General features: G+C 35.1%; 8 protein-coding genes across 32 annotated transcripts; 2 read left to right on the forward strand and 6 right to left on the reverse strand.

Moving 5' to 3' along the window:
* Positions 1 to 6,841: 6,841 nt before the first annotated feature.
* LOC133314310 (uncharacterized) lies at positions 6,842 to 7,868 on the reverse strand. Its single transcript, XM_061515772.1, has 4 exons — positions 7,647 to 7,868; positions 7,464 to 7,545; positions 7,167 to 7,349; positions 6,842 to 7,089 (listed from the first exon to the last, which is right to left on the reverse strand). The coding sequence occupies exons 1-4, from the start codon at positions 7,866 to 7,868 to the stop codon at positions 6,842 to 6,844; spliced, it is 735 nt and encodes a 244-aa protein (XP_061371756.1).
* A 2,069-nt stretch (positions 7,869 to 9,937) lies between these two features.
* LOC133314295 (protein CLT2, chloroplastic-like) lies at positions 9,938 to 17,098 on the forward strand. Of its 4 annotated transcripts, XR_009751933.1 has the most exons (11): positions 9,938 to 10,315; positions 10,512 to 10,657; positions 11,117 to 11,154; positions 12,208 to 12,323; positions 13,469 to 13,568; positions 13,649 to 13,684; positions 13,811 to 13,861; positions 15,302 to 15,425; positions 15,655 to 15,813; positions 16,290 to 16,415; positions 16,624 to 16,635. XR_009751933.1 is itself a non-coding variant. In XM_061515747.1 (10 exons), the coding sequence occupies exons 1-10, from the start codon at positions 9,966 to 9,968 to the stop codon at positions 16,779 to 16,781; spliced, it is 1,245 nt and encodes a 414-aa protein (XP_061371731.1). In that variant the 5' UTR covers positions 9,938 to 9,965; the 3' UTR covers positions 16,782 to 17,098. The 4 variants fall into 4 exon arrangements, 3 of the variants coding, with proteins under 3 accessions (XP_061371731.1, XP_061371732.1, XP_061371733.1); XM_061515747.1 differs by lacking the exon at positions 15,655 to 15,813 and having other exon boundaries at positions 16,624 to 17,098; XM_061515748.1 differs by lacking the exon at positions 15,655 to 15,813 and having other exon boundaries at positions 12,226 to 12,323; positions 16,624 to 17,098.
* A 602-nt stretch (positions 17,099 to 17,700) lies between these two features.
* On the reverse strand, positions 17,701 to 21,535 carry LOC133314303 (uncharacterized). Its single transcript, XM_061515766.1, has 9 exons — positions 21,441 to 21,535; positions 20,667 to 20,744; positions 20,460 to 20,547; positions 19,954 to 20,133; positions 19,671 to 19,853; positions 19,379 to 19,552; positions 19,141 to 19,292; positions 18,891 to 19,017; positions 17,701 to 18,043 (listed from the first exon to the last, which is right to left on the reverse strand). Exons 2-9 carry the CDS (start codon positions 20,711 to 20,713, stop codon positions 18,032 to 18,034), a joined length of 963 nt encoding a protein of 320 aa, XP_061371750.1. The 5' UTR covers positions 20,714 to 20,744; positions 21,441 to 21,535; the 3' UTR covers positions 17,701 to 18,031.
* A 13,409-nt stretch (positions 21,536 to 34,944) lies between these two features.
* LOC133314287 (protein SABRE) lies at positions 34,945 to 85,641 on the forward strand. Of its 3 annotated transcripts, none has more exons than XM_061515734.1 (23): positions 34,945 to 35,015; positions 38,213 to 38,324; positions 38,725 to 38,985; positions 39,265 to 39,530; positions 40,159 to 40,381; positions 45,561 to 45,731; positions 45,843 to 45,920; positions 49,412 to 49,663; positions 50,652 to 52,757; positions 55,544 to 57,391; positions 57,577 to 57,702; positions 59,604 to 59,960; positions 60,151 to 60,269; positions 64,725 to 64,974; positions 68,571 to 68,795; positions 69,263 to 69,402; positions 71,031 to 71,103; positions 79,846 to 79,947; positions 80,049 to 80,231; positions 80,430 to 80,759; positions 80,858 to 81,025; positions 81,295 to 81,667; positions 85,134 to 85,641. In XM_061515734.1, the coding sequence occupies exons 1-23, from the start codon at positions 34,945 to 34,947 to the stop codon at positions 85,241 to 85,243; spliced, it is 7,944 nt and encodes a 2,647-aa protein (XP_061371718.1). In that variant the 3' UTR covers positions 85,244 to 85,641. The 3 variants fall into 3 exon arrangements, with proteins under 3 accessions (XP_061371718.1, XP_061371719.1, XP_061371720.1); XM_061515735.1 differs by having other exon boundaries at positions 55,544 to 57,389; positions 57,608 to 57,702; XM_061515736.1 differs by having other exon boundaries at positions 55,544 to 57,329; positions 57,608 to 57,702.
* A 4,069-nt stretch (positions 85,642 to 89,710) lies between these two features.
* On the reverse strand, positions 89,711 to 91,290 carry LOC133314330 (FBD-associated F-box protein At1g66310-like). Of its 2 annotated transcripts, XR_009751940.1 has the most exons (3): positions 91,200 to 91,290; positions 90,182 to 91,122; positions 89,711 to 90,040 (listed from the first exon to the last, which is right to left on the reverse strand). XR_009751940.1 is itself a non-coding variant. In XM_061515800.1 (2 exons), the coding sequence occupies exon 2, from the start codon at positions 91,105 to 91,107 to the stop codon at positions 90,532 to 90,534; it is 576 nt and encodes a 191-aa protein (XP_061371784.1). In that variant the 5' UTR covers positions 91,108 to 91,122; positions 91,200 to 91,290; the 3' UTR covers positions 90,123 to 90,531. The 2 variants fall into 2 exon arrangements, 1 of the variants encoding a protein (XP_061371784.1); XM_061515800.1 differs by lacking the exon at positions 89,711 to 90,040 and having other exon boundaries at positions 90,123 to 91,122.
* A 15,226-nt stretch (positions 91,291 to 106,516) lies between these two features.
* LOC133314314 (F-box/FBD/LRR-repeat protein At3g26920-like) lies at positions 106,517 to 109,564 on the reverse strand. 7 transcript variants are annotated; one of them, XM_061515783.1, is made up of 6 exons: positions 109,359 to 109,564; positions 108,525 to 109,282; positions 108,352 to 108,425; positions 107,989 to 108,209; positions 107,023 to 107,080; positions 106,517 to 106,846 (listed from the first exon to the last, which is right to left on the reverse strand). In XM_061515783.1, the coding sequence occupies exons 2-4, from the start codon at positions 109,219 to 109,221 to the stop codon at positions 107,991 to 107,993; spliced, it is 990 nt and encodes a 329-aa protein (XP_061371767.1). In that variant the 5' UTR covers positions 109,222 to 109,282; positions 109,359 to 109,564; the 3' UTR covers positions 106,517 to 106,846; positions 107,023 to 107,080; positions 107,989 to 107,990. The 7 variants fall into 7 exon arrangements, with proteins under 7 accessions (XP_061371767.1, XP_061371763.1, XP_061371764.1 ...); XM_061515779.1 differs by having other exon boundaries at positions 108,352 to 109,244; XM_061515780.1 differs by having other exon boundaries at positions 107,023 to 107,064; positions 108,352 to 109,282.
* Positions 109,565 to 113,347: 3,783 nt separating this feature from the next.
* On the reverse strand, positions 113,348 to 116,768 carry LOC133314302 (F-box/LRR-repeat protein At3g26922-like). The gene is made up of 4 exons (XM_061515764.1): positions 116,631 to 116,768; positions 115,517 to 116,554; positions 115,144 to 115,373; positions 113,348 to 113,616 (listed from the first exon to the last, which is right to left on the reverse strand). Exons 2-3 carry the CDS (start codon positions 116,516 to 116,518, stop codon positions 115,146 to 115,148), a joined length of 1,230 nt encoding a protein of 409 aa, XP_061371748.1. The 5' UTR covers positions 116,519 to 116,554; positions 116,631 to 116,768; the 3' UTR covers positions 113,348 to 113,616; positions 115,144 to 115,145.
* An 8,089-nt stretch (positions 116,769 to 124,857) lies between these two features.
* LOC133314300 (putative F-box/FBD/LRR-repeat protein At1g78760) lies at positions 124,858 to 139,720 on the reverse strand. Of its 13 annotated transcripts, none has more exons than XR_009751935.1 (5): positions 127,744 to 127,880; positions 126,722 to 127,663; positions 126,357 to 126,577; positions 125,366 to 125,423; positions 124,858 to 125,188 (listed from the first exon to the last, which is right to left on the reverse strand). XR_009751935.1 is itself a non-coding variant. In XM_061515760.1 (5 exons), exons 2-3 carry the CDS (start codon positions 127,646 to 127,648, stop codon positions 126,359 to 126,361), a joined length of 1,146 nt encoding a protein of 381 aa, XP_061371744.1. In that variant the 5' UTR covers positions 127,649 to 127,663; positions 127,744 to 127,880; the 3' UTR covers positions 124,858 to 125,188; positions 125,366 to 125,407; positions 126,357 to 126,358. The 13 variants fall into 13 exon arrangements, 9 of the variants coding, with proteins under 9 accessions (XP_061371744.1, XP_061371742.1, XP_061371747.1 ...); XR_009751934.1 differs by having other exon boundaries at positions 125,314 to 125,423; XM_061515760.1 differs by having other exon boundaries at positions 125,366 to 125,407.
* Between the last annotated feature and the right edge of the window lie 4,459 nt (positions 139,721 to 144,179).

The following is a 144,179-nucleotide window of genomic DNA, read 5'->3' on the forward strand; positions in this document are numbered from 1 at the left end:
TAAAAAGGGACAATGACCATATTGTCATCTTTTAGGCAAAAATTTATCAGATTGCAACGCCAGAAAAAAAATTGCCAAAATGTCACGTCACAATCCCGCTGGTTTGACAAACGAAAATGAACTGGACACGTGACAGTGTCTGAATGGTCAACCATTCTAGCTGAGCAGTCCAGTGCGAATGGCAGAATGCTGACACGTGACAAAAGTACAGGTATCCTGTACTTTTGCAGAGAATGCTTGTACTTTTGCCACGTGTCAGCATTCTTTCATTCGTGTTGGGCTGCTTAGCTAGAATGGTTGATCATTCAGACGCTGCCACGTGTCCAGTTCATTCTCGCTTGTCCGACTAGCGGGATTGTGACGTGGCATTTTGGCAAAAAAAAAATTCTAGCGTGGCAATCCGGTAAATTTTTATTAAAGAAGTGTCAGTTTGGTCAATGTCCTTAAATTATTATTTATAAATGTTCATATGTTAGCTTAAATATAAAAAAGTTGTTTTTAGTATTAAAAACACAAAAGTCAAAGATTATAATCTATTTTAAATAATAAATGTCAAACATGATATAAAAATCAATAGTGTTTTTTAGGTAAAAATCATTTTTTTTCCCGTCTAAGTTAAGTCAACAAATTAGATTGCAGCTTTCCAAAGATTTTTTTAAATGTCATTTATTTTTTTGGGACGCCTCAATTAGAGGTGTCTAAATGAGCTGAAGCTCTATATTTGATCCTAACCTATTAAATTGTAATATGATTTTTTTTAACCCTAAGTCTCAAAGTCCTATCATTTAGTGACCAAATTTTTTTCTTCATCAAAATTTTTATTATTTAAAAAATTAAAAATTATTTAAATTTAAATATTTATAAATATAAATAGATTATAAACATAATATAAGTAAAAACTATTGTGAATTTGATGGAGAATATAAGAGTAAGTAAAACATGAAAGAAAGAAAAATGAAATATAGAAAGAAAATCAAAAAAAGAATAAGATAAGAATAAGTATGAACTCTTGAAGGTAAGAAAATACTATTATATTATGAGTTCACCAAATACCACTTTTTTTATCTAAGATGTGTCCTTATATAGGACTCTAAAAATAACTAGGGGAATAATTACAATTCAACGCACCATTAGTGTAATGGTTGTATTGTAGAATATATCAAATGTTATGAAAAATAAAGAGTCACATATTATGAACCATGTAAAAAGTCATCCATAGTATTTTATAACTCCCCCTTAAAACTTACCATTAGTGTGATGGTTATAGAATACATCAAAGATCATGAAAAACAAAGAGTCACATATTATGAACTATATGAAAGGTCATCATAATATTTTACAATACTCTCCCTTGGAGGTATTCTACAATTCAACACATCATTAGTGTAATAGTTATAGAATACATCAAAGATCAAGAAAAATAAAGAGTCACATGCTATGAATCATGTGAAAAGTCATCCATAATATTTTACAACAAAAATAAAATTTTCAGCAGTGATATGTTTCAACAGAGAATTTCACTTGTGCATCAATAAAGAATGAAATTTTCCATTGACAACTAAGCATATTATATCTCCAAATTTGTATTGAAACATTGTATACAATGAACCTTATTAATTTTGTGGATAATAATAAGTAAAAAAAAAATCATAACGATAGTAAATTACTAGTTGAAGGAAATCTTTACTTTCAAATATATAGCATACTAAGAACGGTTATTCAATACAGGAGCGATAAAGTATTTATTTGATGGCATCCTTTAATAATGAATTTAGTAAAGGTAATAACAAAAATTTACTTATATTAAAATTTTGTTTACATTTTTACTTGTATATTTGTGTACAAATATTATTTTATTAAAAAATTAAATTATACAAAATTTATAATATGTATAAAATATGTTAAGAAAGTGTTCAATATTTGTTTGTTAAAATATTTTTTAATGTATTTAATATGATAAAAAATTATGAAATTATATCTTTAGATGGGGCTAATTGTTAACTCTTCCAAATGAGAGTTAATTTGATATTTTTATGATGAATTTGTTGCATAAATTTCATATAAGTTATCTTGTTTGCATGATAATTGAGCTAAATATTGCATATTCATGATAAAGTGCTTTGAGATGACTAAGTATGAGAAATGAGATAATATTCCTTGATTTTGTATAAGAAAAGATGACTTGTTGAATGTTTGTCTTTGCAGGAAAATTGACGTCTGAATGCTGTAGCAGAGAAGCTGACGAAGTAATGATATAGCAATCGGTACAGCATGACAGCGAGGACAAGGGAACAACTGAATTTTCAAAATTCAAAAGTTAGTTATTCCCCAACAAATGGATAAAACACTAGCAAGCAGGGATCAAGGGCGTTCTTAAAGACTAATTCTTATCCCAAAATCCCAAAGATCAAGGACAACAAACTCGTATCTAGTCAACAACAATATTAACACAAGAAAATCAAAAAGATCAAGATCTTATCCAATCAAGTGCCAACAGCCCAAGAAAATAGGGATAAGATAAGGATGCTCATGGATTTTCACTCTCAAACCTAAGGTCCAATTATCCAACCATTTTTCTTATAAAAAGAGTAGTCTCCCACGGATTCCAGAGGTTAGAAATAGGTCTAGAAGTCAGAGAAACAAGAAGGGAAGCGAAGTCAAGTCAGAAGGGTCATTTTAGAGAGAGAAAGTAAGATTCTTGGAGGAGGAAGAGCTGCTGGAGCAAGACTGTGACATTGTTTTACAACAACATTCGTTACATCTTCTTTTCTGTTTTTCAATGAGTTCTTTCTTCCTTTTCTCTGTTTTATTTAATTCCATTATGAGCTAAATTGCTCTATAGGTTAGGTGACAAAGTACCTATGCTGTAACACTGAGATGTATGCCTAAACTTTGTTTTTATTAGTGTTTAATTAGTTATTCAACAAGTTTGCTTATTCTTATTCATGTGTGCATGTTGAGAGATACATATATGATATTGAGGAGGTTGGGGCCAAGAGGTTTCCAAATCCAGACCCTTGTTGAATTGTGTGGATTAGTTAGGTTAAGAATAACTTGATTAAGTCATGGGTAGAGAGATCATTCACACCACATAACCTTTGAACTTGAACTTTAACAATTCAGTAATTAGTCTGGCCATAGAGATGTGAGAATTAGTTATTGGGTATATATGTTAGGTTGGTCAAAAGTCCCAGCATACTTTAGTGTTCGGTTACTAATTAAGCATTGATATATCATCGTTATAGCATTATTTCAGTATTGTTGTATCAGAAAAATTGAACATCAACTATATCTTATCCATCACCTTAATATCTTTAAATTTAGTTTACTGATTTCTTATTTTTAATTGTCTTTTAGTTTATAAATCCAATCCTCAAAATCAATCCTTTTTTCCTAATTTCTTTACTTGAATAGTTCACACTTTATAAATCATCTCCGTGGGAATGATACTTGGACTCACACATCCCTTTATTACTTGTGACACGTGCACTTGCGTATTTGTGTGATTGATTTAATTGATTGCAATTTGCACAACACTAATCCTAACTCATAGGTTTTTTGACCTATGTAGGCCTTTATTATTGAGGTTTATTTGGCTAGCCCTACCCACACGGGCTAGGGCCTAATGGGACGAATTGCCTATTTTCAGAACTCTAGCCCCAATTGCTAGTTTAACTATTATGAACTTTTTACATGAAGGTTGTTGAAACGAGTGGTAATGATTTATTTTGGTACGAGGAGCCAATTTCTGTATAATTTGTATGTTATCATCTTGCTAGAGAATAAATTTGCCAAGAGAAAAAGAGTGACAATACAATAAATATATTTATTTATTTATTTTTCAAAGAAAAAGAAACTAGAACAAGCAACAAGTTACATCTAAGTAACCATATGGGGCCAAGCAATACCCCTACTATCTCTACCTAACAGCTCCAAACACCCTTCAGGTGCAGAAGAAAAGAGTCACTTTTTAGGGTTATCTTTCGCAAGCCTTGATTCCACGATATCTGCAGACCTAAGAAAATACCCTAAAGCTCAGTCTTGAAAAAGCTGCTAGCCCCTAAAATCATGGAGAAACCCAAGATCCATCGCCCAGTATCATCACGGAGCACTCCACCACAACCACTTTGCCTGTTGTGCCTCAAAACAGAGCCATCTGTATTCATTTTGATCCAACCGGAGGGGGGAGGAGACCAACCGATAAGAATTTCTGACTTGGTACAACACAACATACTAGCCTTCTTATACACATGTTTTGCATCAAAAAAACTCGCTAGATAAGCATTAGCAGCCCTAGCTATTTCTTCTTCCTGGCTCCTTTTGTTTTCAAAGACCAAAGCGTTCCTTTCTTTCTATATATGGCCACCAATAATTCCAAACAAAGTGCTTCTTTTGTCTCCCTCCAATAAAGTGCTTTTCGGATTCAGATCCAACACCACCCAGTCCTCTAGCTGCATGCTATTAAAAGTAGACCAATAGCTTGATTTAATAAAAATTTTCCAGATTAATTGAGCCCAAACACAATCTCACATAACATGAAGACAGACTTCGGGACATGATCCACACCTGGGACACAAATCAAAATTCGACATATGCCTATGTTTTCTCTTCTTATTCATCAAGAAGTTTTCACCAAGTAACAGCCATATGAAAGTTTTAATTCTGGGAAGGTCATCCCAGCTCCAAACAACATTCCAATGGGGTTGTATCATAAGATGACCCTCAGGATTTAAGTTACCAAAAGCTGACGAAATAGAGAACTTACCATCTTGTGAAAGATCCCAGATCACTTTATCCTCTCCATTGTCAGGGTGTGGTGGGCAAGTACTCATAATGTGGCTCATAGCTTCGAGGCACAGGTGGGACATTGGAGGTCCTTTCTTCCAAAAAGACACCAGTTTCCACTTCTTTTGATCTATTACAGTTGAGATAATGTGGCCAAGTCTCTCGATACAAAGCACAAATAAGCAAGGAGATAGGGGATGTCATTGTCTAATTCTTCTAGATGGGCTAAATTCTTCAGTTTGTGCCCTATTCCAAAGAAAATTCATGGTTGAGGAGAAGACACAAGTCATAATAAGGTTAATCAAAGATTCCGGCAAGCCAAACACATCAAATTGGTAATACGGATTCAAGGAGTCATCTTCTTCTGTATCAGCATAGGCTTTAATAGCCTTTTCCTCATCTGCTTCATCTCTGTTGCTTTGCACTATACTGTCATCTTCGTTGTCTCTAGGTTGTCCATCCCACAGCTCACTCATTTGGATTAAACTATCCTTATAAGACACAAGTTTCTGAGGGTCACGACGCAACCCATGTTCCAGCCTGGTCTCTTCCATATTAACATTAATATGTTCAACATTTTTGCATCAAAGAAACTCGCTAGATAAGCATTTTCAAAGACTAGAGCGTTCCTTTCTTTCCAGATATGCCAACCAATGATTCCAAACAAAGTGCTTCCTTTGTTTCCCTCCAGTAAAGTGCTTTTCAGATTCAGATTCAACACCACCCAGTCCTCTAGCTGCAAGCTATTTAAAGTAGACCACTAGCTTGATTTAATGAATTTTTTTCCAGATTAATTGAGCCCAAACATAGTCTCTTATAACATGAAGACAGTCTTCGAGACATGGTATAATAAAGTTTTAATTCTGGAAGGGCCATCCTGGCTCCAAATAGCATTCCAATGGGGTTGTATCATAAGAGGGCCCTCAGGATTTAAGTTACCAAAAGCTGACAAAATAGAGAACTTACCATCTTGTGAGAGATCCCAGATCACTTCACCCTCTCCATTATCAGGGTGTGGTAGGCAAGTACCCACAATGTGGCTCACAGCTTCAGGGCATAGGTGGGATATTAGAGGTCCTTTCTTCCCAAGGGACATCAGTTTCCACTTCTTTTGATCTACTGCAGTTGAGATAATGTGGCCAAGTCTCTCGATACAAAGCACAAATAAGTAAGGAGTAAGGAGATCCCCTTGTCTAATTCCTCTAGATGGGCCAAATTATTTAGTTTGGGCACCATTTCAGAGAAGATTCATGGTTGAGGAGGAGACACAAGTCATAATAAGGTTAATCAGAGATTCCGGCAAGCCAGAGACCCAAAGGGTATCCTTCAAGAAATCCCAGCCTAGTCTATTATAGGCTTTTTTCCAGATCCACCTTAATTGCCATCCAACCTTTATTGTACTTCCTGGTTCTCATAGAATGATTTTCTGGGTAATAATGATGTTGTCTGAAGCGTGTCTTCCTTTAATAAAACTACATTGGTTAGGCATAATGAGATCACTAATGTGGTTCTTAAGTCCTGAGGCAACCAATTTAGTGACCACCTTATAGATGACATTGTCGAGACTAATAGGCCGAAATTGGCTTAAAACTTCAGGACTTTCCACCTTGGGAGTTAGAAAAATCAGAGTTTGATTGACTCCTGCAACCTTCTTAGGATCTGCAAAAATATCCTTGATAATATTATACATTGAATCACCCACTTTCTCCCAACGAGATTGAAGGAAAACAACATGAAGGCCTTCCACCCAAAGCGCTTTGAATGGCTGCATGCTGAAAACTGTACCCTTCACTTCCTCCAAACCAGGGGTGACTCCAATATTATTCCAATTTCGGCTAATTAAATTTGGGAACATACCACTAATACAAAGAGCAGTTTCGGAAGGAGACTCCTCGGTGTATAGATGCTTGAAGAAATTTACTACAAGGAGCTTCAACTTATCCAGATCATCCATCCAAATGCCTTCATCATTCTAAAGATATTTCACTGTATTCTTTCTAGTCCTTGCAATAGTGACCAAATGGAAGAACTTAGAATTCTTCTCACCCAAGGCAAGTCATTTGCATCTAGAGCGTTGGAACCAAGTAAGCTCCTCCTCGATGTAAATAGTATTGAGATCCTGCCAAAAGGAGTTGTGCAGCCGCTCCAAAGCATTATCAAGACCCCTACACAGTTGGGCATCCACTCCTCTAATCCTGCCTTGTGTTTGCTTCTTTTTTCTATGAAGAGCTCTAAACTTGTCATGGTGCCACAAGGAAGCTTCACGATGGAACTTATCCCCAGTAGTTCCCACGTGGAGTTGTTCTAGTAACAAGAGTTCACCATCTCACCAAAATCTTCATTTGTCAATCATACAACTAAAGATCTGAAAGGTTTCGAACCTTCCGGGGCAAGAAATTGAGCCTCTCCACTCAAAAGAAGAGGTCTATGATCAGACCCATTAAAATTGAGGTGAGACAGAAACTTGTTAGGGGAATTTAAATGCCAAGCCTGATTCACCACCAGTCTATGAATCCTCTCTTCTAGGGATCCTCTTTTCCAAGTGAACTTAGGTCCAGAGAAACCTACATTCGACAAACTACAGTCATCTAAGTAATTTGAAAACTCCTAGATGTTGCCCCAACACACTCCATTTCCACTTTGCTTATCATTTTCCTCCAAAAGAGCATTAAAATCACCCATCACAGCCCATTCATCAACACCATTAGTCTCAATATTCTTCAACCTATCCCAAAGCAGCCTTCTTTCATCCTCCAAGGACTGCCATATACAGAAGTGAAAAATTCCTCCTTACCATTACCCAACTAGCAGAGTTTGGAATGGATAAACTGCTCCTCTTCCTCGAGGATACAGATATTCACCTCACTTTTATTCCAGATGATCCAGATTCTACCAGAAAAACCTACAGATTCCCGTCTAAAGTAGTTGTCAAAACCTAGGTTTCGAATAACTTTATCAGTTCTTTTGCCACTCAATCTCGTTTCAAGCAAAACAAGCACTTGAATCTTATTTTGGTAGACTAGGTCTTTTATAAGATAGGAGAAACCCTTCTTCCCCGCTCCTCTACAATTCCAAGTACACATTATCATTAAAAACCCAAAAAATGATAAGGTAGAACAGGGGAGGCAGAACTCCCAATTAGACCAATCCATTAGGATCAGTCACAACACCCATATTAGTGATATCATCTAGCACCATGAAATCTCTGCTAACCTGAGCAAACCTCTCCCTTTCATCACATGCACCTGGAATATTCTCCTTTTTTACGTGACTTGGATTCAGGGGTTTCCCAAGCTCCATATCATTTACACCTCCTAGGAATGGACCCTTGCTGGAAAACAGAGTCTTCACAGAACTACTGCCATGAATGCTAGGATTGCGAGTCCAATTCTGGCCAGCACCACCTTTACTTATAATTATACCCTCTCTTTGCAGGGATTTTTGAATCTGAGGCGCCTTTCCCTCTTGGCTCAAAGAGCTCACTTTTGTTTGCTTCTCTGCCAGCTTGGCATTTGGTCTATAGGAGAGATTAACTTCTCCTTTACCTAATCTATTTTTCCTCCTCCTTGTATCTAAGCTCTTCTTTGCTACCCCACTCGCATTTGAGTATCCTGAACTTTTTTCCTCCGAGCTTGTTGATGGACTGGGCACCTTGGGATTTTCCTCCTTCTTATCATCCCCTAACATTGCAAACCTTGATCTTGAAAACCTTTCTTTGTTGACATGATGAGCATGTTCTCCAATAAATTTATCTTTTTTTGACCCTACCTCCTTAACTTTTTGATGTTGAGATGTTCTCCTATTTTTGTTTTGTCTCTAGACTGTCATCCAGTTTCCAAAACCATCAGCTTCTTGGCTTTTCTCAATGCCTTATGGAGTTTTTCCTTCACCATGGCTATGAGCAACTTGGTGACAATGTTATGTATCCCCCAATATCTCCTCAGTTTTGTTATGGTTGTCTGGGTTAATTGAACACCGGTCTTTCCTATAGCCATACTGACCAAAGAAAAACGGATAAGATGGAGACCTTCATAGCCAACGTAAAGCTGTCTCTAGCCAATCCTGAATTTTGAAAGTAAACTTTTACTAAGATTTACTTCTATATAAATACGAGCAAACCTGCCATGATCAGTTACCTCATCTTGGCTCTACCCCGTGAAGCGTAGGGAGCTCTAATCAATTCTAAGGGTCCTTCCCACCATGTTTCCCATCCTCCATAAATCCTTGCAAGTGTAGAATTCATGAGGGACACCAAGTATTCTGATCCAAACTACTAACTTCTTTACTTTGTCATTATGTGGATCAAAGTTAGGCCTCCAATGTTGCACTGTAAGGTAGTGGTCTGCAACGATCCAAGGTCCTTGTTGCTAAACAAAGAGATAATCCTGGGTTTTCTTGAATTCAACCATGTAGTGATCATTCTCTAGGTCCAGAACCTTGTATTCTCCTTCCATATTCCAGAGCTTAATGCTCCACAAAAATTTTTCCCCCAATCTTTTCTCCATCAACTTCAAAATCAGGGCCTTCCTCCATTTCTTGCATTCCTCTAGCTTTTCCAACACATCAAATTGGTAATACGGATTCAAGGGGTCATCTTCTTCTGTCTGAGCATATGCTTTAATAGCCTCTTCCTCATCCACTTCATCTCTATTTGTTTGCACCATCCACTCGTCTTCGTCATCTCCACGTTGTCCATCCTCAATCATCCTCCCTAAGGGAAAGACGAAAACAAAAAACCCTAACCCTAACCCTAGCATAGCTAAAATAAACTAGGATTTTGGTTCAACAACTCCATGCAATTTTACAATGCAATAAAGTTTAGTTCTTTGCATAGTAACATATAGAATGCAAGATTTTCACATACATAATAATTATCATCAACCATGAGACCGTTAGTTATTCTCATTTCAAAATCTTGATTTTATTTGTCAATTTGTTAAAATGTAATCGAGAACCATGAAGTGGTTGCTATCTGTCATAATCCTCATGCCATGTTTTAAATTTTTCTATCACTGCAAAAATTTATAAAGTTCGAGTTTTTATACAACATTTATAATAATTCTATTATCATATTTATTACGTCAGACGACGTAATTCATTAATTTCAGCGAGTGGGTGAACGTACGCAATACGCACTCCGCACCAACCAGGACTGGTTCCTCTTGCAAATTGATGAAACTATGGCATTGTGTTCAACGTTCTCATTTCATTCCTTCCCTCTGCGTTTTGCTTCGAACGACGTCAACCAAACAAAGCTGAAGAATCCTCTTTTCCCAATGTCATTCTCTTCAAAGTCACCGTTACATTTACCTGTAAACGGCAAATTCAACAACAAACGAAGCATTTTCAAATTTCGAGCTTCAAGCTCTAACTCAAGCAAACCCTCATCCTCGGGCAGTGGCACCACCGTAATTTTATTGAGTTCCGCTATTACCGTCACATTAGCAGTAGCAAATCGCGTGCTTTATAAACTTGCTCTTGTTCCCATGAAAGATTACCCCTTTTTTCTCGCTCAGCTCACTACTTTTGGGTAACACCTCTTACATTTACCTATTAATTAAAATTTGTTGCCTCTTATTTATCTTAGTGATTCCATTTATTTATTTATTTATTTATTTCGCTGTCAAAAATTATGTATTTATCATTGTTATTAAATTTTTTTAGGGTTTATGGTGCGATTGGTTATGTTGCGTATCTTGGAAGTAATTGTTGTTTGTGTAACGTAGGTATGTTGTTATATATTTTACCATCTTATATATCCGATACCGTGCGGGGATTGTAACCGATGAGATGCTAGCAATTCCCAAATTGCGTTTTTTGTACATTGGGTTTCTAGAAGCTTTGGGGGTGGCTACTGGAATGTCTGCTGGAGGTAACTGATTATTCCTTTTCTCGTTTTGTTTTTTACCGTTTTATATTCTTATTTGAGTTGTCTTAATTTGTGTATCTAAATAAATTATTATTATTTGATTTTATAATGTTTGGTGCTACGAAGCTATGCTGGAGTTTACTGTTAAATGTTAATAGGGAATAAGTGACTTTATTATTATTATTATTATTATTATTATTATTGGAGATTAAAAAAAGTGTGAAATGAAAAAAAGCAAATGTGAAGTTTGAAATGTTTATAGAAGAAAGAACAAAAGCAGAGGCTGCATTTCGTTGTGATTTGTACCTTGAAAGTGAGTTTCCACCCTCTACCAAGCAACAATGAATGGAAATCAAAATCTTTCCATTTCGCTCTGCTCTGAATTTTCCATCTACAGAAACAAGCATACTCTATCTGTTTGCTTTCGGTGTTTCTAAACTGAATGTTGGTTAACTTCTGCAGCCTTACTTCCCGGACCAGTCATACCCGTGTTGAATCAGGTATCTAAATATTTTAAGCAGCCATTGTCATCAAAGGACGAGAGAGGGTGAATAACAAAAATACAATTTTGTACTTATTTTAAACAATATACATCTGCCCTTTATTTTATATATCTGTGAAATTTACTTTGTTTTCAAATTATCATTTGTCATACATTTGGCATGGTCTTATTTGAGAAAATCTGCTTTCGTTTTACATAACATAGATGGCATGCTATGCAGCAGTACTTGAGTTTTGTAAACTTACTGGAAATACTGTGGCATTGATTGGTTTAGTCAGTGCCTCAGTGGTCTCTGACCAGCATGATGGAATTTGTAATATATTCAGAATTGGGACATTATATTGTTGAGCAATAACATAAACCTGCTAATTTGTTATCAATGACTATAAGTCAGGGAGTTTTGACGTTTATCAACTTGTATCATCTTAGAAACTTAGACTGCTTTATCTTCTCACTACTAACCAAATGTTTTCTTAAACTCATTTTCTCCTTTTTCCTTCCAAAAATACTGACACAACTAGCAATATCCAACTTGTTTCCCTAAGGACAATGCAGTCCATATTTGTTCAAAGATTGAATCTGTTATGCATCTCACTGTGATGGCATCATATCCAAGCCATTTCATCACCATATTTAAGGTAGCATGTAGCGATCACTCTTAAAGTGTCAGAGGCTTGTTATTTTAAAACATATTCAGTATGTTACGACCGCATGGCTGCATTTGCCTGCTAGCCTGTCCTTTTCTTTCAACAGGGATGGAAGAAAATGACAAAATATTGCAGTAAAATCTATAGCAGGAATGTTTATAAAGTAACCTGAATTATTATGATATAATAGGGAGAATCATACATTATTATCCTGGAATTTAGGTAATATTTCAGGCACATGTCCTTTCAATATTCTCTCATTCATATCCTTTAACTTTTCAAATGGATGGATTATTGTCCACCACTGATGGCTATTTATGAAGTCAGTGTGCTAGTTATTTTAATGCATCATTATTTATAACAAAATATTATCAAAACACTATTTATGATTATTTTTATTGCAGACTTTTTTGGTTTGGCAGTTAATGTTTTCTACTCTTCTCTTGGGGAGAAGGTACTCAATCAACCAACTTGCTGGGTGCTTTCTTGTAGCTGCTGGTGTTGTGCTGGCTATTGCAAGGTATTTTAACTTTAATATCTGGAGAAATACAATAATCCCTATCAGTTTTCCCCATATTCAGTTTCTCATGTTGAGTACACTAACTAGGTGGAATGCCTATATGAAAACTTGTTACAATGGGTGGGTTGCTTTCTTTTGGGCATAAAGGAATTGTTTTCTTCAAATTAACATCAATAAAAAATCTGTAGTGAATGAGCTTTGACAAATGATATTAACTTGAAAATATCGGACTTACTTCTGACCCCCCTTCACAATTAAATTTTTTTGAGTAAATACTCATATTTGCCCCTAAAGATACATGTGACATAACTGTTTCTGTGATGTAAGTTGACATCAATTTAGCCCCTCAACCATAAAAAATGACATGAAAGTTGTCCTTCTGTGTATAGACGATGAGAACAACATTAATGTACTTTCCAATTTAGGGACCATATTGATGTCACTTTCTATGATTAAGTGACTAAATTGATGTCAACTTTCTTTGGAGGAACAAATTGATGTTGGTTTTCTTCGAACCAATTGATGTCACATGTTTTGGGGGGGCTAAAATGGAAGTTTACCTTTAAAAAATACACGAGTTACTTGTTATCAGCTTATAATTGTTATGGACAGAAAGGTTTTGAAATTGTACTTTTTCTCATTTGGTGTAAAATATTAACATTTTGTTCCCCTTTTCTCTGTTTGAGGAGGCAAATAATGTTGGGAAAATTGCCATAAAGAAGTTCTCGGTATAAATATTTCCAAATTAGGAATAGTTAACCACTCAGTTGTTAATAATGTTCAAAAAAAAGTTAATGAGTAAACACCCACTGAATTGATTAACCACTTGCGTGGTTAATTATTCTTAAATTGGAAATAGGTTTACCAAGTACTCATTTCTGTAACTTTCCCAGTAATATCTGTTGCACTTATAATAATCTGTTTTTAGGAAGTGTCATTAAATTGTTAGGAACTTTGGTTGCTAGCTACTACTTATAACAGGCTCAAGAAGTTTGATAGATGTAAAATTTGTCCTGCCTTTTCACTGTGGTTGTTGGGGTACAAATGTCATGCAGTCAGTGCCTAGACTCTAGATTGATATGTGTTTCCGCTTTCAATCTAAATGAAGTAGGCCCCATCTGATCATTTGTCTCCCATAATTGCAGTGGCTTTAATGCAGGCCAAATGCTTTCTAAAGTTGACTTCTTTTGGCCAGCATTGATGATAGTTTCTTGTGCCTTTCAAGCTGGGGCTTCTGTAATCAAGGTTAGTAAGTAAGTAGATATCGATTTTTAGTTAAACCCTGTTAGGAAACATTATAATCTTTGCATTTTCATGTATGGCAGGAGTCTGTTTTCATTGATTCTGCCACTCGGTTAAAGGTATGTTTTCTTCTTTTTTCCCTCTTTTTAAAGGGGGGAGGGGGTATTTTTATGGTCACTGGATCATAGTTCATCTTGGCTTCGTGCATAGTCATGATTTGAAGTCCTTAATGTGTTCACGTGCAGCGCAAGTCACTGGACATATTTGTGGTCAATTCTTTTGGATCTGGGTTTCAGGTATTGCCTGCTATGTTAATGCAGAGATTTAAATATAATGATTGCTGCAACATAAATTTCAGTGAAATAATTGTACCTTTAAAAATCTGTAAATGACTTAAATAAAACCAAAATAATTTCTAGTTTTCCTTTTTTGTATGCTGATTTCTTAGTAATAGCTTTTTATCTTGTTAGATCATTCAAAATGTATTGCTTTTGTTTGTCGCCTGATAAATAGCAAATGGTAACTGTTAGAATGCTTGGATTATTGTTGGGTTAGGAGTCTTTTTATTTTGGACTCTGGAGTAATATTGAGTTATGCTTGTACTAGTTGTATGACACTTGTACTTGACCTAAAATGGTAGTATAAATAGGAGTATTTGATCAATTTTTTATATCACATCACATAAAATTTTCAGAGTCCTATTAGTTAAATATTCTGTTCCCTTTTCCTTCCAAACCCTAAAAATTCAACGGTAACAGAGCCTGAGGAAATTTTATCTGAAATTTGTCTCATGGGGAGGAATTGTTTTACTAAACCTCGATATTTGAATTCACTATCTGACTTATAGTTCTAACTGTTAAGACCATTGAATATCTTGCATAAAGAAGCTTACTGTCCTCAGTTCCCAATGCTGACAAGGCACCATAAGTTACCTCCCGTCAGATATTTATTCTAGTATCTGGAGCAGGGAATATATAAAATTTATTTTAAAATATTAGAACTATGATTCATACCTCATTTCATATTTAGACCTGTATAAGTTGCTACTACAGTCAGTATGCCTATTCAGTTAATTTCATGTTCTGGGGATCCACTTGAACCACGTGCCCGCTTTTTTCATTATTTTTTCTGGGCATTAGGCACATGGACTTTGGTCAAAACACATAATTGATTCTGACAGATTTCTTCTGAGTTGGTTTTGATCATTACTTTTTCTTCTGTAAAACTTAAGTAAACAGTGCATATTTTTTTCCACTTTGGTTCCATTGGAGGTGCAAGCACCTGGGTAGGGGAGGGGGATAGGTGGCTCGGTGGAGGATCTAACCTCCAACATCATCATCAGACTCAAGTTAGAGATTTCAGCTGGTGCCAATTGAGCAGCAAGCTCGTTGGCAAGACAATTTTTGAAATGGTAGCACAGCATTGACTTAAGTCCAGAATACTTTCTCTTATTGAATATGAACCACTCCCCGTTAAACCCGACTAGCGAGTGTGGGGTGGAAAAAATCCTTGTACGCAGCATTACCCTTGCATAATTGCAAAGAGGTTGTTTTCTGGATTCGAACCCATGACCTTTCAGTCATGAAGGAACAGTTTTACCACTGCTCTAGCTCGCCCCCTTAATACTTTCTCTTATTGGCATTTCAAATTTATTTTGGATTTTGTCTACTTTATGTATATTACTTGAATAATAATTGGCAGGTATATTTACGGTTGGCTTCTGATATATGTTGTAGGCTCTCTTCGTACTTCTCTTTCTACCTTTACTTTGTAACTTGAAAGGCATACCACTTGTTCAACTTCCTTCTTATCTTAAAAGTGCGGCTGATTGCTTTCTAAACCTTGGAGCTGATAAACCAAGTAAGCTCTAATAGATCAATAGCAATGCAATAACATATCTTTGCTACATTATTTTCTATTCTTACTCGTCTGCATTTCCTTTTATTCTTTTGCTGTTAAAACACTATCATACTAGGTATTATCTATTATGGGTATGAGATTATTCTCGGAGGTGCTTTCCTTTTATTGTGTTTAGATCCAAATTCAAGATAAAGGACATGAGTCTCACATCATAAGCATATGACCTCAGATTCGCCAATCACAATGGCTAGCTTTTGTAGTATGGTTCTCCCAATGTTTGTATTAATTGGCACCAGAGCCTTCCACCATGTCACTTAGTTGCAAACAAGTGTTGAGGGTGGTGATGGGTGCTGCAGAGCAGGGTGGAATGTTATGATCCAATTGCAAGGTATAAGACTTGGGTCCTACATCATAAGTCCGGGATTTTGACATGGGATTTATATGGCCTTGGGCTCTTTTAACACAATGGCTAGCTTTTGTGATGTGGTTTTCACAAGGTTCATATCACAATACAATGCCTTACCTAATGTACTCGGATCATAAACCTTCTTATGAGAAGGTGAATATACATAAGACTGGTTTAACCCCATTCAATATAAAAGATCACTTGGTGACAATAATTTATGTCTTACTTTTTTGTGAAATTAAATTAAAACTCATAATTGTAAAGGAGTAATAATTTCCTATTTGGCTTTTCTCTTGTCTTCTTTTCCTAATCAAGTAAAAATAAATATAAACTGTCAGGCAACCACAATGACAGTGAAAATTTGTTAGCTCTTCTTCCCCTCTAATGATTTTGTATCTTGTTGAAAATCTTTTTTACCCAAGTTGTTCTAAGTAGTTTCTTCCCTTTCAATGTCTCAGGTCATGATGGCGCACCCTTGCTTCCGTTACTTTACATAATTACCAATTTAGCATTCAACATATCCCTGCTTAATGTACTAAAGTCTTCATCCGCAGTTGTTTCTTCTCTTATGGTAATGTTGTCAGGTACTCTCTCTCTCTCTCTCTCTCTCGCTCTCTCTCTCTCTCTCTCTCTCTATATATATATATATATATATATATATATATATATATATATATGTGCCATTTCTTTTATGCTTTCTGCTGAATTCCAGCAAAACATGTCTGCTTAAGGTCTTCTGTACATCTTGTCTTTTTGAGCTTTTCAGCTCATGTGTTCTTATGATTATTGCAGTGCCAATTTCGGTTTATGTTCTTTCCCTTCCATTACCATATCTTCCTGAGGGAACAAGCCTGAGCCCATTTTTTCTACTTGGCTGTGCAATGCTTGTATGTGGTCTTTATCTGTACAACACCACCCGACCTGCGAGGAATAGTTCTGAAGTTGACTGAAACATATCCATTTAATGAAACCAATACTGAAGAGAAACCACCAGCCTGGGCACTCTATCGCACTAAGAAAGTCAGCCATGAGGCACTCTAGTCATGGTGAAATATATTTCCCCCGATTATGTCCAAATTATACATATTCAGTATTCTTGCGATTATTATTTTTGAGAGTAAAATCAATTAGTTTTAACTTTTTAAGGGCATTTCTGCTTTACGGTAGATAACTTCCTTACCATTTGATCATTACAACTTTTTACTTCCTCTTAACCATTTGTGCAAGTGTGTATTCCTGTATATTAATAGATAGAAGCAGATGTGATTGGCAGAAATCGAAGTATTATATTTGTTAAGTTGTGAAACCCAAGTTGCTAATTTCTTAACAAAATAACCACAATACATAAATAAACAAAAAAAGTCGAATTTCGAAAGTTTAGCGATGAGATATGTTGGTGTCTATACCTTTTCAAGAATAGCATGCATGATTAAAACCTCCATATTTGCGCTCGCGCTCTCGCGCACTATCAGATTATTATAAGAGTACCAAAAAAAAAAAAAGGGCCCTTGGTTTTACAAATTATGCATGTCTCATGCACAATTTTGTTAACTACCATATAGGCATATAGCACAATGTATGGTTTTTACAACATTGAGTTTAATGGGTTGATCATTATGAAGCAGCCAAATCATGAGTCTGTTCAGAATTCAGAGATGGAGCCTTTATCTTTGGGTCCAGTATACAGCACCAAACGGTCGCCTACACGTTAGCCCTCCGACTAGGGTATTGAATTCGCAAATAAAAACTTCACTTTCAATAAATATTCAACAAATATGAGGTTTGATATGAACCGCTCGACCTGATTATATAAAGGTGGATGAAAAATCCAGATGTCACAGAATTGGGGACTTAGTGATAATAGCCAAAAAAAACACTCATTTCATTTCTTTTATAATCTCCAATCCATGTTCTCGATAACCCAAGCACCCGAGCCGATTAGGATGATGATTACGTTAATAACAAAAAAGACAATAAAATATTAAAATAAAAAATCCCACTAGTTTAGAAACAGTTCCACACCTCGCACCTAGAAATCAACGGGAACCAGGAAAGTCAAATAAACGGGGAGGAATGCCTCAATACTAACTCTAGCTTTTACATTCCCTTGCATTGAATCTAACATTACTTCCTCCAACAGCACGAAGTGGTCCGTTTTCAGATAGAAGTTCAGTGCTGTAAGCTGAAATGCAAATTTTCTTCAGTGTCTCCTCTGCAAGGAAGCCAAAATTGTTAGTCCCCGAACCTATTGAAACAGTACAATTCGACCAACTCAATTGCATATTGCATAAGCTAACACAAAAGATGCCAAAGTAATTAAAATTAAGAAGGCACAGCTTGAGCCAAAATCTCCTTTTCTTTTGAAATTAAAATTGTCACATAAAATTTAGATAAGGAAAAGTGTATATCCGTTGCAGGAAGGAATTCAATCTTCAAATATATAGAAATTTGTCTTGATGATTAAATTATTTCAAAGGGTATTTCAACAGTATTTTTTATTATGGTCATCATATGACAATCATAAATAACTGGTACATATACTAGAAAATTTTCATAACCGGCTTTAAACATGACACAACAACAATTATTAGACCAATAACCAAATCAACATGCTTAGACAGGCAAAACATAGCAGGAAATAACATGCTTTCGCAAAGTACAGATCCCAATAAGATTTTTTGTTGGCTAAGATAAACAGTTCTGAGATTCTAGTGAGCAGCCATGAGGCTAGATTGCAAGGGACCATTTCATAGAAGAATATATTCAATAAATTTAAATTATAAAACACTAGATCTGCATAATGGAAAGGATATAAGACAGACTGTTTATTTGAACGGATTGTTTGTTACACACAATGGAAAAAGGACCAACAGAAACTAAAAAGTATCTACTGTCTAGAAGGCGATCATCAAATAACTAGGTCTGTTATATGCAATGAAGATGCAATAGTGCATAAACCACATCCACCATAGTTCAACTGAAACAAAATTCAATGTATGAAATTTAAAAAAGTCATTTATAATTTCCACATAAAAATTTCAAGTTTTAAAATTGCATGCCTTTCGCTTCTTCAGTCTCCCATTTCTGCTGCTACCGTTATTAGAACCCATTACTTGGTCCCCTGCTTTATCTTCAAAGGGTAATGTTTTGACTTCATCAAAGAAACTTTCGGTTAGACCTTGCGACCTGGAATAGAATAACCACAAATGCTAAGTGAAATATATATATATATAAATAAAAATGTCATCATACATTCAATGCTTTATAACACTAGAAATATCAGGCTGAGATTCCAAACAATCCCCATACCCAAATCTTGATTTCTTCAAGTATTTTTCTCTCTTCCTCTCCTCTTTTGTAAGAGGAACACGATTGAACAGCTCCTCCTCTTGCCGAGCGCGCTCCTCCATCTTGGCAATATGTCTATCGACTTCCCTGCTAGTTCCCTCAAAATCTCTTATCTGTGTAGTAAGCAGCCAAAAAAAAATCATTACATAAACTCATTAAGTCATTACAACTAAACACCCAAAATAAATTATAACATCACCTCTTCAGGTCTTTCCTCCATATCATTCATCAATGTCCTGATATAATCACTCTGCTTAGCTTGTTTCAGAATCTCTTTTTCTCTTCGCAACGCCTTTCTTTCGTGCTTTGAAACTTTATCAAGATCCATAGAAGTAGGGGCAAATTTTACAGCACGATACGAATCCTGACCATCCTACAGCATACAGGAATTAAGTTAGAGAGGAAAAGGGAAATATCTTTTGCCTGATGTTAAAAATTTACCATCCAACAGCATAACAAATTTTACACTTGATATGATTACACACAATCACCTGAGAGGTTAAATCTAATTTGCTAACAAGCATGTCAGGATTTGGACGATACTTTGACACATCCTCACTCTTATCAGATGCAACTAGCTTCTTCTCGCTTGGAATATCATTTCTGGTAGCATTTTCACTAACTTTAGTTAGTTTCTGGATTTGGTATTGTTGCTTTTTGTCAATTGGCCGAATCTGCAATTGGAAACAAGGATGTCAAATGTCTGATACACATTATATTATGTAAATATACATATTAACCTGAGGATTAACACACAAAAGAATAAAATTAGACCTTTTCTAAATATAATCTTATCTCTACAATACTTCGAACAACAGGATGTTCTTCTACTGAAAGCCCCTTAGCCTTCCGCAACAAATAATAAACAAGGGATTGGCAATAATTCAAAAGCAGCCAATTTTTAGCTTCAAGATAGCTAAAACCATCTGCTGTAGGATATTGACCTTCTTTCACCTGGTATAAGAGAAATGGAGAGGACGTGATGAGTATTATTGCTATTAAGATAAGTATGTCAAATTACTTATTGTTGCTATTAAGATAAGTATATCAATCAACGATATTTACTTATAACATAATTTAATTGAAGAGATTAGGCGTGATGAGTACTCCAAAAAGGCTACAGCAGTAGCAGTAGAAAGAAGTATCAACCAAAAAAGACAGGGCAAGAAATAAAAATCAATTCCAACCTACATATCAATTTGATGATAAAGTCTAAATTATAAAACGTTTAAGGAATGTGTTAAAAAAATAATACTTGAAGCAGAAAAAGTGCATTCAACCTTGGCAGTTAAAGATTGAATTTTATGCCGAACGGCATCAAGTCCTTCCTTCATTTCTTTCAACAACGCAGTAAGCTGAGGTGCTTCTCTGCAATTTGCAAACACAATAAAGAAATTGAATAAACTAACATGATAAAGCACCAATTCATTTCCCTATTGTGCATTGAAGAATTCAATATGCAAACAGAAACATAGAAACAAACTTACTTTTCTTTGCTATCATCGTTGTTTAAATGGTTCGCAGTCTTCTCCATGATTTGTAACAATTTTCAACAACCTCCAAACCTGCATTTTTTTTTAAGAAACGTGACTAATTACATTCTCAAAATTGAGATTTTTCACATAATAAAATTATAAAAATTAGTACAAAAATAAAGAAAAAATATTTGTACTTTAAAAGAATATATAATTGTGTCATTTCAAGTAAGAGAAAGATACAACATAATATTTTTTTTTTTAAAATTTAAATTTAAAAAAGAAAAACATCCGCTTTCTCTTTCATAATTTTTCCATTACTTGTGTCTTTCTCACACTTAAAATGACACAGTTCTGTATGATTGAAAAGTACAAAGACTAAACCCTAAAAATAAATAATATTCTTATTTCTTTTCTATACGCGTTTATTTCCTTATTATTCAAGCACGTAAATTACTAGGGTTTCTCCATGCTCAACACTCTTTATTTTCTATAACCTAGGGAAATTAAAAACAAAAAGACTTCTTTTAGCCGCCTCATCTATTTCTCTCTCTTCAGCGACTGTCCACCGACCGGACCGGACCATCCTCATCGCCGGTGCTAGACCAGAGGCTCGAAACTCTCCGTCGACGAGAAACAAAACATGGAAAAGTAAGTTTGTTTCTTAAAAGCTATTGGGAGAGCAATGAAGTGTAAACCCTTCTTATTTAAAATCGCGGTAGAATAAATGTGTATACACACACACAGTCACACACAGAGAGTGCAATTAAGCAATAAGAAACAAACCTTTGAGCTTGTGTATAGAACGAGGTAAGAGTTCTGGCTTGCCACTTATCTCTCTCCACTCTATGAGGGGTTAAAGTTAAACAACTAAATTTTTTGAGAAGGAAAGAATGAGAAATTTTTGCTTATACGAGTTTGGGCCATGGAATTGTCTTTAGAATTATCAACGCTGGGCTCAGCTGCTGAGCCCCATTAACAATTTTTTTTTTTTTTTAGAATATTTAAACCCGTTTAACCTTAACGTTAACTGCGTCTTAAATATATTTACAATTAAAATTTTAATTGATCCAACTTGTAATTTTGGGAGGTTGAGCCTTGCATGTCACAAGTCATTTTGAGAATATAAGAACTATAATAAAATTTTAATTATCTTGTTTAAATTATATTTTGCTAAATACATTGTAAGGTTGAAATACATGTTAATATATAGGGTTCGATTTTTCTGCAACCTGTGACAAATTATATATATATATATATATATATATATATATATATATATATATATATATATATAGATTAAAGTATTTAATGAGGGGAATAATAATTATACAAAAAGTGAAAGCATTAAATGTGAATAATCATAATCATACACATGTCATTGCTGCACGTACATCAACTTTAAATATATTTTTACCATATATAATTTATATATATATATATATATAGGTTAAAGTATTTAATGTGGGTAATAATAATTATACAAAAAGTGAAAGCATTTATGAATAATCATAACTATACACCTGTCATGACTGCACGTACATGAACTTTAAATATATTTTTACCGTATATATATATATATATATGTGTGTGTGTGTCTATTTATACAATTGTGACAGAACTAATTTATTTACACACACAAAAAAAGTGGCTCCATCAAAAATTTCTATCTCATTTTTTTATAGCAGTGTTATTAAAATCGGCTCAGTCATTAATCTGGTTGAGGTACGGGGTCACTGGTTCAACCGCATGACCCGGTAATTATATGCAATTATATAATTTATATTAAAAAATTATAAACATACTCAAATATCTAAAAAAATGATAAAAATTTCAAATATTTTAATATAAAAAATAACAAATCACATATTATTATCCAATAAAGGATCAAACAAAAATATAATGATCGTGATACCGGATTTCAGGTTCAGTAAATGTCATCTCTAACTATAAATAAAATCAAAATTTTATGCATAGTGCATAATTTAGATAATATTAGTGTTGTAGGTACATACCTACGTAAGTCAATAAGCAAAAAAATATTCAAATATGTCCATTACGATATATTTATTTTGAAAAAAAAAATTGGAATTTTTTTTTTGGACCGAGTCACACCCAGAATTTTAAATTTGACACTGATGTTAAAGGATCCTACCTTTATATGTATATGAAAAAAATATCTTTACAGCCACTTTAGATAAGATTATCTACAGCTACCCCAAAAACTATGTCGTTTTGATTAATTAAGGGTGTTTATGTAATTTTAGATGAATTAATGAAGAATATTTCAGTAAAATTGATATGATAAAAAAATAAACAAAATTACATAAACACCCTTTATTAATTCACCTAAAATTACAGAAGCTTCGTTCATTAATCAAAACGACGTAGTTTTGGAGTAGTTGTAGATAACTTTATCTAAAGTGGCTGTAAAAATGTTTACCCCTATTATATATATATATATATATATATATATATATATATATATATATATATAATTTCTTTTTTACTTAAGGCATCAAAAAGTATTTTTCTAAGATGACAAAATCTCAACAAAATATGCTCAATCTAAATTGCCTAAACATACATAACCTCCGATGAGCCTTTTATTTTAAGTAAAATTCTTTGGATATTTAAGAAAAATAAAATATTAATAATATGAACTCATATGATGGATTATACTTTTCTTCATTATGTGCTTAAGTGTATTACTTGTTTAATTGAAAAGTGGATAATTAAATACCTTTTTATATTAAATGTTTGATATATGCATTTTCTTGAAACAAGAATAATATATTTCAAATGTCAATTTTACGATCTTTCAAGTATTGTCTTTTGAAAATAAGTTATATTTCCCGAATTCACACGTGTTCGTACTTAAGTTTCTTACTTATCATAACATATTTTATATTGTATATCGACATAAATTGAGTTAATGGGTGTGCCTAAATGTCATTTGATGTTAACTTTTGATTTATAAAGGTACAGAGATAGCTTTATAAATTTCTACTTATATTTTGAATATAACAATCAAATATTAAGACTCCAAACATGCTTAGACAAAGGAAAAATTGAGCGAAAATGAGAAAAGATTCACGTGCAAAAAAATGAAGAATTTAAAGGAAGCAAACTCAATAGCAAAGAATCACTATGGATAAGGATAAAACTATCACTGTCCCCAAACATTTATGGTATTATGGATAGGTGATTGTATGACATAATGACACTTAATGATTTTGCATCCTTACACGATATATGCATTCCTCACTTGAAAAGTATGCTTAGCTTGAAAAAAAAAAACCTCAATTTGATATTACATTTTGTTTTTTATCATTAAATGTAGGATAAACCTTGCTTGAATATCCATGTGTGCCTTGATCCCTATATATTTCATTATGATGTTACTTTGATCAATATTTATCTTCTTTCTTATCGATGCAATTTTTATGTAAATGCTTCTTTTTTAAAAGAGTTTTTTATTATTTCAGAAGAAAATCCCCTTATGTCATTTAAAAGAACTTTTCCTAAACTTTATATCCTTAAGAACTATTTTGAGATGTTAAATGTACTTTTTAACTCCTTATTCTCTTAAAAAACTTTAAAAATGTTTGGATGTTCGTTGAATTTAGTACGCTCTCAACTTGCTTTAAACAATGTTATCAAATGATAACATAAGGTTCTAAAAATTCCAAACATTGGTCCTTTGAAATTATATAGAAATGAGAGCTTCTGAAAAAATAATAAGAGCCCCAATCTTCAAAATTTGTACATTATTTCAAGGATTCAAAAAGGGAAGATTTTCGATGAAGATAAAAAAACCATCAACCAGATGTGGAGATACATAATGGAGCCAAACAAATTGAGATAACGAGGAAATAATGTTGGAGATAACAACAAATTAATAAAAAACAAGAAGGAATTAAAAGAGCAAGACCAAAATCAATAATAACAAACCATGAATAACTTTCGAGAGAAGCTTAATGTCATAAGCTATGATAAAAGATGATTAAGTTTAACAAAGTACAATTATTGCCAAATTTAACAAGTCAAGCATAAACTTCATGTGAATAATTAAGATACAAGATTCATCACAACAAGCTAAGTTCATTCCGTTATTATAACATACTTTTAGGACTTAAATAAGGTTGCAAAGGGTGTGATGATGTTTTCTTTTACGAGTTCGACACTCCATTATCTCAAAAAGTTGTATGACTCTTACACAAATTATTATGGCATATTTTTCTAATAAATGAAAATAGTTATATATATATATATTTATGGGGCATGTTATATTTACAAACTTTTTTGTTTACAAACTCTTACAAACTACACTATCTTCTCCCGAGAGAACATAGTATAATTTGTAAAAAATTTCAAAAAAAATTTGTAAACGAATCATTCTCATATATATATATATACACACACACACACACTAAATGTGATAATCCTTTTTACAAGAGCTAAAAACGTGCATGAATTTATTTTTAAATCAAACTGGTTTATGTTAAGGACTTAACATAAGGCTCATTTTCTAAAAAGCCCAAGAAGGGCTAACGGCTAAGAGGAAAATTAAGAAACTATTTCTTAATTGTACTAAACCTAATACAACAACAATGAATCAAAAACTGGACCCCCAATATTTCTAAGAGACTCATAAGTCTACTTTTGCTAAGTAATCCATCTATAAATAAAGAGTTACGCTAATAAGATACACACATTCTAAACTTTATTTTTTAGTTGTCACTGTGCACACACCCCACCCTTTGGTTATGCCGTTATTATATTAGTACACATTACATAGTGATCCACTATTCTCTAAGGTATCTCCCTCATATATGCCTAAGAGAAGGTACAAAGATCCAACGTAAACATATCAGCCACTCGCTGGACATATCTGTCATCTAGACAAAACAGTTTCTATTTGTAAAAATCATGCATAAGATTCAGATAGGTTTGTAAAATGATTTTAATAAGTTTTAATCTTCAAAACATCATTTAAGAGTCAATTGTATGTTATTATATTGTTATAAACAATTTGAAAGTAAAAAAAAGTGAAAAAAATGCATTTTTTGTTCGTTTTTCACTTGTAATCAATGAAGTATTCAAATAAACAATGCATTTTTTTGTTCATTTTTCACTTGTTATCAATAAAGTATTCAAATAATCCATGAAGAATTTGAATAATGGTAAAAAAAATTATGTATACCTTGCATCCAAATCGTATATAACATTTATAAACGACTAGTTTTTGATGAAATCATTATATACCCTTCCAATAGCTCTTAAACTTATTAGGCATCATCCATACACATCTAAGAGAACTTTGAAAAATATAAAGAACTTCATAAACATTCATTGAGACCATATATATAAATCCATCAACCATAAACTCATTCTTGTGAAATCATCATATCCACTTAGAGCTTCAACTTATATACTTTATCTTTAAGAGAGTTATTATTTGATTATCATTTTCCTGCGATGAAAACATATTGTAAGGTTGCTAAGAACCTAAGAACCTTGGTTGTTGAAAGGTATCTAAACAACCGTGAATGTTAAATATTATGAGGTTTATAGACTCTAGACACCCATGAAGTTTAATGGGTTGTAAAATTTCCAAACACTCAAAAGCTTTAAAGTTGTAAAGGTTCACTAAACACATGGAAGAATCATTTGAGCTACTTGCAATCTGGACATAGGTTACAAGTGGTGGTGACTAAATCAGGATAAATTGTATTCTTTCTAACACTTTGCTTTTGTTGGGAACTCGGTTCCCTCAAACTCGGCTCAGGGGCCTTTCTTTGCGGAAGTCAGTCAGCAAGATCCTGATTTCGGATCTCGGCAATACCTCGGCCTGAATTTCACCAGGTCGGGCAGCGCAACGAAAATCAATACGAAAAATCACAAAACAGGAGAGAGATAGAGAGAGAGAAAGAGAACACAACCAGATTTAACGTGAGAAAACTTTCTCCAATGAAGAAGTAAAAACCAACAGGACCTAGTCCAGATCAAAAAATCCACTATGAAGATAATGGTTACAAAGAATCAAATACACCAATGTGGTGGTTAGCTCAACCTTTCCAACAATGGTGATAATCAAACTACCCTAGAGATGTTTCACTCAAACTCTCTCTAGAGATCTCTCAAATGCAAAGCATAATGCTTTGCTCAAACAATTTTCTCTCAAAAATCTAATCTCTCTCTTCTAACCTAACCTCCACCATCAACTAATGAATATATAAAGGAGATGGAATCTAGGGTTTAAGATTTAGGGTTTTTGGGAAACCCTTCAATGGGCTTGGGCTTAGCATTGAAGGAGGAAGCACAACAAATCTCCCCCTCCGACTTCAATGCGTCGGCTTCAGCATCAACACGACTCCTTCACAGCAGTCTTCAAATTTTATTGTTGGAACCGGCTTTGTCATCATGTCGGACCAATTTTGGTCAGTGTGCACTTTGACGAGTTCGAGCTCTCCACTTTCCACCACATCTCGGATCCAGTGATACCTCATATCAATATGCTTAGTGCGGGAGTGATAGGTCAAATTCTTCGCAAGATGGATTGCGCTTTGATTGTCACAACCCAGCTCGTACTTGTCTTGATCATGGCCGAGTTCCATGAGGAACTTCTTCATCCACAACATATCTTTGCTTGCCTCAGTAGCAGCAATGTACTCAGCCTCGGTTGTCGATAGTGTAACATATTTCTGAAGTCTTGATTGCCAAGAGACAGCTCCTCCGGCAAATCTCATCATGTATCCCCTCGTCGATTTCCTCGAGTCGGAATCTCTCCCTAAATCAGGATCCGAGTAGCCTTGCAACTCAGCTTTACCTTCTCTAAATCGGAGGCATAAATTGGTCGTACCTCGGAGGTACTTGAAGATCCACTTCACTGCTTCCCAGTGTTCTTTGCCGGAATTTGACAGATACTAACTTACCATTCCAACAGCGTACGCCAAGTCGGGTCTAGTGCAAACCATTGCATACATCAAGCTTCCGACGACGGATTGGTACGGGACCTTCAGCATCTCATCTTTGTCTCATCAGATCTTAGACATTGCTTCTGGTTCAGCTTTATGTGTCCGGCTAGGGGGGTGCTCACTATTTTGGCTTTGTCCATGCTGAATCTCTTCAGAAACTTCTCAATATACTTCTCTTGACTCAGCCACAGTAGCTTCTTTTGTCTATCTCGAATAATCTTGATTCCAAGAATCTGTTTTGCAGGGCTGAGGTCCTTCATTGCGAAGGATGAGCTCAACGCCTTCTTCAGGGCGACTATCCTCGATTTGTCTTTCTCTACAATAAGCATGTCGTCAACATATAACAACAATATCAGGAAATCTTCGGCCTCGTACCTCTTTACAAATACGCAGTGGTCGGCTTCTGTCTTCTCAAACTTATGATCAATCATGAATGATTTAAATTTCTTGTACCACTGCCGAGGTGCTTGCTTCAAGCCATAGAGGCTCTTCTTCAACTGACATACCAAGTCTTCTTGGTCTGGAGCTCGAAATCCTTCAGGTTGCTCCATATAAATTTCTTCTTCTAAATCACCGTGAAGAAATGCTGTCTTCACGTCCATATGTTCTACCTCGAGGTCCATTGAAGCTGCCATAGTTAACACAGTTCGGACCGAGGTCATATTCACTACAGGAGAAAAAATCTCCTCAAAGTCTACTCCTTTCTTCTCATTGTAGCCTTTCACTACAATCTGGGCTTTGTATCTCGGCTTCTGCCCGTTCTCTTCATTCTTAATCTTGTAGACCCATTATTTTTCAAAGCTCGTATTCCTTCTGGCAACTCGGTCAGCTCATAAGTCTTATTCTCGTGCAGAGACTTCATTTTGTCTTGCATTGCCTTTTCACATTCTTCTTTCTCTGAGCTCGTCACAACCTCATCATAACTCTGAGGCTCACCCGTCTTCAACTACAACGGTGTATTCATCATATGGGTATCTTGTAGAGGGTCTTCTTTCTCGAATTGGATATCTCAGTTGTTCTTCAGCTTGAGAACCCGGTTCATCATTCTCATCCTGGATCTCATCATCAACTCGGACCTCATTGTCTTGGTCATCTTCAGCGTGTTGCTGGTCGTCATTTTCTTCATTCTCTCCCCCTGCTTCAGCTCAGACAGGAGGGATGGGTTCTTCATGTCTGACAGTAACCCAGACTTTGGGCTCCGAGATGTCATGAATGTTCTCATCTTCATGAAAGATCACATCTCGGCTTCTCACTATCTTCTTATTGATTGAATCCCAAAGTCGAAACTCAAACTCACATCTCGGTGAACCAAGATAGATGCATTCTTTTGTCTTTGCATCGAGTTTTGCCCTTTCTTCTTTAGGGATATGCATGAAAGCTCGGCATCCAAACACCTTCAATTCATTGTAGGCCGCTTTTCGACCTGTCCAGACTTCTTTTGGAATTTCTCCTTCAAGTGGCCGTGATGGTGAAAGGTTGATAAATTCAACAGCAAATCTGACGGCTTCTCCCCATAATGATTTCGGTAACCCAGCATTGGATAACATGCTTCGTACCTTCTCTTCAATTGTTCGGTTCATCCTCTCAGCCAATCCATTCAACTGTGGAGTCTTGGGGGGCGTCTTCTCAAGTCGTATCCCGGCCGCTCTGCAGTACGCAGCAAATGGACCGCAATACTCACCACTATTATCTGAACGGACCACCTTCAGTTTCTTGCCAGTCTCCCTTTCAACCATTGCATGGAATTCTTTAAAGGATTGGAGTACCTGGTCTTTAGACTTCAACAAATATACCCACACTTTGCGGGAATGGTCATCAATAAATGAAACAAAATACTGAGCTCCTCCAAGGGATCTTTCCGACATGGAGCAGACATCAGTATGGATGAGGTCAAGAATATACCTGCGTCGTCTGGGTTGATCTGGTCTCACAAAAGAAACTCGGTGCTGCTTTCCAGCTAGGCAGTGCGTGCAACTCTCTAATGCTTGTCCTTTCAACCCGGTCAGTAATTCTTTCTTGTTCAGGATCTGAAGCCCTTTATCGCTCATGTGGCCGAGGTGCTTGTGCCATAGCTCTAAGCTAGGTTCATCTCGGACAGAATTGGCTTCTCCGTCATTGATCTTTCCTTGCATCACGTACAAGGAGCCTGCCTTCTTACCTCAAGCCACGACCAAGTTTTCCTTGGCTAGTTTCCATCTAACACTACCAAAGTAGTTCACTAACCCGGCATCGTCAAGCTTGCCTACTGAGATTAGGTTCAAACGCATGTCAGGTACATGCCTCACATCCTTCAACACAAGTCGACATCTGACATCTGTGGTGAGGGTTACATTACCGACACCAACAATCTTGCTGGTCACTTGATTTCCCATCTTCACGACTCCAAAATCACCACCTCGGTAAGAGGAGAAAAAACCTTTGTGTGGAGTAACGTGGAAGGAGGCACCGGAGTCAACAATCCAGGTGCAATCATCATATGCAACATTCAAATAATTATCCTCACCAAGGAGGAATATCTTGGCATCTGGGTTGGCAGCCACTGCAGTGGTGCTCTTGTCTTCCCTCTTCTTGGGAATAATCTGATCTGGCTTCACAAAGTCGTTCTTCTCATCATTCTGCAGGGTCCAGCAGTCTGGCTTCTTGTGACCTGTCTTTCCACAGTAAAAGCACTTCAACTCATATCTCGGCTTTGACCGACCTCTGGACTTTCCTCTTCTATCACGATCTCGACTCTGACTCTTGTTTCGTCCTTGGGAGTCGGATTTCCCTCTGTTCTCAGCAACGTTGGCCTCAGACGTGCTCGAAATACCTCGTTCTCTTTTTCTGGCTTCTTCGCCCAAGAGGCTGTCTGTCACAACATCCATCTTCAATTTTCCATCTGGAGTCGAATTATTCAAGGTCACCACCAGAGTATCCCAGCTTTCTGGCAGCGAGCTCAACAGCAGCAATGCCTGCATCTCGTCATCAATTTTTATCTCAACCTTTGACAGCTGATTCACAATACCTTTGTAGGTGTTGAGGTGTTCAATCATACTCATGATGTCCTTGTATTCAAGCTTCACAAGTCGGCAAACTGGTGTGCTTTGTTCCTGAGAGTCTTCTTCTGAATCATGGACTCCAGCTTCGTCCACAACTCGTACGCGTTCGTGAACTCGGACACGTGCTCAAAAAGGCTCTTGTCAAAGTATTTTCTGATTATAGCTACCGCTTTACGACTCTGAATCTGCCACTCCTTATCGGTTTTCCCTTCCGGTCTCTTATCAAGGATAATGGGCTCTTGTAAATCTTTGCAGTATAGATGATCTTCCATCATCGGTCTCCAATAGGTGAAATTGTCTGCAGTCAGCTTGAACATGTCTCCATCATTGGTTATGCCACTGGTCTCCATCTTGTCTCCTGCATAACCCGTCGAACTCGGGCTCTGATACCACTGTTGGGAACTCGGTTCCCTCAAACTCGGCTCAGGGGCCTTTCTTTGCGGAAGTCAGTCAGCAAGATCCTAATCTCGGATCTCGGCAATACCTCGGCCTGAATTTCACCAGGTCGAGCAGCGCAGCGGAAATTAAAACAAAAAATCTCAAAATAGGAGAGAGAGAAGGAGAACACAACTAGATTTAACGTGAGAAAACCTTCTCCAATGAAGAAGTAAAAGCCCACGGGACCTAGTCCAGATCAAAAAATTCACTATGAAAATAATGGTTATAAAGAATTAAATACACCAATGTGGTGGTTAGCTCAAACTTTTCAATAATGGTGATAATCAAACTACCCTAGAGATGTTTCACTCATACTCTCTCTAGAGATCTCTCAAATGCAAAGCATAAAGCTTTGCTTAAACAATTTTCTCTCAAAAATCTAATCTCTCTCTTCTAACCTAGCATCCACCCTCAACTAATGAATATATAAAGGAGGTGGAATTTAGGGTTTAAGGTTTAGGGTTTTTGGGAAACCCCTCAATGGGATTGGGCTTAGCATTGAAGGAGGAAGCCCAACAACTTTTTTCTTAATATCTTATATGTGCTAAAATATGGTGTATAATTGTGAAAGATTATGTACTATAGGTTGCTTAGACATATTAGTGAGATTTTCACATATTAATGTTTTTATGAAGGGTTCGTTTTTTCTGTAGTTATTGCAGATAAGTTATCTGCAGTAAGCCTAATACGACGTCGTTTTGGGACGGAAATCATGATGTTTTTGTAATTTTAATTTATTTCAGGATTATTATAGTCTTTATAATTATAATTTTTTAATTTTTCAATCCCAAAACGATGTCGTTTTGGAAGTAAATGCAGATAGGTTATCTGCATTAACTGCAGAAATATTTTTTCCTTTTACGAAATTGAAATTTAGAAACAATAATGACTTTTATGAAAAAATTGTAATACTCAAATTCGTCCTATCTTGAGATTAAGTCACATTAATAAAAAGAATTTAAAAAACTTACAAACTTTAAAAAGAAAAACCATATAACAATTATAATATAATAACTTTTGGCTTATTTGGTGGATATGATATAAAAGATAGTATATGATAGAATATGATATCATGGTCTTATCAATTGTTTGGTTAGATAACATCACATAATAAGCTTAATATGTTAATAACATTTTCCCATTCTTTTACAAGATATATATACTAGCACGAGTTATTGACAAGCCGAGTTTTGGTTATATTTTGAATATACACATATATTTTATTATTTTTAAAGTTTATAATCAATTTTTGCTATTTTTTAAACTTTTTAATTAAGTTTTTAAATTCTAACCTAATATTTATTGGCTACGATGGGAAAAATGTGTATCATTTTAAAGGACATAAAGTTTTGTCATTTTAAATGAGAGAAAGAGATAAATCATAGGAGAAAAAATGAGTGAAAAAGTTTTAAAGATGTGAGTCCCACTTCTTTGTAAGAGTGAAAGAATATAAGATGTGTCATTTAAAATGACACAATTTTTTCCCTTGTTCTAATAGTAAGAATTCAATTATTTAGGGAAAAATATTTATCATTTTAGGAAATAAATTATTATGTTATTTTAAATAATATAATTGTGTTTTAAGATAAGAAAGATTTATAACGGAATGAAAGATCATTATTGAGGGAGAGTGGAAATTAAATAAATAATTTTTTTAATTTAAATATTAAATAAAATATTATAGTTTCCACTAAAATGATATAATATTTTTTCTTTAAAAAAGAAAAAAAATTCCAATAAAATTAATTATACTTTTTAAACTCAAAATAAATATTTCAAATATTTGTTTACCAATTTTTTTTTTCAAATACTCATGGGGTGTATTGGATTGAGATTTTAAAGCATTTTAATGGATTATTTTTGGACAAAAAATCCATTGATATTCTATTAGGATTTTAAAGGATTGAAAAAAAGTTATGCGGTATTTAATTAGGATTTTAAAAGATTATTTTAGAGTCCGTCCAAATCCGATGGTATTCAATTAGGATTTTAAACAAAGGAAAAACAATCTCGTGGTAGTAAAAAATCTTATGATTTTAATTGATTTTCTATTGGTGTGGATTTCGTAAATTTTTTTAATAAGAAATATAAATAGGATGTCTCTCTCACAATCTCACTCTAACCCATAGGATTTCTTGAGACTTATCTACTTCAATGTCTTCTTCTTCCTTTGGTGGAACAACTCGCTCGAAATCGAGTTCCGCCATGGAATTTTCGTCAAAGTTCAAAAACAACAGATTTTTGAGCGATTTTCATCATAAAACAACCTAAAATAACAACCCAACAAGATTTTAAAATTCATCTAAAAAATAGCAGATTTTGGAGTAATTTTTGAAAGTTTAAAAATAATTTTTCAAGCTATTGGTCATGATTTTTCTTGGTACAAAAATATATGATTTTTGTATTAAAAAACAACATAAAATAGTGGGAAAATAGCAAGGGAACAAAAACCCCAAACCAATTTTCATTTTACCTCAATGAAATAAGATTGATTTAAAAAAAAATTGAAACTTTTATAATATGGACCCTATGTTTCATAATAATACATTTATGAATGAAATTTCTTCGCTACAGGAAATGATTTCGAATAATTTTTTTGTCAACAGATCATTAAAAAATTATTTTTTAAAACCTCTAAAGCAATTTAAGATTTCAATGTATCGATTGAAAATAATATGAGAAATTTTTTTAAACTTTCATGTAATAAAACCTAGGAATTTAGATTTAAAATTTTCTTGGAATACTCAATAAAAATATGCCTATGATATATGGTTAGAAAATTCTCATCACGTAGAACAAAAATCCTAATATTTACAAGATCAATTGCAAAAAATTTCAAATGAAAATTTATCATAAATTTTACTAATTGAAAAAATTATATTACGTTTTACTTTTTTTTATTAATATCTTTGCATTTCTTTGTTAAATTTTTTTATCGACTCTTGTAATTTTGAATATTTGTTACAAATTATATAATTTTTTAAAATCTTATAAATTCATATTGTCCTTTTAAATCTTATAAATTCTATTAAAATAAAAAATCTTTAAAATTTCTCCAATTCTGAATAGTCTTTTAAAATTCATAATATTTTTTATCTTAATTTTTTTTTTTTAAATCTTAATCCAATGCACTCTCTTTAAATTTCAATATCAACAAGTCCAAGGAGTACCCATCAAGAAAAATAAAAAAAAAATAAAAAATCAAGGAGTGACATAATCATACCTTGAGCCACTCCACTGCAGTAGAGATCGCATCCAGAGATTGATCCATGCGCAAATTTGCGCGGAAAAAACCAACACAAACTACTAACCGCCACTGATCGTTGAAATTTTTTGCCCTTTTGTTCGTTTTACTGCATAGATAGCTCCGTAATAGGTTCGCTTATAATAAATTCTTTTACATTCAGCGAATCTCGTCGCACGCTTCCCCAAAAACAACCGCGTGCCCCCCACGCTGTCTCTCATGTACCCGCGTCGCACCTGATGATTAGTCCCATTTTCTCTCACTAACACTAACCCACTGTCTCCATGCCTTGTATCACCGAGCACCTCACGGATCGGATCTGAGCAATCAAAGTATAAAGATCAATGATCGCTTCCGATCGCGACGGTTTCAAAGACCAATTCCGGTTCCATCTACGAGCCATTACTCCTTTCCCTTTCTAGGGTTCTTCTTTTCCTTTTTTTTCTTCTTCTTGTTCTCCGTAATTATTTTCGCGCTCTTTGCTATGGAGTCACGCTACAGGACCGTGTTCATGTTTCGTCTAGCGGAATTTCGAGAGCATGATTGAAATTCTGCCGTTTTACGTTGAGAAGTGGTTTTCCCCTTCCAAAATGGCAGCTTCTCCTGTCAATTTCCTCTTCGGATTCTTGCTGCTTTCTATTATATTGTGGCTTGTGTTCATGTAAGTCCACAGTTAATTTTTTATTTTTTTTTCCTCACTGCAATTTCGTGTATTCGGCAATTTCTTATTACTGTTAATACTTTATTTTTGTAAATTAAATTTCAAATGCTTGTGGCGTATGTTTAGGTCGAGATCAATTGGAATAGAGTATTTTTAGCTACTTGTCTTACACTTGAAATGGTTAGTGATGATTTAAAAGGCTTGTTTGCATGTTGAGAAGTATTGCAGTCTACAGTTGGTTGACTAAGGGACAACGCAACCGGTTAAGTATATAGTCAAAAGGGGAAGCGTTCTAGCACTTGTACTATAATTCTTGTTTTCGATGTTTATAAAGGAGTTTAAGTTATCTGGTGACTAAAATTTTGGAGAGTATTTTCTGTCATTCTGTGTCCAAGTAAAGGGAGTTACTAAGTGCTGCCTTTGGAGCTGTTGAACAGTAATATGGATGCCAATAAGTAGAATACATGATTTGACATTGAAAACATGATATCTTTTCATCAATATCCAATATCCTTTGTCTCAATAAGGGGCATTATTGTTGGTCTAAAAGACAAATCTTTTTGGAAACTAGGATGTTTGAGATGTAATGCAAAATCTGCTTCATGATGCGATTGTCTTAAGAGTGCCAAAAATTAACTCTTGAAGAAGGGAAGTTCATGAAAAAGATAAATCTTCTTTGCTAGGTGCACTTGACTTCAATCTTCTTTCTACCTCCAAGATAAGAGGGTTTGGTCCTTCAATTCCTCTGGATCTTTCACATGCTTGCCTATTTTCGAACACTTGGTTACTAGTAAAAAATTATTGTTCTTAAATCTAACCTTTTTTTGGAAGGTCAAAGTTCCCTCCAGGAGGTTAAAGTTTTGTTTGGACTTGTAGTTTTGAATAGAATTAACACTAACTCTGACATTACTTATAAAAGCTGCTCCAGGTATGCTGGACATGTTCTACATCCATTGTGAATGGTCAACACTCAACACCCAAATAGAAAGTAGTTGGGCTGTAAAGAAATAGACACCTACTTGCCCCAGAATTTTCCTACCTTGTCTTGAAAACTTCGCAAGTTTGGATAACTTGATTAAAAAAGGGAAGCTCAACGCAGAAGGCTTTGATCATTATGGAGTTTGGGGAGAATCATATGTACGTAGCTTAACCCTGTAAGCAGAGAGGTTATTTCTGCAGCTAGAACCTGTGACCAACAGGTTGCAAGGCAGAAACCTCACTGTTGCACCATGCACCAAGGTTCACCCTCTACTGGAGAGTTAGGGATGTGCATAATGTCCAAATGATCCAAACCATTTTAAAAACTGAACTAAACCAATATAAAAGACCTTTTTTTTTAAAACAGTTCAAAAAAACTATCCACTTCTTAATTATGGATGTGGTCTGGATATCCATTTATCAAATGGTTTGGATATGCTGGATAACCAAACCATATCCATTCCCCCCCTTCTTTCAACAGTTTTTCTTTAACAGTCTTCAATACCTTACACCCAAACCCGAGTCTGCTCAGTGATCTCATTCCTCTTCCTTATCCGAAGGATGTCGTAGAATTGAGTGTTGTTATACCTTACGCTCATTGATCTCATTCCTCTTCCTTATCCTAGTGTGACTGACGAGTTATCCATCGCCAAAAACTCATCGATAAGGTTCTAGGTATCATATGTGAAGCGAGAAAGACAATGGTTTAAGGTTTCGGAATTGCAGTAGTGCTCCTGAAGGCATTGATTTTAGCCTTGAGGTCGGGTAAATGGTTCCCAAAAAGGCTTTAATATTTTTCTTGTTCATTATATCATTTTGATGTTGGGGAAAGATATTTTTTATAATTTTAATTTATTTTGAGATTTTATTAAAATCATGTAGTCGAGGTAAATTTATCTTTAATAGAAATATTAAACCCTTAAATTAAATATAATATTTTTTTAAGGAGCAAAACCAAACTTAAAGATATATATTTTTTTGAAATAATAGTTTTATTTCAAAAATTTTGTGCAAAAAAAAATAGTAAATTTTTTTATTTTATTTCAAAAAATAAAAAAAAGAATTTATTATAAAACCGGTTTTGAACTTGATAACTGGTTTATAGTTCATAACCGGTTTTGAATTAAAACCGGTTTTAAATCAAAACCTGTTATTAACCATAAACCGGTTTCAAAACCAGTTTGGACATTTTAAAATCCGGTTTTAAAAAAGAAAACCAGTTTGGTTTGAAAACCAAACCGTTTAAAACTGGTTTGGTTCGGTTTTTGTCAAAACCGGTTATGAACCGCTCCATGCACATCCCTATGGAGAGCTTTATACGTGAAAGATAATTATTTGGTGTTGGAAAATTCTCAGATTTTCAAGAGTTGTTCTCAGTCTTTAGATCTTGTATGAGATGGGATTGCTTTTTATGGTCTCTCTATGGTGCTTAGTGCATGATTACTTTAAAGGCGTGTTCCTAACAGCTATGCAAGGGATTTGGGATATCTCTCTAATTGATGAGTTTGTTTCTACTTTTGATTGTTTGTTGTCTAACCCTCTTGCGTTTATCTTGCTCTTTTTCTCTAGTCACTTTTTCTTCCTAATTTTAATAAATTATCTTCTTTACATAAAAAGCAAAGAAAAAAAGCTAAATACGTAATTTTATTACACTCCACTTTCATCTTAGCAGTTTATGTTTTAAAATACATCTTATTCTTGATAGCCTGTTACTTTATTTGAGGGTAAACTTGTCCTCTATTCTTTTAGGGAGTGCCTGTTGCCATTCCAGTTCAATTAACTTATATTTAAAATATCCTTCTTCCACTTTGTTAATCACACTAATAGTTTAAAGAAATTATATAAAAGTTAATTGAATAGGAGTGGCAATTGACACTACCATTCTCATATGATCCAGAGAAATTGATTGTGACAACATGATTTTTTTTTTTTGGGAGGAGAGAGGGGGGTTTAACAAATCCTATTGTTAAGAGAAGGGTACTCAATGGGGGTGATGTCCCCCTGTGGAGATGTTTGGGAGGAGTACCCAAAATTCATCGTCAAATTATATCATATTGATGATTTTTTTTTTGCAAATTTGCCATCTTATTTGGCTTTTTGCCCTGGTACAATTGATATAACATTCTATGGTTTACAGTTTAATATTTTTTCCTATGAATAATTCCTTACAGACTTTGAACCATCATGTTCCTTGATTTGGATTATGCATCTTATTACAGATTTGCTTCTGGGTTGCTGGCTTGGATTTTGAGCCGGATTTTGGGAGCATCTGTTGGATTTCGTGTTGGTGGATGGAAGTGTTTGAGAGATGTGGTAGTGAAGTTTAAGAAGGTTTTTCTTTGCCTTCATTCACTGCCTTATTTCATTGTTTAAATTTTGAAGGCATTGTTTTTTTTTTTTTAAATGCATTTTATCAGGATTCTGTTTGAGAGAGTGAAATTCCCTCAGTGTTGGGATTTTATTGTGATATTAGACGATGTAAATATTGAATGACTAAATCGTTTTATCCCTGCCATTTTGTGTAGGTTTATCTTAAATAATTTTTCCCACCAAGTTTTCCCTCAAATTGATTCAGCCGATCTTCGTTTTCTTTATACAACTGCACCTTGTGGATCCTAGTTAAAATCCTCTGTTTTTATTCTACTGAATTGTCATTTTTGCTTCTGTTATCAGACTAATGTCTTTAAGGGCTCATGGCAATATATTCTGTTGATTTATAATATATGTACAGGGTGCTGTTGAATCTATATCTGTTGGTGAAATTAAACTCAGCTTACGCCAGTCCCTGGTCAAACTTAGTGTGGGTTTCATATCCCGGGATCCAAAGCTGCAAGTGTTGATATGCGACTTAGAAGTTGTTATGAGGCATTCAAATAAAAGCCCCGGGACAAAGAAAACTCGGAAATCCCGTGCTTCAGGCAGGGGGAAGTGGATGATTGTAGGCAATATTGCAAGATATTTATCAGTTTGTGTGACTGATCTGATTCTGAAGGTGTATATCTCTGTAAAATTGTTTTGTTCTGCTTGGATAGTGAAACACATATTGACTTTAATTTCATATGCTGCGATGTGTGTGTGTATAGAATGCCATATATTTGAAAAGGATGTTAGATCATCAAATGGAATCATTATATTAATGAATAGAATAAATTTTAACACACTGTCTAATTATAAGTTTAAACTAAGTTGTATTATATTTTCTTTTTGTTGTTTCTATTGGGATCTTATTATAATTTTTTTGTTCACTGCAAATCTCTCATGAACATTGCAGACACCAAAATCTACTGTTGAGATCAAGGAGTTGAATGTGGATATATCTAAAGATGGTGGATCCCAGTCAAATTTGTTAGTTAGACTACAAATACTACCTATTCTTGTTCACATTGGTGAACCACGGGTTAGTTGTGACCAGTTATCTAATTTAAGTGTTGGAGGATGCAGTTCTTCTTGCCAGGCATCTGTTGCTGCTATAGAAAGGTCTTCTGCTCCTTTTATCTGTGAAAAGTTCTCCGTCTCATGTGAATTTGGTCATGATAGGTATATTTCTTCTGTATATACATTCTTTTTAATATTAATCTTGCACTTGTCTGAGTGCTGGTTGGAAAAGAGGAAGTAGATTGTGTGCAACATGATCTAAGCTGTCTGGCGCGTAACCCTTACAGTTGGAAGGCGATGGATCTTTTCAAGGGAGAAACTTCAACTATAAGTGAGATCCCAATATACATATGGTGCAACACTCAGTTGTACACTAAAATAATAGAAACAAATATAGCATGGTGGAACTCATATTTTAAAATACCAAATCAACTATCAGTTTCTTCTGGTTTGGTTCACAAGTCTGGTGGTGCACCATGTGTACCTAAGAATTTTTCCATCTATAGAATATGTCAAATGGAACTTCCTTCTTAATCTAATATTTGTCTCTGGTCATCTATTGCTTTGCTTTGAAAAGAGGTTCCTTTTTATACTTGGACTTGGTTTGCAGTGCAGTTTGTGTAGAAGTCTTAGTCTTGTTATTCACAAAAACATTCACTTGTTCTTGCATTTTGTACTGCTGCAGCTGTTGTACCTAATTTTAATTTGGATACTCATTATTTTCCTGACTTCTTGTTTCTATCCTTATATGGCTAGTAGTTTAATTTTGTCTTCTTCTTTTTGGACATAGGGAAGTGGGTATAATTATTAAGAATGTGGACATTTCCAGTGGAGAGGTCACTATGAATTTGAACGAGGAGATGCTTTTGAAAAGTAAGAGTTCATCAGAGTCGTCTTCTGGCTCCAACAGTATTCTAGGGTCACATGCTGGTTCTGTGAGCATAAAAAAGCCACAAAAGAAGCAGCAAACACTTGAAGCCTTCTCCAAGTACAGTTCTATGTTTCCTGAAAAGGTTGTGAATTTAAACTTCCTGTTTCTGAACATCGCACATATTTTTTTTCTATTACTGAGGGAGAAAGAGAAAACAAATGCAAAGGATACAAAATCCTTTCAAACAACTAAAAACACAGCCAACCATGAAAGAAGCATAGGAATGCATCAATACAATAATTCAAGTATATTTTACTTCAAAGTTATCACCTATTGAAATTTGAAACTAATTTAATTTCTTTCATTATCATTCATTTTTAATTTCGTAGGGACATCGTTTATTTTGATTGGATATCAAAGGATCAGAGCTATAAAATATATTATAGTCAGCAGGACAAGCATCTTCATATATTTTGCTTGAATATATTACTTGTGTTTCTTCTTTCCTTCTAGTTGGCTTGATTGGAATTTATTCTTTTGGTTGCTCTTGATGTCTAGGGTCCTTGCCTCAATGCAAGGCGCCAGGTCATCACCTCGATTTGGTGACAAGTAGGTCAGGGTTCTATCATGCGGATAGGCGAGCGTGGCGGGCAAACACCGCCCAGTGGTTAAAGATGTGATTGGGAAGCTGTAACATGGGAAGCTGTAACATAGGAACCCTAAACCTTAACGGGTAAATTGAGGGAGTTAACAGATGCTTTTGCCAGAAGAAAAGTGAATATTGTTTGCTTGCAAGAAACTAAGTGGGTTGGAGAAAAGGCCAAGGAAATGGATGGCACCGGTTTCAAGTTGTGGTACACAGGTATAAACAAGAGTCGAAATGGTGTTGGAATTATAATCGATAAAAGTTTCAGAGATAAAGTCGTTGACGTCAAAAGGAAAAGCGACAGGATTATTGTGATTAAACTTATAGTAGGTGAATTAATTTTGAATATCCTCAGTGTGTATGCACCCTAAGTTGGATTGCAATCAAATGATAAGAATCAATTTTGGGAAGACTTGGAGGAGGTTATGAGGGAGATACCACGAGAGGAAAAGATTTTCTTAGGTGGAGATCTTAATGATCATGTTGGTAAAAGCAATGGAGGTTTAGATAAAATTCATAGAGGTTTTGGCTATGGGACGAGAAATGAGACTGGAGAAGATATCTTGAACGTTGCACTAGCCTATGATTTGATGCTAGCGAACACATTTTTCCGAAAAAAGGAGTCACATCTTATCACTTATCATAGTGGCCAAAATCGTAATCAAATTGATTTCTTCTTGGCTAGAAGAGAAGATAGGAATTCTTGTGTTGACTGCAAGGTTTACCCTGGAGAGTGTCGCTACGCAACATAAGCTGGTTGTTCTTGAGTTTCGGTTCAACAAAGTACTTAAAATGAGGAAAAGTGCTCAGAACACAAGGATATGATGGTGGAAGCTAAAGGAGGAAAAACAATTAGAGTTCAAGGAAAGGATGTTGCATGAAGGACCATGGGAGTGTGTTGGAGGAACAAATGAAATATGGAATGAGATGGCTATGTGTATCCAAAATGTGGTGAGGAGGGTGTTGGGAGAAAGCAAAGGAAATGGATTTGTGCAAGAGACAATTAAATAGAAGAAGGAATGCTTTAGATCTTTGCATAAAAGTCCCAATGATGAGAACTTGCAAAAGTTTAGATTGGCAACAAAAAATGCAAAGAAAGCAATGCGAGAAGCTAGAGGCAAGGTTTTTACCGATTTGTATAAAAATCTTGGGAGCAAGAATGGTGAAAAAGTATGAGGGATAAGAAAAGTAAAGACCTCACCCAAGTTAGATGCATCAAGGATGAAAATCAAATTTTTTTGGTAAGAGATGAAGATTTAATGAAAGATGGATGAACTACTTTAACGAACTTTTTAATGGAGATGGCGATAAAAGGGAGGTGGACTTGGAGGACGCTTATGATGATTTGAATAGAAGATTTATGCGTATAATCAATACACATGAAGTTAAGGAGGCTTTAAAGAGGATGAAGACTAATAAAGCCTTGGGACCCGATGGTGTCCCTATTGAAGTGTGGAGAGGCTTAGGGGATGTGGCAATAAATTGGCTGACTAATCTTTTCAATAAGATTCTTCATACAAATAAGATGCCTGATGCTCGGAAGAAAAATTTGCTTGTGCCTATTTACAAAAACAAGGAAGACATTTATAATTGTTCTAACTATAGAGGCATTAAGCTTATGAGCCATACTATGAAGTTGTCGGAGATAGTTATTGAACATCGTTTGAGGAGAGAGACCAAGGTTTTTATAAATCAAATTGGATTTATGCGAGGAAGATTACCACACAAGCCATTTTCTTGATGCGACAATTAATGGAAAGATATTGAGAAAAGAAGGACTTACATATGGTGTTCATAGACTTGAGAAAGCATATGATAGGGTCCCAAGAAAAGTTTTACGGTTGGTTCTCGAGAAGAAAAAAGTATCATCAAAGTATGTAAATGCAATCAAGGATATGTATGATGGGGCTACTACATGTATGAAAACTTGTAATGGAACGTCAAGTTATTTTCCTATCACGGTAGGTGTGTACCAAGACTCGACTATAATTTCTTATCTCTTTGCCTTAGTGATGGATGAACTAACAAAAGACATTCAAGAGGAAGTGCTGTTGTTTATGCTTTTTGCAGATGATATTGTGCTTATTGATAAGATCAAATACGATGTTAATACTAAACTTGAATTGTGGAGAAGCACTTTGAAGTCTAAAGGATTCATGTTAAGCCGAAGCAAGACTGAGTATATGAAGTGTGAGTTTTCTCTGGTAAGAGATGGAGATCAAGGTCAAGATGTACCCAAGAAAGATGCTTTTAGATACCTTTGATCAATTTTGCAAAAAAGTGGTGAGATTGATGAGGATGCAAATTATAGAATTAGAGCAGGATGGATGAAATGGCAAAGTGCATCTGAGTTTTTTTGTGACAACAAAATTCCCCTTAAGCTAAAAGGAAAATTCAATAGAATAGCAGTAAAGCCTGCAATGTTGTATGGAGCTGAATGTTGGCCAACACATAAGCAATGTGAGCATAAAATGGGAATAGCAGAAGTGAGGATGTTAAGGTGGATGTGTGGTTATACGAGGATGGATAAGATAAGCAATGAAGATATTGGACGAAAGGTAAGAATAGTACCGGTGACTGAAAAGATGATGGAACATAGATCCAGGCGGTTTGGGCACGTAATAAGACGATCCCTGGATGTTCCCGTAAGAACAAAAGTTTGTTACCAAGAACTTGACACAAAGAGAGATAGAGGTAGACCGAAACTTACCTGAGGAAAGGTAGTTAAACAAGACTTAATGGAGTGAGATATAGATTGACGGACAGTGTGTCTTAGGACGAAATGGAGAAAAGTTATAAGCAGGGTGGAAGGATAGACCCATTGTTATTCCTATGTTCCAGATGGTCTCTTTTTAGTCCTTCTCCTCTTTATTCCCCCCGCCTTCTTTTCCCTTTCTTTTCTTTTATCTTATTTTCCCCTTTCCCATTTTATTTATTTATTTATTTTTCATTTATGATTATTATTATATTTTTAATTTTTTTTTTCAATCTCTTCGTATCTATCATTGGGTTCAACTACCACCGACCCCAATTAGCCTGGGTTAAACTTCAAAGGTGATGTTGATGTTGATGTTGCTCTTGATGTCTCTTAGAAAAGGAATCTGATGGATACTGGTTCAGATATTGCAGGACTTTGAAAATGTAAGTATCATATTCACTATGGCTACTGGTATCAGTACGATAGCAGTAGCTGTATGTGCTGATTATACCGAACAGAAACAGAAAAAACAAAAAGAACAAGATAACAGGGTATTCGAGAGACCGTGTACTCTCCCTATTCACTCTCAGTCACGTTTTACTTTCCCTCCTTATTCTACTCTCCTCTTTTTTTATATTTTTCTGTTACAACAGCTTTCCCTTCTAATTCCCCAATGTCCCACTTGTTTGTTATATCACCTAGACCTACTTCCTAAAGTTCTAATCTCCTATGGCTCTTCATTCTGTACACTTTAATAATAGGAGGCTTCCTAACAGAATCTCTCAGCTGACGGCTCCCTTGACATTTTTTTTGATATGTTGTTACTTACTGAAAAGTATTAGAAGACAGCACCTCCTTTATCTTTGAGAACAAAGTGGAGGAAGGTATTACATCCAGGAAATGTATCTGAGATTCTTAAAAAACAAAAGAACAAACAATATAGTTCTGAAAAGTGAAAATATAGAAACAGTTGGCAGCCTTTCTCAAATCTGAAGAATTGGATATTATCTTTCTGAGTATTTTCATCTATGATTCTTTGCCTTGACATTCTGGTATGATTTTGTATATTTTCCACTAACATTCAAGCGTGAATGTTAGTGTAGCACTTCTAGATCTAGGATCTTTTCTTTTCCAGATTAATCTTCTTTATGTTGTGTCTAGGTTCAGTAGAATGAATGAAATGTACTTCTCTCTAATGTTTTCTTCTTTTATCAAATATCAACTAAAAAATTGTATAGGTGTAATTTTTTTTTTATGATGAACTTTTGGTGCATTGATTTCATTGTCCTTCCAAATTAGTCTAATCTTTTTTTTTTTTTTTCTCTAAATATCATTGTCATCTAGTTGTTCCTTATCTACCATTTTTATTGCCATTATGTTTAAGTGTAACCAAGTCAGAATGTTGGTAACTCCTATATTATTTGATTGTGGAGAATATTGGTCCACCTAATCAGAAAGATGTATTCTATCATAATTTTATCTTTCCGGTGGGTTGTGTGGTGTAGGATGTGTCTTTGTACAGCTTCGCCACAACTTTATGCTCTTTATGTGGTGCTTCGGTTATGGGTTTTCTTGTTGTGGATAGCTCTAGTTTTTCAAGCAACTTTCATTTTTTTTCAGAAATATGAAGGGTAGAGAAACTGCCTAAGTTATGATCTTGTTGCTTCAAAGTCTTGATTGTTACTGTTTATGGCTTGCTGGACACTAGAATTTGGCTTTTGGGCAAAATGTGGTTCCTTCACTTGTAAGTCTCTCTTGAGTATGTGTACGTGTTCTTGGTGATTTTTGGTTTCCTTGAGTAAATTTAATTTGGAAATCTGGGGCCTTATTGAAATTCAAAGCATTTATCCACTTTATGCTGCTTGTTGATGATCAGTTTTGGTTATATTTGTTTTATCAAAAGTAGCTTTCAAAACGGTTTAAAAGGTTTGTTAAATTGTTTTAATGTCAACTGTGGAGTTGTTTTGTTATTGATAGGTCAGCTTCAATCTACCAAAGCTGGATGTGAGTTTTGTGCATCGTGAAAGTGGTCTTTCTATTGAAAACAACATCATGGGCATCCAATTGAAAAGCACCAAATCACGATCCACTGAGGATGTTGGGGAGAGTACACGCGTTGATTTTCAACTGGAGTTTAGTGAAATTCATGTAGGGAGTGTGACTGTTGATTTTGGTGAAGATCTTGCTATTTGATTTCCACTTTTCAGTTTGCTTTTTTCTCTTGTTGATGAGTTTTCTTTTTCCTTATTGATATTACAGCTTCTCAGAGAAGCTGGTTCTTCCATCCTGGAGATATTGAAGGTTGATTTGGTCTCTTTTGTGTATATTCCAGTGCAGGTAAGTTATTTGCAGTCCTCATAAAATAGCTCTTGCATCACGGTAAAATTGGTATTCCTGTTTAGTCCACCTGGCAAAATATTCTTAAAATTAAGAACGACAACACTGTAAACATAAGGGTTATACTTTATGCAGAGAAATTCATTGCAAAGCTAATTGACCGTTGAAGTCTTGTATCACCTTTAATTACCACCTCGGAATTTTTGGTGGCTACACGATGGCTAGTTTTATGCTTGAAATTATCATGCAACGCCACAAAATTTTGTAAAATAATTTCTGCTGAAGATTAAATGTAGATGGCAAATTTTCAATGCTCCTATAGTAAGAATCAGAAGTTATTGCACCACTGGTGGTTTTATTTGATAGAGTTTTCTCTAATTATAAAGGAAAGTGCCAAGAAAATAAAGGAAAGAAAGAGAAAATCTGGAAGAGAGAATCTGTGGAAAAACTTCATACTGAATATTATGACAATCACACAGTGATTAGCTACATATGGCTCTACTTATAGAGCTATTCAAGCGTAGCAAACTAATAACAAATATCTAACTTCCTAACTAATCAATCTAACAGAATAAGTAAAATGATTCCATACACTCTGATGTACAGTAAGCATAACAGGACCAAATCAACAATAGCTACACATAGATATTACCAGTGAAACTTATCTCTAATATGCCCCCTCAAACTCAGGAGGTATGGAGTCAAGAGATTGAGTCTAGAACTCCGAGTTTGTGTCTTAAAAATTTAAAGTGATTAGAAGGCAGAGGCTTGGTGAGAGTATCAGCTAATTGGGCTGTTGCTGGAACATGGGAAACCGCAAGCTGCTTGGCAAGGACCTTCTGACTAACAAAGATGTCCAGCACCATGTGTTTGGTCCTAGCAGGGAGAATTGGATTGTGGGAAGCTAAGGTTGTCACACAACACCAAGGGAGTGGACAGAGGCAAACCTATCTCCTCGAGAAGAGATTGAATCCAGAGTATTTCTGAGTAGGTCAGAGCAAGGTTACAGTATTCAGTTTCATTGCTGGACCTAGCCACCGAAGTCCGCTTCTTTGACCACCAGGATACCAGGTTAGGTGGCCCAAGAAAAGACTAGCCTAATCTGTATCACTATATGCCATGAGAGAGGAAGGCTGACAGAGGGAAGCTTTTTGCAAATGCAGACGAAAAGTGCGGTACCTAAGTATCCTTTTCATTATTTTCCAGTGTTCATCTAGAGGTTGTGCCATAAACTGGAAAACCTTATTAACTGCAAAAGAAATTTCTGGCCTTGTAATAGTGGCATACTGCTGTCCTCCCGCTATAGACCACTAATGATGAGGGTCTTCATGGAGATGAGATCCATGCTTAGAAAGCTTAAGAATCCCTTATTTTAAGGTAAGGACTGAAGGGAATAAAAAAGAAACAGAAAAAACCCCTTATCGGATGGCATGGGAGAAGAAATGACCTTTGCATCTTGCATATTGGTTCGTAGGGATGTGCATGGGTCGAACCAAACCGAATTGGTTTAAATGGTTCAGTTCAAAACTGGTTCGGTTCAGAAGTGGTTCGGTTTGGTTGGAAACGGTTCGGTTCGGAACCAGTTCGGTTCGGAACCGGTTCGGGTCGATTCTATTTTGAAAAGAAAAAAATTTAAAAATTTAAAAAATAAAGTAATAAAAATCAATTTGGTTCGGTTTGGAAACGGTTTGGTTCGGTTCAAAATGGTTCGGTTCTTAAACTAGTTATAAAAATTTGTTCGGTTCATGAACTGGTTCTTTAAAAATCGGTTCGGTTCATGGTTCGGTTCAGTTTTTTGGTTATTTTGCACACCCCTATTGGTTCGGACAAGTAATTCTCCAATGTACTTAGATTAGGATAGAATGAGAGAACCATCAGGCTGCTTCTTAACCTCAACACTTAGAAAATAGTCCAAGGTACCCAAGTCCTTGAGTGCAAAGTTAGAGTAGCCTCAACACCTAGAAAATAGTCCAAGGTACTCAAGTCCTTGGGTGCAAAGTTAGATTCTGGATATAGGAAGAATTAGTCCCTGTAATTATAATATCATCAACATATGCTAAAATGTAGGTATGCCTGCCATTTTCTTGGTGAAAGAATAGTGAAGGATCACATTTGCTGGAGTGAAACCCAAGAAGCAGAAGAGAATGCCATTTTATTGGAGAAAGAATTGTGAAGGATCACATTTGCTGGAGGGAAACCCAAGAAGCAAAAGAGAATGCTTGAGCTTGTCAAACCAGGCCCTTGGGGCCTATTTGAGCCCATATAGTGCCTTGTGCAGTTTGCACTCAAGAGTTTTGTCAAATGCTTCAAACCCAGGTGGTTGAGTCATGTAAACTTCTTCCTCTAAGTCTCCATTGAGGAAGGCATTGTATTTGTTGATGTCAAGTTTCCTTAGAGCCAACCATGATTAATAGCTAGAGTCAACATGATCCGAACAGTAACAAGTATTACAATCGGTGAGAAAGTTTTGTTGTAAACGAACCCAACTTCTTGGTGAAAGTCCTTAGCAACTAATCCGACCTTGTACTTGTTGATAGAGCCATAAGGATTCTCTTTTATCTTGAACACCCACTTGCATCCAATTGCTTTCCTGTTAGAAGGTAAGCTAACAAGAGACATGTATAGTTAGGCTAAAGCCTTATATTTAGTTTTCATTGCTTCCAACCAAGGGGGACTATTAAGTGCTTGTTTGATTGAGGAATAAATTTCATACTGAATATTATGAGAATTACAAAGTGATCAGCTACATATGGCTCTACTTACAGAGCTATTCAACCATAACAAACTAATAACAAATATCTAACTTCCTAACCAATCAATCTAACAGAATCAATTAAATGATTTCGTACACTTTGATGTACAATAAGCATAAAAGGACCAGAACAACAATAGCTACACATAGATATCGTAAGTGAAACTTGAATAAATTATGAGTGAATATATATGTATACTTGGACTTTAGGAAGTTTGCCTATGTACTTTATAGAAAACTGCTGTTTCTTTATCATTAAGAAAGGCAGCTATCAATTGAATTGGATATTATTGAAGAATGACATGATATAATACCCTAACCTAATGCTTCCATTGTACTAATAATTAGGTCAAGTACTAGTACTATCAGTAGGGGCCTAAGCCCAATAGCAATAAGACTAATAACCCTATTGCTCCAACAGAAAGATTGGAAAAATGAATACAAAGAGGATAAACCTTTTCTCGAAGTAAAAAAGAACCAAGGTGTCTAAAAGGAAACAGAAGTTTGAAGAAAACTGGAACTTTGTTTTTGGGCACAGAGATAACTTGAGCTTTAATGTGCTTATGTTTATCTTTTTTCACATGCTGCTCAAATCTCCCCCCCCCTTCTCCTTTTTTTTTTTTTAATAATCTTTCGTTGTTTTATTATTATTTTTTTATTTGCAGAGTTCGAATATTCCTTTTTGTATTTGCTGAGGTAACTTATTACTAATGTTATTGGAGTGCTTTCTCTGCATCAGCCAATTTCACCTGTTAGAGCTGAAACTGAAATCAAGCTAGGAGGTACTCAATGCAACATCATAATGAGCAGGTTGAAGCCTTGGTTGCTTCTACATTTGTCTAAGAAGAAAAAAATGGTACTTGGAGAAGAAGCTTCTGTTGTTGTAAAGCCACAATCAAGCAATAACAAAGCCATCATATGGACATGCAATGTCTCAGCTCCTGAGATGACAATAGTGCTTTTCAATATGGTTGGTTGTCCAGTGTATCATGTAAGTATTGTGCTTACATGTATTTCTCATTATTTTAAGAAGTTACCAAATAGTGTTAGAAAGTTCAAGCATTTCTTGGGAACTGCTTCCAGTAAACGCTAAAGTTTCACATTCTGTAATGTATAACTAGTTTCATTTCTAATGTAAATTTTTTGTTTGGTATCTTCTACTAAATACATAATTTTTCCTAATATAGATAATAGGAACAGATCATGATTCTGTTGTTGAAAAGTGCTTAAGTGATGATTTTTACATGTAAAATCTATTGGTGGTTTGTTTTATATGTTCGAATCTTAAATTCCTTTCTACGAAGTCACTATACCTCCAATATTGATAACTCTCGAGTTTTGGATGTATTTATCCTTGTTTTGCTTTTTTTTTTTTCCCTTTATGTTACGTTAAATTAGTTATGAGGGCAAGCTAGAGCAGTGATTAAGTTGCTTCTTTGTGATTGAGAGGTGTCCGAGTCAAATAGCAATGATTCGAAGCACTTTACACTATTTCAGAAACCCAAGGACTCAATCGTATGGATATGTAAAATACAGGATTTCCAATCCTAGCAGGATTGGGGGGGGGGGCGGATACTCAATTTCAAGTGAGTAAACAGAATTCTATACTCGATCTCATAGATCCATATCGAATTCTGTGGAAAGCCGTATTCGATGAAAGTCGTATGTACGGCTTGGAGGGAGATCTTTCATATCTTTCGAGATCCACCCTACAATATGGGGCCAAAAAGCCAAAATAAATGATCTTTTAGCCCCTCTAAGTTAAAAAAACGAATTCTCCCTTTCACGCTCATGAACCCAGGAAACAACCTTTTTCTAAAAATTATATGGATAAGGCTGTGTGGAAGGATTTTCCTCACTCCTACCCTTGCAAGTTGGGGTTTCATGGGAAGTAGTTTTTTTTTTTTTTTTTTTTTATGTTAATTTAAGTTGGTTGCGTAAAAAAGATTGACATCCATTTTAATGCTCTCCAAATGTAGGGTTGCTCACAATCATCACATCTGTTTGCAAACAACATTTCAAATATGGGGACTACATTACACATTGAACTTGGAGAGTTTAATCTTCACTTGGCTGATGAATATCAAGAATGCTTGAAAGAAAATGTTTTTGGTGTGGAATCAAATTCTGGCTCCATTATGCACATTGCGAAGGTTAGTTTGGATTGGGGGAAAAAGGACATGGAATCCGAAGAAGATGGTCCTAGGTGTAGACTCGGTTTATCAGTTGATGTGACCGGCATGGGAGTTTATCTAACTTTCAAGCGTGTAGAATCACTCATATCAACAGCCATATCCTTTCAAGCTCTATCAAAAAGCCTATCTGCTTCAAAGAAAAAATCAACTCAGAGCCAGGGGCATTCAGTAAAACCTTCGGGTAAGGGAATTCAGTTGTTGAATTTCAATCTTGAAAGGTGTTCGGTATATGTATGGGGTGAGACAGGCTTAGAAAATCAATCTGTTCCAGATCCCAAGCGAGTTAATTATGGTTCACAAGGTGGTAGAGTTATAATAAATGTGTCAGCAGATGGTACCTCACGCAATGCATACATAATGTCTACTGTTTCCAATGAATACCACAAGCTAAAGTACTCTGTCTCTCTTGAAATCTTTCAATTTAATTTGTGTGTGAACAAAGAGAAACAGTCCACACAGATGGAACTTGAAAGAGCCAGATCTGTCTATCAGGAATACATGGAGGAAAATAGGCCAGTAACAAAGGTGGCATTGTTTGATATGCAAAATGCTAAATTTGTACAGCGTTCAGGTGGCCTTAAAGAGGTTGCTGTCTGTTCTCTTTTCAGTGCCACTGACATTACTGTGAGGTGGGAGCCCGATGTACACCTATCACTAGTTGAACTTGTTCTCCAGCTGAAGTTATTGGTGCACAACAGCAAGCTTCAGGAGCATGGGAGTGAACACATGGGAGATGTGTCTCATGTGCGAGATGCTAATTGGAAAAATGAAACTACTGTTGAATCAGGGCATCTTGAAAAGCAAAAGAAGAAAGAATCTATTTTTGCTGTTGATGTGGAAATGTTAAGTATTTCAGCTGGGCTAGGAGATGGAGTTGATGCTATGGTTCAGGTGCAGTCTATTTTCTCTGAGAATGCTCGTATAGGAGTGCTACTTGAAGGACTTATGCTTAGTTTTAATGGGGCTAGAATCTTCAAGAGTAGCCGGATGCAAATTTCTCGAATTCCCAGTGTCTCTGCCGGTGTATCTGATACAAAAGGACATGTAGTCACAACATGGGATTGGGTAATCCAAGGTCTTGATGTTCACATTTGCATGCCATACAGATTGCAGTTGCGTGCTATTGATGATGCCGTCGAGGATATGTTACGAGGTTTGAAGCTCATAATTGCTCTTAAGACAAATTTAATTTTTCCTGCGAAGAAAGAGAGCTCTAAAGTCAAGAAACCTAGTTCAGTACAATTTGGATGCATAAAATTTTGCATACGCAAGTTAACTGTTGATATTGAAGAGGAACCAATCCAGGGGTGGCTTGATGAACATTATCAGCTGCTAAAGAAGGAGGCTGGTGAGTTAGCTATCCGATTGAACTTTCTAGATGAATTTATATCAAAGGCAAAACATGGTCTTAAATCTACTGACACCATTAATTCTTCCCAAGAAAGAAAAATTTCTTTTAATGATGTTGAGGTTGATGTAAATGATTCTTCTACTATTGAATCCACGAGGGAAGAAATTTATAAACGATCATTCCGATCGTATTACCGGGCATGCCAGAATCTAGTGTTAGCTGAAGGGTCAGGTGCTTGTGGAGAAGGTTTCCAAGCTGGTTTCAAACCTAGTACTTCGAGGACTTCTCTTCTTTCAATATCTGCATTAGATTTAGATGTAAGCTTGAAAAAAATTGAAGGTGGAGATGCTGGGATGATTGAGGTTCTGAAGAAGCTTGATCCTGTCTGTCTTGAAAATGATATACCATTTTCCCGACTGTATGGGACAAATATTATCTTAAATACGGGTTCTATTGCGGTTCAGCTTCGGAATTATACTTTTCCTCTTTTCTCTGGAAGTTCTGGTAAATGTGAAGGTCGTCTTGTGTTGGCTCAGCAGGTAAGATTAAGAATTCTCATTGCCTCCCATTCTTATATATAAACCAATTTTTTCTTATGCTACGTAGAAGGATTGCCCTTACCCTACTCTCGCTAGTCGGGGTTTAATGGGGAGTGGTTTATTGCATATTCTGGTAATCCTTTAGTTAATAAGGTCCTGTTAACATACAGAATCATGAGCTTGAAGGGATGCAGTAAATAATTAACTGTTACCAGAGAGAGAAATAAATTCAAAGACCAAAATACTATCCTTCCAGAAATATCAGATTGTCATACTTGGTCCCTCATGATATTAAGACAGTGAGCAGTCCAACAGCAGAGGATGTGATACCCTCCCAAAAAATCCACAAAATATTAAAACTAGATAGAAACGAAACACACACCATGGAATCAGAGTTTTCCTATCATTCTGTATATATCCAAAAAAGAAACTCTCCGAGATAGCTTTAGCTGAGCACCAAAAAGAAGCTAAAACCACCCCCTTTTTTCATAGAAGAGCTAACAACTAAAGAATATCCTTGAAAATTCTTGCATTACTTTCGAACCTCGAAATTGGCATACGAGAAATTGATTCATTCTGTCCAGAAGTTTCTTAATGGCCTACTTGGCCTTCAAACTTAATCTTTCCTCTCATCATATTGACCCCATTTTAAAGACCTGAATATTTGTTTTTCTTCTTTGGCTTGGGTATAATAATCATTTTTTTTAGATGGATATGTTATATGTTGAATGACAGTGAAGTATGGGATTTTAGCATATATGTTGTTAAGGCTTGCTTCTGAATTATGGTAGAGATTATAGTATCGAAATCACATCTAATTAGTTATTACAGTTTATTTGTATGTCAATTAATAGCAGCAAAGTACAATAATATGATTTTGAAATTTTTTTGATGCATTAGTGTTGAAAAGGATAAAATTTTAAAAGCCAGGAATGTTTTATCTCTCGATTCCTCCTCCCTTTTTAAGGATGAGGATGGAGAATGTGGTGGCTTCTAGGTGAGTATGTGTGGCTTACTAATAGGACATTAGAAGTTCAAAGATCATTCGCTGTCCAGCAAATATTTTAAAGCTATAAAGCTCTAGAACTTACAGTTGAATATTTTGGTGTGCTATTCAATATTGCGGGTTGATAATTTTTCTGACTCTAAAGAGCATATATGATTTGATCACCTAAATCTTATTCTTTAGGTTATTAAGTGAACTAAAGCGGGAAAGAACACAATTTCATATAAGTGCCAGGTTCATATGTTGGTCAATAGTAGGACAACTTTAAGGCATGAGTTGCTGTAGATAAGGGTATAACTGTTGGCACCATTTGAATTTTTAGGAACCCTTCATTTGATAGTTTTGCCTGTTACTATTTCATGTTTTCTTTGGAGGTGCCAACTTTTGTCTTTGTACTAGTGTCTGCATATTGTGTGTTTTTTTCCCCTAGCACTTGAGCTTACCTCGAGTGATAAGCTTGGGTAGGGGCATTAATTTGTGTAAATGGGTCTAATCATGATTGACACTACCCATTTGATAATTGTGTCATGTTTACTCTATCTTGACACTACTCTTTATTTACTGGGTTGACCTTTACTCTGCCTGTTGAACCAATTGACATTTAAGGGTTGATCTTGACTCTTATTACCCATTTCATCAATTTACTTTCAAACTATCAATATGTCGAAGTAAACACAAGAATTTCATAAAACTAAATAAGATTCAAACTCAAAAACAATCCTAGACATTAAAAGTCAGCAGGATCATAAAACGTAATTATAAAATCAGTTTACTACTTTGTGCTGCTTCTGTGCCATCAGTCTTGCTTGCAGCACAAAAATGGCATGCAAACCCACTAGAGATGGCAGTTGAAAAAAAGTAACCAAATGGTGTGAAGTTTAGTGTTTGTGGAATATATATTGTTAGAAATATGTAATAAAACCATTTATATGTCTTCACCTAATAGCTTAAACTTTTGGGTAGTTGGTTGCTTGATATGGTATTAGTCTCTATGACCAAGTGGTCTGAAGTTATCCTTGTCATTCCCATTTTTCTAATAAATATTTATTTGTAGAATTTTTTAGCACGAAATAGGAGAGCTTATGCATTATCCACCCTTCAAGCCCAATGAGCTCTTGTGTGGGAATGTATTAAAAATATTTAATAAAAGCCATTCAAGTGCCTTTACCAATAGCTTAAGCTTTTGGGGTAATTTGTTGCTTGGCATAAATCAAGTGTAAATTGCCAAATTTATGCTTATTGTTTCAGTATTTACTAGTTTTTATGGTAAGATGGTTATAATAAAGGGTCAAAAATAGGTGCACATGTTTTTTTTCAATAATAATTTGGTGATAAGAAAATAAAATCAGTAGATAAGAGAAAGTGAAATGGATACGATATCCTATTAATGAAACCACTAATAAATGAAATGAACAAAAACTCATCAGGTATGCAAACATTGCCATTCTATGTATATCTGACCAAAAAAAAAAAAAAATCCACTAAAATAGGCACTAACCAATCATCAAAGAAGTTAAGATGACCTCTTTATCCCATAGAAAGTGCAACAACAAAAAATTATCCATGACAATTCTGGCTAATGTGCTATGGATATAGTTCAGTTGCTTCAGATGTGTTTGCATATGTATATATCCAATTATTATTTAATAAATGTCCACATGAATGTATGTTTCCTGTTACTCAAACTGAATTCTTTTGCATTTTTTGGGGGGATCAACTAATGATAATCAGCATGATAACATTTCCATTCTGCTGTCTTTTATTTATTTATTTCAACCAGGCAACTAGCTTTCAACCTCAAATATATCAAGATATCTATGTTGGGAGATGGAGAAAGGTTGGCATGCTTCGATCAGCTAGTGGTACTACTCCACCAATGAAGACATACTCTGATTTACCAATACATTTCCAGAAAGGTGAGGTGTCGTTTGGGGTAGGTTATGAACCATCTTTTGCTGATGTTAGTTATGCTTTCACCGTAGCACTTCGGAGGGCTAATCTAAGTGTTAGGAATCCGGGTCCACTGATTCCGCCACCGAAAAAGGAGCGGAGTTTGCCATGGTGGGATGACATGAGAAATTACATCCATGGAAAAATTTCTTTATTCTTTTCTGAGTCAAGATGGAATGTTTTGGCGAGTACAGATCCTTATGAAAAGGTTGACAAACTTCAAATTGTGAGTAGCACTATGGAAATTCACCAGTCTGATGGTCGTGTTTTTGTTTCGGCCAAAGATTTTAAGATTTTATTGAGTAGTTTGGAGAGTTTGGCAAATAGACGTGGTTTCAAAATTCCAACAGGTGCCTCTGGTGCTTTTCTGGAGGCCCCTGACTTTACTCTTGAAGTTACAATGGACTGGGATTGTGAATCTGGAGATCCCATGAATCATTATTTATTTGCACTTCCAGTTGAGGGCAAACCTCGAGACAAAGTATTTGATCCCTTCAGATCCACTTCTCTTTCCCTTCGATGGAACTTCTCTCTTAGACCCTTTCCTCCTTCATCAGAAAGACAGTCCCCCTCTTTCGTTAATAGAGATAATATTGACGGAGATGCTACTGTATTTGATCCTTCTCACATATCCCAGAATGTTTCAGCTACGTCCCCAACATTTAACTTTGGAGCTCATGATTTAGCATGGATTCTAAGATTCTGGAGCTTGAACTACAGTCCACCACATAAGCTACGCAGCTTCTCTCGCTGGCCTCGTTTTGGAATTCCAAGAGTTGCCAGGTCAGGCAATCTTTCACTAGATAAAGTGATGACTGAATTTATGATTCGTTTAGATGCCACACCAGCCTGTATAAAGAACATGCCTTTAGATGATGATGATCCAGCCAAAGGACTGACTTTTACAATGACAAAACTGAAGTATGAGTTATGTTATAGTAGGGGCAAGCAAAGATATACCTTTGAAAGCAAGCGTGATGTTCTTGATCTTGTTTACCATGGTCTTGACCTTCATATGCTCAAGGCTTTCCTAAATAAAGAAGACTGTGCTAGTGTTGCCAAAGTAGTTAACATGATACTGAAAAGTTCACAATCAATATCCATGGACAAAATCCCCTGTGAAAATGGTTACATGACAGAGAAAAATCGTGATGATGGATTTCTGTTGTCCTCTGATTACTTCACTATCAGAAGACATTCCCCAAAGGCTGATCCTGCTAGGTTACTAGCATGGCAAGAAGCAGGAAGAAGAAATGCTGAGATGACATATGTACGGTCTGAGTTTGAAAATGGGAGTGAAGCTGATGAACATATACGGTCTGACCCTAGTGATGATGATGGCTACAATGTGGTAATAGCTGACAATAGTCAGCGAGTGTTTGTCTATGGTCTCAAGCTTTTGTGGACTATCGAAAACAGAGATGCTGTTTGGGCCTGGGTTGGTGGTCTATCTAAAGCCTTTCAACCTCCCAAGCCTTCTCCTTCTCGGCAGTACGCACAGAGAAAATTGCTTGAGGAAAACAAACAGCATGACGGAGCTCATCTCCGTCAAGGTGATGTTGCTAAGCACCCTCCCACCGGTAAAATTTCCAAGTCTCCCTCTTCTCAGCACGGAGGTACTTCTGGATCACTTTCATCTCCTCCAAATTCAGTTAAGGTGGACAACTTGCTGTCTGGTATGTCTCATATGCTTCAAGATATTTTGTTAACTGTTGGACACACAAAATAGATCTGAGACTAGTAACACACAATAAATAGATAATTAAATGTGCCATCTATTACAACCAATAGTATCATTGCTTGCAAGATCATTGAGTTTTTTTGTTAAGCATAATGTATTTTTATTGACAGTTTTGTGCCCACTTTGTTATTTCCCTTTTCGGTGTATTGCCAGCTAAAAATGAGTACATGGATGATTCAGATGGGACTCAACACTTCATGGTGAATGTTATTGAGCCACAGTTTAATCTTCACTCGGAGGATGCAAATGTAAGTTTAAAAAATGTGTGCATTTTAAAGCAGCAGACAACTTTTGGTTTTCTGATTCACCTTCAATTTGGTTTTGATTTAATCTCTTCTTTGGTCCTTTTTTCATTTTATTTTCTGCTATTTTTTGTCAATTTGCTTAGCTCTTTGTCGTTTTTGCTACTACTGAATATGCTTTGTTTTTGGAGTTGTTAAAATTGACCGAGCCCAATGGTGTAGCCTGTATTGGGCCCAGCCCTGTGGCAGGCTAGCTCAGATGGGCTGGGCTGGCCTGAATCTTGTTCCCCTTCTGTTTTATATTGGATTGGTGAGGGTAGAGGAGATTTGTAACATCCTAATTTAATTTGGTTGAATTTATTCCACTCCATGCAATATTCCAAGGTTTCATGTATATTCTATTTTTGGTAAACAAGCAAGGTCAAAGGCCCAAAAGCAAAACAAAATATCTACAAATGAACGTTTCTACTGAAACAGTATGGGGCATATCTGAGAAAAATGGGAAGGAGAGGAACCCTTGCAACTAGAATGATATGGCATGGCATGGATACTATCATCTCGAGAGACTAAATAAGGAACTTTTATCAAATTTATTCATTTCAATCATCTTGCTTTTTAACCGCGAATATAATTTGTGGTTTGGACTTTGGATATAAGATGACATAGATACTATTTATTTCAGCTTTTTAGAAAAGTGTAATTTAACAGATATGACTAATTTAAGTAAAAAAGTAGTAAAACACATGTACACTCATGCATACACACACATGCACTCACATATATGTATGTATATCTTTCTATTTTGTGTCTCCTTTCCAGATATGCAAAAGGATAGGCAAGCCTTATTTACTTGACTTACATTGTTTGTCTTTCCTATATTTCTTATTCACATCTTTATGATGGAGAATATCTTCTTTTGTTATTATATATATATATATATGAAAAAAGAAGTTGTATTTGAAATAGAAGAGGAAAAGGAATCGTCAGACCAGTTAAAGAAAATGAAACCAAATACTCAGAAACATTGGTTCTGTTTGATTGTGTTATGTTTTTTTTGTTCTTAAAACTGTTTTGTAGAATAGTTATGGTAACAGATGTTTTTGTGTTTCTTTTTTTGTTTTGAAAGTTGAAAGTCAAAATATAAAACAAAAACAACTCAGTCATGTTCTTTAAATTTGATTCTAAAATAAAAAAAAACAGTTGTAATTTTTAAAACCTTTTTTACGAAACAAGCCTTATCAAACATGTTTTTTTGTTCTGAAAATCAAAAAACTATTTTTAGAAATAGTATTCAAACAGGGCCAAAAAATCTAGAAAACTAATTGGTTTAGAAGGGCTATCCAATCTTTTTGCATATCTGAAACCATGTACTGAACACCCAAGAGAATCCATATACACAATTATATCCCAAAGCAGATTTAAAGGCGAAGATACACCCTTGAACATTCAAGCATTACTTTCCTACGACACAAACCACAAAATTTCAATAAAGCGCACTTTGCCACAAGGTTTTGTTTTCTATCTTATTGCCAAACACTTGAAAGTGAACATGAAGAAAGTGATAAAAGGAACTGGGACAAACCTAATTCTCACCAAAAATTCTGAAACGCTTATTCCAAAGTAGCTAACAGCTGAACAATGAAGGACTAAATTAGGCAAGGTCTCTTGACTCAGAACTGTACATAACATGCATGTCACAAAAGTAAATAAATAAAATGACGGAGAATATCTTAATCTCCTCATTTATTATCTCCTTGCAAAAATGAAGTGCCATGATTATGTCTGTGGTCTGTTGCTTTTATCATCTCCTTGAAACTTTACTTCTTAATTTGAATATATTTATTCACTTACTAATACTGTAGACATCACTCATGCTTCTAAAATGACATAACTTTTTTGACAAACAGGGTAGATTTTTGCTTGCTGCTTTAAGTGGTCGTGTTTTAGCGCGGTCATTTCATTCAGTGCTTCATGTTGGTTATGAGATGATGGAGCAAGCACTTGGTACTACAGATGTACATATTAGTGAATACCAACCTGAAATGACATGGAAAAGAATGGAGTTGTCTGTTATGTTGGAAGATGTACAGGCTCACGTTGCACCCACAGATGTTGATCCAGGAGCTGGGTTGCAGTGGCTTCCTAAAATTCTCAGAAGCTCTCCAAAAGTAATGCGTACAGGTGCTCTTCTTGAGAGAGTTTTTATGCCTTGTAGTATGTACTTTCGGTACACAAGGCACAAAGGGGGCACTCCTGAACTGAAGGTGTTATATTTTTGTACCTAATCTGTTAACATGCGTCTTTTTTCTCTAGTAAGCACATGTATTCCCAGACATGCTTATCTTTAAAGAGTATGTTTTCCCAGTTTATATATGGTATTTGTCATGGCTGTGGTCAATATTCTATTTCAAATGCTTTTTTAAAAGTAAAAAAAAAAAAAAACTTTCTACTCAGGTGAAACCCTTGAAGGAGCTCACATTCAATTCTCGTAATATAACGGCAACAATGACATCTCGCCAGTTTCAGGTCATGTTGGATGTGTTGACAAATCTTCTATTTGCACGCCTTCCAAAGTAAGGACAAACCCACTCTCTATTTTCAGTCATTCTAAATAACTTTTATCAATTACCTACTTCAAACACTTGTGTATGTTGTGACTCACTCCTTATTGCATTACTATTTATCTGCGCCATGTTTCATAACTATAGTTTTAGTAATTCATTTATATGTTTACACTATTTGTTACTCTTTCAAATTTCATGGGGCCAATGTAGGTCTGGTTGTTCTTTTTTAAAACCAATATATTTCGGCATAAATGAATACACTAGGACCACTATCATTTCGTTTAAGAGGTTCAGACCCAAAGAAATATTTCTTTTGGGTTAGATTTGTCACTTGTTATTTTATTCTTTGTTATTGATAGCATGTGATTGCGCCATAACAGTGCGTAGTGGCCCTTGTCCGTGACAAACTACTTGATTTGATGATTTGGAGTAATTGGCGTAGCGGGTACAATCACAGCCCAAATCACGGCACCATAGTGAGGGGGGGAGAATCTCGTATTTATCCCTATGTGCAGTGTTCCATGCCCAATTTAAATGGGCAAAATCGACTTTTGACCTCCCTTTTTTCTTATAATAGTGATACATTATTGTTGTGAACTCTATCAAGCTTTACCTAACTCAATGCCTCTTTCGAATCTCTCCTTAACTCAATGTGCTTTGTGTCTTAACTTTTCGTCAAGCCTTACACTTCCGAAGTTATTTAGAGTCAAAGTTATCTATTAGATGTAAAACAAAGGTTTTTCTGAATTGATACATTTGATTTACATTGATAGAGATATTTATACAATAGTAAATGAGAGAGGGAAAAAAATGGATAAGAATAACTCAGCAATGAGTCATCAACCCTATCCTATAGAAGAAAATTTAAAATTCAAATTCCTATTAAAGGAAAAAATCAATAACTAATTAATAGGAAATAAAAGTGAAAGATTCTAATCCTAATTTTCTACACTCCCCCTCAAGTTGGGAGGTAAATGTTGATCATTCCCAACTTGCCAATCAGGTCTTCAAAGGTTGGCCGGTGTGGGCCCTTAGTGAGGATATCTACAGTCTGCTCTTTGGTAGGAATATACATCATACACACACATCTATCATCTAATTTTTCTTTGATATAGTGGCGATCAACCTCCACATATTTTGTTCTGTCATGGTGAACTAGATTTTGAGTAATACCGACAGCAACCTTATTATCATAATTCACTCTGACAGGTAGGGAAAAAAGAGATCTTCAATTCTTCAAGGAGTCTCCTTAACCAAATTCCTTCACAAATACCATGGGCTAGAGCCCGGAATTTTGCTTATGCACTGCTCTGGATAACAACTGTTTGTTTCTTGCTTCTCCGGGTCAAAAGATTTCCTCGAATATAGGTACAATATCTTGAAGTGGATCTTCGGTCCAATGCAGAGCCGGTCCAATCTGCATCTGTATATATTTCAACATCCTTTTGTGTCCCCTTTTAAAGAACAATCCTCAACTAGGGGTGTTTTTGAGGTGTTTGAGAATTCTATAAACTACACTCGGGTGTTTTTCCTTAGAAGAATGTATGAATTGACTAACCATGCTAACTGCAAATGCAAAATCAGGCCGAGTGTGAGATAAGTAGATCAACTTCCCCACCAATCTCTAGTACTGCTCTTTGTCAACTTCTTTCCCATCTTCAATTCCTAATTTAATATTGGGTTCAATTGGAGTCTGCTGGCCTGCTCCCAAGCATTCCTGTTTCTTGTAGTCATGGACAACGTATAGTCAAGATATAGTCATGGACAACATCATACTCCTCGAGAAGACCAAAAAGAGTGGTAACCATAAAGAACCAATTCAACCCAAAAGCTTAAGCTAATGGGTGAGAGCTTTTTAATGGTTTATATTATACTCTAACACGCCCCCATTGGGTTGAAGGGTGGATGATGCATCATGCTCAGCCTATCTGTGCTAAGAAATTCCACAAGAGAAAGTGGGGGGCTGTGAGGATCGAACCCGGGACACGAGGCTCTAATACTATGTAAAGAACCAATTCAACTCAAAAGTTTAAGCTAGTGGGTGAGGGCTTTTTAATGGTTTATATTATACTCTAACAATATATATAATACCCTGAGGTAGATCTCCTATAAATGGAGTAAGCTGCCCAATCAATATTTGAGTATCCAACAAACACGAGAAAAGTTTGTGGTTGTGTGATTAGTGTGAGAGGCATCACCGCTTTAGCACTTGATCTGACAACCACACTTGTTAGTACTTTTTCTAGTGCACGCATTTCGACACACGATTGTGAAGACAAAAAATTCTGCAGTTGTGTGATGTACGTGAGGGCGCATTGGCTGGAATCAGGGGTCGGGTCCTAGACAGACAGGATTGTCATTTGAAAGCGGTCAGAACAGAGGGAAACGTGCAGGGATGGATGCCGAAGAGGGAACCTGGTTGGAGAGTCTAGAAATTAGAGGGATGACATAGATTCTGGAAATTTTTTTTGTCAGTGGACAATGAATTTACCGGAGTTGCCCAGAATAGGATTAGGGTTCCTCTCTATCAGAAAGAGAAGGAGAGAGAGAAGAACTCATTGATTCAGTTGAGTGTATTCTGAACCAACTGAGATCAATACATGAAAGCTCTATTTATAGAGCTAGAGGATGACTCAAGGCTGAGTCATCAGTTCTAACAAACTTAGTATTAAGAAACTAATTACAAACAGACAAATTAAGAAATAATCTATGGTAAGGACCAACAAGAAAATAAATCTAACACAAAGGATTATGGAAATGAAACACAAATCTGTATATAGATGTATTTGTATCTGTGTTACAATATGAAAATGGCAACACCTCAGAGACAATTACAGAGATAGTAGACAATAGCAACCTATAATCCTCACAGCACAAGGATTAATTGCAGACAATGATAAATGGAAAAGAAGGAAACTAAATGCAATAATTGAAAAGATAGTGTGAAGCACATGAGAGACTTCACTCTCTCCCAATCCCCAAAGGGCCCAAGCAATTCCAAGATTCCCATACCCCTTTCATTGCTGCCTCCCCTGTATATAACAAACTCCATGACACTCACGCTCTATTCTGTTAGAGGGCATTCCAGTCAATATCTCCACTTGTTAACAGCATTGCCAATTGGGCCAATTATTACATTTGAGGCCCAAACCATGGTGGGTTTGTATCAATCTAATACAACCAGTAGTAACATATCTACATACACCAGACGCTAGTAATGAACCAATAAAGCAAAGCTGATAGCTTATACTCTAATACCCTACCGTAAGCTCAAGGAGGTATGGATGTGCCAAGGGTACCATTGAGAACCTTGAGCTTGGTTCGTAAATCTGCAACCTGCCAGAGGGGAGAGGCTTTTTAAGTGTATCAACTATTTGATCAGCAGAAGGAATATGAAGAACCAGAAGCTCCTTATTGATGACACGCTCACGAACAAAGAAAATATCAAGTTCCATGTGTTCATTTGAGCATGGAGAACTGGATTGCGAGTGAGAGCACCCGTACTCAGATTGTCACAAAATTTGAGGAGTGGAGGAGGAATCACGAAGCTCCCAAAGTAAGTAGCCAAAGATTTGTATCCATTTTTCATGATATTATGCATGGATCAGATATATCATGGCGAATTCTTCCGATTCCATTGTGTCTTCCACAATGGAATCGGATAAGTGAGATTTCGAGTAAGTGTTTACATAATCTTCTTCTGTCCGAGGAAATTCTTCATCGAAATAATGAGTCACCATTGATATCGACACATCTGAGATCGCTAAATGTTCAGGAGTTCCTCTATTTAATCCTTTTCCTTATTCTTGTTGCTGGATATCTCGTTCGTACACACCTTCTCTTTGTTTCTCGAGTCTCTAGTGAGTTACAGACAGAGTTCGAAAAGGTCAAATCTGGACTGAATCCATAAAATCTTAGCACAAGTGACCAAACTGCGATACTTAGCTTCAGTACTAGAGTGAGCAACCAAGGTTTGTTTCTTAGGCCACCAAGAAATGAGATTTGGACCAATGTTGAATATCAGGACCCGAGAGACATGTATTGAAATCCTTATGTATCAATTACGCATTGGAGGCTCTATTATATAATCGGGTAAAAATAATTACAAAGGAATAATAAACAATGTGAACTTCGTCCCTCATGGTAAACTACTTTGTTTACAATATTTACAACAATCAACATCTAAGCCTGCATCTTTATTGCAGATATTGACTTGAAACTGTGGTTAGATGTTTATCGATGCTGCAATAGTTTTCTTTTTAAATTTACTCTATTAATTCTGTGGAAAACTGAAAATATTGATATCATTTTGATATGTTTTAGTCATAGGTTTATTTTTAGTTTAGATAATCTAGTTAATTAACTAATGTGATTATTACTGAGATGTGATTTCTTTATGCTCTTCATATTCTGTGATACATGATAAGTTCTTCAGATTAAATGATTTTATTATTCACAACTCAGGCCTCGAAAGAGTAGCTTGTCCTTTCCAGTCGAAGATGATGAAGATGTTGAAGAGGAAGCAGATGAGGTGGTTCCTGATGGTGTTGAAGAGGTGGAACTTGCAAAAATCAACCTTGAAAAAAAAGAGAGGGAGCTAAAGTTGCTTCTTGATGATATTCGAAAATTGTCTCTTTTATGTGAACCTTCTGGAGATATGAATCCAGAAAAGGATAGTGACTTGTGGATGATAGCTGGTGGAAAATCTATGCTGGTAAGAAATGAATCTTGTTAACAATCTTTTAATTGACGTGACTGCATAGTTTTAGTCAAATTATAGATACTTGTTCTTAAACATTCTGGTCCTTCAATACACTAAAAAGAAATCTGGCCACTACTTTGCTTGGTGATGTTTTTGTGGTTGCCGAACTTGAAATATTAGTATCTATTGGCAGAAGTTGGTAAACTTGTTATATAAAAGAAAAACTTATTATAAGAAAAGGAGTATGTAGGAGAAGGAGGATTAGATAAACTTCTTACTTTGTACCGTATAAAACAGATTAAATAAAAAAATTCAATGATTTTTGTGTTTATGTTTCCCAAATGTTAATGGTATGCTGATATCATTTAATTACTTTAGCTCAGATATCCTACATTTCATATACACATCTGGTACTTTACAGTTTGTTTCCTTTGGGTGATTTATTTTGCCGAACGTTTGCAATGTGGATAATGTTGCAAATTAACGCACATTAAATGCCTGAATTATGATTATGGTGAATTATAATCCTCTAAGCTTGCCCTTGATTCACATTCAGTACATGACTCTGTTGTTTTATAAGTGGCTTAATCTTAGGTATATTGTATGTGTGGGATTGATATTGAGCTGAAATATCTCGCTTGTGCACATTTATGATCTTTTGATAATTCTTGATTGTGACGTTCAGTTTTATCCTATCTTTTTCAATGTTTTGAAGACCGAACTGGTGAATGATTTCCGTTGATTAACGGTTAAGATTTGGTATAAGACTTGGTAATCTTATACCGATGTAAGTTGATCCTACCTCGTATATATATATATATATATATATATATATATATATATATATATTGTTGCGATATATAAAACCATTAATGTAGCCTCACCCAATAACTTAAGCTTTTGGATTGAATTGGTTCTTTACATGGTATCAGAGCCTCGTGTCCCGGGTTCGATCCTCGCCGCCTCCTACTTTCTTTCAAATGGAATTTCTTTGTTCGCACAGGTAGGTGGGCTTGTGCATTGTCCACCCTTCAAGCCCAGTGGGCTCTCGTGTGAGGGGGCATGTTGAGATATATAAAACCATTAATGTAGCCTCACCCAATAGCTTAAGCTTTTGGGTTGAATTGGTTCTTTATATATATATATATATATATATATATATATATATATATATATAACAGTAACTATGGTTCAACCACTGAATCACTATCTTTTCTAGTTCATTCACCAGTTCGGTCTTCAAAACATTGAAAAAGACATGATAAAACTGAACGTCACAATCAAGAATTTTCAAAAGATCATAAATGTGCACAAGCGAGATATTTCACCTCAATAATATCAATCCCACACACGATATATTGGGTCTCATTAATTAATTAATTGGGTCTCAACAGATTAGATTTATTGGATCTCATTAATTAATTAATTATTAATTCTTAATAAATCTCAACCCTTAGATGCACGTAAATCAACGGTTAAGATGTGGTGTAAGACTTGTTATTCTTACATTGGTGTAAGTTGATCCTATCCCATATATATATATACATATATATATATATATATATCTGTCTGTGTGTGTGTGAAGTAAATTTATTTGATATATTAATAAAGTATATAAAATATTTTATTGTCATCTGTATGTTAAAATCAGAAATATAGGCTCTGCTAACATTATACTACTCAGAGTTTAGGGAACATATGAAAACATTTTTAGGTTTATTAAGTTATTATCATAAAATTTTGAAAATAATAATTTGCATAGTATATTAAATTTTGTAATTTGTTAATACTGAGATATGGTTCATGTTTTTTAAAATTTTTTAGTTGGTTTATCAATTATAAAACTTTAGATTCATGTATAAACATTTACTGTTCATCTATGACGTCTATATGTAAAAAATTGAGCAAATGTCCAATTTGGTCCTCTAAAGATTGGTCCTCAATTTGTAGGCTACATCAAATTGGTCCTTTGATAACAAGTTTTATGTTTTCATTTTCGTCCTTTAGAGGACCAATTTGATGATACTTTAAGAACCCATTTGGTTGCGTCAATTAGATTTGAAGGGACAACTCGATCTATATAATAGTGGAGGACCGACCTGATGACATATATATTGGAGGACTAAAATGGATATTTACTCAAAATTTATGATATCTTACATCAAAACAAGTTGGCTTTAATGGTACAGATGCTAGTTAGTTTAGTTCATGTTCGGTTCGATTTCCTGTATTCGCACAATCGTACTTGTGCAAAGTGTTGTTTGCTCCACTAAAGTGATACTTGCCCTGTTCAATTCGGGGTTCCCTGGCCTGTTTACTCTATGAATTCATGAAGAACTGGATGGTTTTAATTGGCCATTTCATTAGAATAGCCATTTTCAAGTAGTGTTCGATCGATTACGTATTAAGCAATATTCGATTGATTGTTCTGAGGTTATCGACAAAAAAGATTTGTCTAAGTCACTTTGTTTCTTTTTGTCCAAGTTACTTCTTTTTTTGTCCAAATTTCATGTCGCTACACGGGGGCGAAAAAAGGAGCTCCTATCAACTTGTTCCGATCTAGGATAATAAGCTCATGAGCTTAGTCTTTGGTGAATTAATTTCAAGATATATGGTTTTCCCATTATAACAGGCTGTTCAAAAGGATTATTTGATTGTATCGAAAGGCCCAATGAATTGGGATTTCCCTTTTGGGCCGGGTCATTTCGGGGCAAGCAAATCATTTATGATGAAGAGGATAATGGCGTTGAGTTTCTCGGCCCTTTGCCTTAGGATTAGTCAGTTCTATTTCTCGATGGGGGTAGGGGAAGGGATATAACTCAGCGGTAGAGTGTCACCTGTCGAGTCATTTCAAATTGTTTGTTGACACGGACAAAGTCAAAGTCAAGGAAAACCTCTGAAATTCTTTAGTTAAACCACAGCTATTAGGATCTTACAAGTCTGGTAAGCCAGCCAATTCGCAGGCTCTCTGGTTGAAGTGGCAGGTACAGTCCAGTTTTGAGAAATATGGTCTTCATGTTCTCAGTAATGTTGCTCAGTGGGGACAGCATCCCATGAAAATTTATGGTTCTACTGATTGCTGACTTTGCTACCATCTTGATTTGGATATGTTAGAGAAATATACTATAAAATCATTAATATGACCTTCACCTAACAGCCTAAGCTTTTGGGTTGAAATGATTCTTTACATGATATTAGAGGCTCTTTGACCAAGTGGTTACGAATTCATTCTTCACCACCCCTATTTTATTAATAAATAATTAAATATTATGGAGTTTCTTAGCATACGTAGGGTTTGTGCATTGTTTACTCTTCAAGCCATTGGATTCTTATGTGAGGAGCGTATTAAAAAAATAACACAAAAAAAAATAAAAAAAAATATGACCTTCACCTAACAACTTAAATTTTTGGATTGAAATGATTTTTTACAAGGAAAGGATGTGGTATTTTTCATTGGCATTTAATGAAATCCTAAGCTTTCACGAGCATAGTCTTCCGATTGTGTTTCTGATATAGTTTTGAGATGTATAGACTATTATTGTATTTATATGCATATTTCAGTAGAGACAAGTGTGCATGCCTAATCAACAGTAGTCCAACACTTGCAGATCCGAGGACTGAAGAGAGAGCTTGTAAATGCACAAATGTCCAGAAAGGCAGCCTCTGCTTCATTAAGGATGGCTCTTCAAAATGCTGCGCAGCTACGGCTAACAGAGAAGGAGAAGAACAAAAGTCCTTCCTATGCTATGCGCATATCTTTGCAAATTAACAAAGTTGTTTGGAGCATGCTTGTTGATGGTAAATCCTTTGCTGAAGCTGAGATTAATGACTTGGTAAGAATTATTTTGCAAACTTGTTCTCTCGCTCTTCTCTCTATGTTTCCTTCCAAAATTCAAAGTTCACTTAATTTACTTCTCAGAAAGTATATCTACACGACTAGATATCAAATTTTCCTAGTATCAAGTTTGGCTTAGAATGTATTAGAAACGTTCTAAAAGTTTCCTGCATTAAGACTCATTGTTTTTAGCATGGACTAGATATAAAAGACATTGCTACACGACTAAGGTTTTCCTTCTACCTTAGCAAGCCATTGAATGTCTTGTACTCTTGTCTCTGACTGCTATGGAGGACAAAGGAAAATATAACATCAGTCTTTTCTAGTGTTGTTTTTTCTTGTCCTTGTTATATGCCTGAGAATGGTGGTTCCTTGCTAGTACTTAGTTTTGTTGTAACTTTACTAATTCATTTCTTTTTTATCTCAATTTGCAAGAGTATGCTAATTCTCATTTTGCCAACTTAGATATATGACTTTGACCGGGATTACAAGGATGTCGGTGTTGCTCAGTTTACAACAAAATATTTTGTTGTCAGAAACTGCCTGCCTAATGCAAAGTCTGATATGCTTTTGTCAGCATGGAATCCTCCATCCGAATGGGGAAAGTATGTAATTTTGTCCCTGACTTTTTCTTAATTTATGGGTTCTTATGGGCTGATTTTATAATATTTATTGCTGTGCTGTTCAATCATTGGAGATAGGTTTTGTTCTGATTATGTTTTAAGTTCCAGTTTAACTCCATCCTTCGCCCCTTAGGTTATTAAATATGTTATCTGTCTCTCTCTCTCTCTTCACCATTTGTTGTGCTAGTGGTCATGATACAGTTTTAGTTATCTACAAGCCCTAGAAGTGACGAGTGCTCCTCATGTTTTCATCACCAGAAGGTGGTAGTGTTAAAAGGGCTTAAACGAAGTGTGAAAGGGGATGTACCTCCCCGCATATAAAAGTGAAACTATAACTATTAAGCAAAGGGCTTAATGGAAGTGTGAAAGAGGATGTACCTCCTGGCATATAAAAGTGAAACTGTAACTATTAAACAATCATCTCACCTAAAAACTCAAACTATTAGGTGAAGACCATATTAATAACTCCACAATATTGCATTATTAATAGAATGGACCAGTGAGGTTTAAACTTGTGACCACTTGGTAACAAAGACTCTGATACTATGTTAATCAACCATCTCACCTAAAAGCTCAAGTTGTTAGGTGAATGCCATATTAATCGTTTTATATTATATTTCTTTAACTATAACAACAAAATTTCCTTGTCTCTACACATTGTGGTCCAGCAAGCTGCTATTTCTTTCTTCATGTTACATTTGGCATTTTGATGGAGGAAAAGGGATGTTTAAAAAACTTAACCTTCATCTACATTGCGGTCCAGCTAGCCCCAATTTCTTTCTTCATGTTAAATTTGGCATTTTAATGGAGGAAAAGGGATGTTTAGAAACTTAACCTTCCCTTTTAATCATTCTTATATCTGAATTATATTTCTCTTGAAATATTTTCCGAAACAAATGTCATCTCTTGTCATAACATTCTCCCTCATAATTTTCTTTTTCTTTTTTGAATTACGTGAACCATTTCTTACTTAGATGTACTCTATTAGCTGAATTATATACTGGATCTATCTCAAGAGGTGACTGCCCTGAGCTTTTCTACAATTTGTTTAGTTGCAGTTGTTCCATTGGATTTTTTAACATATATCATCTCATGTATAACCATTGAAGGTAAACTTTCCAAAATTTCCTCCCTATTATTTAGTATCATTTGAATAATGATTACAAAATCATAATGTTATATAATAAGATAAGTGACCAATTCATGGTGGCTTTAATTCATTTTGTAAAGGGCAATCTTTCAACAAAGCATATGGCGCCAGACTTCCAAAGTAATGCTCATTCCATTGAATGGGAAAATATGAACGATAGTTGTTTGTGTTATTCAGTGTCTTTTGGCATGAGACTCCCTGCTACTCACTTAGAGCTTATACATTAACAATATTTTTTGCTTGCTTTTCAAACTCTTAAACTGGGCAAATTCTGCTCCCTGAAGTAGTTAATTTGGAGGATGGCTTTGTGGGGATGTTTATATCTATACTACTACCAAGAAATATTTCTATAGATTTGTAAGGGGAGAGCAACTGCATATTAAATCCTTCTGTATTTGTACTCGTTATTGCAAGTTTCATATTGCATGACTGCTTCCTTTTTTAAAAATTATTTTTCCAGAAAAGTAATGCTTCGAGTAGATGCACAACAGGGAGCTCCAAGGGATGGAAATTCTCCCCTTGAACTTTTCCAGGTGATTGTTTCGTTTAGGTTATTTTGGATCCTTAAACTTTCAGAAATTCAATGCAGAAAAATAGAATCCAATCTTGTTCTAATTTGTAGTTTTTCATTGCTTTTTTTTATGGTCGTTGATTAAAATTGAGACCATATATTATACTGTAAGAGTTTCAACTAGACCCTGTCCAATGATAACATAAAATTGTGAAGTTAGTATCAGAATATTTTTGCACTCTGATTCTCTCCATACACTGATTATTTGCAAGTTTAAGAAGACATGCCTGATGGAGCATCAGGGTTAGATGGAATTACTTGAGATTGAATTATTGAAAAGAAGTTTCTGTATATTGATCTTGAATAAATTACATGAGTGAGTATTTATACAAGAAAGAATCGCAGAATGACTAAGCGATGACTAATCAATCCTAATCACAATCAATCCTAATCAATCACAATCAATCCTAATCAATCATAATCAATCCTAATTAATAGGAAATAAAAACGAAAACATGTTTGAATTCTGATTTTCTACACTCCCCCTCAAGTTGGGAGGTAAATATTGATCATTCCCAACTTGCCAATCAAGTCTTCGAATGCTGGACGGTGTAGGCCCTTGGTAAGGATATCTGCCGTTTGCTCTTTGGTTGGAACATATATCAAACGCACACTTCCATCATCTAATTTTTCTTTGATGAAGTGACGATCAACTTCCACGTGCTTTGTTCGATCATGATGCACAGGATTTTGAGCAATGCTAACAGCTGCCTTGTTGTCACAATATAGTTTTATTGGTAGGGAATATGAAATCTTCAACTCTTGAAGAAGTCTTCTCAACCAGATTACTTCACAAACTCCATGACCTAAAGCTCGAAATTCTGCTTCAGCACTACTTCTTGCAACCACTGTTTGCTTTTTGCTTCTCCAAGTAACAAGATTTCCCCACACATAGGTGCAATAGCCTGAGGTAGATCTCCTGTCTACTGATGAGCCTGCCCAATCTGCATCAGTGTAGATTTCAATTGTCCTTTTATACCCCTTTTTAAAGAATAATCCTCTTCCTGGAGTATTCTTGAGGTATCTAAGCACCCTATAGACTGCACTAAGATGCTTCTCCTTGGGTGAGTGCATGAATTGACTAATCATACTCACCGCAAAGGCAATGTCAGGACGCGTATGAGATAAGTAGATTAGTTTACCAACCAATCGCTGATATTGTTCTTTATCCACCTCATTCCCATCTTCAATACCTAACTTGGTATTAGGTTCCACAGGTGTCTCAGCAGGTTTACACCCTAACATTCCTGTTTCCAACAAAAGATCTAGAACATATTTCTTTTGTGTTAGAGTGATGCCTGTTTTGCTCCTAGCAACTTCCATACCAAGGAAATATTTGAGAGTGCCAAAGTCTTTGAGTTCAAATTGAGCTGCTAGAAATTTCTTCAAGGTGTTCAATTCCTCAATATCATCACCTGTAAGAATTATATCATCTACATATACAATAAGAATAGCAATTTTACCATCCTTAGAATGTTTGTGGAAGAGAGTATGATCAGTCTGTGCTTGAATGAAGCCTCTTCTTTTGACTGCTTGTGTGAATTTGTCGAACCATTCTCTGGGAGACTGTTTCAATCCATATAGAGACTTTTTTAGTTTACACACTGATCCATTTCCCTTTTCAAAACCAGGTGGAGGATCCATATAGACTTCTTCATGTAAGTCACCATTTAGGAATGCATTCTTCACATCTAACTGTTGCAGAGGCCAATCTAGATTGGCAGCAAGAGATAAGAGAACTCAGATGGTATTGACTTTAGCAACCGGAGCAAAAGTCTCATGATAATCTATCCCATGAGTCTGAGTGAAACCCTTTGCAACCAATCTTGCCTTGTATCTGTTGATGCTATTATCTGCATTGAATTTTATTGTAAACACTCATTTGCATCCTAGTGCGTGTTTTCCTTTGGGTAGGGTCACTATCTCCCAAGTTCCATTTCTTTCTAAAGCATTCATTTCTTCAAAGACAGCATCCCTCCATTTTTTATCATTGAGAGCCTCATGTATATTTCTCGGTATCTTTGTACCATCCAACATAGTATTGAAAGCACGAAACCCTGGGGACAACTTTCCATATGAAATATGATTAGAAATAGGATGAGTAGTACAAGATCGAGTACCTTTTCTGAGAGCAATGGGCAAGTGTAGATCATTTTCACCATGACACTCAAGTATTGGGGTGCTGGAACTAGAACATGGTTTAGAATCCTGGCAGTGTAGAGGCTCTGGGTTATTCACACTTTGAGGAGGCTTTCGCCTGCTATAAACTTGTCCCCATTTTGAGGAGGCTCCTGATGGTGAGGATTCTGTAGCTCCCCCTGTTTTCAAAAGTAGAGGTAATACTGTGTCATCAGTAGGTTCCCATGACTGATCTTCATCTACTCCTATAGACTCCCCCTGAAGAGAAGTCGAGGGGAAGAAAGGGTCATTCTCAGAAAAAGTGACATCCATAGAGACAAAGACCTTACGAAGAGAGGGTGAATAACACTTATAGCCACGTTGAGTAGGAGAATAACCAATAAAGACACACTGGAGAGACTTAGGATCAAGCTTAGACCGTTGATGGGAGGGAATATGGACAAATACAACGCAACCAAATAACTTGAGAGGTAAGGAGGAGACACCTCGGAAGGAAGGGAAGATACGAACAAGACTAGAAATTTTTTTGTAAAGAACCTTGGGATACACCACCCTAAAAGCTAGCTCAAAGGGTGGGAGTGCCCAAGGCCTTATAAACTTCACATTAGTTGCACATACAACCAATGTGGGACTATATATCTCAACACGCCCCCTCACACAAGAGCCCATTGGGCTTGAAGAGTGGGCAAATGCAACAGGCCCAGCCTACCTGTGCTAAGAAACGCCACAAGAGAAAGTGGGGGGCGGCGAGACTTTGATACCATATTGAAAAGAAGTTTCTGTATATTGATCTTGAATAAATTACATGAGTGAGTATTTATACAAGAAAGAATCGCTAAGAATGACTAAGCGATGACTAATCAATCCTAATCACAATCAATTCTAATCAATCACAATCAATCCTAATCAATCATAATCAATCCTAAGTAATAGGAAATAAAAACGAAAACATGTTTGAATTCTGATTTTCTACATGAATAATAGAATAATTGTATATTGAATAATTGTGTGTTACAATGTACAAGAGCTCTCTATTTAAAGAGACTAAAAGACCTAATCGGCTAAGCCCACAAGATGTGAGACTATTTTATTATATACACTGAACTATTCTAATAACTACTCTAACACTCTCCCTCAATCTGGTGTGTATATATTGTAAGCACCCAGCTTGTTACAAATGTATTCGACCCGAGGACATCTAAGAGCTTTAGTGAAGACATCTGCGAGTTGATAGTTGATAAATGCCGTTTTGATTTCTCCTGACTGAATCCTTTCTTGAATGAAATGACAATCGATCTCTATATGTTTGGTTCTCTCATGAAATACATGATTAGATGATGTATGTAGCGCAACTTGATTGTCACAAATGAGTGTCATGGGCTGTTTCTGTTCACAAAGATGGAGCTCCCGAATCAACTGCTTTAACCAGATTAGCTCGCAGGTAGCAACTTCCATTGCACACATTGTACGATACTTGACCTCTGCACTAGATCGGGCAACAACAATTTATTTCTTACTTTTTCAAGAAATCAGGTTTCCTCCAAAGAAGACACAATAGCATCAAGTAGAGCGCCTGTCCGAGGGTGATCCTGCCCAATCGACATCTGAATAACCACAAATTTCTGTATTTCCGTGATCTGAGTATAATAAGCCTTTTCCTGGTAATCCTTTGATGTACAGGATGATCCTCACTGTAGCATCCCAATGAGAATCGCAAGGAGAGTCAAGGAATTGACTAGCCACACTAACAGCAAAAGAAATGTCCGTCCTAGTCACAATGAGATAATTGAACTTCCCAATCAACCTCCGATAACGTCCAGGATCAGATAATGGCTCTCCCTGTCCGGGTAGTAATTTGATAGCAAGATCCATGGGTGTATCAACCGGCTTACACCCCAACATACCAGTCTCCTCTAGGATATCTAAGGCATATTTCCTTTGACAGATAGAAATGCTCTGTCTAGACTATGCCACCTTAATCCCTAAGAAGTAACGAAGCTTACCAAGATCCTTTGTTTGAAATTGACTGAACAAATACTGTTTTAACTGGTGAATCCCAACTTGATCACTTCTAGTGAGAATAATGTCATCGACATAGACTAATAGATAGATGTACTTGTCAGGAGATGTGAACCTATAAAACACAGAATGATTGACCTTACTGTAGATTAAGCCAAAAGCCTGAACGACAGAACTGAAAGGGCTGAATCATGCGCAAGGAAACTGCTTGAGGCCATATAAGGACTTACGAAGCTTGTTCCATTCCAGACTCCCCCGAGCAACAAAACCATATGGTTGCTACATGTAAACCTCTTCTTGTAAATCACCATGAAGAAAAACATTTTTAATGTCTAGTTGAAGGAGTGGCTAGTGACGAACAACAGCGAGGGCAATAAACATTTGAACAGATGCCATCTTAGCGATAGGAGAGAACATGTTGCTATAGTCAAGGCCGAAGATCTGAGTAAAACCTTTGACGACTAAGCCCACCTTGAAATGATCAACATGGCCATCAGGTCCAACCTTGACAGTAAAGACCCACCGACAACCAACAATAGACTTCTTGGGAGGAGCAGGAAGCCATTGGAATGAAGAGCAGTCATCTCATTAAGCATCGCTTGGCGCCACCCTGGATGGGGAAGTGCTTCACCTTTGGTTTTAGAAATAGAAACAGAAGAAAGACTAGAAACAAAGATGTAATGAGAAATAGAAAGATGGTCATAGCTTAAATATGTATAAAGAGGATACGGGTTACGAGGAGTACGTATACCTTTTTTTTGGGCAATGGGAAGAGCCTCTGGTGAAGGAGCCGGAGAGGAAGAGATGACTGGAGACGGCGATGAGTCGCTCAGGGTCAAGTTCGCAGGAAGCACTTTCTGACGACGCTGATAGGTGAGAAAAGGGTGGTCCACTTGGATGGAGGTAAGAGGTCTTTCCTTTGGGAGAGAGTCACCCGCAGCTGGTAAAGACAGGTTAAGAAAAGGAACGGGAAGAACCTGATCAACCTGTGACAACTGATATGGGATAGAATAAAAGGGTTGTTGATCAAGCAGTGGGCTTAGGGTTTTAGCGGAAGCAGATCCCAAAAACAAATAGCTCTGATACCAACTTGAGATTGAATAATAGAATATTTGTATATTGAATAATTGTGTGTTACAACATATAAGAGCACTCTATTTAAAAAGACTAAAAGATCTTATGGGCTAAGCCCACATAATGTGGGACTATTCTATTATATACACTGAACTATTCTAACAATTACTCTAACATAATTTATATGGCTTTAATTGGTTGTGGATCAAGTTGGCCTGGTTAGCTGTTGTCAACAGAGGTCTATCATAAACATGCCTTAAATACACCTTTCTTTGAAAAAATTATTACAATGTGAGGTTCACATTCATATTAAATAGCCAATTGCAATGGCAGAATAAAAAATTAAATATCAAGGAACTGGAAAATGTTAAATCTGCATTATCTCGATTGTTTTGCAAAGCATAGAACTCAAATGAAAAAAAGGACTGAATATTATTTCTGAATTAATAAATCTTTGCAGTTTCATTACAATATATAGACCTAGTTAAATTATTAGTTGGCTAAAAGAAAGCATTTCAGTTCAGAGGCAGAAGACGAATTTGTTATACTGGTCTTCCTCGTTGCCAAGACTGACGCATCAGTGGGCTTGTCATCAAGCATTACAGCTTGACTACTCTCTTCTCCACAACAGTGTAGAAAACCTGAGACAGATAGAAGCTTCTCCCTCCGCAAAATTTGTACTCTGATAGGGTCATACTCATAATTCAAACCAGAGAGGAACTGAAAGATGTGGTCTATTTACTGCCTCTGTCTTCATATTCTGATATTGGTCAAGTTTGATGCACAACCCATTAAGAATCCCATAATAATCTGTAACTGAGAGAGCTTCCTTTTTGGTTGAGATAATATTTGTTTCTTATTTGGTGGAGTAGAACTAGTGAAAGTTATCCCAAATTTCATGGATGTGGGTAGGAGCATGCAATTTTGACTAACCTTTAGGGTCGACGAATTACTCGACTATGTCATGATAAGAGAGTTCTCGTCATCCCATTCATTGAACATCACATCTTTCTTATTAGGAGCTTTTCCCTCAATGTGGTCTGATTTCAGTCGACCTTTTGAGGGTGGTATGAATGGCTTGGGCCTATTGCAAGTAGTCTGATAGAGACCTCCGATCAAATAAAGAAATGACAGCAAAGAACAAGGGATTTGGACCTGATAAACTGGATTCTGAAATATTTATGGACTTCAAGAGACAATTACAAGCTAAATGACAGTACAACAATGACAACAATTACAGTAAAAAGGGAAATTAACCAAGAGTTGGGAAATGAAATAACAATGCAAGAAGATAAAAAGATAATGTAAGATAATGTGAGACAATTGGAGAGGCCTCACTCTCTCCCAAGATTCCACTTCCAAGACAATTTTCCTGATGCCCTCCCTCTTCTCGTTCCTTACTATTTAATCACCTCAACTTCACTTCCCACGCCATTCTGTTAGAACCAATTGCAAGAGGTTCTAACTGCCTTGCTGAGTGAGCCATATTGCTTTCCCTAAATTGTCCTTAGGGTGGTACCATATCATAGTCTTTTCTGTTAACGGATAGGTAGGATATTGTTGAGATATATAAAACCATTAAAAAGCCCTCACCCACCAGCTTAAGCTTTTGGGTTGAATTGGTTCTTTACATGGTATCAGAGCCTCGTGTCCCGGGTTTGATCCTCACCGCCTCCAACTTTCTTTCAAGTGGAATTTCTTTCTCTGCACAGGTAGGTGGGCCTGTGCATTGTCCACCCTTCAAGCCCATTGGGCTTTCGTGTGAGGAGGTGTGTTGAGATATATAAAACCATTAAAAAGCCCTCATCCACCAGCTTAAGCTTTTGGGTTGAATTGTTTCTTTACAGATATAAAACTAGTAGATCATTGGGGGGTGAGAGGCATGGTGGTTGAGGTACGCTGGGAAGTACAATGGGTGGTGGTAGAATGATGGGCATTCTTTGTATCCGACATGGTGGTAGAGGGTCTCGGTCTGATGGTAAGAAAAGGTTATCGGGAAAGGTAAAGGCTTGCTATTTGGAAGGAGGATTGATAGGTTGATAACAATTGGACAAGGTGAGGGAAGATCCAGGTAGAGGAGGCTGAGATGAGATGAATAAGACCAACAACGGGCTGAACAGTGGCTGAACACATTGCTAGAGTTGCCTGAAGGACGGCTTGTGAATGAATGGACAAAGAGACTCCCCAGTGCATTAGGGTGGGTGAGAGGGATGCAGCGCCAATTGGCTAAACTGCGGATGATAGTTAGTCCAGCAAGGTTGCCTATACGAGAAGAAGTGGCAGTTGGTGGTGGACCACGATGCCTGTGACGGGCTTGGTAGCTGAAAAAAGGATGAGTGTGATGAAGGTGCAAAAAAAGGGACCAAAACCAGCAACAACAAAGGAGGCTGCAATGAAGGCAGGTGTGGGTTAGCAGATCTCTTTGATTGGGAGCTTGATATCACGGAAAAGCAAGAAGCAAACTATAGTTGCTAGATCAATTGTAGAAGCTAAATATTAAGTAATTAGAATTTGACTAGTGAACTCATCTAGTTAAAGCAGTTGCTCAAAGAACTAAACAGGTTGCGCTGCATATATCTTCAAATCCTATCTTTGATGAAAGAACTAGAACTAGATATACTTAGATCGATTGCCACATTATTCTTGAGAAAATTTAGTTTGGAGAGATTGCAACAGATTTGTAAACTTTAATGACCAACTTGCAAACATTATCACAAAGGCCCTTAGGGTCCCCAGTTCATCTATATATGTGACAATTTTGGTGCATATGATATACGCACACCAGTTTGAGGCGGGGGTTAGAATTTCTTAAATATATGGTAACATATCATGTATATATGATAGAATCAATTAGGAACTAATTTAGGATTGTATATCTGCATAATTAGACTTGAATTATTGTAATTAATACTAACAGTAATATATACATAGACCTTGTGTGTACTTTCTAGACACACAATTCAGCCATAATTAGATTGTTCGTGGTATTCTGAAATGGTATCTTCATGGTATTTTATTGTAGTCTTCAAAAGTGTTTCTCTTTAGGAATTCCTCTTTCTATTATTGTTCCATTGGAGAATATCATCACATTTCTTGTAATATTTTCCTTCTGTCTATGAGATTCTTATTTTATTATTAAAATTGATGGAAAGTTCTGCCAGATGCAGTTATTGTGATTTTGACTCAAAAAGGATCTTTTTTTTTATCTACCTTGATTGTTCTTTTTTATCTACCATTCAACCATAATTGTCAAGCATGCTGAGTGAATTGGGCTAATAACTATTTCTATAAAAGGAATTACTGATTAAATATTGCATCACCGATGATATTCCATTTTATTAAGAACTGAGATCTGTTGAATACAAAGGGATTCAGAATCAGAAAGTAAAAAAAAATTTATTCATTATATGTTTGCTAGGAATGCCAAGACTGGTTCAGCTTGTTTCTAATGTGAATTCACTTTTCACTATAGGTAGAGATTTATCCCCTTAAGATCCATTTAACAGAGACGATGTACAGAATGATGTGGGAGTATTTCTTCCCAGAAGAAGAACAAGATTCCCAACGCCGACAGGTTAGTTTAGGATTACAAATTTCGTATTTCCTTGTCTACAAAATTCAAGGCACAATTTGCATATGAATTATCATAAATTAAATTGGTGTTTATTTATACAGGAGGTTTGGAAGGTTTCAACCACTGCTGGTGCAAGGCGTGTAAAGAAAGGTTCAGCAGTTCTTGAAACTTCTGCTTCGAGCAATCACTCAACAAAAGAGTCCGAGACCTCATCCAAATCTGGCATATCCACAATGCTATTTCCTGCAACAAGTCAGCCTTCAGTCAATGTCGATTCAGCTCAAGTGAGTATTTGATTAATTGTCTAATACATGGTTCTCAAGTTAGGTTATTTATAATATCAGAGAATGCTAATGTTTGGGCTGCATTGGTGGGAGAGCTAGGGAAATATAGCTTCTTTTTTTTCTTTTTCTTTTTCTTGTGTTCTCCCATTAACTTTAGATGCTAGATTTCTCAAAAGGAATTTTGCAACCTGCTTGCAGGCATCCAAAGTGCAAAATGTCAAAGCAAACCCTGGTACTGGTACAACCCCTGAGTTGAGAAGAACATCATCCTTTGACAGAACTTGGGAAGAGACTGTGGCAGAATCTGTAGCTAATGAACTCGTCTTACGAAGCTTCTCTTCCTCTAAAAATGGCCCATTTGGTTCTACTGAGCAACAAGATGAAGCTTCTAAGAATAAATCAAAAGATTCCAAAGTTGTCAAAGGTGGCCGATCATCTCATGAAGAAAAAAAGGTGGCTAAGTCACATGAAGAGAAGAGATCTAGGCCTCGAAAGATGATGGAGTTTCACAACATCAAAATTAGTCAGGTTGGAGGTTTTGGGCCTTTTGGTAAAGCTGTTATCTATCATCACATATGATGCAATAATTCAAATTTATGTTAAAAGTTGTGCATTATTTCTTGCAGGTTGAGTTATTGGTTACATATGAAGGGCAAAGATTTGTTGTAAATGATCTCAAATTACTGATGGATCAGTTTCACCGAGCTGAGTTTACTGGGACTTGGCGAAGACTCTTCTCACGAGTTAAGAAGCACATCATCTGGGGAGTCCTAAAGTCTGTGACTGGAATGCAGGTGATGAATGGCTTACAGTTACCTTCTCTCCTTTCATTTTTCTTGTTATATATACCCCCGCAAATTTATGAAGACATTATAAAACAAAATGCCGTTATAGTAACTTGGCAGAATGAAACTTGAGTGAAGTGGTTATGTTTGTGATTCCCTTTAAAACAGCCTTTACAAATCAAGAAAAGTATTCTATATTAATTACATAGATCCATCTGATGACAACTTGTTTCTACTGAAGTTCCTTTAAATATTTTTATTTTATCTGGATCATGCAGGGTAAAAAATTTAAAGACAAAGGTCAGAGTCAGTCCACTGGAGCTGGTGTTCCCGAAATTGACCTTAATATTAGTGACGATGAAGGCCAGGCAGGAAAATCTGATCAATATCCACCCTCTTGGCCTAAGCGTCCAGGTGATGGTGCAGGTGATGGATTTGTGACATCCATTAGAGGACTATTCAATACCCAACGCCGCAAGGCAAAGGCATTTGTGCTCCGAACAATGAGGGGTGAAGCAGAGAATGATTTTCAAGGTGATTGGAGTGAAAGCGATGTCGAGTTCTCTCCTTTTGCTAGGCAGCTCACCATTACAAAAGCTAAAAAGCTTATTAGGAGGCACACTAAGAAGTTCCGCTCCAGAGGACAGAAAGGTTTGTTCAAGTGTCACTTTCATGCTAGTGCTTTAGCCTTTATGACTACTTAATATTCATTTGATTCATGGACAACTTTTTGTTTTTTTTTTGTTTTTTTTGGGATTTCCATTAAAATAGGAATATATTTGTTAAAATTACAGGGGTTTAGCCATAAGAGAGGAAAGCAAATACTTATAATGAAATTATATTGATATTGTTGTGAAGGATTTGATATTAAAGACAAAATAATAACCCCTATTTATACGAATATTAGACTCCTAAAATAAGGAAACAAATAATGGGATATAAGAAAGTATAGAAACCAATCCTAAGAGATCATCTAAGATACTCTAAATTATTTCAAAATATAATCATAATATTACAATATATCTTCTAGATATTCTATCACTTCCAATCAAAGCTAAAGCTTGCTAAGCTTCAACTTGTTACAAATGACATCTTAAAAATAAAAAAAACCAGACAAAGACTAACAGAGCCAAACTGCATATTTGGGACAAAGACCGGTGGGTCCGAATTGTATCTGGGACAAAGACCGGTGTGACTATATTGCACCTGGGACAAAGACTGGTAGGACCAAACTACATTTGAGAACAAGACTACCATGGCCAGATTGGGTCTGGGACAAAGACCTATTGGGCCAAACTGTATCTAGGACAAATTTTCCCCTTCAATGTTATCTTGGCATTCAGAATGAGACAATTAACAGGTGGATAAATCTGGAAAGAGGACAATGTGCATCCAGACATTAAACCATTTTCTGATTGTGGGAGTTGAAAATGAAGTAGTTCATAAGTCATAACTCAAGAACTTGGCTTGCAGCCTAGACAAGTAGCTCTGTTTTGTTTCCATTTAGCAGAACTGAACTTCAAGGAGTCTATACGACGGTACTTGACCAATGAAAGCATAATGAAGACTAGGGTGATGAGCAGGTATGAGCTAGCTAGGTCTTTCGCAGTTTTACCACATGGGTCATACGTTGCATCTTATGTTCAGCAGAAAATTCACGGTGACAATGGCACCACGGGCATGGCAACATGATATTCCAGTGTCTATGTCACATCATGACAAGCAACACAACAAGGCACCTTTGACTGACTACGCACCATGACGAGGAAGGTCACCACCACCTGGACAACAAGCATGCAAGCTTCACTCTTTAGCAGACCAAAACAACAATGTGAAGAGCAATAAAGGGAACAAGTAGACCAAAATGACTAGTAGCAGAAGCAATTTGAAGAGGGGGCATTGTGGCAACTATTGCACCAAAATTGACTGGGAAACAGGCCATACACATGCATAGACACTTTCGAGGCTGTGGAGGATGACAACACCCAGACAATGGGAATGGCGCATGGGGGCACATGAAGAGACGACTGGAATTGAGACTCTGGCAACAGAGAAAACAGTTGATGGCAAGTCTGGCGGTGTGTGTTTCGGTTGGAATGGTCGTTGGACATTTTACCGGCAACAATGGTTGGAAAATAATTGGTTTTGACTGTCGAAAAGAAGGCACAATGGTGGGGACTAAAAAAATTGGTGGATAATCATATAAAAATAAAGTAGAGCTCTAGATTATAATAAACTCGGCATTAAAATAGTGATGGATAAGTCACAGAGAATGATATCATTCAGATACCATGTTGAAATTATAAGGATTTACTTATAGGAGATTAACAATACTTAGAATAAGATTATATTGATATTGTTGTGAAGGATGTGATATTTAAGATAAAATAATAACCCCTATTTATATTAGTAATAGACTAATAAAATAAGGAAACAAATCATGAGATATAAGAAAACACGGGGACCAATCCTAATAGATCATCTAAAATACTCTAAATTATTTCAAGATACAATTAGAATATCACAAGATATCTTCTAAATATTCTAACAATAGTACTAAGAAAAAAAGGGAAAGTACATTTAGGGCCAAAAATTTATTATTAAAGAGTATAAGAAATCCCCCCTACAAAGAAAATCGCTCAAGGGGCTGCGACAAAGTTGTCGTAACTGTTTGGTTATCAGTAATATAAATTCCCTTCACAAAATTATGAGCAACCTCCAAGCTATAAACACAATCCTATCCTAAACAAACGTAAGGGAAAAAGACATTTGAAAATACTGGTATTCTTCTCCAAGTAAATACACCAGAGAACTGCAAAAATAGCTGCTGCAATAAATCCATACCTTCCTTACTCTTGCCAAAATCTTTAATTTTTATTTTTTTGGGTCTTCAATTCTGAGAAGCTAAGCACCAAACAATAGAAGGAACAAGCCCGAAACCAGCAAAACCAACCCAACAGGAAAGCCTTGCCAAAACCGTCTAAATATGTGATGAGAAACTACTCCAAGGTGAAAGGATACACCCAGTGTTCACCAAGAATCCCTAATAGATAGTTCCATTAAAACCTATTTGTTTTACAGTACAGATATATTGTTGCTGAACTAGATCTGCAATTATAAAGTGCAGCGGTACTAAAAGAATGCTGGAATTTGGAGGGAGTTTCAGACTTCCAAATGGGTTTGTCAAGTTAGAATTTCAATGATTAGGAGAGTGACTCTGAAAGGACTTATATGGAAATACACCAAAAAAGTCAAAATCTGTATTCTCCTATCTGGATTGTTAAGAGATGAATAGAATTTTAACGAACTATGGTTTAGCCCTTTAGGATCTTTGTGGTAAGGTATTGTTTTCATTTTATTCTTATTATGCTATACACTTGTTAGAATAAATTATGTGGGTGGACAAGATTTACCTAAGTTGCTATTATCTCCTCACTCTCTTTTCCGTGTGTGCATTCCTCTTTTCTAAACATGGTTCAAGCGTTTTCTAAACCCTTGGTGCCTCTTCTGCTGAATGCCTGAATCCTAGTGCACAAGTTCTGGATAGCTCTGGTTGATTCTTCACCTATTCTCTTTTTTTTCTTTCTTTCTTGGTTTCAAATCTTTAAGACTGATTGCTTAAATAAAGTAAAAGCATCATGGTCCTCAATTCACTAGTTTCTCTATTACTTGGTTGGATTACAAGTGACTACTACCTCATCGTGGTAACTATGTTTTGGGGATCATTTTTAGTATGAATAACACTTGTATGTCATTTAAACTGCTGGCCGTGTGTTGTACTGCCTAAATTGGGTGCTTTTATTTTATTTTTTTCTGGGGCTGATTGTGTGTTTACTTTAGTTGTTTGAATACCCTAACATTAAGATTATGCTAGCTTTTTGAATCTAAACTTCAGAACAAACTCACTTTATCTTTTTCAACTAGTCGTATGTTGCCTAGGCTTGAAAAATTAACTACTCAAAGCAGTGTGGCTTTTGGTGAAATTTGTCATTTCCTTTGAAAAAAACTCTGATGTGTTTTGATGTTTTACTTCCCGATCTTATTTATTCATCTCTGCTAATTAATTCCTTTCGTGTTCACTTGATTACTTGAGGAATGACGTTTCAATCACTTGTAGGTTCATCTTCACAACAACGAGAATCACTACCATCATCTCCGAGAGAGACAACTCCATTTGACAGTGATACTTCAAGTGGATCCTCACCATATGAAGATTTTCATGAATAGAAATGTTTTTAGTTATCTGAAGGATTTCTTACTTTTCAGCTGAGCATGACGCACACTTCATCTATTTGATGGACGCAAAAAAGGTGACAGACAGATGATCTTTCTCTATTAAGAAGTACCTCAGTTGAAGACAAAAAGATAAAACACTTCTTGAACAGAGGGGCGCCTGAAATGGAAAGAGAACTTGGGACTCGATATTTGAGCAATGCCATTGATTGCTATTCAATTTGTATTTTCCGTGGCAGCCCTAGTCATCGGTGATAGAGGCTCGCCTTGCTTTCATCTCTTCTCTCAAGTCATGTGCGGGTTGTATATTCCTGTAGCTTATGCTCAATGTGCAATTTTAGGCTTCTTAATTTATTAGAAAATAGGAGTCTGAAGGTTGACATGATTTTGTACAGACATTGATTATATTTTGAAAAATAGAATAAAAGCGTTATTTTCTTTTGCACAAGAGATCCTTTTTAGATTTTTATTTCTTTGAAAAAAAAAATATCTTAACATAAAACGTAGACAATAGGTTATTATTTCATTTAATTTTGATAGATAAAAATCATTGTATAAACATTATCCAAAAGAATAAGGCCAGTATAAGGTACTTAGCGGGTAGGATGGTATCTATGTTAATCCATAAGAATTTCAAAACAATGCATAAAATTTTAAACATTTAATTTACAATGATGTTTTACGTAAAACCCAAGTCATACTGTATAATAACAAAGTTTGCTTGTGAAAATTTAGAAAAGTACATGTAAACCTCCGAATCTTTAGCTTATTTACAAAGTGTCACTGTAATCTTCAAAATCATTACAGTTAATTCTTAAATTATACTAATTACATTAATATACTCTGTCATGGCTGGGTTCAAAGCCAAGACCCAGGTTTGTCAAGCGACCTCTTACCAGTCCCAGAGAAAAAAGATCACGTACCTAACATGGTTTCCCCCCCTATTATAAATATAATTTTTATCTTTTTAATTATGAAAGAATAATAAGCATATAAAATTATAATTAAAAAAAATACTGAACGGCTAGAAATGTTAACAGATGGATGGCTAAATTTCAGCCATGTTACTCTTCCCATAGTAACTTAACAAGGAGGTGGATCAATAAAAAAAATCATTGTGCTGTTTACAAATGTGCCAAATATTCATCAATTATATCCCCAAAATGACATGTAAACATCACCAAACCCTATAAGAAAAAGATGCAATTCAAGAAAATAAGAGAAGAGTTAAAAAAAATCATTAGACGAAAATAAAGGAACATAAAACTCAATAGATTACAAGTCAAGCAACCTTTAAAAAAACGAAAATTTTATTTCATTATGAAATTTAAATTTGATATTTATTAACCGAGTAAAGACCTTTTTGGGTCCTCAACAAAAAACACGATGTCCATTTTGATCCCTTATAAAAAAAATTAATCTCGAGATCTCTAAGAAAGACAAAGTAGACCCATATTAGTCATTCTGTCAGTGAACCTCCCATGACATTAGTAAGCTGACGTGTAATGTTAATCAGCTTAGTCACATTCCATGTAGGCCTTAAAACTGCGTCACTTATGTTGTTTAACCAGAAACACACACATTGGGTATTCCATCTTCTCTAAGAGGGATCAATGGCAGTAACCCTAACTTACTGGGTACACACACATTCCCCGATAATTTTTCATCTCCTCAATGATTAATAATTGCAGACTCATAGTTAGCTCAGGAGTAAGAGGTCTAGACTTCATTACTTCTTTGACAAACAGCACCAATAATTCCTGAAACCATTGGCAATCTCTCCAAGGATCTCTCAAAATTATAAATGGGAGAGAATCGTTTCAATGGAAGCATTCCCACACCCATTGGTCGTCTTAGTGGCTTGAGGTTGTTAAACTTGAGCTACAATTCAATCTCTGGAGAAATCCCACACGAGTTAAGCCAGTTAGAGGAACTACAAGAGCTATCTCTGGCTGGAAATCACATATCGGGAAGTATTCCAAACTCCCTTGGTAATCTCCTAAAGTTAAACCATATTGATTTGTCAATGTACAACGTCTATACAAACATTTGAGGGAACGGGTCAATGAGCTCCTCTATATTTACTTTCTAGCTGGCAAAAGGGGGTGTCTAGCATAAGACTTATCTCGTTTCCTTCTCAAATTTGACAGAACCCAATATAAGAATCCAGCAGAAAAAAAACTAATAAACTAAGCATTTTTGTAGATCACAAAAAAAGTGTTAGGAATTGAAGTTGCAATTCCAACATTCTGCAAGAAACCAGGAACTACTAGTAAAATTCCAATAACTAGAGCCACAATTGCTTCCATATTAAAACCCCCTGAATAGAAGTATGCCCCATCTATAAATCACATAAACTTAAGTTTGTTTTTTTGTATTAGATAGTAATCCGCTAGAACAATCCTCCAACAGGACCAACTAAGGCAGAATATCCAACTAACCAAGTATAAACAAAGCTCTCACTTGACTTGAGAAGCCTACACGGTTGGAATGCAATTCCAAGTAGTGCAGTTAGAAGAGCTCCTCTTCTAAAGGTGAACCAAGTGGGGTTGAGATTAACAAGAGCATTTGCAGGTGCTACAACATTAGCAGCAATATTGGTGGTGATTGTAGCTAAGCTTATACGAAGGATTGCAAGGATACTTGTTGTACGGCCACCAATTTGACCAAGAAGTTGAATTGGGTTGGAAATAACTTCACCAAATATCACTTTTGTAGATGAGGTAACTGCTAGACCAACAAATGTGAATGCCCCCATAAAGATTGGAAGCCCAACATGACCAATAGTTTGATCATTCTGGCTCTTCTAACTGAGGAATTCAGCCAAGAAAATTTAATAGGAATTGGTAGCTTTGGTTCAGTATATAGAGGCCATATAAGTCATGGAAATACTGTTGCAGTCAAAGTGCTTGACACTCTAAGAACTGGTTCTTTAAAGACATTGTAGCTTTATCTGCTGGAACAGCAGTTTAGTTTAGTTTTTTACTCCGGTTATACAGAGACGCAAGCATGTAGAACAAGAACTTGAAAAAGCACATGAGGAGATCCCAGAGTACAGAATAAAATCAGAGGCTGCTGAACAAGCGAAAGTCCAAGTACTTCAGGAGCTGGACAACACTAAGAGGCTAATAGAAGAACTAAAACTTAACCTAGAGAGGGCACAAACAGAAGAGCGTCAAGCAAGAAAGGACTCGGAACTTGCAAAGCTAAGGGTGGAAGAGATGGAGCAGGGTATTGCAGATGAATCTAGCGTCGCGAAGAAGGCACAACTTGAGATAGCTAAAGCCAGGTATACAGCTGCTATTACAGAGTTAACATCTGTGAAAGAGGAGCTGGACGCACTGCATAAGGAATATGCTTCCTTAGTTATTGAGAAAGATGAAGCCGCTAAGAAAGCTGAAGAACAGTAAGGAGAAGGGCAAATTTGGGGCTTTTCACCCTAAATAACAATGTGGAATGTGAATACCCAATAGGATGCCATTTTAAGGCCTATGTGGAATGTGACTGAGCTGATTAACGTTAGATGTCAGCAACGTTACTAACGCCGTTGGAGGTTCATTGACGGAAGGACTAACTTAGGTTCATTTTGTCTTTCTTAGGAATCTCGGGACTAATTTTTTTTATATAAGGGATCAAAATGGGCACCGTGTTTTTTGTTGAGGATCCAAAAGTGTCTTTACTCAAAAAAGAAAAAGAAAATTAAGTACCCACAACTATTAATTTTTTATTCAATCATATGTATGCTAAGAAGAGATGCCGTGCATATGTTAAGCATGTCCCTATTCAGCAAAGAGATGCACCCCAAACAGGAAGGTTACACTTGAAACATACCCCCAAATGAAAATGTCAATATTTGACGGAGTTAGAGAACAACCAATTCCCTTTTTAACAGAAGATATCATGTCCTATGTTTCTTCAGGCTCTAAGAATTATTTCTTTCCCTTGAACACCTCATAGACTTTGTTCACCCAACCGTAAATTTCTTCCGAAGGGACTAGCAATCATTAAAACCGATCACTTACCCGAAGTTTTGGAATAGATCACAATTTAAGAAGAGCAGAAGGGAAAAAAGCACACACAAAACACTATGAAGGTTCAGTTCTTAATATATCCAGAATTTTTAGGGATAGTCGCCTAAACATTAAAATAGAATGGTTTGTGAATAGATCACAATTTCAGAAGAGCAGAAGGGGAAAATGCACACACAAGACACTATGAATGGTTTATTTCTTGATATATCCAGAATTCTTAGCACAAACATTCAGAGCTTTTTAACACCACAAACAGATTATCTGTTTTGCACAGCTTACGGGAGCTACTCAAATAGGCTATTGAGTACTACAACTGAAGAAACTTAGCTTCACAATGATAGCTAAGACATCTAACGAATAATATAATGAAAAGCAACACTAGACCATCAAACAATTATCACAAAAAATACGTTACCAATAAAAATAATTAGATACATGGAGCAAAGAACAATCAACATCTTAAACATTAAAAAGTTAAAAGGTAATAAGTAATAACTAACAACATTCGGGGAATGAATCTCCATCCAAAGACTTAAAGTAACAGTTCACATTCAGCAAGGGTAATCCTTGAACCTGGGGAGCTTCGAATCAGGTACTTCGCTACTTCAAAAGGAAAAGGTGGTTTTATTTCTGCATTCCTTGATTTCAAAGCTTTCCGAGCTTTTTTATATAGAGATGTGTACAGTTTCACTTCCAATATCTTTAAGTTACCCAAGCAAATGGCTTCCGTATTCAATAAATCTGATATTGAGAAAAGAACCTACACAATGAAGGGCCAATTGAACTTGTTAACAAAAGAATTTTTAAATGACAAGATTGAGGTCCCACCAAAAATTTTGCTCCAAAATGCATCCTAAGAAAAATTACAGGAAATAATGCACTTAAAACTAAATGAAGATACCTCAAGAGCTTTTGCTGAGATTGTCAACAATCTAACATTAGCAAATAATTGCAACCAGCTAACTAGGATATCAGCTGAGTGCAAGTCACGCGATGGCGACCATTGTTCGGCATCAATACTTACTTCTTTGATAAAAGAAAGATTGCTTGCAGAGATTTGATGAGCAATAACACCCGTGAAAGCAAAAGAACAAAGATTGGGAGTTGATAACATAATTTTGTAAGCTTTGTAAGCATGTATGGTCAAGTTGACAAGAGTAGCATTTGAAATGCATAGGGTTTGTGTATCCCTTATAACACAGTTTTCAATGACCAAAGTCTTCAAATTAGTACATGACGAGAAGGGTGCCACTATTCACTGTCACCAAAGGAAAAGTTACGGAGACGCAAACTTGTTAAAGCTGTGAAATGCAGTGAATTAGGAAATGAAGGATTAAATCCCCCAAAAACTGAAATATCAAGAGATGTTAAAGTCTGGCAGAATAAGTAAGGTAAAACTTCGACATCACAATTGACAGAGAGTTTTAATTGCTGGACATTATGGGATGCTGCATATCTCAAAACCCTTGTCACAAGTGGGGGAGAAACACGACCCTTATAATTGAAGTCAACATTGTGGATTGGAACAGAGCCATCACGAAAAGATAGAACCTTAGGCACAAATTTGTTGAAAAGAGACTTTAATCCAAAATCTGAGGAATGTAAAATGAGCGTAGGAAGACGCTTCCAGAGGTCCTTCCATCTTGTCGACAACACGCAAGTTCGAACAGCATCTTTTGTTGGTACAAATGACATCAAGTGAATGAGAACACTATCAGGAAAATCACTGAGCCTGTCTTCATTGTTCTCATTCTGCTTTGCTCTCTTCATATGAGGTTCTTCACTCTCATTCCCTACCACCTCCATTTCACTCCGACGAACAAGCATTCGAGTATAACAATTCTACACGGAAAAGTGAAAAAACCTAAGAAATGAAACTCAGAATTTCTCAAATCAAAATGGGATTAGAAATAGAATACCTTGTGTAGCTCCAAACGCAGTGAATGCCCTCCAGGATCCAATTTTTTTTCTTACTGAACGAAATCGAAACCCTGTTCTTGTTCTTCTCCCTTTCAAAACTCTCATTTTATTTGGAAGTGAACTGACGGTTACAAAATCATTTTGTCTTTTTCTCCTTAAAATAATAACTTAAAAAATAAAAAATAACTAAATACTATTATTTGATTATTCATTCATCTTATTAAACCCAACTCGATCATTGACCCGGCCGAAGTATTGAATCACTAGTTTAACCAATGAGTCATTGGTCCAGTAAATATATGAAAATTCAGAGAATGGATGTTCTCATGTATTAATTAACATAATCACGTCGTGTGGAAAGATTCTAGCCAATCACTAGCGCCTAGAGGGTGATGGGAAATGAGAGAAAAAAATATTAAAATAGGAAATGACAAGATCACCAATGTTGATTTACTCATGAATGGTTAGGATCATCTCATATGACAAGGTCATGTTAATTCATGCACGAGAGAATCTACTCTCGTAAACTTATATTTTATACTAAAAAATTCACAAACATACTCAAATACATGTAAAAAATTATACCAGTTTCAAATATTCTAATATAAAAAATAATAAATCACACACCACTATCCAACAAACAAAACATTTAATATCTACCACAAGTATACAATATTAGCTTATGTTGCTATCAAGAGAAAAAAAATTCAATTTGTTAGCACAAAAACATACAATCATGTCCAAGGAGTCAAAGCTATGTTAAATTCATGCTTTCTTTCTTCTCAAATAAATTTGAAACTTGGCTAACATTGCTTTAGTTTGGTTTGCATTTTCCATGGTGTTGACTTGTACCTCATCTTTATCATCATCACACAAATTTAATTGATCTAAAAGAAAAGTCATTTTTCATGCAAGTTAATAATTAACATAAAGTGATCAAACAATAAAATTATAATCATAATGCAATAAATAAACACACCATTATCATCTAGAGCTCCTTGAACATAAATATTTGCATCTAAAGCCTATATTTCTTCGGTAGTTAATACAGTGGTTATAATAACCCTAAAAATTAAATTGTATTAATTAGGGATTAATGTGTAATTATATGAAAAAGTCAATTTTGAGTTAAATTATTTTTTGGGGTAGAAGTGTAAATTATGCAAAATTGGGTAAGACCCTAAAAGGAATTAAGTGTGATTCATCTTGCTAAACCCAACTAGTGAAATGGTTCAAATAAATGGTTGTGGGAGAAGGAAAAACTAAAGGGGCAAAATGATCTTTTCCCCACTCAAGATTTTGTTAAGTCAAAAATCAAGAACTCTCTCTTCATTCTTCACCCTTGACCCATCGACTCCCCCTCCCTCCTTCATTTTTGTTGCTTTCCCTCCTAAGAAAGAGAGCACTCTATTACTTCTCTTTCCTAGCTCACAAAGCCAAAGGAAATCACTACCCACTCCTTCCTTTCCTCTCACCTCCACCTTTGGGGCAATCATGAATCTAGAAGATGAGAAAACTACACTCTTTCTTTGACCCATTTAAAAGTCATGTTGGAACTTAAGACAAGAAGGAGATTTCGCCATTGTTGGGGGCTTCAAGCTTTATATCTTTGTATTTAAGTGGTAGAGGTAAGAATATATGACCATTATGATTCTTTAGGATTTTATGATTATAGGGTTTGTGGAATTTGGGGATTTTTTTGGTGCTTTGAACCATGGGTAGTGAAATTAATGTTTCATTATTGTGTATATGGCGTAAGAATGTTGGAAATGATGGAGACTTAGTGGAGGAACCACCATTGGACCCAACCTTAATTTATGGTTTCATTGGTGTGCCTTTAAGAAATTGGAGTAAGTAGCCCTCAATTTGTAGTTGATAAATTGATATCTTGGTTGGTGAATTCATGTGTTGAAATATGTTGTTCAATGAGTTCACTATACGTTTTAGGTGTGGTTTGGTGACTTATGTAATTATCACTTTGGTTAGAATGAAGTAAGGGCTTTGGATTTAAGCTTATAAAAGATAAATTCTTGGACCTTGGGATTAGTCCCACTTGTTGTTCGATAGTGCTCCTTTAGCCTTTGTTTGGAAGTTTGGAGGGGAAGGGAAGGAAGGAGATCCAAAGGGGAAGGAGGGGAAGGAATGGAAGAAAATTGAAGGGTACTCCTTTCCCTTGTTTGGGAGTTAAATGATGGTAAGGGAGAAAATATAGAGTTAATGAGATATTTTTACCATTTTATCCCATTTTAAAAATTAATAAAATTATTATATTTTACAAATTAAATTAAATTTAAAATTTCAAACAAAGAAAATTTCACCATAAAATTATTTTTTCGTTTAAAAGCGACAAAAAATTTTCTCTGATGAAAATTTTTACAAAAATAAATTTTTTATCGAAATTTTTGAGGAAATTTAGTTTTCGTCAAAAGTTTTGATGAAAATGATTTCCTCCATCAAATGTTTTAAATGAAAAAAAGAATTCCGTAAAAAAATTTGACCAAATGTTTTTCGTTCAAAATTGTAATGGAAATGTGTTATGACAAAAATTTCGACGGAAATTATTTTGTCAAAATTTTTGAGGGAAATGTTTCATTTGAAACTTTTGACAAAATTTAGATTATGTAAACAATTTTGACAGAATATTTTTTTCGTCAAAAATTTTTACAAAAATATTTTTTGTCGAAATTTTTTGACCGAATGTGTTCTATTGAAAATTTTGATAGAAATGTTTTTTATCAAAAAACTTGTCGGAAATATTTTCCGTCGAAAATTTTCGATGAAAATGTGTTTCATTAAAAATTTCAACAGAATTTTTTTTTTCCAGAAAGTTTAACGAAAATGTTTTCGTCGAAAACTTTCGACGAAATTTAAATTCTGTAAAGAATTTTGATGAAATTTTTTTTCGTAAAATTTTTTCGATGGTAATGTGTTTCGTTGAAAATTTTGATATTTTTCTTCACAAATTTCGATGAATATGTTTTTTTTGAAATATTTTCAGGGAAATGTTTTGACGAAATTTAGATTCCATAAAGAGTTTTGACCAAAAAAAATTTCCGTCACATTTTTTTATAGAAATATTTTTATTCACAAATTTTGATGGAAATATTTTTCATGGAAAATTTTTGCGAAATTTTTTGATGGAAATGCTTTTCGTAAAAAATATTGACATAATTGTTTTACGTCAAAACTTTTCGATGGAAATATTTTCGTGGAAAGTTTTGACAGAATTTAGATTCTATCAATAGTTTTGACTGAATTTTTGTTCTGTAAAAGATTTATGTCAGTGATTATGGAAAAATCTGTTCCGTCTCTAATTTCGTCTTTAGTTGTGAGAGAAATTTTTTGACGTATATGATTTTCATCAAAAATTTCATCACTATTTTTGACAAAATATTTTTCGTCGATAAATTATGTCGGTATTTGAAACTTTTCTAATAATGTCACATTTAAAAATGATTCACATTTAAGTAGTTTTCACATTTTAATGCTAAGGCTAAATAAGTAATTTTTAATATTTTTCCTCTCAAACCCTCCAAATTGGGGAAACTTTATTTTTAAGAAGAACGAGGGTTTAATAAAAATCCTCAATATCTTCCCCTCATTTTTTTAAACTCACAAACAAGGGAATGACTTACCAAAACCCTCCATTTCCTTTCCTTCCCCTCCTAAAATCAACTCCCAAACAAAGCCTTAGAGTAATGGTTATTATATTGGATGATTGGTTGATTGTTAGTTGTATGGTATAGTTGCATTAATGTAGAATTGTTGTGTATTAGTGTACATGATGATTGGTTCTTTTGGTAGTTGATGACATGGTTTATTAGGTGAAATAATTAAGTTTACACTCTTGAATGGGCCTAAGTCACAATTAGGGACCTTAGGATTCGAGCTTAGTGCGCTTAAGGTCTCTAAAACGCGCTTCAGGGCAGTAAGCCCCAAGTTGAGGGTGCTAAAACATGCTTCAAATCAGTAAGCTCTAGTTTTAGGGCATTATAGCGCGCTAAATAAGTGTAAAATACTTGTTGTGCGTACTACAACGCTTTATTGGGCGTTGCAGCGTGCTAAACAAAGGCAAAACCCACTGTTGCGCGCACTAAAGTGCATTGTGCTAGCTTCTTTAATTCCTCTTTTATCCCTCTAGGCTTTTGTGGGCCACTTGTTATGTGGTTGTAAGCTTATGTAAACCTTTTTAACCAAGATAATTTTTATAACTAAGGAGTTAGATGTTAATGAGTGTGAAATTAATCTGTTATATGAAATGAAAAATTTTATTCATATTTTTGCCATAACAACCTATTATTTCACAATCTTACACATCATGAGATTATCTTAATGTTAAGTAGTAATCAAGGATTAATTCTAGCTGCATTTAATACCATAATTAAGTTAATACACCGGGTGCACACATGGTGTTACAATGGTGACCCCTCCAGTACCCAATTAGAGTGGTCCTCAATGTTTCAAAATTTATTGGGTCATATTTTGATGCTTCAATCGATCCTATATTTATTAGTTTGCCTAATTTTCAACATTAAAAAATACTTGGAGAAATATTTATGTAAAAAAAAAACAAATAGTGAATAAGCATAATACCTTTGTACGAGTCTCAAGTTGTAACTAACATAGACAAGATCATTAAGCTTTTGATGCTCCAATATATTTCTCTTATTTGAATGAATGTTCTCAAAGGCACTCCAATTGTAGTCACAACCTGAAGCACTAGAAGTTCGGCTTAAAACACGAATAGACAATTTTAATAAGATTCCCATTATTGTATATGATAAAATAAATTAGTATTACTATTATTCAACAATAATAAGAGTTAATGCTCACAAAAAGGTATCAACCATGAATTTTACCTGTCATCGGTGTATTTCGTTCACATTTAGCACGTGACCTTCCAAAATATAACTCATCATTTTTGAATATTCTTATCTCACTTGTCAACTTGGAATTTAAATTAGGATCCCCATAAGCATATCTCTCAATGACATCCAAAAAGCCTGATGTTGTTAATTGATATTCTTTGAATTCTTCAACATTATGAAGACAACCTGGGTTCAACCAATAAACAACGGTATGAAGATTTTTGTGAAACTGTGAGTCCCAACGACTATTTAAGATGTCCAAGTAAGGCTCCACCTTCTTCTTGTTTCTTTAAAATCTCCTTATCATCTCCTCTCCATTTTTAAATATAGCTTGATAAAGATAGCTCATGGCAGGCTTATCTTCACTGTTAACAATACACAACACATGAATAAGTGGCTCAGTAAGTTTCATAATAATAACACATTGTTTCCAAAAATAGAATATAAGACTTGTTCCACAATTTTTTTGCCTTGATCTCCCTGTAATAAGCTGAGCTTGTCCAATCTCTAAAAGTTACCATGATCCTTAATGCATCCTTTTAAGTCAATATGCTTGGTAATGCAATAATATTAGTGGCAAAGCAGGTTGAAGCTGGACAAAGTATTTCTCTTCCACCTGTATATATTCTCATCAAATGCAATGGATAACAATGACTATATATGTATTTGGTAATTTTGGCAGCATGGGACATAACAACACTTCCTCTAACTTTCCAATGTCATGTAATATCAAATTTATACAATGAGCAGCACATTGACCAAAAAATATTAGGAAACTTAGCCTCTAATAACCTTCCAGCAGCAACATAATTGGTAGTATTATCGGTCACAACTTGAACAACATTTTCAGGGCCAACATCTAACATTGCATCTATAAAAAGCTTATATAATAAATTTGCATTTTTTGAAGCATTAGAAGCATCAATCGACTTGAGAAAAGTAGTACCTTTTGGGCAATAAACTAGAAAATTGATAAGAGTTCTTCTACAATGACCAATCTGCCCATTTGCCATAATAGTCCACCATTTTTGCTTCCAAACAGTGCAATAACTCTCAATAAGTTTTTTTGACTTCTTCAACCCACTTATTTAACAAATGACCACGAACTCTGTATAAGATTGAACCTTTGTATCTTGTACCCATACTACAAATAACATCAATCATTGGCTGATAATATGATGAACTAAATGACACATCAACATCAATCATCCATTTGGAAATAACGAGGTCACATTTCTCCACCACTTCTTTACTTTGCATCACACTTTTTAGGGTAGGTTGAGCTCCAAGAGTTGTTATAGGCATTTAAAATCTCTAGTCATAGAAACGTTGAACGAACATGAAATATATTCCATGGGCTTCTTTATGAGTCCCATATGTTTCTATGAATGAAGCAAAAAATCTTATGTATATAATACTTGATTTCCTAATAAAATCTGCACAAAAACATTCAGTTCAAGAACTCTTAATAAAATAGTCATAATTCCATAGGAAGGATCCTCTAGTTTTAATAGCATTAAAAATATAGCACATGTGTACTTATACCCATATAATTCCACTTATAATTTGTTATAATAATCTAATCAAATGAAAAAAAAACAAATACAAGGACAAATAAACAAAATGCCAGTAAGATAAACAACCAGATTTGTTCAAAATAGAGATTATAAAAACATAGTGAAAAGTAAAATTACACAAGATAGTCTATATTGATGGAAGAAACACGTAAAATTAAACACATTCAACGAAAAAACAATGGAAGAAAGAAATGCAAACATCAACGAAAAGCCAGAATTCAAAATGAATTTTTTTTTTATCAAGAAACAGGTATCAACGGCAACCCATCTGAAAGTATCGGCTGTGTATCAACAAAAAGTCAAAAATCAAAATGAAAAAGATTAAACACATTCATCATACATAAAAACAAAAAACACAACGAATTAAATATAGTAGATTAATAAATTCCATTGCAGGAAAGGAAAAAAAGATAAATGATGTGTGGGTGGATTGATTACTAGTGGCTTCGGAAAGGATTGAAAACATCCAAGAAGTAAAGAATAAAGGAAAGGATTGATTACCACCTCCTTTTCTCGAGCAGTAATGACGGGGTTGGAGATAAGAAGGTCAAGGCTTGGTGGTTGGCGGCTGTGGATTTTCTTCTCCTCTATAGTGGTATAGCCTGATATAGTGTGTTTCATTTCCGATCCAGCTTTTGAGTTTTGACAAACCTATCTCGCTACAAACGACGTCGTTTGTGCTTTGTTTTTTTAAATAAACATGCATGACCTGTCCAATTTTATTTGAACTAGTTAGGTCACATGTTTTCACAAAAAAGGGCTGGGTTTCACTGATTGTATTGGATCCATTTCTTGTCTGATCCACTGCTTCACCCAAAATGGTTATATTATCGGCTCATCGGTTCTTGAGTCTACCCAATTGGTTCGATCCGATTTTTTCAACATTGGCTTTGTAACACCCCCAAATTTTTAACAATTTTTAAAATAAATAAATTGCCAAAATTCATATTTTTATTATTTTATCTGAATCTAATAAATGCTGCGAAAGCTAATATAAAACTAATTTGGTAAATGTTACCGCCGCACTTGTAATAGGGACAAGTGCAAGGCTCTTTTTACATTCATAATATTACTATAAAATTAGAGACTATGTCTTATACATAAAACTTAGGATTATTTAAAAATCTCTGAGTAGTTATCCTCACTGCCCACTACTAGCCCAATCCTTTGGAACCTGTTTCGCTAAAACTCTGCTCCCTCGAAAGATCATTGCAACACAAAGACAAACAATCAACAAAATTAGGTAACCCCAAATATAGAACACAACGAAGATAGTCATAAGTTAATAAATAGTATAATCAACTCAAAATCAATCAAGGCATTTTATTGAATAATTATATCTCAATATATCAGCATAATCAACTCAATGATATTTTAATAAGGATAATTGTAACACCCCGTGTATACCCGGTTCGTTAACATGCCATCGTATTAAGCCACGCTTAATTAAAAATGAGGAATATTCTTTTTCTTTTCAATTATGACGTTATTATCCTTACCAAGTTGATTTACTTAATTCATTTCCAAAACATTGCCTGTATGTAAATGCAAAAGACTGATATCTATACTGAAATAACCTCATATCATAAATACGATCATTAACTGTGTCTCTAGTCACAACACTACAACACGTAGGCGGATCACCCTGATAGTTTATACAACTCAAATCTAAACAACGATACATAATCAAATGTGGCATGGACAATCCCCATGCTCACCAAATAAGGCAACAAGGCCCAACAACAATCTCGACAATAACAACATAATCATAAAGATAACATAACAACATCCAACATATAATCATAACAGCAGACATCTAACTCAGCTCCGGCCTCCTGCCGCTAGAGGTCTCAACCCCCGCATTACCTGAACCTGAAATATGTGCCCCAAACGTGGGGTGAGATCTCTAAACAGAAATCTCAGTAAGACAAGGGGTCCTCAAGGATCTTCCACCCGAAACCCACTTACATGTGCAATATAAGTTCTAAAAGCAGTAATTCAATATCAGTTCCAAAATCAGTGCAACGCAGCAGATAATCATGTCATGTGTTATAACTATTCTACTGATCAGAGAAGTGCAGGAATATGTCTATTACCCATACAGTACATACCCATGTTGTACCCGCCCACAGGACCACCCCATGGCTTCCTGTCTAGGCGAAACACCACATACATATCATAAGCATTTGCACTTAACAGCTCAATAGCATTTCAATAAAACTGTACATAAAAACACATCATGCATATAAACCATCCCTCCATTGGATATGGTGGATCAAACAATGGCTAAACCGAGGACACGAAAGCTTACCTTGCAAGCTAACAATCCAAGCCAAGAGTCCACACAAGCTCAAAGTCCAAACACAACAGAATCACAATCTGTCTTGGACCAGCAATCATATCAACAACCATAGCTCATAAGCATATAATCATAAAGACATGCTTCTCTTTTACGTTTCAAGTCTTTAGGCTTCTCACAAAGCCACAAGCCCTTAATCACTTAGATTCTGACTTAGATTAATCATTCCAGAAGTTCCACTTCATCAATCTAGGGTCCACAAACCCCCAACTCAGTTCTGTATGATCAGTACCGTTACTGTTCACGCAAACCCAGAATATCCGGATATGCATATCCGGATATCCATATTCGGATATCTACAGACCCCATATCCGGATATCATATCCGAATATTACGCGACAGAATGCAATTCTGTATTTCGCGAGATATCCTTCCCAAAGGTTGCTCTTTTAGCGATTCCAGAAGCTTAAACATGCATTTTTAGTTGTGTTTAACCTTATCCAACCTCAAGTTATTCACTTAGCTTGTTACATACATTAAGGTTCCATTTTTAACCATTTAAATCATGATCAAAGGTTGAACAACTTGCCCCAAGCACCAAAACAGAGGTGGATGATGCTCTTGGAGCTCTCACTTCAGCTCCAAAGTTCAGACAACAATGGTGCACGAAAATGGCACACAAGACTTGGTTTTTCTTCACAAAGGTTGACACTTGGAGCTTCAACAACCAAGACAAGGATCCAACACCCCAACCCAAGAACTCAGCCCCCACACTCACCCAACACAGGCACCAACACTCAGAAATGGTGCTCTTTTCACACTCACAATGATGATTCACACTCACCCAAGGTGTTTAGGTGAAGGAAAATGAAGAAAAGGTGCTCCCTTGGAGCTCTAATTGAGGTGGAAGAGGATGGAAAGGTGGCTGACTCCTCTCTTCAGAAAATCCCACGTAGCAAGACACAAAAATGACCTAGGATCATGTGCCAAGGCTATTTATAGGCCACTTAAGTCTTAATCGCACTGTATTAGCGCTAATAGCTACGCTTATCATTTTAATCCCAAACTTAGGATTCTGAACCTACTCATTTTTCCAGGATTTATCATATTTTTATTTTATTTTTCGCAGCACCTTTCCGGTACGCATTTTTCCATAGCCAGTATCAATTCTGGCACCAGTTCTCATTATTTCGACTTGAAACTTGTTTTACAAGTCCTATATATTTTTCTAGTGACATATACACACTTATTATAATTTTCTGAGATACTTCATCGGTACGCATTTATACCGAGTAGCAGAACTGGTATCTGCACTTTTCGTCAGAAAAATGAATTTCAACATTATTAATTATTTTCTATAATTATTTAAGCTTTCTTATAATTATTAGGGTCAATTATGAAATTATTTCCTAATTCCTCATAATTAATTAAATAATTCCTCATTTAACGGTGCGAGTTCTTACAATAATCATCAACTAATATATTCATCACAACATTAATCACAATATTACATAAATGATAATAATCATAACTCAAATATTCATGATAATCAGATCAAGTATCAAATTCTATTGTTAATCATGTTTAAGTTCATTTAGTGTATTTAGTGGGAAGAGAACCATGGTAGACCCGAAGATCATACCAGTCTACCCTGTGACCCGGATATCTGCCAGTCACATATCAACAATTTGTCCATTATCAAAAATATCTCTTCCTAGTGTGCACACGTCTTCCCAAAATTGCTACTAGTATCACGGATATCTTGTTAGGTACTACTTTGAGAAGAACGAATAATCTTTGTTCACATCATATAAATATATCGGAGGCATGTTCACATCGTATAAATATATCAGAGACATAAAGCCCAAAGGTTGTGTTCATCACTTTACGAGGTACCATCCCAAAGCTATCCTTCCACTATTAATTAATCACAATCACACATAATTTTAATTCAATCATAAATCTCTTATTCATAAAGTTTCCTTAAAAGCATCATAATTTCATAATTTGTAAAATTATTCAATAAGATCCATGTACATAATCAATTGTCATATCATAATCATAGTTTCCAAAATTATTCATATATCATATCATAATCATAAGACTCATATATCGCACAAAACCATAATTTCAAAAATAATAAATTATTCTAAAATATTCTAATTATCACATATAGTGACTTAAATTTAAAAATTACCTATATATAAAAAAATGTTCACACAAAACTAACCTAAGAACACCTAGGGATTATGATTACATCAAACCAAAATTCATATCAAGCCACCATATGACTCTATAGGAATTAAGATTAACTGGTCTCCGTGTTTGCTACCTTCTAGAATTTGGGGAAGAGAAGCGGTTGGTAACCAAAGGAAGATAAAATAACATAAAATAAAATTTGAAATAAGGAGAGAGAGAGAGAGAAAGAGAGAGTAGAGGAGAAGAAGAGTAGAGGAGAAATGTTGAAAAGTTAATTGGTTTAGTTATGCTAGACCTTTATTTATAGTTGAAGTTTTGGGCTCGGATATGAGTTTCGTGCAATTATTTCCTTATTCTTCATTGATGTATTTGACTCAGATATTGACTTCATACACTATTTTCTTTTTATTCTTAATTTCTTATGGCTTAGAATATTACTAACTCATTACTGAATCATCATATCTAATCAAATTACTAATCAAACATTAATGCATAAGTGACCAATCAATTAATAATTCAAAAAATCACGATTTATCATCTAATCCTAAATATACACACACACATTATTATTATTACTACTAATTTATAGTTTATTACTATTATTAATTTATTGTATTATAAATTACTATTATTTTCCTCGGATATTACAATTTCTTTTTCTCTATATATATATATATATATATATATATATATATATATATATATATATATATGAGTCAGGATTATTTTATACCAGTGTAAGTTATACTCTTAATCTTGTCCGTTGATCTCACTTGTATCTAAGGGCTCAAATTTTTTAGTGATGTGAACCATTGGATACAAGTGGATCAATGATCAAGATTGAGTGTAAGACTTCTAACTCTTACACCGATATAAGAATATCATGCCCTATATATATATATATATATATATATATATATATATATATATATATATATGACCTACTCAAAAGTTTGTGTCATTGTCTTTTTGTGAGTGGTGATTATAAATCTTGCAGTTTTGACCTACTTGTGTACTCGCCAAGTGCTTATTGTGCGCTACGGAAAAAAATTTAATATCACGGGTGTACTGAATTCGGTACACCAGTTTACTAAAATGGGTACAAAAAAATTTCCCTATTTTAACCCTTGTTTTTTTTATAATCCCCTCCAAGTTCGAAAACTTTCCTCATTTAGTCAGGATGAAGGCACTGGCGAATCCAGAAAATTAATGAAGGGTGGGCACTCAATAAGTTCAAGTACATATAAATCTGGGTCTGGTCTTGAACGCGACTTGCAAGCAGCTGCCGGCTGGCTGGGTCTGATTTAGATCTAGATATGAATGGAGTGCGACTCAACTAGATCAATAATAGAGGAAGAAACAAATGTTTCAACTTTCAAAAACGGAGATTGAGATTTGAGAGGAGATGAATCAATATGTAGATGCAAACAATGTGTCTGAAATAGAGCTCTATGCTGTTAGGTTTGGATAATGAAGGTGGAGGAGAAAAAAAACTCACGAGAAAATAAAATAAAACGAGGGAAATTAAAGGGGTAGGATATCGTAACAACCAACTAGGGTTACTACCAATGTTACTACCAATCAATTTTACCGTTAGATCAATTATGTTGATCAAAGATTATATTTATTTTCATCTTTGTATGGTTATGATCCCCATATTTAATGTAAAAGCATTAAATATGGGAAATTATAACCATACAAAGGTGAAAATAAATATAAAGTATTAAATATGGAGAATCATAATCATACATAGATGAAAATAAATATAACCATTGGATCAACATAATTGATCTAACAGTGAAATTGATCGGTAGTAACATTAATAGTAACCCTAATTGGTTGTTACAATATCCTACCCCAAAATTAAATTGGAAAAATTTGAATTTTAAGTTAAGGGTATTTTCGTATTTTTACATCATATTTTAAGGGTGGGCACTTGCCCCCCTTCTCTAATACCTAGATCCGCCTCTGGGTGAAGGTACACCCGTTGTACCGAAAGTCTTCTCGTGCGTTACATGTATAGTCGTGCTTGAGTAATCTTTACGTAATATTGTCATTGGCTAGTCATTTCGGAGATGCTCCTAAATCCTAACCGAAATACTAATGTTGTGCAACTGTTTAATCATAGGTAGGGGTGTGCGTGAATCGAATTGAACTGAATCTTTTGAAGAACTGAACCGAATTAGTTTAAACGGTTCACTTCGGTTCAAAAACGGTTCAGTTGAGTTCAGAATCAATTCGGGTCGAACCTATTTTGAAAAGAAAAGAAAAAATTAAAAAAATAAAGTAATAAAATGGTTCAATTCGGTTTGAAACCAGTTTGGTTCTTGAACTTATTTTTAAAAATAAGTTATTTTAAGCGCAATTCAGTTCAATTCAGTTTACAGTTTAATTCAATTTTTTTATTCTTTTACAAACCCCTAATCATAGGTTGCGTATTTAATTGGAACCACCATGACAGTTTTGGTTACTTTTTTTAAGGTTAAGATCCTTTGGTCCTGAACTATTGAGGATTGTGCCTTTTATGCTTGGGCGTCTAATATTAGTTCAGAATACCTTATTTTTGGTTAAATATACTCAAATCTGTTGTAGAAAATATCGAACTTGAATCAAATTCTAAGGACGAGGAGCTTCTTATTTATATTTTGGCCTTTGGAAGTTCACTTTTGGTCGAATGGATAGAATGAGACCATGAATGACACGTTATTGTTAAATATATGAATCCCATAGCATGATTAGAAAATTTAAGTTGGGATCTATAATTATTTTTAAATCTGCAACGTAATAGGTATTTCCCCCCTAAAATAAATGTAATATTATGCAGTCATCCAAATTTCTCATGATTTCAAGACTCTGCAATCCAACAGCATTGTTCTTTACTTGTGTGTTCCAGTCGTGTGCAATGAAGGGAATGAGACCGATGGGAATTTCAGTTGAAGAGTGGAATAAGGAAAAGAAAAAAGAAAAAAAAAAAAAGGAGGGGGAAGTGAGGCAATAATGTGTTAACTAAGTTTCTCTTGAGCAGTCTAACATGTCTCGGTTTATTCTTTTTCTGTTTGAATGAATTTTTTTACAAATCCTCATCGGAATACTGATGTCACAATGATAACAGTACTTTGTGTAGAAGAGAGTCATATTCAGCCAATTTGTATATGCTCTTAACAGATGCCATCATGTTTTCACCTGGATGGAGATAAGTTGTTAAACGGACACGTAACAATGTTTTTAAAGGAGAGTTATACTTACAAAAGGGAAATACACCATACATAGTTGAATTTATAAACGAAAAGTTTGTAAGTTAAACCAGGCCCATGTTTTTATATATCTAATATACCTCCTCTTGCTTGAAGTTTAAAGCATGGACAGCGCACAAGTACATTTTAACTTATGCTGAAATTTATTTATTTTTTTAAATTTTGATAAAAGCATTAAGAAGATTATAGGATTTTGTAGGAAGAGGCATCTTCCTTAATGAAAAAAAAAAAACAAAGAATGTACAAAGAAAATGGAAAACAAAGAAAAAACAATGGAGCAAGGCTAGCCAATCCATCTGTTTATGCTGAAATTAATATTAAAATTATACTGGTTTTGTAAATGAGTGCCTTTAGGACACTGGTTAAGGAATTAAAATAGAAACAATTAAATGAAAAGTAGCATTTAGTATCTTAAAAATCCAAAATGCATTAAATAAATTTTCTTTAAAAAAATAGTGTGATTTAATGAAGAGTAAAAAATGCTTAATAACATGTGTCTTAAGAACACTGGTAAACAAAAATCAAATTTTAATTGTTGAACATGAAGAATGTGGTCAATAAGTATTAAACTCCTAACAACTTAACGTAAGAGGCTTTGATACAATATACAAAGTACTGCTATATAAAATAATAAAATGAATACTGAAATACAAATGGAAAGCAAGCTACTATTAGCTGTTATTTCAGCATTTTCCATTGGCAATTGCTTATTGGCTCGCCAAATCATATAATCAATTGGAAAGGTAATTCAACATGCACGCCATTAATTGTTTCATTTCAAGATGATGCCTAATTTCATTGTATAAAGAACAATCCATGTACAGTGTTTCATCAAATCTAACTATTTTATGTCTTTTGCTTCTGCCCATCAGTCTTCATTAAAATCAATATTCAGATTTGTTCCAGCAACCTATAGATTCCTTTTGAAGTGAATAAACTAATATAAGGAACAGTATTTCCCAGTCTTGCTAGAAAGCATAAGTTAAGCTTGAATTTCATGTTAGTCAGAGTCTCAGAGAAGCTGAGGTATAATTCAGACAGCCAACGTTAATAGTATGCTTTATTCACAAGTATTTTAATAAGCTAATATTGCAAACAAAATAATAATTCACCCATTGATTGTAACAACTAAAACATACGGTGAGGAAAAGTGAAACAGAGAAAGCAAGAAAAAAATAACAACAATATGAATCTTTATTTTAAAAGTCAAACTTAAATGTGCATAGCACCTTTACAATTTACGATTGTAAGTTTGTAACCTCACCCAGAGGGGATTTTCCAACCAAGTAGTCCACCACTCCATCAGTTACAAGTGTTGAATTCTGCTTTCCTTGACTTGGCAGCTTTTCTTGGCTTGGGAGGTAGAGGTTTCACTTTCACTATCAATGACTTCAAATTACCCAAGCAAGGGGGTTCAATATTCAGTAAATCTGTGACTAAGGAGAGAACCTACGCAACGAGGCATCAATTAGAGACGTTAACTTGAGAATTTTGTATTTTTAATCAAAATTGAGCTGTAAAAAATTTGGCACAAAAATGCATCTAAGCAAGAACGACAATTATACGCTTAAAACCTTTTAACGAAACACCTGAAGAGTACATGGAGAGAGCGTCAATGATCTTACATTAGCAAGCACTTGCAGGCAGCTAATTATGACGGAAGTTGACTGCAAGCAACATGCCCTGTCATCAACATTGATATTTACTTCTTTATGGAAAGATAGATTGCTTGCAGAGCAGGAACATCCAAAAAATCAAAGAACAAAGGTTCGAGTAAATAGCATTACTTAGTAAAAAAAAATCTTTCTGATAAACGGGGGATGCATGTATGGTCAAATTGGCAAGCATGGCATTGGAAATGCAAAGGATATGTGACCACCCCCCTAAATCAATGGACAATGACCAAAGTCTTCAGCTTAATACAAAAAGAAAAGGGCTCCACTAGGTTATTGTCATTTCCAAGAAATGCAAAGCTCCCAAGATGCAAACTTGTTAAACCGTCAAATTTAGAGATTTGGGACACAAGTAAAGTAAGAGACACAGAGAGATCGAAAAAGGATAGAAAATGAAACTTGAGAGTTTTTTATACTGATTAACATACAGATCTGAATAACTGAATTTGTATTTCTAGGCATACACTCAGCTTGCAAACTAAGCTACAATCTAAACCAGCTAGCTAAACTCAGTTGTAACTGTTCTGAAAGTTATAATAGAAGCCACATGGGCTTAACCACCTAACTACGAGATGAAAGAACACTAATCCAGGAGATCGTATAGTAGCTCCGCACCAGCTTAATAAGCTAACAATCTAAAAATATTACAATGGAATTGTTTTTACTCCAATATAGGCATCAAAAATGTCAACAGGTAGTTTTCTGGAAATCATTTTTTTGCAGAGATGTTTTCTTAAATTTTCTTAGGCAAATATCACGATAAACAAATCCATAATTTGTTGCAATAACTAACAAGATTTTGGGGGGGTTGTGTCATGTGTGTGTGTGTTTTTTTTTTTTGTGTGGGGGGGTCGAGTAGAAACAGAGAAAAAAGGAAAGATATGAATATCTATTCAAAGATTTAAATGTGCGTATCACCTTCAGCAATTTATGATAGTAATCTCTGCAAATGGGGAGTTTCGAATCAAGTAATCCACTACTCCGTCAGGCACAGGTTTCAATTCTGCTTTCTTTGATTTGTAAATTCTTCCCGGCCTTTGATTTGGAGGCAATATGTTTTTCACTTTCACTATCAATGACTTCAAGTTACCGAAGCAAGGGGCTTCAGTATTCAATAAATCTGGGATGGAGGAGAGAACCTACACAATGAGGGGTCAATAAGACATATTAACATAAGAATCTTTTAAATGACAAGATTGAGGTCTGGCAAAAATTTTGACTCAGAAAATGCATCCTAATAGAAAAACAAGAAATAACGTGCTTTTAACGAAATGAAGATACCTGAAGAGTACTTGAATAGAGTGTCAATGATCTCACGTTAGCAAATAGTTGCAGCCAGCTAAATAGGATAAAACCTGAACGCGAGTGACACAAAGCAGCCCATTGATCAGCATCAATATTTACTTCTTTAATAGAAGAAAGATTGCTTGCAGAGATATGCTTATTGGGAATACCCGAGAAAGCAAAAGAACAAAGATTGGGAGTTGATAGCACAATTTTGTAAGCTTGGTAAGAACGTATGTCCAAATTGACAAGTGTAGCATTTGAAATGCATAGGATTTGGGTATCCCCTATAGCACAGTTGTGAATAACCAAAGTCTTCAACTTAATACATGACGAAAATGGCTCCACCAATTCACTGTGACCAAAGGTGAATTTATAAAGACTCAAACTTGTTAAAGCTGTCAGATTTAGAGATTTGGGAAATGACTGAGATCTGTGAAAAACTGTGAGATCAAGAGATGTTAAAGTCTGACACAAAAACAAGGAAGGTGGCAAATCAAGATCACAATTATAAGTGAGTTTTAACTGCTGGATATCATAAGATAAAGCATATCTCAGAACCCTTTTCAGAAGATGGGGACGAACACGGCCATTATAATTGAATTCAAGATGTTGGAGTGGAACAGAGTCATCACGGAAAGACAGAACCTTAGGCACAAATCGGTTGAAAGAGGTCATTGATGAAAAGTGCCTGTAATGTAATATAAGCGTAGGAAGACGTTTCCAGAGACCCTTCCATCTCCTCGACAAGATGCAAGTTTGAACAGCAACTTGGGTTGGCAGAAACGACATTAAGTGAATGAGAACGCAATCCGGCAAATCACTGAGCCTGTCTTCATTGTTCTCGCTCAGCTTTGCTCTCTTCATATTGGGTTCTTCACCTTCCTTCTCTAACACTCACACGAACAAGCATTTGAGATTAACAAATCTACACGGAAAGTGAAAAACCTAAGAATGGAAACCCTGATTTCTCAAATCAAAATGGAAGTAGAAATAGAATATACCTTGCGTCTATCCAAACCGACCGAATGCCCTCCAAAACCTAATTTTGTTTTCTCGCTTTCTTCACAAAACCACCTTCACAGAAGGGTTGCAAAACACTGTTCATTTCCGGCTTTCATTTGTTGCGCAGGATTGCTACACATCAGGCATTGATGGGGAAGACAAACCAAATCCGTTTAACAAACGTGGAGAAGGAAGAAACCGGCTTTCACTTTGCTAGGAAAATGTTGAGAAGCGTCGAACCAAACACTGCCTTAGTGTCTTTAGACTGTCGTTTTAGTCGAAGTGAGATATTTTCAAAAAATAAAAATAAAAAATAAAAATAATTATAATCATGGATAAATTATTGCTCTAATGTTTCTAAAGTGAAGGTAGATAAGTTATCTATATTCGCTCCCAAAATGACATCGTTTTAAATTCAAAAATTAAAAAATTACAATGGAAAAGACTATTATAATTCTGAAATAAATTATAATTACAAAAATATCTTGATTTCAGCCTCAAAACGACGTCGTTTTGGACTCACTGTAGATAAGTTATCTACATTCTCTGTAGAAAAAACGAACCCATAAATTATTCTATCTACTTTTTTATATATTTTTTTGCCTATTTTTTTTACTACTCTCCAAATCCGTTAGATGAGAATCTAAATAGGAGAGAAATAATAAATATAATTTAAATTCAAATCTAACAGTGTTGAAAAATTATAGGCAAAGATAAAAAAAAAAATAAGTAAAATAACTTATCCCTTCTAATTATTGGACCCCGTTATAAAAAATTAAACTGCATGTGTTATTTGTTCCTCTCTTCTCGAGCAATTAAGTGATTAACCAACTTATAAACCTACAGAAGACGTAATTATAACAAGTTCACACGTTAACCTGCATTCACATTTGAAAAGCATAAGAAATAGAAATTTTTAAGAGCCCGGATCTGCTTTTGAAAAAAGAAATTTTATGGCTTTTTTAGTAACACTTTGTATATATGTTAAAATTATTTTTTGTTTGAATAAACTACATTGTGTAAAAAAATTAGAGTAAATATCATTTTTGGTCATCAACGAATTTCACAATACCCGCTTTAGTCCCTAGCAAATAAAAAGGCTCATCGTGGTCCTTAAGAAATTCAAAATAGACCCATTTTAGTTCTTTTAGGGACTAATATGGGTCTTTTTTAAATTTGTGAGGGACCACGATTTCAACTAAATAGGTCAACTTTGAATTTCTTAGGGACCACAATGGGCCTTTTTATTTTGTAAGGACTAAAGTAGGCATCGTAAAATTTGCTGGGGACCAAAAATGATATTTACTCAAAAAATTATTTGGATCTTAAAATTAATAAATAATTTTCATATATAAAATTATTGAAAAGGATAATAAGTTATTTAATTATGCAAGATATGATCGCTCTAGCATGTTTTAAATTGTTAACGGAAAACAAAGGCCTAACTTTTTTGCTTGACTTAAACTTTGAGGATAATTGAACAATGCAATGTCCCAGAGTCTCTCATATTATTGGTATGTTAAGCTAGAATCTTAAGCACAAACTATTTCCATTTTTTTTTATATAAACAAACATAAGAGGAAGATAAATAGCATTGATTACTAGTCAATTTTTTATTGCCCTTGAATAATATCTCAAATAGCGTTAAGGAGACTTGAGAAAAAAGATGTTGTCTTTCCTCATGACTCTTCAAACCACCAGCTTCATATTATTTGTTTCGCTTTTTGATATACATGAGTAACAATTATCAAGTTAAAGTTCCCACTAAGTGGGATCCTTTGTGATATAAATATGATTGACACAATTTCAAAACTCTTTTACAAGATGGTGAATGAAATTATATATACTTCCCCATTTTCTCCATTAACAAGTACAAAGGTATTCTTTAATTGTTTAACTTATTGTGTTTTCACACAATTACATCTAGCTAATTGCCAAATGATATATACTTCGCCCTATGCTAACTGCCCCAGATGTAACTCACCGGTGGAAAGTAGCCTGCACTTGATCAGGGATTGCGTCTGGGCATACAGAGTGTGGAGGATTATATTAGGAGCTAATATATCATATTCCTTCTTCAATCTTCCCTTGGATAGGTGGCTAGAGGTTAACCTGGGTAAGGGTTTTGGCAACTTGGAGGAGCACAAGCGGATCAGATTTGGAGTTACTTGTTGGTGCATCTGGCTCGATAGGAATGACTTCATTTTCAATCGGAAAGCCCCTAATACCCATTGTACCTTAATCCGGATCGAATCCTTGTGGATAGTACTAACATTGCTGATAACATGCATGCTGCTGCTAATATTATTCCCAGAAGAAGAACAGGAGCTTTCATTCACTGGCAATATCCCAAGTTTTGGTGGATGAAAATTAACACGGATGGCTCGAGCTCCCTGGACGGAAGCAGCACCTCGTGTGGAGGAGTGATCCGAGATGACGGAGGTAACTGGATTGTGGGATTCAGGTGTTTTACTGGGCATGGAAATGCGCTAATAGCATAATTGAAAGGTATATTCCATGGCCTCACTCTGACTTGGGATAAAGGCTTTAGAAAAGTTTGCATTGAGAGTGACTCTACTACAGCCTTACAGCTCTCGAAGGAAGGGTGCACTGATAGCAACCCCTTGTGCGCTTTGATAAAGAGGATTAAATCCTTGATTAGAAAAGACTAGAGAGTAAAAATTTCTAATACGTATAGAGAGGGCAATGCAGTAGCTGACGTTCAGACTTGGGAGTTGGAGATTTTGGACAGGCCTTCCATGGAGTGCAACCATCTTCTTTTGAGGGACCAAATGGGAGTAGCCTCCCCCAGAATGGTCTGAGTTAGGTTTCTGTTTTGTTGGCCTTGTGTTGTAATCTTTCCTTGTTATCCAATAAAAAAAACTCCACTAGTTTAAAAGGGAGCTATTCATATTTATTAAAAAAAAAAACCTTAAATAAGTTTTTTTATGGATAGTTCAAGGTATTATTTTCTGCATGTTGAAAGATGCACATTGATAGTGTACATTGAAAAATAATAAAGGCTCCAAATGCTTCGCAGTCATTTGGCTGTGTCCAATTTGATTAAATTTCTTATTCCCAATTTTTGATTAATTACACTCAAATCTATAGTAATTGTAAAATGTAGCATGATGCAGTCATACAAATTTCTCACGATTTCAAGACTTAGATGCCTTCTCATTTCCTTCACATGGTAGCAGAAGAACTTATGCTTCGTAAAGTGCTTTATGAATATGAAAATGATATTGTATTGACATTTCATATTCAAACCTGCTGACTATCCAACAGTATTGTTCTTTACTTGTGTGTTCTAGTCGTGCGTAAGATAGAAATAAGAGAGAGGATCAACTTGGGGAATTGGCCAGTGACACATTACAGGTGTGACAGACGGCAATTTCGGTTGAAGAGTGAAATAAGAAAAAAAGAAAAAAAAAGAAAAAAAAGAGAGGATGGGAAGTAAGGCAAGAATGTATTAACTGTAAGGGTGGAAAGGAGGAAACAAGCCCCTTGAACAGTCTAACATATCTCTGCTTTTTCTTTTTCTATTTGAATTATTTTTTTGTACAAATCCTCATCCCAATACCGATATCACACTGATAACAGTTATTTTCGTAGCAGAGAGTCATGTTCAGCGAGTTTGTGTATTCTGTTTCCAGTTGCCATCATATTTCCAACTGTAATCTCTTGGAATAAGTTGTTAAATGGACACCCAATTATTGATTTATATATCTGATACACGTCCTCACGCATGAGGTTTAAAGCATGGACACCGCACACGTAATTTATTTTCCAAAATTCTGATAAAAGCATTAAGTCATAAGGAATTTGTAGGAAAAGGCATTCCCCTTAATGAAAATCAAAAACAAAGAAAACAAATGTGTGCCTTTAGGCTGAAATTCATATTTAAATTATACGGGTCTTGTTTATGTGTGCCTTTAGGACTCTGGAAAGGAATTAAAATAGAAACTATAAAATGAAAAGTAGAAGCATTTAGTATCTTTAAAATCCAAAAAGAATTTAATAAAACATACAAAGTACTGCCCAGTTCACCACCAGATTTTTCAACTAGCTTCTAGTCTAATAACTAATTCAAACAAATTAAGCCAAGATCTTATATCTCAAAAAAACATAGCAAACCAATCAGTTCGGACAATCACACTGACCCCCATTTCACCGCCCAAATACTGCCCCAGTCAAATATTCACCACTTATGTCCTCAAAATGACATGTAAACTTCACCACCATTAACGTCGATGGCTGCAGTAAGGTGCAATTCAAGAAAATCAGAGAAGAGTTAAAATAAATTACTTACACAAAAAAATCATTAGACGAAAATAAAGGAACCTAAATCAATAGACGTCCATTAAAGTCATGCAACATTTTAAAAAATGAAAATTTTATTTCTTTATTAAATTTAAATTTGATATTTATTAACCAAGTAAACACCTCCCAATGAAAACTCCTTAACCAAAAACAATATCATTAAGTATGTCCAATGAAACTCGGGAGAGTGAATAAATAAATGCAGTTTAAGGCATGGAATGCAAGCATACTTATTAATCTCGGATAGCAGTGCGTAGTAGCTGACCCTCCATATTGCTATAGCGGCTGACCCTTCACTTTAACTTGTATCTAAGTTGTAAATCTTTTTAACCGCAGTAGCGGCTGCTACATCCGCTACACTTCACCTGAACGTAGCGGCGCGGTCTGTGGCGGCCGGCCACTGCACCGTAACGCAACTCCGCTATAGCACGCTAAAGCGGGGCTATTTACAAGTATGAATGCAAGCATTATGAATTTATGACTAATGGGAACAAACCAACCCACTCAGAAATTATTTACCAAGGATGCATATCACGTTAACTAAATTTTAAGTGCCCACTAGCATTAATTTTCTATTCAGTAACATGTATTATAAGAAAATATGCCGTGCATATCTTAAGTATAACTCCCCAAGTATCCCAAATCAGCAGTGAGATGCACCCAAGCTGGAAGGTTACATATGAAACAAACCCCCACTGAATCTACACTACAATTAAGGATGCACCCAAATTAAAAAGTCAATATTTGATGGTGTTAGAGACCAACCCACTTCTATTTTTTAATAGGAGATACCATGTCCTATGTTTCTTCAGGCTCTAAGAATTATTTCTTCCTCTTGAACATCAGTGACCTCTTAGACTTTGTTTCCCCCAACCATAAATTTCTTCTGAAGGGCCTAGCAATCATTGCAACCAATCACTTTACCCATAGTTTTAGGAAAGATCACATTTCAAGAAAAGGTGGTGGAAAAAAGACACATACGAAACACTACAAAGGTTTGTTTCTTAATATATCCAGAATTTTTATTGGTAGTCACCTAAACATGAAAATCGAATGGTTTGTCATGACTCTAAGTACAGAAACATTTGGAGTTTCCCAACACCACAAATAGATTATCTGTTTAGCACAGCTTACAGGAGCTACTCAAGTCCTACAACTGAATAAACTTAGCTTCACAATGATAGCTAAGACATCTAATGAATAATGTAATAAAAAACAGCACTAGAACATCAAACATATATCACCAAAAATATGTTACCCTACAGCAATAGATACTCACAGCTTAAGATAAAAATTTGTACTGTCAAAAGCCAATAATTTGTTTTAAATTAGATACAAGGAAAAAAAGAAAATATCTTAGATATTAAAAGAGTTAAGAGGTATTTTCTGACAGCCATCTTTTCAGAGATGCTTTCATAAATTTTCTTCAAGCTAACAAGTTAAAAGAGAGAGAGATATCACCTTTACCAATCTATGATAGTAATCCCCGCAGATGGGGAGTTTTGAATCAGGTAATCCACTACTCCATCAGGTACAGGTGAAGACGCTTTCAATTGTGCTTTCCTTGATTTGGAAGCTTTTCGTGGCTTTTGATAGGGAAGCTTCTTCAGTTTCACTATCAATGACTTCAAGTTACTCAAGCAAGGGGCGGCAGTGTTAGCATTCAACCAATCTGTGACTAAGGAGAAAATCTACCGATCGAGAGGTAAATTAGACATATTAACATAAGAATCATTTAAATGACAAGTTTGCGGTGTAAAAAATATAGGGTAAGAAATTTCATCAGGAGAGAATAGTGACAATAAACAATGTAGTTAAAATTAAATAAAGATACCTGAAGAGCACTTGAAGAGAGTGTTAATGTTGTTACGTTTGCAAATATATGCAGCCAACAATTCATGGTATAAGCTGTTTCCAAGTAAGGTGTTCTCCATTTTCCAACATTAATATTTCCTTTTCTCATAATTGATTCCAATTCCAAGTAACTTGATACAAACCAATCATTGACATCAATATTTAATTCTTTAACTAAAGAAAGAACGCTGCTAGAGAAAGAATGAAGGCTTCCAGAGATTTGCTGAGCAGGAATACCCGAGAAAACAAAAGAACAAAGATTGGGAGTTGATAGCACAAGGCTGTAAGCTTGTCTTTTAATAGAACATACGGTCAAATTGACAAGAGTAGCATTTGAAATGCAGAGAGTTTGTGTATCCCTTACATCACAATTGTCAATGACCAAAGTCTTCAACTTAGGACATGACGAAAAGGGCTCCAGCAATTCACTGTCACCGAAGACAAAGTTATAAAGACGCAAACTTGTTAAAGCTGGCAAGTTCAGAGATTTTGGAAATGAGTTAAATCTGCTGAAGACCTCAAGATCAAGTGATGTTAATGTCTGACAGAAAAATAAGCCAGGTGGCTGCCAATCGAGATCACAATCAAAAGAGAGTTTTAATTGCTTGACATTATGCGATAAAGCATATCTCAAAACCCTTTTCACATGTTGGGGAGGAACACGACCATTAAAATAGATGTCAAAATGATGGACTGGAACAGAGCCATCACGGAAAGATAGAACCCTAGCCACAAATTTGTTTAAACGTGCCACCGCTCCAAAATGTGAGTAATGTAAAACGAGCGTCGGAAGACGCTTCCAGAGGTCCTTCCATCTTCTCGACAACACGCAAGTTCGAACAGCGTCTTTTGTTGGTACAAATGACATCAAGTGAATGAGAACGCAATCAGTCAAATCACTGAGCCTGTCTTCATTGTTCTCACTCTGTTTTCCTCTCTTCACGTTGGGTTCTTCAATCTCATTCTCTACCACTCCTCCCATCTTACTCGCACAAACCAGAATTCGAGATTAACAAATCTACACGGAAAGTGAAAAACCTAAGAATTGAAACTCAGTATTTTCTCAAATCAAAATGAAAGTAGAAATAAAATACCTTGCGTAGCTCCAAAAGCAGTGAATGCCCTCCCAAACCTAATTATTTTTTTTTTTTTTTTGTAATAAAACCTAATTTTTTTCCTTATTCAAAGAAATTGAAAACCTTTTCTACCTTTCAAATCCAGTGAATGACTTCCGAAACCTAATTTTTTTTTTAAACCGAAAGAAATCGAAACCCTTATCTACTTTTCTTGCCCGTCATTTTACCTGGGACAGAAGGCTTAAAAATCAATCTGGTTTATTTTAACAAAATATTTAAAAATTAATAACTATTTGGCTACTAGTGTGCATTGTTATCAAAAATTAACATAAAAATGTTTTAGTTTTTACGTTTTTATTAAAATGGTCCGTGTTAAAACGCAAGTAAAAATTATTATTGGTAAAAAAATGCCGCATAAAAATGGTAAAAACTTATGTTTTTATTGTTTTGACCGTTTTTATTTAAAGCAATTTTTTTAAAAAAAAAAAATTTACAAAAAAAGAAATTAAAAAAAAAAACTCAATTTTCGTTTTCCCCAAATCATATGCACAGTATCTTGATATCTTTTTGTTTGGATATATGTCTTTTATAATTATGTCTTATAAAGCTGCATCTATTATAAGTTATGCTATGAGAATCGTTTTGTGTTTTTAGATCATTATGTGCATTGAAAGAAGTGAAATTATATTATAATGAACGATGATCCAAAATCTGCAGAGTATATGAAGCACTTAGAGCAGATTGGTTATCTATTACTTGTTAGTTATCACTGTTTATAGTTTTGATATTTGGTTATCAATTTTTTTTCCTTTTTAAATAGATTAGTGGCTCAACACACATGTTCATTATGTGATTTTTTGTTACATGCATATATATAATTTTGTATCTTGATCTTAAGTAGTAGAAAGTAGAAACTTTACGTTTCGTGTCATATTTACGTTTTACGTTTCTACCTCCCTTTTCGCTTCTACGTAGAAACTCGAGTTTGACAAAATTACTCGTGTGTAAAATTAGGTCCCAATAGCGCCATTAATAAATAAAAAATGAAAAATTATTTACTCTCGTCCAATCACAATTAAATTGATTTGTAAGTTGTAACCCAAGCTCACACATTAACCAACAAATTAATTAGCAATTTTACCAACAATCATTCAGCCATAATCAAGGATATAGTTTTTCTTAATTAACAGATAGTGGTGGTATGTCAAATTAATGGGAAATAGAAGTATAGGACCTGTTTGGAGCACTTGATAAAGAGGATAATGTATCATATTCTACTTTTATCTCTTGTTTGGTGGGTCAATAGGATATAATTAACTTATCCTATTGTCCCATTTTACCCTATCCAATACATGATTTTTTACCCTTTTCGCTTCTACGTAGAAACTCGAGTTTGACAAAATTGCTCGTGTGTAAAATTAGGTCCCAATAGCGCCATTAATAAATAAAAAATGAAAAATTATTTACTCTCGTCCAATTGCAATTAAATTGATTTGTAAGTTGTAACCCAAGCTCACACATTAACCAACAAATTAATTAGCAATTTTACCAACAATCATTCAGCCATAATCAAGGATATAGTTTTTCTTAATTAACAGATAGTGGTGGTATGTCAAATTAATGGGAAATAGAAGTATAGGACCTGTTTGGAGCACTTGATAAAGAGGATAATGTATCATATTCTACTTTTATCTCTTGTTTGGTGGGTCAATAAGATATAATTAACTTATACTATTGTCTCATTTTACCCTATCCAATACATGATTTTTTATCCAATGGTGAGAGCTAGGGATACTCAATATTCCCTACGCTACCTCCCTTCCAAATCCACTCCTCCCTCTTGACCATCTCCCTCCTCCTTGTCCTTGTCGAACTCCCTCTCTCTCTTCTTCTCTTACGAGTGAGGCTCCAGTTTGGTGTGGTTAGAGCATTCAGCTTCAAATGTCTCTTCATTCATCTATATAGCAGGTTCATGAACTCGTACTCTTAATTTTTTCTCTCTCCATCATCCAAGGATTTTCCATCTTTTTCATTTGTTAAAATTTCCTTCGAATTCGTGAGCTGAGAATTATTCCTTGTCTTTCCGCAAAAAGATCCCTGAGTTTCCTCACCTTGTTTCTCCACAAGAATCCCAATTACATGATTTATTGTTACTAATCAGAACAAGTTTCTCCACAAGAACCCTAAACCCCAATTTCTGAATTTGGTTATCTCGAAGAGAACAAATTTCATAATATTATCATATTGCTAATCAGGTGCTCATCAAACATAGGACATGATATAAGCTTATCAGCCCCGTATCATATCCTACCCTTATCCAACTCTCTTATTCTATCTGTTCTTATCATATCCTGTCCACCAAATAATATTACAGGAAAATTGTTAAGTTATGTTATATAGATAAAGATTTTGAGACCCGCACTTGTTTATTTATTTATTTTATTTTTTTGAAAACAAGTATGGTCCCACAATCTTTATAACATAATCTAATAACTTTGATTCTACATTTTATTGTATTTTCCCCAAATTAATATGGGAAAAGGTAAAAAAGCTCCCCTACAATCCGTCATCGAATCATTTATATATATATATATATATATATATATATATATATATATATATATATATATATATATATATATTTAAATCATTTGCACCCTTATGGTTTTTTTCCATTTAAATCCTTACTTAACATTGTTAGAGATTGGATATAAATTTGTCTATTATACACTTTATATTATCTTGATCTATGTTGTACCGACACCGACACGGGACACGGGATACGACACGACACGACAATTCGACACATTAATTCTATAAAATATTAAATTTTGATACGTTAGGACACATTTTGATATTATATAATATTTTTAATTTATTTAGTGTATATTATATTTAGTATTCAATAATTTAACAAAAAAATAAAGCTAAACTTATAATATCCATCCATTTTGCAAAGAAACATAATATATCCCAAATGTTTGTATTAAACTCAATAAAATCGTAATTGTAATCTTAATCTAACGAGAACTCAAAATGCAACGCAATGTAATCTTTAAACCTTTTTTGAGTCTTTGCAACGAGTATTGAAGTGTCGGTGAGTGTCGGACACAACACGTCAAAATTTTTGAAGCGTCGGTGCTTCGTAGATCTTGATCATCAGGTTTTGCAAGGGTTTCTAACAATACAACCAAATTTTCTTTCATTATCTAGTTTCTTAAAGATTTTGTGAAGTTCCACATAAGTAGTAATAAGAACATAAAAAACAGTTGCAATGAGATTTTTTTTATACCAACCTTAATTATCTCTGCGAGGTGAGTCGGCTCCTCGAGTATCCCCACAAGTCTCAATTCTTTGAGTCGACTATAAGAATAATCTCGAGTCAGGACTTAGTCACATTTAAAGTTATTCATCCCTCCCTAAAGATGTATTTGGTGGGAATCGAATCCAAATTTTCTCCTCACTTACTCTGCCTATATCGGCAACTGAGCTACACTCGTTCATTTGTAATGAGATTTTAACTCAAAATATTTATATTAAAATAAAATTTAAAAAAAGATCCAAATGCCAAACACCAGAAGCCAAAACTACAAATTTCTTGAGGAATTTATCCCATATATTATTTTGTAATCAGACAATGGTCAAGCAAAAAAGCTCTTTAGTTTTTTGTCTTAAAAATAATTTATTTTTAAAGTTGAGGTTACTTTTTTTTAAAGGTTAAAAGACAGTAAGAGCACTTTGTATTGAGATAGGTTTTGTGCTCACTTTCAGTTATGTGATATCAACTCATTGTACCTTTAGATGCGATCATTACGTGTGACTCTCTTACTCTTATTTATATGGTTTAATAATTCAGCACAAAGGAAACTTGTTTTATATTGTATTTATTTATTTATTTTGGATAAATAATATGTACTCTTCAGGGAGGTAATCCTGTTTGGGGTGGGTTCAGGATTAAGATTTTAAATTCCTTTCAAAAATGATACTAAAAAAAATCGAACGCATACTATCACCCCCACCTGTTCAGCTCTCATGAGCCAAATGAGCTACCATCATTTAGTTTACTCTTCTTGCTTTTGACATTTGGCTCTTTTTGTAAATTTAATTTTTAATAAAAATAACTTTGATTAAAATCTTATTGAAACTGTTTTTTATGTTCCTAACATCAGTCATTTGATACTTCAATTTTTTTTTATAATCTGGATAACGAAAGAAAATTTGATTGTATTGTTAAAAACCCTTATAAAGCTTGAGAAACAAGATGATATAAAAGATAGAATTAACAAAATTATCAAATTTCTAATAGTGTTAAGAATTTCGATAGAAAAAATCATATTGGGAAAAAAGATAAATAAAAAAAAAACATGGTAAATGATTCAAAAAGAAACCACGAGACGGATTTTGAACTTTTTCCCAATTAATAATTGAAATAACGATTATGATTTTTTTCACTCTTTTATCTTATCATTTTTTTACTATTTTATGTTATCATATTTGTCTCTCTGATCATGAAAAATAATACCGAAGAAGATACACTTGCAATAGCATTTAATTAAAAACAACTCCTTATCACCCTTCTCAAATGTTGATGATAAGATATGTTGCTTGTAATTGATTTCGTCCTAATTAGCTGGCTGCAAATGCTTGCTAGTGTAAGATAATTGATGGTCCCTTCGAGTATTGTTGAAGAAGTTTTAAGTGAATTATTATCATTCTTGTTCTGGATGGCCCAACAAGAGTCAGGCCCAATAGTCAAGGCCCAACACCTACCAAGCACCTACGTCAGCCCTACCAGCTGGGGCGACGCGTACCCTCCAATGTGGTAACTTCCCAAGGCTAAACACCAAAGTATCTCACATAGGGACCTCAACTCCCGAAAGAGGTCGCTCAAATGCCTTAAGAGGAAACTGTCTCCCTGGGACCAATGCTGACATCGCCAGACGCAGAAGGCACAACGCTGCTACGATGGCAGCGCCTGTCACGCCCAACACTGCCATCGGCATATGGTTCCAAGGAAAGTTGACCTTCTCCCCACCAACCTTCACCCGGTAAGCACAATCTTCCCTTATAAATAGCTCCCCAGGGGCACCCCCAAGAGCATCTTATGTATCGTTATACTGTCCATTTCCTTAGAGTCATTTTATCTCCCTAGCTTATCCATTGATTACTTTGCTTGTACTTGGCACTATACCCCTTAGCTTGGTCTGTACCTGTGCTAAGGGTATCATCCATACATTGACTCATCCCTAAAGGAAACATAGTGGGCTTATAGATTCCAAACGGTACAATTTTTATTTAAGAATTAATATGCTCATTTCATAAATGAGTTAAATCTGTTGTAAAACAAAAGATTAAGAGATGTTCAAGTCTGACAAAATAAAAGTTGTCAAATTAAGATCGCAATTAACAGAGAATTTTAATTGTCGGACATTATGCGACGCAACATATCTCAAAATCAGTTTTAGAAGTTAGGGAGAAACAGGACCATCATATTTAAAGTCAAGATGGCGGACCGAAATAGAATTATAGAGTCATCACATAAAAACATAACCTTAGATATAAATTCGTAGAGAAGTGTCATTCTTGAAAATGAAAGTTTAAGATTGGTACGAGGTTTCAATATCCTCTCCACACTAGAGATTCTTTATCTCCATTCCACCACTCACTTTCAACTTCTCAAAGGTTATTGGCTAGCAAAATCATATAATCAATTGGAAAGTTAATTCAACATGCACACCAATACCATTAATGTTTCATTTCAAGACGATGCCTAATTTCATTGTATAATAAAGAACAATCCATGTACTATGTTTCATCAAATCTAACTATTCTTTCTTTTGCTTTTGCCCATCAGCCTTCATTAGCATCAATATTAATATTTGTTCCAGCAACCCATAGATTGCTTTTGAAGTGAATAAATTAATATAAACAACAGTATTTCCTAGTCTAGCTAGAGATCATAATTCATGCTGAAATTACATATCGGTCAAAAAGTTGAGGCATGTTTCAGACAGTCACAGTTAATATGCTTTCTTAAATTAACAAGTATTTTGATAAGCTAATATTGCAAACAAATTGATAACTTATCCATAGATTGTAACAACTAACAGCATAGGGGGAGGAAAAGTGAAACACAGAAAGCAAGAAAAAAAAATTTGAATCTTTATTTAAAAAGTAAAACCTAAATGTGCATAGCACCTTTACAATTTATGACTGTAAGTTTGTAACCTCACCAAAAGGGGAGTTTCGAACCCTGTAGTCCACTACTCACAGATGAAGACAGTTTGAATTCTGCTTTCCTTAACTTCGCAGCTTTTCTTGGCTTGGGGAATAGAGGTTTTACGTCACCTATCAATGACTTAAGTTAAGGGCCCAAGCAAGGGGGTTCAATATTCAATAAAACCAGGATCAAGAAGAGAACCTACGCAAAGAGGCATCAATTACAGACATTAACTTGAGAATTTTTTTAATCAAAATTGAGCTGTGGTAAACAATTTGGAACAAAAATGCATAAGTGAAAATGAGAATTATGCGCTTAAAACTTTTTAAACAAAGATACCTAAACAGTACATGAAGAGAGCGTCAATGATCTTACATTAGTAAGCATGCTAATTAGGAGGGAAACTGACCAAGCAACATGCCTTAACATGTAAATTTTAATTGTTGAACATGAAGAATGTGGTCAATAAGTATTAAACTCCTAACAACTTAACGTAAGAGGCTTTGATACAATATACAAAGTACTGCTATATAAAATAACAAAATGAATACTGAAATACAAATGGAAGGCAAGCTACTATTAGCTCTTATTTCAACATTTTCCATTGGCAATTGCTTATTGGCTCGCCAAATCATATAATCAAGTGGAAAGGTAATTCAACATGCACGCCATTAATTGTTTCATTTCAAGATGATGCCTAACTTCATTGTAAAAAGAACAATCCATGTACTGTGTTTCTTCAAATCTAACTATTATTTCTTTTGCTTCTGCCCATTAGTAAGCATCGACACTTCAAAAACTCCGACGTGTTGTGTACGACACTTCCCGACACTCTTTGACACTCCAACACTCCCCGACACTTCAATGCGAGTTGTAAAAACTCAAAAAAAGATTAAAAAGGTTGCGTTGCGTTTTTAGTTCTAACTATTAGATTCGTTGGATTACTATTACCATTTTATTGAATTTAATATAAATATTTGTGATATCTTATGTTTCTTTGCAAAATTAATGGGTATTATAAGATTAGCTTTATTTTTATGTTAAATTATTGAATATTAAATATAAAATACGCTACATAAATTAAAAATGTTATTCAATATCAAAACGTGTCCTAACGTGTCAAAATCTAATAATTTTTAGAATTAACGTGTCGTATCGTATCGTGTCCTGTGTCGGTATCAGTGCTACATAGGTCTTCATTAACATCAATATTAAGATTTGTTCCAGGAACCTATAGATTCCTTTTGAAGCGAATAAACTAATAAAAGGAACGGTATTTCCTAGTCTTGCTAGAAAGCATAAGTTAAGCTGAAATTACATGTTAGTAAGAGTCTCACAGAAGCTGAGGTATAATTCAGACCAGTGTTAAGAAACCCGGACCGATCCGGTAAACCGGTCATATAACCGGTCCAGTTGAAGCAATGAACCGGTCATGGATCAGAACCGGTGCGACCCAATCCGACCCGACCAGTTTTCATTAAAACCGGTGACTTGGTCGGTTAACCGGTGACCTGGCTCGGTCCAAAAAAAAAAATCAAATTTTTTTTCAAAAAACAAAAATCATAATGGATATATTTGAATATTTTTTTGTTTATTGACTCACATAAGTTATCTAGCTACAACACTAATATTATCTCAATTATACACTATGCAAAAATATTTAATTTGATTTATAATAGAGATGTCATTTTCTGAACCTAAAGCCCCATATCACGATCATTATATTTTTGTTTGATCTTTTATTGGATAACAAAATGTGAATTATTATTTTTTTATTAAAATATTTGAAATTTTTATCATTTTTTTTAAATATTTGAGTATGTTTATAATTGTTTAATATAAATTATAAAATTACATATAATTATCGGATCATGCAGTTAAACCAACCCAGTACCTAAATCGGGTCAACGACCAGGTTGATTTTAATAACATCGATTCAGACAGCCACCGTTAATAGTATGCTTTCTTAAATTCACAAGTATTTTAATAAGCTAATATTGCAAACAAAATGATAATTCACCATTGATTGTAACAACTAAAACATACGGTGAGGAAAAGTGAAACAGAGAAAGCAAGAAAAAAATAACAATAATATGAATCTTTATTTTAAAAGTCAAACTTAAATGTGCATAGCACCTTTACAATTTACGATTGTAAGTTTGTAACCTCACCCAAAGGGGAGTTTCGAACCAAGTAGTCCACTACTCCATCAGTTACAAGTGTTGAATTCTGCTTTCCTTGACTTGGCAGCTTTTCTTGGCTTGGGAGATAGAGGTTTCACTTTCACTATCAATGACTTCAAATTACCCAAGCAAGGGGGTTCAATATTCAGTAAATCTGTGACTAAGGAGAGAACCTACGCAACGAGGCATCAATTAGAGATGTTAACTCGAGAATTTTGTATTTTTAATCAAAATTGAGCTGTAAACAATTTGGCACAAAAATGCATCTAAGCGAGAACGACAATTATACGCTTAAAACCTTTTAACGAAGACACCTGAAGATTACATGGAGAGAGCGTCAATGATCTTACATTAGCAAGCACTTGCAGGCAGCTAATTACAACGGAAGTTGACTGCAAGCAACATGCCCTGTCATCAACATTGATATTTACTTCTTTATGGAAAGATAGATTGCTTGCAGAGCAGGAACATCCAAAAAATCAAAGAACAAAGATTCGAGTAAATAGCATTACTTTGTAAAAAAAAAAATCTTTCTGATAAACGGGGGATGCATGTATGGTCAAATTGGCAAGCATGGCATTGGAAATGCAAAGGACATGTGACCACCCCCCTAAATCAATGGACAATGACCAAAGTCTTCAGCTTAATACATAAAGAAAAGGGCTCCACTAGGTTATTGTCATTTCCAAGAAATGCAAAGCTCTCAAGATGCAAACTTGCTAAACCGTCAAATTTAGAGATTTGGGACAACAAGTAAAGGAAGAGACACGGAGAGATCGAAAAGGGATAGAAAATGAAACTTGAGAGTTTTTTATACTGATTAACATACAGATATGAATAACTGAATTTGTATTTCTAGGCATACACTCAGATTGCAAACTAAGCTACAATCTAAACCAGCTAGCTAAACTCAGTTGTAACTGTTCTGAAAGTTAAAATAGAAGCCACATGGGCTTAACCACCTAACTACGAGGTGAAAGAACACTAATCCAGGAGGTCGTATAGTAGCTCCGCACCAGCTTAATAAGCTAACAATCTAAAAATATTACAAGGGAATTATTTTTACTCCAATATAGGCATCAAAAAAGTCAACAGGTAGTTTTCTGGAAATCATTTTTTTGCAGAGATGTTTTCTTAAATTTTCTACTATTTTCGTAGGCAAATATCACGATAAACAAATCCATAATTTGTTGCAATAACTAACAAGATTTAGGGGGGGTTGTGTCATGTGTGTGTGTGTGTTTTTTTTTTTTTTTTTTGGGGGGGGCGGCGGTTGGAGTAGAAACAGAGAAAAAAGGAAAGATATGAAGACCTATTCAAAGATTTAAATGTGCGTATCACCTTCAGCAATTTAGGATAGTAATCTTCGCAAATGGGGAGTTTAGAATCAAGTAATCCACTACTTCGTCAGGTACAGGTTTCAATTCTGCTTTCTTTGATTTGTAAAATCTTCCTCGCCTTTGACATGGAGGCAATATGTCTTTCACTTTCACTACCAATGACTTCAAGTTACCCAAGCAAGGGGCTTCAGTATTCAACAAATCTGGGATTGAGTATAGAACCTATGCAATGAGAGTTCAATTAGATATATTAACATAAGAATCTTTAAAATTACAAGAATACTTGAGGTCTGGCAAAAATTTTGGCTCAAAAATGCATCCTAATGGAAAAACAAGAAATAATTGCTTATAACGAAATGAAGATACCCGAAGAGTACTTGAACAGAGTGTCAATGATCTCATGTTAGCAAATAGTTGCAGCCAGCTAAATAGGATAAAACCTGATTGCGAGTGACCCAATGTCACCCATTCATCAGCATCAATATTTACTTCTTTAATAGAAGAAAGATTGCTTGCAGAGATATGCTGAATGGGAACACCCGAGAAAGCAAAAGAACAAAGCTTGGGAGTTGATAGCACAATTTTGTAAGCTTGGTAATCATCTATGGTCAAATTGACAAGTGTAGCATTTGAAATGCATAGGGTTTGGGTATCCCGTATAGCACAACTGTGAATAACCAAAGTCTTCAACTTAATGCATGACGAAAATGGCTCCACCAATTCACTGTCACCAAAGGTGAAGTTATAAAGCCGCAAACTTGTTAAAGCTGTCAGATTTAGAGATTTGGGAAATGACTGAGATCTGTGAAAAACTGTGAGATCAAGAGATGTTAAAGTCTGACACAAAAACAAGGAAGGTGGCAAATCAAGATCACAATTATAAGTGAGTTTTAACTGCTGGATATCATAAGATAAAGCATATCTCAGAACCCTTTTCAGAAGATGGGGACGAACACGGCCATTATAATTGAATTCAAGATGGTGGAGTGGAACAGAGTCATCACGAAAAGACAGAACCTTAGGCACAAATTTGGTGAAAAAGGTCATTGATGAAAACTGCACGTCATCTAATATAAGTGTAGGAAGACGTTTCCAGAGATCCTTCCATCTCTTCGACAAGATGCAAGTTTGAATAGCTACTTTGGTTGGCAGAAACGACATTAAGTAAATAAGAACGCAATCAGGCAAATCACTGAGCCTGTCTTCATTGTTCTCACTCGGATTTGCTCTCTTCATGTTGGGTTCTTCACCTTCGTTCTCTAACACTCCCATCTCACTACTACGAACAAGCATTTGAGATTAACAAATCTACACGGAAAGTGAAAAACCTAAGAATCGAAACCCTAATTTATCAAATCAAAATGGAAGTAGAAATAGAATCTACCTACCTTGTGTCGGTCTAAACCGAGCGAATGACCTCCAAAACCTAATTTTGTTTTCTGGCTGAAAGAAGTGGAAATCTTGTTCCACTCACGCGGTTAAAATATCATTCTGATATTTTCAAAAAATAAAATAAAAAAGGAAAAAAGTGTGTGTTAATCAATACCTCCGTCGATTTATTTGTTCCTCTTAAGTAATGAAGCGAATGAAAGTTTGATTTTTATATTTTTATAAAAATATGTAATGAATATTATAACAATAATAAAATATTGCGAATGAACTATTGACATTGTTATTATTCTCTTTTATTTCTTTCAACATGGTCATCATATTAACCTACAAACTATTACTTATACTGAAATAATTGCCAGTTGATCTTTTGTTTAGTGGTTTTAACTATAATAATTTGTAAAAAGCATAAGAAATATAAATACTTTTAAAACTACTTTGGAAGAGCTTTAGAAAAAAACACTTTTTATGCCTTGCCTTTGGTAGAAAGTTTTTTTTCAAAAGTTAAAATTATTTTACATTTAGATGAATTACATTAAGTAAAAAGATTATTTGAATTTTAAAATTAATAAACACTTTTAAAATATAAAATTAGACTAATATATTTACAGTAAATGAAAATAAATTATTTACATTTACTTCTAAAATAATGTTGTTTTAAGTTGAAAGCTTAAAAAATTATAATGAAAAAAGACTGTTATAATCCTGAAATAAATTATATTATAAAAATACTTTAATTTTTGTTTCAAAACGATAACGTTTTGTGTTTAATGTAGATACTTTACCTACATTGACAGTAAAAAAAACAAACCCATAAATTTATTAGTAGACATTGTTCAAACCACTAGCTTTGTATGATTTGTTTCCCTGTCTCACTAACTGGGGTCCTTTATAATATACATATGATATAAATGTGGTTCACACAATTTTTAAACTTTTTGATAAGATGGTGAATGATATATGCTTCCCCATTAATAAGTACAAAAGCATTCTTTAATTGTTTAACTCTAATGGTTCTGTTTTTACATGACATCTAACTAATTGCCAAAGGATATATGTCTTTCCCTATCCCTGTTTTAGCCGGTTTTCTAGTCTTGTATTGACAAATTATATTCTAAACTTGTATATTTGTCTTCTTCTTTTCTTTTTTTGTATTTAAGAACAAAGGCCAAAACAAAGAAACGGGGCGAGAGGAACCCACCCCAAATCACACGCAACAGGAGCTAATTCTAAAGGAATCGAGGTAAACAATTTGTAGCATTGTGACATTTTAAGGGCATGCTTAGCTAGCCAATCAGCCCTCAGCACTATTGTTCTTTACTTGTGAGTTCCAGACATGCGCAATGAGGGGAATAAGAGGGAGGATCAACTTCGGGGATTGGCTAGTAACACAAACATGCACACATTGGAGGGGAGACAAATAGGAATTTTGGTTGATGAGTAGAATAAGAAAGAAAAAAAGAGAGAGACAGGGGAAAAGGAGGCCAGTTTGGGAAGGAGAAAACAAGCCTCTTGAACAGTCTAACATATCTCTGTTTTTTCATTTTATGTTTGACTGATATCACAGAGAACAATACTTTCCGTAGCAGAGAGTGTCATGTTCAGCGAGTTTGGGTTTGTGTATTCTATTTCCAGCATCACGTTTCCAACTGGACTCTCTTGGAAAAGGTAGTTAAAAGATCACCCAACAATGTATTTATATATACGATACACCTCCTAACGCTCATGGTTTCAAGCATGGATAGTACACGTAATTTAGTGCCTGTTTGATAAAAAATAAAACTTGTTTAATAAGACTTACAACATCATCTTTAACCCAAATTAATTGAGATCGATGGTAGATGAATCCAATGATAAATACAACGAGATTTTTTAAACAAAAAAAATAAGGGAAATGGGAAATAAGATAAAAGAAAATAAGGGGAAAAGGAGAGGGGGATGAAGAGGATAAGGATTAAACATGGACCATCTGGAACATAAGAACAACGGGTCTAACTCTCCACCCTGCTTCGACAAGAACGAGGAAGAGGGAGATGGTCAAGAGGGAGGAGTGGGTTTGGAAGGGAGATAACGTGGAGATATATTGGGTATCCAATTTTGGTATCTTATTTTATTGAATCTTAACCCAGCTCCCTCCATAGGATAAGAAATCATGTAATTGATAGGATAAAATGAGACAATAGGATAAGCTAATCATATCCTATTGACCACCAAACAAGAGATAAAAGTAGGATATGATAAATTATCTCATCCTATCTTCTTTATCAGGTGCTCCAAACAGGCTCTAAAAGTTTAAAGCATGGACACCGCACATGTAATTTATTTTCCAAAATTCTGATAAAAGCATTAAGCCATAAGGAATTTGTAGGAAAAAGCATTCCCCTTAAAGAAAATCAAAAACAAAGAAAAAAAATGAAGCAAGGGTGGCCAATCCACATCTGTTTAGGCTGAAATTTATACTCAAATTATACGGGTCTTGCTTATGTGGGCCTTTAGGACTCTGGTAAGGAATTAAAATAGAAACTATAAAATGAAAAGTAGAAGCATTTAGTATCTTTAAAATCCAAAAAGCATATAATACAACATACAAAGTGCTGCCCAGATCACCACCCAATATTTCAACTAGCTTCTAGTCTAATTCAAACAAATTAAGCCAAAATCTTATATCTCAAAAAAAACATAGCAAACCAATCAGTTCGGACAATCACACTGACCCCCATTTCACCGGCCAAATACTGCCCCAGTCAAATATTCACCACTTATGTCCTCAAAATGACATGTAAACTTCACCAACATTAACGTCGATGGCTGCAGTAAGGTGCAATTCAAGAAAATCATAGAAGAGTTAAAATAAATCACTTACAAAAAAATCACTAGACGGAAATAAAGGAACCTAAAAATCAATAGACCTCCATTAAAGTCATGCAACATTTTAAAAAATGAAAATTTTATTTCATATTAAATTTAAATTTGATATTCATCAACCAAGTAAACACCTCCCAATGAAAAATCCTTAACCAAAAACAATATCATTAAGTATGTCTAATGAAACTCGGGAGAGTGAATACATAAATGCAGTTTAAGGCATGGAATGCAAGCATTATGAATTTATGACTAATGGGAACAAACCAACCCACTCAGAAACTATTTACCAAGTATGCATATCACGTTAACTAAATTTTAAGTGCCCACTAGCATTAATTTTGTATTCAATCACATGTATTATAAGAAAATATGCCGTGCATATATTAAGTATAACTCCCCAAGCATCCCAAATCAGCAGTGAGATGCACCCAAGCTGGAAGGTTAAATATGAAACAAACCCCCCACGAATCTAAACTACATAAGGATGCACCCAAATTAAAAAGTCAATATTCAACATGCACGCCATTAATTGTTTCATTTCAAGATGATGCCTAACTTCATTGTATAAAGAACAATCCATGTACTGTGTTTCTTCAAATCTAACTATTATTTTTTTTGCTTCTGCCCATCAGTCTTCATTAACATCAATATTAAGATTTGTTCCAGCAACCTATAGATCCCTTTTGAAGTGAATAAACTAATATAAGGAACAGTATTTCCTAGTCTTGCTAGAAAGCATAAGTTAAGCTTAAATTACATGTTAGTCAGAGTCTAAGAGAAGTTGAGGTATAATTCAGACAGCCAACGTTAATAGTCTGCGTTCTTAAATTCACAAGTATTTTAATAAGCTAATATTGCAAACAAAATGATAATTCACCCATTGATTGTAACAACTAAAACATAGGGTGAGGAAAAGTGAAACAGAGAAAGCAAGAAAAAAATAACAATAATATGAATCTTTATTTTAAGGGGTTTGCATCCATCATGTCACATGATAACCACAAAGTTTCCTACACATATAACATTTTGTGGGGCTCACATTTTTTGAAGCAAAAAAATAAATAAAAAAATCTAAGGCACAGAAAACTAATCTCTACAACATAACAAGTTTAATTTTCCTACAACATAACTTTTATAAAACTCTTATTTTAAAGAGTCAAACTTAAATGTGCATAGCACCTTTACAATTTACGATTGTAAGTTTGTAACCTCACCCCCCAAAGGGGAGTTTCGAACCAAGTAATCCACTACTCCATAAGTTACAAGTGTTGAATTCTGTTTTCCTTGACTTGGCAGCTTTTCTTGGCTTGGGAGATAGAGGTTTCGCTTTCACTATCAATGACTTCAAATTACCCAAGCAAGGGGGTTCAATATTCAGTAAATCTGTGACTAAGGAGAGAACCTACGCAACGAGGCATCAATTAGAGACGTTAACTTGAGAATTTTATATTTTTAATCAAAATTGAGCTGTGGTAAACAATTTGGCACAAAAATGCATCTAAGCAAGAACGACAATTATACGCTTAAAACCTTTTAAACGAAGACACCTGAAGAGTACTCAGAGAGAGTATCAATGATCTTACATTAGCAAGCACTTGCAGGCAGCTAATTACGACAGAAGTTGACTGCAAGCAACATGCCCTGTCATCAACATTGATATTTACTTCTTTATGGAAAGATAGATTGCTTGCAGAGCAGGAACATCCAAAAAATCAAAGAACAAAGATTCGAGTAAATAGCATTACTTTGTAAAAAAAAATCTTTCTGATAAACGGGGGATGCATGTATGGTCAAATTGGCAAGCATGGCATTGGAAATGCAAAGGATATGTGACCACCCCCCTAAATCAATGGACAATGACCAAAGTCTTCAGCTTAATACATAAAGAAAAGGGCTCCACTAGGTTATTGTCATTTCCAAGAAATGCAAAGCTCCCAAGATGCAAACTTGTTAAAACTGTCAAATTTAGATATTTGGGACAACAAGTAAAGGAAGAGACACAAAGAGATCAAAAAGGGAGAGAAAATGAAACTTGAGAGTTTTTTATACTGATTAACATACAGATCTGAATAACTGAATTTGTATTTATAAGCATACACTCAGCTTGCAAACTAAGCTACAATCTAAACCAGCTAGCTGAACTGAGTTGTAACAGTTCTGAAAGTTATAATAGAAGCCACATGAGCTTAACCACCTAACTACAAGGTGAAAGAACACTAATCCAGGAGGTGCCATGTAGTAGCTCTGCACCAGCTTAATAAGCTAACAATCTAAAAATATTACAAGGGAATTATTTTTACTGCAATATAGGCATCAAAAAAGTTAACAGGTAGTTTTCTGTAATAGAATTCTTGAGAGACACCATTGATGCAAGAGAGAGAGAGAGAGAGAGAGAGAATATTTGGATCTGAATCTTTATTATGAAGAGCACACATTACACAATGCTACACTCTATTAATATACAGAGTGTGAGAATGCTGACTCAGCAAGTGAGTCAATTCTAACAAACAAACCGTATAACAGAAAGCTATAACAGAAAAGGAGATGAGGATCTGCTACATGCATGTGTACAATAGCAGAAAGTAAACCACTACTTATCTAATACACCCCCGCAAACTCAGGGATCTTGAGGCAGGGAATCAAGAACCCTGAGTTTGGTTCTTAACTCAGCAAAACGTCCAGGGGAAAGAGCCTTAGTCAGAGTATCTGCCAGTTGATCTGAAGCAGGAATGTGCGAGACAACAAGCTCATGAGCAAGCACACGTTCTTGAACAAAGAAGATATCCAATTCCATATGCTTAGTTCGAGCATGTAAAACAGGATTATGAGAGAGGGCAACGGTGCTCAAGTTATCACAGAAAATGCGTGGAGTAACATAGGGAACCTGTAACTCACGAAGGAGGGATTGAACCCACGAAATTTCAACACAAGAGCTAAACTTCGATACTCAGCTTCAGTTGTTGAGCGTGCTACCAAGGTTTGTTTCTTGGACCACCAAGAAATGAGATTAGGACCCAAGAAGAGAGCAGCACCAGATGTAGACCTCCTATCATCAGGATCACTAGCCCAGTCAGCATCACAAAATGCTGTAATAGAGAGAGGATGTTGAGGAACAGCCCTTTGAAGCACAAGACCATATGTAACAGTCCCTTTTAAATATCTGAGAATTCTTTTAACTATTTTCCAATGATCATCTAGTGGCTGCCCCATGAATTGGCAGACCTTATTGACTGCATAGCTGATTTCTGGACGGGTTATGGTGGCATATTGAAGTGCACCCACAACTGACCTGTAGAGATGAGGATCTGAGAAATAATTAGAGCCAAAACGTGAGAGCTTACAGCTAGTGGGCATGGGAGAGGAGATGCCTTTTGCATCAAACATGGCAGCTCGAGTAAGTAAATCCCGAATGTATTTGCCTTGTGACAGAATCAAACCACCAGAACCATGAGGCTTTACTTCAATTCCAAGAAAGAAATCCAAGGTGCCAAGGTCTTTGAGAGCAAATTGAGAATGAAGTTGAGTAATCAAAAATTGAATGTAGGCAGCATCAGTACCAGTGACTATTATGTCATCCACATACACAAGGATATAAGTGCAGCGAGAAGAAGTCTTGGAGATGAATAAGGAAGGGTCACAGCAGCTGGACTTGAAGCCAAACAGCATCAAAGCACCTTTCAATTTATCAAACCATGCTCTAGAGGCCTGCTTAAGCCCGTACAAAGCCTTGTTGAGCTTGCACACAAGGTTCTTATCTGAATTCTCAAAACCAGGGGGCTGACTCATGTACACATCCTCTAGCAAATCACCATTGAGGAAGGCATTGTTGATATCAAGTTGCCTAAGGGACCAAGAGTGAGTAAGTGCAAGAGTAAGCATGATCCGAATGGTAACAGGTTTGACCACTGGTGAGAAGGTTTCATTGTAGTCAAAACCTTCTTGTTGATGAAACCCCTTTGCCACTAACCTTGCCTTATACTTGTTCACTGTGCCATTAGGATTTTCTTTAACTTTAAAGACCCACTTGCAACCAATTGACTTCCTGTTAGAGGGCAAAGAAACAAGAGTCCATGTATTGTTATTCATAAGTGCATTGTATTCAGCCTTCATGGCATCAACCCAATGTGGACTGGCTAAAGCTTGCTTCACAGTAGAAGGTTCTGTATAAGCAAGAAGAGCGGTGGATCTGGCCAGAGATTTAGATCTAGTCATAATAGAATGAGGAGGAGAGGTTTCCCTTAGAGAAGAAGGGGGAAAATACTCAGAACCTGAGGAGGGAGAAGACTCAGAAGCAGGAGATAAGGACAGTGGGTTAGATGCTGTAGAGGAGGAATTAGAGGATTGCATTGGAGTTGCAGGAACACTACTATGTGACGCAGGAACAGAGGATGGCAATGATGATACAGAAGCTGTACAGGGAGAAGAAGAAATGGGTGAACTGGACTTAGAAGATGGCTGGGGAGATTGCTGGAAAGAAGAAACTGGTGAAGAAAAAGACTCAAACATCAATGGAGACATTAAAGGTATCTGAGCAGAAACTGGAATAGTAGAGGAAGGATCAGCTGTAGTGTTAGTCCAAAGAGCATAAGGAAACCTATATTCATTGAAAAGAACATCCTTTGAAATATAGGTTCGGCCATCTTTATTTAAACAAACATATCCTTTATGACTTGTGGAATATCCTTTATGACTTGTGGAATAACCCAGGAATACACACTCTTGTGAACGAAACTCAAGTTTATGACGATTATAAGGTCTAAGAAATGGAAAACAAGCACATCCAAACACTTTAAGAAACTGATAATCTGGATTATGATGATACAGCTTGGTATAAGGAACAGCAAAATTTAGGGATGCTGTTGGAAGCCTATTGATAACAAACACAGCTGAAAGAAAGGCATAATCCCAAAAGGATAATGGTAGGGAGGCATGAGACAACAAGGTTAAACCTAGCTCAACAATATGACGATGTTTGCGCTCTACAACACCATTTTGATGATGGGTGTGAGGGCAAGCAAGTCTGTGAATGATGCCATGGTGTTTGAGATAATCAGTGAAAGGTCTAAATTCCCCACCCCAATCAGTTTGTAAGGCTTTAATGGGAAGTTGAAACTGAGTTGTTATCAAGGAATCAAACTGTTTGAAAATGGAAAGAGCATCAGATTTTTGTTTTAACAGATAAATCCAAGTGTATCTGGTGTGAGCATCTACAAAAGAAATATAGTAAGTGTATCCCAAGGTAGATTTAAAAGGAGCTGGTCCCCATAAGTCACTATAGACAAGAGCAAAAGGTGTGTCATACACAGTTTGTGATGAGGAGGAAGGAAGCCTTTGTGCTTTTCCAATACAGCATGAAGAGCAAAAATCACTAACATTTTTATTAGAAATTGAAATATTACAAGAGTTAAGCACTTTTGTCAAGGTTACATGATTGGGGTGCCCCAAACGACAGTGCCATAGAGAGTATGTAGAATTTGAAGGTACACAAGTTTGACTAACAGTATAAGGCTGATCAACAGCTCGATTTTCACTCTCAACAAAATTACAGTGAGGAAAATTATCTGTATTAACAATTGAAGGACTTGTTTGACTAACACTACAAGGTTGATCAACAGCTTTATTATCACTTTCAACAAAAGTACAGTGGTTAAAGCTTTCAGTTGAAGGACTGGAACGGATAGAAGACTTGAGAGAATGAGCTTGACTCAAAGCAAGGGAAATGTCTGAAAAACGATAAAGACCAACATTGCCAAGTACTCCACGAAGAAGAATGTCATGAGTGTCCTGCGATTTTACAAAGCAAACACTTGGATGAAACTCAAAATAGACAGAGTTATCTTTAGCAAATTGACTAGCCAAACCTTGCCCATTACCAATGATGACCTGATCTGAACCACTCAATTGTTGGCTCTGTAGTAAGTTCAGAGGACTCGAAGTCACATGATGAGAGGCACCTGAATCTGGGAACCACTCAAGAGCTGGAGCAGAAGACGGAGTTGGAAGCAAACCAGGTTGTGCAGCAATCATAACCTGAGGAGATGGCCTAACATACTGATAGGACCTTTGTTGAGTCTGTAGAGGCTGTCTCTGAGCAAAGTATGGTCCATTTGATTGAGTTTCTGGAGAAGGAAGAGTGGGCACAAAGTCTTCATCAAAACGATGCCAACAACTCTTCACGTCATGACCATACTTGTGATACAACTGACAATACACGTTTTGTCTGCTTCCACGCCCTCTACCTCTATTAGCTCTGCTATTATAGCGTCCTCGTCCTCTATATGAAACATTAGAACGAAGAGAATCATCACCTTCCCTCTGTACAGAGGTCCGACCAGTGCTCTGTTCCTGAGTTGCAAAAACAGGGGCAAACAGAGGAGTAGAACCAGATGTGTTACTCTGTTTTTGAGCAACATTCACAGTGACTGAATCAAGAAGAGACTCATTCTGCTTTAACAGCATCTGTTCATGCGTCATTAACTCAATGGCTAGATCTTCAATCGAGTAGGGATTTTCTCTTCCATGAACAGTAGTCACAAACGCGTTGTATTCAACTGGAAGTCCTTCCAGTATGTAATCAGTTCTATCTTCGTTCGTAACTGGATTTCCTATGGCTTTGAGAGAATCACAGAGGCTTTTGATGCGAGACAAGTAATCTTTGGCAGTTCTAGTTCCTTTCTTTATAGATCTGAGTTCTGAACGTAAATGACGAGATCTGGACTTCATGACTCCATGAAAAAGCTTGTGGATCTTATCCCAAGCTTCGTGAGCATACTGTACTCCTAGTATCTCGTTCAAAACAGATTCAGAGATAGTGGACAAGAGCCAAGATAAAAGCATAGAGTCTTGTGTGAGCCATTGAATATACGCTGGATTCTGAATCTCATTCAAACGATCTTCTTCAGACTCATATTGAATAGGAATTTTTGAATTCACAAGGTGACGATGAAGTTGATGCGATGTTATAATCGATTCAACTATCTGATTCCAGAGCAGATAATTGTCATCTGTAAGCTTCACTGTAACTTGATGATTGAAGAGAAGAGGAGCACGATTTTCCATTGACGTTGCTTCTCTGTTCGACTTCAAGGATGCTGGAGCACTGTTACCAGCTGTAGCACTATCTTCAGAGTTGGATGCGGAAGACATAGTGAAGAACGATGATGGATCAGGCCCTCAAGATGAGAGCTCTGATACAATAATAGAATTCTTGAGAGACACCATTGATGCAAGAGAGAGAGAGAGAGAGAGAGAGAATATTTGGATCTGAATCTTTATTATGAAGAGCACACATTACACAATGCTACACTCTATTAATATATAGAGTGTGAGAATGCTGACTCAGCAAGTGAGTCCGTTCTAACAGAAAGCTATAACAGAAAGGGAGATGAGGATCTGATACATGCATGTGTACAATAGCAGAAAGTAAACCACTACTTATCTAATATTCTGGAAATCATTCTTTTGCAGAGATGTTTTCTTAAATTTTCTACTATTTTCGTAGGCAAATATCACAATAAACAAATGGATAATTTGTTGTAATAACTAACAAGATTTAGGGGGGGGGGGGGGAGAAACACAGAAAGAAGGAAAGGTATGAATAACTATTCAAAGATTTAAATGTGCGTATCACCTTCAGCAATTTATGAAAGTAATCTCCGCAAATGGGGAGTTTAGAATCAAGTAATCCACTACTCCGTCAGGTACAGGTTTCAATTCTGCTTTCTTTGATTTGTAAACTCTTCCTGGCCTTTGACATGGAGGCAATATGTTTTCCACTTTCACTACCAATGACTTCAAGTTACCCAAGCAAGGGGCTTCAGTATTTAACAAATCTGGGATTGACGATAGAACCTATGCAATTATAGGTCAATTAGAAATATTGACATAAGAACCTTTAAAATTACAAGAATACTTGAGGTCTGGCAAAAAATCTGGATCAAAAATGCATCCTAACAAAAAACAAGAAATAATTGCTTATAACGAAATGAAGATACCCGAAGAATACTTGAACAGAGTGTCAATGATCTCATGTTAGCAAATAGTTGCAGCCAGCTAAACAGGATAAAACCTGATTGCGAGTGACCCAATGTCACCCATTCATTAGCATCAATATTTACTTCTTTAATAGAAGAAAGATTGCTTGCAGAGATATGCTGAATGGGAACACCCGAGAAAGCAAAAGAACAAAGCTTGGGAGTTGATAGCACAATTTTGTAAGCTTGGTAAGAACGTATGGTCAAATTGACAAGTGTAGCATTTGAAATGCATAGGATTTGTGTATCCCCTATAGCACAGTTGTGAATAACCAAAGTCTTCAACTTAATACATGACGAAAATGGCTCCACCAATTCACTGTCACCAAAGGTGAAGTTATAAAGACTCAAACTTGTTAAGGCTGTCAGATTTAGAGATTTTGGAAATAACTGAGATCTGTAGGTAACTGTGAGATCAAGGGATGTTAAAGTCTGACACAAAAACAAGGAAGGTGGCAAATCAAGATCACAATTATAAGTGAGTTTTAACTGCTGGATATCATGAGATAAAGCATATCTCGAAACCCTTTTCAGAAGATGGGGACGAACACGGCCATTATAATTGAATTCAAGATGGTGGAGTGGAACAGAGTCATCACGAAAAGACAGAACCTTAGGCACAAATTTGGTGAAAAAGGTCATTGATGAAAAGTGCACGTCATCTAATATAAGTGTAGGAAGACGTTTCCAGAGACCCTTCCATCTCTTCGACAACATGCAAGTTTGAATAGCATATTTGGTTGGCAGAAACGACATCAAGTAAATAAGAACGCAATCAGGCAAATCACTGAGCCTGTCTTCATTGTTCTCACTCGGCTTTGCTCTCTTCATGTTGGGTTCTTCACCTTCGTTCTCTAACACTCCCATCTCACTCGCACGAACAAGCATTTGAGATTAACAAATCTACACGGAAAGTGAAAAACCTAAGAATCGAAACCCTAATTTCTCAAATCAAAGTGGACGTAGAAATAGAATCTACCTACCTTGTGTCGGTCCAAACCGAGCGAATGACCTCCAAAACCTAATTTTGTTTTCTGGCTGAAAGAAATGGAAATCCTGTTCCACTCACCGGTTTTTGGTGAAAATCCGGTGACCCTGTCGTTAACCAATGATTCGGCCCGGATTTAAAAAAAAAAAAAATTTCCAAACAAAAAAAAAGTTTTTCAAAATAATAATAATTATAATTAACATATTTTAGTGATCTGTTATTTATTGGCTTACATAAGTTATTATGTACCTACAATACTAATATTATCTCAGTTATGCACTATGCAAGGAATTTTGATTTGATACTTAGATATGTCGTTTACCGAACCTGAAACACCAATATAACTAGTATTATGTGTTTGTTTGATCCTTTATTGGATAATAATGTATAATTTTTTATTTTTATATTAAAATATTTAGAATTTATATTTTTTCAGCTATATTTATAATTTTTTTTTTTTTTTTTTTTTTTTTTTATAACATATTTATAATTTTTTTAAGAAGAAGGTTATAGTTCCAACCTTTTTTTTTACAATCTTATACAACTATATCTTAACACCGTTGATTTCCGTCAATTAACGGTTATCATTTATTATGAATTAATAATTATTGAATGAGTTTATATAATCATCGAGTCATGCAGTTGAACCAAAGACCCGATACCTAGACCGAGTTATTGACTGGACTGATTTTAATAACATTGATTAAAATATCACTATGATATTTTCAAAAAATAAAATAAAAGAGGGAAAAAGTGTGTGTTAATTAATAGCTCCGTCTATTGTTATTTGTTCCTCTATTCCTTTAGTAATGAAATGAATGAAAATTTGATTTTTCAATTTGGTTTTAATATTTCTATAGTGAATCTAGATAAATATAAAAAAATTTAAAATGATATTGTTTTGTATTGAAAGATTAAAATTTTATAACGAGGAATATTATTATAACCCTAAAATAAATTATACACCAAAATCTTGATTTTCGGCTCAAAACGACATCATTTTTACATATTGACTGCAGAAAAAATAAACTCTTTAAATTTATATAAAAATATGTAATGAATATTATAACAATAATAAAATATTGTGAATGAACTATTGACATTGTTATTATTCTATTTTATTTCTTTCAATATGGTCATCATATTAACCTACAAACTATTACTTAAACTGAAATAATTACTTGCTAATTGATCTTTTGTTTAGTGGTTAGTAATTGAATTTTTAACTATAATAATTTGTAAAGAAAAAAGTGTTTGTCATTTTAAATGACGTAAAATTATGTCATTTCAAGAAAAAGATAGACACAAAATAAAAAAAAATTATTTAAAATTTAAATTAAAAATAAATCATCCACTTTCTCTCCCATGATTTTCATTCCTTGTGTCTATCTCTCTCCTAAAATGACATAACTTATGTCATTTAAAATGACAAACATCAAACCCGTTTCTGAAAAGCATAAGAAATATAAATACTTTTAAAACTCCTTTGGAAGAGCTTTTGAAAAATACACTTTTTGTGCCTTGACTTTTGTAGAAAGTTTTTTTCAAAAGTTAAAATTATTTTACATTTAAATGAATTACATTGAGTAAAAAGATTATTTGAATTTTAAAATTAATAAACACTTTTAAAATATAAAATTAGGCTTTAATATTTTTACAGTGAATGAAGATAAGTTATTAACATTTATTGCTAAAATAACGTCGTTTTGAGTTGAAAGATTAAAAAAATATAATGAAAAAGGCTGTTATAACTCTGAAATAAATTATAATTATAAAAATACCTTAATTTTTGTCTCAAAATAATGTCATTTTGAATTTAATGTAAATAACTTATCTACATTAACGGCAAAAAAAAAAAAAAAACCCATAAAATTATTAGTAGACATTGTTCAAACCACTAGCTTTGTACGATTTGCTTCCCTGTCTCACTAAGTGGGATCCTTTATAATATACATCTGATATAAATGTGGTTCACACAATTTTTAAACTTTTTGATAAGATGGTGAATTATATATGCTTCCCCATTAATAAGTACAAAAGCATTCTTTAATTGTTTAACTCTAATGGTTCTGTTTTTACATGACATCTAACTAATTGCCAAAGGATATATGTTTTTCCCTATCCTTTTTTTAACCGGTTTTCTAGTCTTGTATTGACAAATCATATTCTAAACTTGTATATTTGTCTTTTTTTTTCCTTTTTTTTTTACTTAAGAACAAGAATTTTATTAATCTCATGTTAAAGGAGATAAGTTATCTCATGTCATAGAGACAAACTTGTGGAATCCACCACCTAAAAAATTAAAAAGAAAAGAAAAGAAAAAGGTGACACAGTTATCGAAGGGTGTGTAGGAGAAAAAAGTTATCTCATGTGACATGAGAAAAGTTTTTCCCTAAGAACAAAGCCCAAAACAAAGAAACAGGGCGAGAGAAACCACCCCAAATCACACGCAACAGGAGCTAATTCTAAAGGAACCGAGGTAAAACAATTTGTAGCATTGTGACATTTTAAGGGCATGCTTTGCTAGCCAATCAGCCCCCGACACTATTGTTCTTTACTTGCGAGTTCCAGACGTGCGCAATGAGGGGAATAAGAGGGAGGATCTACTTCGGGGATTGGCTAGTAACACAAACATGCACACATTGCAGATGAGACAAATAGGAATTTTGGTTGACGAGTAGAATAAGAAGAAAAAAGAGAGAGAGAGGGGGGGGGGGAAGTGAGGCAAGTTTGGGAAGGAGAAAGCAAGCCTCTTGAACAGTCTAATATATCTCTTTTTTCATTCCGTTTGAATGAATTTTTTGTACAAATCCTCATCAGAATACTGATATCACAGAGAACAGTACTTTCTGTAGCAGAGTGTGTCATGTTCAGAGAGTTTGGGTTTGTGTATTCTATTACCAGCATCACGTTTCCAACTGGACTCTCTTGGAAAAGGTAGTTAAAAGATCACCCAACAATGTATTTATATATACGATACACCTCCTCACACTCATAGTTTCAAGCAAGGACAGTACACGTAATTTAGTGCCTGTTTGAATACTGATTTTAAAAACAATTTTTTAATTTTCAGAAGAAAAAAATAAATAAAAAACCTGTTTAATAAGACTTACAACATCAACATCAACATCAACATCATCTTTAACCCAAACTAATTGGGATCGATGGTAGATAAACTCAATGATAGATACAACGAGATTTTAAAAAAAATTAAGGGAAATGGGGGAGGGGAAATAAGATAAAAGAAAATAAGGGGGAAAAGAGAGGGGGATGAAGAGGATAAGGACTAAACATGGACAATCTGGAACATAGGAACAACAACGGGTCTAACTCTTCACCCTGCATATAGCTTTTCTATATTCCGTACTAACACACCGTCCGCCAATCTATATCCCGCTCCATTAAGTCTTTTTTAACTACCTTTTCCTAGGTAAATTTTGGTCTACCTTTACCTCTCTTTGTGTCGAACTCTTGACAACAAACTTTTGTTCTTATACTACTACTACCTTTCGTCGAATATCTTCATTTCTTATCTTATCCATCCTCATATAACTACACATCCACATTAACATCCTCATTTCTACTACTCCCATTTTATGCTCACGTTGCTTATATGCTAGCCAACATTAAGTTCTATATAACATTACAGACCTTACTATTGTTCTATAGAATTTTCCTTTTAGTTTAAGGGAAATTTTGCGATCACACAAAAACATAGATACACTCCACCATTTCATCAATCCTGCTCTGTACCTATGATTTATATTCCCATCAACCTCACTACTTTTTTGCAAAATTGATCCCAAGTATCTAAAAACATATTTCTTGGGTACCTATTTAATAAGATCTATTTTATAAAAATAATTCTAAAAAATTATAATTGTTTTTTTTTATAGAATCAAATTTAGAGAGTATGTCTGAATTTTTTTTTGTTTTGTGTTTTGATTTTTAACTTTCAAAACAAAAAAATACACAGAAAAAACATTTTATTAACTATTCTACAAAAATAATTTCATGAATAAAAAAACACATAACACAATCAAACCGACCTTATTCTCCTAAATTCTAATAAAAGCATTAAGAAGATTATAAGGAATTTGTAAGAAAAGGCATACCCCCTTACTGAAAAAAAAAAACAATCTAGCAAGGCTGGCCAATCCATATCTGCTTATGCTGAAATTTATATTAAAAGTATACGGTTTTGTTAATGTGTGCCTTTAGGATACAGGGTCAGGCTACTAAACAAACCAGGGGCCTTTGTCTCGACTCGTGAAGGCCTGAGTTTACATGTCTAAAATTAGTTGTTGACACCAGACTTGAACTTGTATTAAAGCTCATTTAATATCAAGGCCTCAGGCTCCAATTTAGAAGCTCGACCTTAAAGCCTCTCAGGCTGGCTTAGTACATTATTTTTTATTTATATTTTATATTTTTTATACTATTTGTAATAGCTCTCTCTTTCTCCTCAATCCATTTCACCCCATTTTATTAGTTAAACAGACTTTTTGAATGATTTTGTTTTATATTATGTTGTTTGGATATAAATTGA

This window comes from Gastrolobium bilobum, unplaced genomic scaffold (assembly GCF_033153095.1).
Source record: "Gastrolobium bilobum isolate Gb01-03AN ecotype WA unplaced genomic scaffold, APGP_CSIRO_Gbil_v1 utg12160, whole genome shotgun sequence".
Lineage (NCBI taxonomy): Eukaryota > Viridiplantae > Streptophyta > Magnoliopsida > Fabales > Fabaceae > Gastrolobium > Gastrolobium bilobum.

What these genes read in the sequence shown, in the direction of transcription:
- LOC133314310 (XM_061515772.1), bottom strand. Translation starts at nt 7,868, where the DNA reads ATGTGTACTTGGAATTGTAGAGGAGCGGGGAAGAAGGGTTTCTCCTAT. An exon ending in TCATCTGGAATAAAAGTGAG is followed by an intron (nt 7,546 to 7,646) that starts GTGAATATCTGT and finishes TGTATATGGCAG; the next exon opens with TCCTTGGAGGATGAAAGAAG. An exon ending in TCAATTTCTTGCCCCGGAAG is followed by an intron (nt 7,090 to 7,166) that starts GTTCGAAACCTT and finishes TCTTGTTACTAG; the next exon opens with AACAACTCCACGTGGGAACT.
- LOC133314295 (XM_061515747.1), top strand. Translation starts at nt 9,966, where the DNA reads ATGGCATTGTGTTCAACGTTCTCATTTCATTCCTTCCCTCTGCGTTTT. An exon ending in TACTGGAATGTCTGCTGGAG is followed by an intron (nt 10,658 to 11,116) that starts GTAACTGATTAT and finishes TAACTTCTGCAG; the next exon opens with CCTTACTTCCCGGACCAGTC. An exon ending in TCATACCCGTGTTGAATCAG is followed by an intron (nt 11,155 to 12,207) that starts GTATCTAAATAT and finishes TTTTTATTGCAG; the next exon opens with ACTTTTTTGGTTTGGCAGTT.
- LOC133314303 (XM_061515766.1), bottom strand. Translation starts at nt 20,713, where the DNA reads ATGGAGAAGACTGCGAACCATTTAAACAACGATGATAGCAAAGAAAA. An exon ending in TTCAATCTTTAACTGCCAAG is followed by an intron (nt 20,134 to 20,459) that starts GTTGAATGCACT and finishes CTCTTATACCAG; the next exon opens with GTGAAAGAAGGTCAATATCC. An exon ending in TTGAAGAAATCAAGATTTGG is followed by an intron (nt 19,018 to 19,140) that starts GTATGGGGATTG and finishes ATTCTATTCCAG; the next exon opens with GTCGCAAGGTCTAACCGAAA.
- LOC133314287 (XM_061515734.1), top strand. Translation starts at nt 34,945, where the DNA reads ATGGCAGCTTCTCCTGTCAATTTCCTCTTCGGATTCTTGCTGCTTTCT. An exon ending in GGGGCACTCCTGAACTGAAG is followed by an intron (nt 59,961 to 60,150) that starts GTGTTATATTTT and finishes CTTTCTACTCAG; the next exon opens with GTGAAACCCTTGAAGGAGCT. An exon ending in ACAACATCAAAATTAGTCAG is followed by an intron (nt 80,760 to 80,857) that starts GTTGGAGGTTTT and finishes TATTTCTTGCAG; the next exon opens with GTTGAGTTATTGGTTACATA.
- LOC133314330 (XM_061515800.1), bottom strand. Translation starts at nt 91,107, where the DNA reads ATGCTTGTTCGTCGGAGTGAAATGGAGGTGGTAGGGAATGAGAGTGAA.
- LOC133314314 (XM_061515779.1), bottom strand. Translation starts at nt 109,221, where the DNA reads ATGAAGAGAGCAAAGCTGAGCGAGAACAATGAAGACAGGCTCAGTGAT. An exon ending in TCTATTCAAGTACTCTTCAG is followed by an intron (nt 108,210 to 108,351) that starts GTATCTTCATTT and finishes CTCATTGTGTAG; the next exon opens with GTTCTCTCCTCCATCCCAGA.
- LOC133314302 (XM_061515764.1), bottom strand. Translation starts at nt 116,518, where the DNA reads ATGGGAGGAGTGGTAGAGAATGAGATTGAAGAACCCAACGTGAAGAGA. An exon ending in TCTCTTCAAGTGCTCTTCAG is followed by an intron (nt 115,374 to 115,516) that starts GTATCTTTATTT and finishes CTCGATCGGTAG; the next exon opens with ATTTTCTCCTTAGTCACAGA.
- LOC133314300 (XM_061515758.1), bottom strand. Translation starts at nt 127,648, where the DNA reads ATGCTTGTTCGTAGTAGTGAGATGGGAGTGTTAGAGAACGAAGGTGAA. An exon ending in TCTGTTCAAGTACTCTTCGG is followed by an intron (nt 126,578 to 126,721) that starts GTATCTTCATTT and finishes CTCATTGCATAG; the next exon opens with GTTCTATACTCAATCCCAGA.